Raw genomic sequence first — 127914 nt, 5'->3', positions numbered from 1 at the left:
GGATGTCCTCTGAAGCCCAGGCCAGCCTTCATTAAATAGCATCCACTATCCAAACTTTTTGCAATACAATGAAAGGAAAGAGTCAACATAGCCCCAATCTTGGGTGAAATGAACCATCACTTGCATCCACCCCCCTCTGCCTGTAATTATGAAGTGCAAAGGGGGCACTTGACATTCTCTGGTGATGTAAACAAATCTCTCAAAGGACTCCAAACCTCTGTATAATTTGCAGGAAGGTGCTCACATTCAACAACCACACACTGGGATCTAACACCTTCCTATTGTTCTCCAAATCCCACGAAGCAACATATGGTTAAGCTCGTCTCTTGTATCTGCCCAGGGTAGCAGGCGAAATACTTCTTGTACTAACAGGTTGCGTCTAGAAGGAGCTATGTATGTTTATTATAGCAATCTTTTTCGACATTATTCCACCATACAAGGATTTTACGATCCCTCGAAAGGTCTATTAATTCCAACAAGCGATATCGCAGAGTTCTACAAAGCTTAATTTTTAGATCTGCCTGTGACCAATCACTGACCCGAGACTGCCATCAATCTCCACTGCAATCTCCACTACCAAAGTGAAGTCACCCAGAAATATCCGTACGTCCTGAACTTTAACTGATCTTTGGAACCAACAAAATAACTATGAGAACATGTTTTACCCTTTCTGGCAATAAAACAGGTGTGAAGATGTTCAAACACCAAACAGAAACCAAAAGGCCTTTTTGGCGTCCTCTGGTCCAACACCGATTGAGACTGGGACATTAAAAAGGCTGTCTCTGGTGTAGACCAATCAGTTTCAAAGACAATGCATATATTACCAGAGCATGTTGTTTTTGATACTGGCAAACAAAATAACTGTCGAGCCTAAAACCACTGGAAATCCACTCCAGCAGTTACGAAAGAAGAAAATTAAACCCTTCAAACTTCTCAGAAAATGCACCCATATGGAGCAGGGACAGATATAGGTGCCGTTTAGGTCACCCAAGATGAATTGAGGTAATATCCCGGATTATCACCCCCCAAAGATGTGATCAATTCCATTTCAGATGCAATGCCATTTTACAGTTCACTTAGTGCTCGCAGAGCAAAGATGGTTTGAGAGTCTGCAACCTCCATTGCATATACCTCCCCAAGTCGGGAACACACAAGGCTGCTCTGATGCATGTGTAGTGGTGATACGAGCTGGGGTAGCGATCAGGTGCCAGCGCGTCGGGATTGGATGTGTGTGTGGTGACGCGCGCTGACGGTGAGGGATCAGGGGTCAGCGCGGGATCGTGGGTTGTGGGGTGCTGATTGGCTGGGTGCCGGTGACGCGCTGGTGTGGGAGTGATCGGGTGGCAGCGCGGCGTGATTGGGTGATGAGTGGAAACACGCGCTGGGGGAAAGCGGATCGTAGAGATAGCGCGTCGTGATTGGTTCACTAAGGAGCGATGCTCACATCGAGGTCCGCATCCGCTCCGTCTCCCGGGAGGAGGGACTATATAAGGTGATGCGCACAGGCGCACAGAGAGGGTGTAACCAGCGAAGACTGAAGACGGAGAGGAAGAGATAGGGCCCTGCGGTACCCAGTCCCGCTGTCCTGTGGGGACCGGGACTCTGTGTAACCCAGAGGCGGAGTGTAGGGTGAGCATGCAGTGTCAGCATGCAGAGTGTGTAGCCAGAGGCATAGGGTCTACACGAGACGAGTCTACACGAGACGAGTGATGTGTGTGTAGCCAGAGGCCTAGAGTCTACACGAGATAAGTGAGGAGTGTAGCCAGAGGCATAGGGTCTACACGAGACGAGTCTACACAAGACGAGTGATGTGTGTGTAGCCAGAGGCCTAGAGTCTACACGAGCTAAGTGAAGAGTGTAGCCAGAGGCAGAGGGTCTACACGAGCTAAGTGAAGAGTGTAGCCAGAGGCAGAGAGTCTACACGAGCTAAGTGAAGAGTGTAGCCAGAGGCAGAGAGTCTACACGAGCTAAGTGAAGAGTGTAGCCAGAGGCAGAGAGCCTACACGAGTTAAGTAAAGTGTGCCGTCGGAAGAATAGAGACCACACGTTGTATTGTGACAAGTCAAGATTTAATAAAAAGTGTGTTACCCGTCAAGGAGTTTCCTGCCGTCATTTCCAATACTTCAACTGGCGTCAGAAGTGAAACTGTCTTCCAAGCATGGATACAAGGAAGACCAATCGGACCCACGGGATTGACCGCGAGGACAACCTTGACGACCCGGGCCAGCTGCCGTCGGGGGGTGAGGACGAAGAATGGCCCACGCTGCAAGATCCGCCGACGGCGCCGGAGGAGCGACGGGGGACCGAGGCCGTGCTCCGTGAGGCGCACTCTCGTCTGGCGGAGCTGCTGCTCGCCGCCGCGTCCATCCTGGCGGAAATCAGCTCGTCGGCTGGAGCGGAGACGGCGGCGGACATTCTACAGGGTCGCCCCGCAGATTCCCGCCAAAATGACTTGGTGATTCCCGCCATTTCATCGGCCTCGACTTTTGGCGGGAACGGCGACCGCCACGTGGCGGCGGTTCTCCAAGCGCGCCCTCTTACGTCATCAACGCGCGCTGCGGACCGCCATCAGTCATCCGCCATTGGGGCCGCCATCTTACAAACCGACGGGGCAGCGGGAAGGAACCACGACGCGGAGGACGACTTCATTTTTCAACAGCGCCTCCCCGCATTGTCAGCCTTCAAGGCGGAAGGCGGGGACTGGGGCCAATTTCAGCGCAGGTTTTTGGCGCATCAGGAGATGTCTGCCTGGTCCGATGCTACGGCGCTGCGGGCACTGCCTGCCATGTTGGACGACAGCGCGCTCGCGGCCTTCATGTCAGCTCGGAGGTCGGACCGCTCCACGCTGAAGGCAGCGCTGGGTCTCATGGCCAAGGTCTACGGACCTCCCTCGGCGTGCCGCCATCATTTTTATGCAAGGCGGAAGGCGGACACGGAGACCGCGCTCGCCTATCGCACGGCGTTGCTGGCTCTCGCCGATGCTGCATTCCCTCGGATGGACGAGGAGGGCCAGGATGCGATGGTTTTGGAGCAGCTGCTTAAGTTGGCGCAGGACCTGGGGGTCCCCATCAACACGGCCGACGAGATCGACATTTCTTCCTTACGGGTCGCTACGAGTATACAACCGCACGAGGTCCTTCAACGCAAACAGGGGATCGTCTGCAACGCTGCCGTGGCCTCAGCTCCGGGTCCGGTGATCACCGAACCCCAAGTCATCAGTCCGCGAGAGGAGGCGTTCGCCGCGGAACGACCAGGGGACTGGAGGTCGGGGGGTCGGTCGCCTCTGCGATCGGCCCGCAAGCTGGAGCAACCGAGATCACCGACGACCCTCATCACGTGCTATAACTGCGGCCTCCGGGGCCACGTGGCGTCCGGTTGCCGCGCTCCCCGTCAGCGCGCCATGGGATCTCGGCTGGACGACGACCAAGGCCCCAAGGCATCCCTACAAACCCCGGCAAGTCGCGGCACCTCACATGCTCGGCCCACACACTCGACACGCATGGGCCGTCGCGGGGCGACGGAGGAGGGCCGGTTAGGGTTCGGGGATTCGGTTCGGCGAGGGGGTTTCAGCCGGGACCGGGGAGACATTAAATGGTCGGAGTTGGGGCACAGAATTGTGGCTGCTTCAGCGGGTTCATCCGTCGTCGCGGGTTCTATTGATGGGGTCGAGGTCAGGGTATTGGTGGACACGGGGGCGTCGGCGACTATTATATCGGACCTCATTTATAACATTCTCCCCGTCCAATGCCGTCCGCTGCTCCCAGTGGATGTGCCATTTTTCGCCGCAAATGGGGGATCGTTGGGCATTATCGGTCAGATTAGGGCGTCCATTTGCATTGGAGATATCAAATTGTCGGGACCCGTTTTCGTTTCGTCTTCTTTGGCGGTTCCTTGTCTATTGGGCACTGATTTTTTGGCTAAGATGCCCATTAAAATTCTAATCGATCAGCGTTGCATTGAACTACCATCGGGTCGCCGTATTTCATTTTTGACGAACCCTACTGAGATTCGGACGGCGTGCGCCACGATACAAGCGTTGGCGACGCAGACCGTGCACGTGCCCCCGGGTTCACAGATGTTAATTCCCCTCCGGTTGCGGAAACCATGGGTGGAGGGGACTTCGGAACAAGGCATGCTTTTGGGTCCTTCTAACAGGGCTGCCGAGGGGGTCGATTTGTCGGTGGCTCACAATTTGGTTCGGGCGGACAAGGATCCGTTTGTGATGGTTTTAAACGCTGGGTCGCGGCCAGCCGTCATTCAGCAGGGTACCGTGCTGGCTCACGCGGCGCGGGTCCCTGCGGAGGAGCGGCTGGTTGCGCACGTTGATCCGAGCCCCACGCAGAACATTGAACCAAGGGAGGACCTTGAATGGGTCCATTCGCTGTGCGCGGGCTCGGACGATTTGTCAGGTGTGCAGTTGGGTGCGCTGCGCGAGTTACTAATGGAATTTTCTGATGTGTTCAGTAAACATAAATATGACATTGGGTGTACGGATTTGTTGCGCCACCACATTGACACGGGCGATGCGGCGCCGGTCAGGCTAAATCCCTTCCGACTGAGTCCTGCTGAGAAGGAACATGTTCAGTCGGCCGTTAACGATATGCTTGAAGCCGACATTATTTCGCCTTCCTCCAGTCCTTGGGGAGCACCTATTGTGCTGGTTAAGAAGCAAGACGGGTCCTTGCGATTTTGCGTAGATTTCCGTCGCCTGAATAAGATCTCTGTGGCTGACGCGTATCCGCTCCCCAGGATGGACGAGTCCCTCGATGCATTGTCTGGTGCGCGATATTTTTCGACTCTTGATTTATTATCGGGATTCTGGCAGTTGCCACTCGACGAAGAGTCTAAACCTAAGACAGCATTTTGGACTCCAGGGGGCCTGTTCCAGTTTAACCGGTTACCCATGGGACTTCACTCCTCTCCAGCGACGTTTCAGCGCCTTATGGAGTTGGTTTTGTCGGGCTTGCAATGGGAGACGTGCTTGATTTACCTTGACGATGTCATTGTTTTCAGTAAAACATTTGAGGAACACCTCCAGCGATTGAGAGGGGTGTTCTTGCGAATGCGATCGGCTAAATTGAAATTTAAACCGGCCAAATGCCACCTTTTTCGTAAGTCCGTTAGATACTTGGGTCACATTGTCGACTCTTCGGGGATCTCTACCGATCCCGCGAAGACGGACTGTGTCAGTTCATGGCCGACACCCACGTCAGTTGCAGACGTGCGCAGTTTCATCGGTTTTGCTTCGTATTACCGCCGATTCGTTGAGCACTTCGCCACTATTGCAAAACCCTTGCACGCTCTAACGGCGAAAGGTGTGAAGTTCCGATGGGGACCGGAGGAGGAGGCTGCGTTCTGCTCCCTCCGGGACGCCTTGGTGGGTGCCCCACCCTTGCGTTATCCAGATTTTGCGAGTCCCTTCTTGCTAGATACGGATGCTAGCAACACGGGCATTGGGGGGGTACTGTCCCAGGTCGTTGGGGGAGTCGAAAGGGTGGTCGCTTATGGTAGCAGGGTGTTGTCTCCGGCGGAGCAGCGCTACTGCGTCACCCGTCGTGAACTGCTCGCCATTGTTTTTTTCGTACAACAGTTCAGACCGTATCTCTATGGTCGTCACTTTACGGTCCGGACGGACCACGCGGCGCTACAGTATTCATTGAGGGTCGCCCAGCCCTCGGGCCAATTGTCACGGTGGTTGGAAGTCCTCCAAGACTATCAGTTCACGACCACATACCGTAAGGGGTTGCGACACACAAATGCCGATGCCCTGTCGCGATTGTTGCCTTGTCAGAAATGTGCGTGTCTATCGGGATCGGCGCGCTGTAAACCGCCGGTTGGGGAAGATAGGGGGGCATTGGCTGCGACCGCGGGCGCACCAATCGGGGATGTTCCCGCTACCTCTCAGGATCGGGACTCGCTGTTCTCACTGTCGCTGAGTGAGTGGGGCCGCCTCCAAATGGCGGACAGCTCCCTGCTAGCATTGCGCCGCAGGGTGGGAGGTCCTAAGGAGGACCAGGAGCGAACTGGCTCCTATGTACTTAAACAGGGCATGTTGATGAGATGGGACAGTTTGTCCCGGCGGCATGCACTGGTGGTGCCTTCTGCTGTAAGGGGGAAAGTTGTTTTGGCCGCACACAAACGCCTCTTGCATTTGGGAGTAAACAAAACGCTTGCCCTGCTTCAGCGTGATTATTATTGGCCGGGAATGGGGGGTGACGTGGTAAATATTCTGAAGGGATGCGTTGAGTGCGCCAGGCGGAAACCACCGCCCGTGGCAGCTAATCCACCGCTGCAATCCATTCAAGTCTCGCGCACTAACGAGCTTGTTGCGCTCGATATTCTGTGGCCCTTTCCAGTCACGCCTAGGGGTAATAAGTACCTGTTGGTGGGGGTCGAATATTTTACCCGGTGGCCTATGGCGTGGCCACTCGCCAACCAGTCGGCGGCGGCTGTGACGGACGCCTTTGTCCAGGGCTACGTCCTGGACAAGGGGGCTCCCGAACGCCTGCTGACCGACCAAGGGAAAATTTTTTCAAGTAAATTGCTGCAAGAGGTGTGCGATCTGTTGGGCACTAAGAAGGTGCGTACTTCCCCGTACCACCCGCAGACGGACGGGATGGTGGAGAGACTCCACAAGACCTTGACTTCTATGCTGTGCCAGCGGGTGTGTGAGGCACATGTTGATTGGGACCTGCAGGTCCCGGGGGTCCTCGCCGCGTATAGAATGGCCCCCCATGCAGCCACGGGGTTTTCCCCATTCTATCTGATGTACGGTCGGGAAGCCGACCTGCCAATGGAAACGCAGCTTGGCCTGTCCGCACCACGACCTAATTCTAAATTGGCAGAACATATTAAATTTAATATTCATAAGCTGACAGAGGCAAGGGAGGCCGCACGGCTTAATTCGCGGGCTCGCCAAATTGCTAACGAGCGGTTGCGTGCACGAAAGGTGTCCGTGCACGACTGGAGACCGGGTGACAGGGCCTGGCTGCATTGCCCTCAGGCGCCTTTGGCTACGTCGCCTAAATTGTTGAAGCCATGGCGGGGACCCGTGGAGGTCGTGCGTGTTGCACGCCCCCAGTGCGTTCAGATAAAATGGGGAAAGCGACGGTGGCACGTCCACCCCTCCCGACTGAAACCGTTCTCGCCTCCATATGGCCTCCCCTTGTGTCGTGAGGGCCGAGCATGTGACGTGACCGACGACCCAAAGGGGAAAATGTCCTTGCCTGATCCTCACATGCTTCCGCCTGATCTCCTCCCAGGTCTCTCGGAACTGACAGCTGCCGACCACCGGCGGCCGGATCTTCGCGGCGGGGCCGGTCCTTTCAGGCCCGACCCGCGCCGTCTAGAGCAACCGGAACCACCAGACGGTCGTCAGCGTCCCGTCCCATATGACGGACCGGCCAGAAGGACTCGCGCCAGGTCGCGCTACTTTTCATGACCTACCACGTGAGGAGTCGAGGAAGTTGGAGCGCCTCGTCGCTGCGTTAGTCACGGGGACGCCGGGCGCGTTCATTTTCTTGAAATCGCTTTTATTATGTTGTTCGTCGGGCTGTATATAGCTTCTTATAAGGTGTTGTGTGTGGTATTGTTGACTTTTCTTGTGTTAATTGTCAAATTGTACATAGGTTGCTGTTGTGTTGTTGTTGTGTTACGGGGCACACTGGGGGGGTGGGGGTTTTGTTGTGTTAACATTGTGAGGTTGTTGGTTAGCAGCCGGGACGGCTGCGAGCTATGTGGGGGGGGGGTGATGTAGTGGTGATACGCGCTGGGGTAGCGATCAGGTGCCAGCGCGTCGGGATTGGATGTGTGTGGTGACGCGCGCTGACGGTGAGGGATCAGGGGTCAGCGCGGGATCGTGGGTTGTGGGGTGCTGATTGGCTGGGTGCCGGTGACGCGCTGGTGTGGGAGTGATCGGGTGGCAGCGCGGCGTGATTGGGTGATGAGTGGAAACACGCGCTGGGGGAAAGCGGATCGTAGAGATAGCGCGTCGTGATTGGTTCACTAAGGAGCGATGCTCACATCGAGGTCCGCATCCGCTCCGTCTCCCGGGAGGAGGGACTATATAAGGTGATGCGCACAGGCGCACAGAGAGGGTGTAACCAGCGAAGACTGAAGACGGAGAGGAAAAGATAGGGCCCTGCGGTACCCAGTCCCGCTGTCCTGTGGGGACCGGGACTCTGTGTAACCCAGAGGCGGAGTGTAGGGTGAGCATGCAGTGTCAGCATGCAGAGTGTGTAGCCAGAGGCATAGGGTCTACACGAGACGAGTCTACACGAGACGAGTGATGTGTGTGTAGCCAGAGGCCTACAGTCTACACGAGATAAGTGAGGAGTGTAGCCAGAGGCATAGGGTCTACACGAGACGAGTCTACACAAGACGAGTGATGTGTGTGTAGCCAGAGGCCTAGAGTCTACACGAGATAAGTGAAGAGTGTAGCCAGAGGCAGAGGGTCTACACGAGCTAAGTGAAGAGTGTAGCCAGAGGGTCTACACGAGCTAAGTGAAGAGTGTAGCCAGAGGCAGAGAGTCTACACGAGCTAAGTGAAGAGTGTAGCCAGAGGCAGAGTCTACACGAGCTAAGTGAAGAGTGTAGCCAGAGGCAGAGAGCCTACACGAGTTAAGTAAAGTGTGCCGTCGGAAGAATAGAGACCACACGTTGTATTGTGACAAGTCAAGATTTAATAAAAAGTGTGTTACCCGTCAAGGAGTTTCCTGCCGTCATTTCCAATACTTCACGTGGCAGCCAATACGTTGAACTTCCATGCCTTGCTATCCCGAAAGCCCACAGAAAAAGCCACATCAATGTCTCGTTTGCAAGCTAGAGCCATGGATGCCAAGTCTGCAAAGGTCCGAGTTGACTGCGTAGCAATAATCCACAAATGGTTTCCTCAACTTTGTCGATTGTCCATATTAAACCAGCCAAATATATGCTCATCCAGCAGTAAAGAAAATTTTGAAGGCCTATCTTCAAGGAAGAGGGTTTATTTGGACTTTCAAGCTGGGCGAGGGCTTCTCCTACAGACTGGAAGGTGCCAAAGATTTAGTAAAAAATGTTATTGATAACCCTTCTGAGCAAACCAATGAAACATCTTTTAAACCACGAGTGTTCTTTGCCCAATAGCCGAGTGGGCAAAAAAAATCCCCACTTCAGATAATCTAGTCCAGTTAACAAAGGCGTTTTTATAATTGCCCCCAAAAGGGACCCTTCAAATAAAAAGAACATGTGCACCGTATTGCATTGGAGTATCTTTCTTGCGCAGACAACGATTGTCCCTGATGACAACCGTAACCGTGCATGAGGGAGGCATTGGGCTACTAGGAAGATAGGGCCCCTGTACATCTAGAAATGCCTTGTCATTTTTGCCCAAAAAAACATCGTGCTGCTTTGTGATAATCCATTCCCTGCATCTTCACATACCATTGAAGCCTCTTTCAGGTTGACGTGATTAACACTTCATACCCCAGACATGGTGGATGCTACAAATACACATACACTTAAAAAAACACAAGCAAGCCCCTGGGCACAAATTAAAAAGAAATGGGGCATAGGTACCTTAGGTTCCAGATGAAGGATTGTTGATTTTCCAACCTCATGTTTATATCAATCATTTAATTTCTGTTAGCGAGGCCCCCAACTCACACGTGTATGCCCTGCCTGGTCTGAGATATCTCTACTGTGGAATCTCAGAGAGACAGCAGGGTAAAGGGTCCATGGCAGTCCAATTCTAGCCAGTAAAAAGGGTTTGCAGCAGGGGACGTGAGGTCATACACGAGAGGGGAAGGTGGGATGGGGGTGGTTGAAAATGTAATGAGATTAAATATAGATCATTATAACAATGTAATCCTTGTTACTGAAACCATTATCATCGTAACTTGAATCCATTGATTTTTATGGGAAGCTTAAAGTCAAAATAAAAGACACGCAGAGTGAACATAATGAATGCTGCATTTATTGTGTCCGTTTGGCATAAATCACACGCCCAGCTTTTGTGATGGGTGACAAACAGAAGAATGGAAGATTGAAATAAATATTTTAAAAATAAATGTCAAATTAGGGAGATTGTGCTCGTCCTCCCTGCTTTCGATGTTTTCATACACAAATGTACATATCTCATGGAAAATTAATTCGTGAAAGGGAAGCCACTGCGAAAAGTGACATGCTTGTCTAAAAATAACATTTACAGTAAAAAAAATTGTAATGCACCTTTGACTTCCAAATCTTTGTACTTTTTACGCTCTATAATTGTGTGGTGAATAAGTCGCTAAACTTTATATTACTTAAAATATTTAATACTATCATTATCCATCAGCACTTTCCAAGAGTAATCTTGTTTCTCAATGACACCAAACCTCGGTATAAAGTTAGAATGTTAATTGTGCAATTAAGACGACTTCCAATATAGATTGTGTTTTCCATGCGTAAATAAAAATTAAGAAACTTAAAAATAAGTGGCTCAGTTTCTTTTGTTGGAAATGACACGTGTACTTCACGTGAATATGCACAATGGTATAGTACAGCACCATCACCAGGCTCAGAGTCACTGTTTTTTTTCTGATTTAGAAGCAATAAACCAGTGACTCATTATATGCACAGCATAGCATTCATAAAAAAAACACAACGCAAATGTCTGAAAGAACACAAGACACAAATCCACGGTCATAAGGGAAAATATTTAACGCAAGGTTATTCACCTCTTTCGTTACGATTGGAGTACACATTTTGTTTAAAACACTTTACATGTACAAAGATCTATAATTCCATACAAAGGTGGTTGCAATGAAAATAAAAACAATAGAAACTCCCCCCCCCCCCCCAGAAGGCTGCTGCTAAAAATTAACAAGTGACACAGGTGGACATTTACCTTAATCACTTTATACCGTTAATGTTGAGCCAGCATGGTGGATGGGTGGATAGACAACACAGTCCAAACATCAGTAGTCTGTGGATATAATGCAACAAACGTATGAATTGTAGAAAGGGTAGGAGCTGGTTGCTTTGCAGAAAAGCGCCACCGGCCCGGGGGGGGGGATGCGTCTCTTTACGCTCAGTAGTCCGTGTCGGAGCCATCGGCATTGTCAGCGTTGCGTGAGAGCATGTAGTTGTCCATGTCGATGGACTTGCAGTTGTTGATGGCGTAACGCAGCCGCTCGGCCATGACGGTCTGGCTGGAGTAGGGAGGCAGGCGCAGCTGGAAGAAGCAGGTCTGCGAGGTGGGGAGGCTGTCAAACGGCTGCGCGCCGTGGGGAGACAGCAAGCACATGGATGGGATGCAGTTAAATAATTAAAAGCGGAAGGCACAGCGTAAGTGAATCTTGACAGAGGGCAGTGCTTGGTGATTAATCATTGATGAGTCATGCTTGAGGCGGGCCCACAGCAACGGCTGGGTGATTTTATCAAATTTGCTCAAGTACCATACTGCAACAATGATGGGAATTATAAAAAGTAAGTGTCAATTATAACAAAAGCATCAGGAATGTGGTTGAACAACCCAATGGAAATGTATTTCAGCGACATGAATATTTGTTCAGGTGTATTCAGTAAATTTAACATGAGAAAATAACAGATACAAATGTCCAGTGTGATGGATTTTCAAAGCCTTTTTGGCAATGCTAAACATTGCATTTGGAAATACTGATAAGAATACTTAGTGTTGTGTTGGTTCTAATACCAACCCAACAGCAACGTTTGTGATAATTGCAGTGTCTGTAATCAGGACATTGTACATAGGGCACACAACCTGGCAGAACTGTGGCCGCATAAGTGCAGACAAACAAGTAAAAGAAACAAGCACAACAAGTCACTTTTTCACCCAAAAGCGTTAACCCAAACCTTAACTCCTGTTACCCACAAAAATTACAAATAAAACGGTGCATGTAGCTCTCAACTCCTCATACATTAAAAATGCAATCACGGGGAAGTTTTATAGTTAGATTTATTAGTAAGCTATATTTCTATTATCCACAAATTTGTGAATAGAACACTCAAGTTATAACAATACTATTCAAAGATGCACTCTTTCCTGCAGATAACAGAATCGGACAATAAGACCACAGATAAAAAAGGAATTTCACTATATCCTCCAGCACACTCCGGGAGCCTCATCAAATACAATGAAACAAGAAATAATATCGTCGCAGCTGCCTCACCCGATCGACCTTCATGATCTGGAAGCGCTGCGAGATGTCAGCCAGATTGGCAGGCAGGCGCGAGCGTCCCGACACGAAGCGCATGAAGAGCACGCGCTCCTCATTGGAGAAGTCTGTCAGTGTCTGCCAGAGCCACTGGATGAGCTGGTGCTGCTCATCCACCTCCCGGTAGCGCACCACCTTGCGCAACACCTCCACCGAGATCTCGGGCAATCCGCACACCATCTGCTCCAGTTGCTTTGCCGTCAGCAGCGACAGCAGCGGAACGGGGACGATCCAGGACATGCCCTCGCGCACTGCTGCAACCTGCCGAGGGCGATGGTGCAGAAGGGGAGCCCCCCCCCCAAACAGGCAGAAATGAGCGAGCGCTCATGCGGCACGCATGAAGCCACCACACCTGCTCGAAAATGTAATAGGACTTGCGCATTACTTCATTGGGCACGTAAAAAAAACATCGTATGTTTACGTTCTTAATGTCTGCGGAAACTGCTCGAATTAAAATTGGTTGCATCATCTCAGGAGGTAAAAAATGAATAGGCCTGCATAACCATGACTTATGTTACCTGTCGGTCCATCTCATGCATCCTGCACTCGATGGCTCGCTCCACATAGTCCTTCCGGTTCGAGAAGGTGACAGGGATACTATTCCCCCCTGGTACGATTGGTACCACTTTTCCATCCGCACTTCGTCCCACAAACGAGTCCAGGGGAATCATCTGCAATACAGTTTCAGGGGCAACTTAAAAATACGTTCAGGACAACTTCTGCAGTAATATATATTCCACATATTATACATGGTTTCCTTATTAGCACATTTTAACATCTTAGGTTTTGCATGAACACAACCCAAGTTACTGTATTAATTTTATAGCCATTTTCTAGCGCCTTCCAAGTGGCGTGTCAGTCATGGGCGAGTCGTTTTGAAAGACTTAACCACACTAATTATTGCGGGGCTGGTGGTGAAAAGGTGGGGATTCAAGAATAGTTGAAATAACTCAACACCGATGCTAAACCATGGGCTGGAATCAAACTCGGGTCAACCTTGTGCATAAGAACCTTGTGCTAACCACATTGCCACCACTCACCAACTGTTATGGTTAACAACCTCGCATTTAAATGGAAGTTTTCAGATCGATTTGTTATTTTATATATGATTAAATTAAGATGTGTTGCAAAATGTTGTTTTAAAATAGATTTAAAGTTTGAGGCCACTGAGTTTTGCAAAACATGCAGAGTTTTCCACTACATTCTGAACATCTACATCACACACAAAGTGAATAATTACAAAAAATTATTAACCAATAAGAAAATTTAACAACTACCCCAAAAATATTGAATGCTTTATTAATTAGTAACAAGTATAACAATTATCCTTAATTTATTTACAAGATTTATATTATTTAATAATGCTTATAATCGAGTTTACAAAAATTTATTAAAATGCATTAGATCAAATGATATCTAATTGAACCGTACCATGTGATTTGTGTCACCACTGAAAGCACTTTCATGAAGATGAACACAATTGCGAAGGACAAGGAAGAGGGATGAGGTCCCACACTTGCAGGCCACAAAAAATTGTAGCAAAACTTCAAACAGCAAATTCTCACAGATTACACTTATAGTGCAAACTGTTGCCTTTTTAGTTTGGTTCATGGCTGAATTAAACATTTTGCTATTTACCGATTAAAATGTTCTATAACCTTTCCATAATAGTTTGGTGGTTTACCCGTTTTCAACAGCCTTTTAAGTGTTCTGTGAATCTGTATGAGGTTTCTATAATAAACTCTGATACGGGGTTACAATTTTTAAAACAATGGTCCAGAAATGATGGCATGCATCACTGAACTAAGTAATTTCCGTTTGATTTATACGTGAAGGCTCCAGTTGCATTAAATTACATATTTGAGTACCAAACTGTGACCATAATGTCAACGGATTGGGCCAATGAATTATGAGTTTTTAATGTAGATGTTGGAAGGAATCCCATTGAATGAATATTTTTCTACGTTGCAGTTTACAGTTTCTGTACCACAACACAAGTTGTAATATAAATTTTGATTTAAAGCTTTTGTGACTGCAGGGATTCATATTATTGGTTCTTTCGGTAAAGTCACGTAGAAGGGAAATAAGAAAATAATATAAAACAATAAAAAACTTTACCGAAAGAACCAAGAATATAAGTTGTAATATATTCATTTAATCACCTTTATTTGATGTCTTATTTGTTTCACATTCACATCTATCGAATATCTTTGTTAATGCACAAATGGCTCATTTTAGTTTGGATTTCTAATTGACAGGATGTGCTTTGGTGATATGTTCAAAGCAGAATACCACGCTGATGATGGCTATGAGGAAGGCCAACAGGACAATGAAGAGAGAGAGCCTCACCTCGTGGAAGTTGAGCTCGGTGATGCCACTGTCCTCAATGTGCAATATGCTACAAAGGCTCTGCACGTACAGCAGATCGACTTCCTCGAGGTCCTCCAGCCCAAGCGGGATGGAGCACAGCTGCTTCCACACCATGGGAGCCAGGTGCAGGTCCAGTGGTTTCTTTGTGCGCATTGCCACACCCATCAGGATACCCAAGAATTTGAACTGCAGAAGGTGCTCATCCAGACTTGCCGATGGATTAAAAATGAACCTATCAATAAACCGGCAAAATAAATAGAATATTATTTTAATATGAAGTCAGGATCTGCTGTGTGTATATACTCATGGCAGTGGAAATGCTCAAAAGCTGTGCCAAAATAAGCAGTTATACACAATGCTTAATTTCTCTGAACACTGCAGACTTAATAATATTCTAAGAAAAGTGTTATCATTGTAAAACGACCTCCAAAATGAGTCTACATTTCTCTAATTGTACAGAAGCAAACTGTGCATGATCGAGTAGGTGCTGCTATAATTTTTTAGGATAAAACAAACCTGTCTCTGTTGTAACCAACTTCTGCAGCGGAGTTTGGGGTTGGAATAAGAAGGTCCACAACACCAGTCTCCAACTCCTGTGCAAACATTTCATATTTACATGTTAAAAGTTACACACAGCTTAACGGTCATAAAACAAATTATTACTGTAGTTGTATTCATTCCTAACATAATCCACTTTCTTTATTATATTGTCCTTTGACAGACTGACATTCCAGACATTCCACTGCAGTTAAATTATAGGGCAAGTAAATTTGTGGTGTTTATTCAGGTGACAAAAAGGTCATTACCTATTAAAAAAAAAACAACAAATCAAATAAAAATAGGAGAAAAGAAACAGGCATACTAATGCATTACTATGAAATATCTTTACACAGGGTTGATCCACTAAGCTGCGGTTGTTTTTAAAATATGTATCCGACAGGTGGTGGTGGTGGTTAATTTCTCCACGACATTCGTATACAATGACCTTCTTATGCATTATGTCACGGGGCAATAAATTATTCAAGCGAGCCAGACCACCAACAAAGCGGCTATTGCAAGAAATGTGGGCTCCACTATGTTTGGCCCACCACAGGTTTCGAAGCACTGCCGTAAAACCGACTCCCACGTGACCGGTTGCCCAATTTACCATCAGGCACTCTTACCTGGCACATCTCAGTGATGGTGTCATCAAATACTCCACCAGCATCGTCTGCTCCCTCCCCAACCAGTTTCACCTTCCAGGCACGCGAGGGCAGCCGCAGGTCTGACGCACTTAACTTCACCACCTGCCGAGCGATCTGTACAAAGATGGGCTTGCACTTCCGTCCCCTGTACAAAAAAGGAACGCGATTAGGATAGCCACCCAATACATGTGTATCATTCAGTTGATTAGTTCAGACGTTAATGTAACTAGACTCCATTAATTTATGGCACCATTGAACATTGGATAAATCTTGTTTGTCCTATATTCACATTCAATGTGTGTGTTTAATTACCGATACAAAAAATAGTTCGTGCAGTATTTGAGAACATTTTACACATTCATTACATTAAAACTAGAAAACATGACACGTGTTACTTTTGGAATGTTAATATAAACAAAAAATTACCAATGCCAAATTGTCAACTTGCAAATGGGTTATGGGTCAGTGGGAACAATCTTACATACAGATCCTTAATAAAAACACTTCTGTTATAAGATGTTGAGGTGAATGCTTAATAAATAATTTGTGTTTTAATTATTATCTGTATTCAATGTACGGTTTCCGGATGTTTTTCCAAAAATCGGTGCTACAAATACAAATGTGTGTCAAACAAAAAAAAAGCAGGGACCATTCTTATCATAAATTAATTGTTATATATATAAAAAAAAGTTAACATGATCAGAGGCTAACCATAAGATTGACTGCTTTTCCCCACGCCACTTTAATCATTGTTCGAGTGATTTTGTCAGGGTATGTAAGCTGCGCATTACACATTTGGTAAACAGTGCGACTGGGCTGCTATTACGTTCAAACATGATTTACTGTCAGAATTCAATATCAATTCAGGACACATACCAGAGATCACAATGCAAGTCAGACGATAACAGCATTTTGCCGAACGAACATGAACGCTTAAGAAATGTAGTTTGCTAGCCGGCACACATTATGCAGGACGAGCTGTTGACCTGGTAGAGATGCGCTTGACTGTGATCTGTGGCCCATAGTTCTTGCCCTGCACCATGGTCTTGCCAATGGAGCGAACCATGGGAAGGGTGTAGACGCGGGGTGCCAGTAGCGGCCTCAGCTGACCCTGCACTATCCCCCATGCACCGGCGTTGTACCGCGATGTGTTGAACTGAAAGCAGGAACATGGGAAATGGGGTGCGAATACGGTCACACTCGAGGATATTAATAATAAGTGTTCATTGAAGTACACAGTTCCACTTTAAAAATAACACATTGTTAGAAATGTATGCTGGCTGAAATTAAATTTACTTTTTATGCAAAATCTAATACAAAGAATCAATGGCAAAATGTCAATAACCACCAGATTAGAGAACAGAACCTGGATATTGTCAAAGGATAATAACACCCATGTATGACATCATTTGAGTTGGTCATCTTCAAAAGAATGACATTACACAGGTTACGCTGTGCAAGGACCCAATAATTCTTGAAACTCAATCCGACTTCAAATGTCACATTTAATATTGGAAAACGACAGGAGGCAATAACTTTGCCAATAAATAATTTAATGCATCCATGAGGATTTGTGTATGTTGGGAGATTGACCAGAAACCTGAATATTGGGCGAGAGGTTGATGAGCCTCCACGAAGTGTACATGAGGTCTGAGAAGTGGTAGAGAACGCGCAGGCGAGCACGGATGGCCTCGACGCTGCACTCCCGCAGAGAGTTGTACTGAGGCGGCACACACTCTGGTTGCCCCAACTGCAGGGCCACGGGCGTTCCTTGAGTTAAAAAACAAAAACGCATGCGTACGGTAGACATGAATATAAAAAGCGCAAGCCCTGCATCCACCATGCCAAACCCACCTCAAGCAACGAAAAACATCTAATATTTAACATATCTTTGCAAGCTAGCCATGTTGATTCCAAGGAGGAAAGTTCCAACATTTTAAGTAGTTGTATGAATGTATAAATATATAAATAAAGGCCATATGGTACAAATGTGCACCCTCATGAAAACTAGCATGCATGCTTGTGTACTTTTTCAATTGCTAGAAGAGTATATAAAAAATATTCAATGCGTGCAATGTACCATTATAATTACCAAAACACAGAAAAACAATAACTGCAGATAAAAAAATAATGTCACGGATAATGTTACAGATTTTATTATTTGCACTTTTGTTATTTGGCAAGTAAAATGAAAATATCAGTTTGCCATTTCATTCATAGCGTACCAATCTTTTAAACAAAGGATAATTATACGTGCATTTTTAAAGTATCCAATTACCAACATCCCCAGACGCTATACATAAAACATTCATATACTCTGGTCGTCCTACCTGTAGTGCCAGTTGTACCTTAATTTTTAAACAAATGCATACATATGGTGTATATATAATAGACAAGCATTGCACGCAATGTGCTCACACCACCGCAAGCAATGAGGTTGTGTTCCTTAACTGGGGCATGTGTACCTGGAGCTCTGGGACAGACAGGAGGCGATGTCCATGCTGCGCTGTGGCAGCGCCCGGCTGCAATCTGCCGAGCATTCTTTCCCTGCAGTGCGGTCACCAGTGTTGGCTCACGCACGGGGTTTGTGTGTCCCAGTCCGAGCTGTTCAGTCACGCAAATATATTCAGACCAAACCTATGACTACACACCTTTTTCATTATTACCTTTTTCACTCTGTGTGAAAGCATCAGCCTGCTGCAATGAGCAATGGGGCCAAGGATCATCTCATTTGGTGGTCGTCTTCAGCCTGCGGTAGAAATTATACATTCTAGTGGAAGTGGCAATGCTCTCTGCATGATGTCCACTGTTCACTTCCCAACAGTGGTGGTATGTATTGTCAACCATAGAAATGGATGATGGACCAAGATGACCCCCCCCAACTGAGATTGAAAAGCACCACCTTTAAGGTCAAGCACTCGATCCAGAGCCAAATGGTTACATCCCTTTAATCCTGTTAAAAGGATTTACATGAAAAATAATTATATTTAAACTTAGCAAACCTTGTTTATCTAGAAACACTCAGAATTGTAAAATAAATGTTGTTGGAATAGACATCCCAATCTGTTTTTCAAACAGAGAATTTTTATTGAACATATCCAAAGGGATAATGTTTTCATATTCTTGGTTCTTTTCGGTAAAGTCATGTAGATCGAAAATAAAATGAAAGATAAAATAAAAATAATACATTGAAAATAATAAAAGCAAAAAACCCATGACGTTTCGATCGCAACACAAGCGGCCTTCATCAGGTGGAGAGAAAAGAGGAAGTCTTTTCATAAAAGTGTACATTTCAGTCTATTTTTACCAAGAACGACTGTGCAGTATACATAACGGCAAGATGGTAGTTTTGTGAGAATTAGACGTTGAGTGCGTGCGTGTTTCTGTCCGTGCCTGCCCCTCCGAGTTGCTCCCCCAGGCGTAGACGTCCCCTGTCGAAGCCAGAACGAGTGTGTGCTCAGCACCCACGGCCACGTCCTCAACAAAGATGCCTGCCAAAGCTGGCACTTGCTGAGGCCTGTTGTGATTTCTGGCCCTCCCCTCTGGTAGCCCGATCAGGCGGTCTGGCAAGTGCAAGGGCAGACAAATGATGAACGAGTCAAATTCGAGCAAACTTTGTTTGAATAGGCCAGAAATCCACATATAAGATGCATGCACTACAATTTAGCCTTTAAAGCAGAGCATTTTTAACTTAAAATCTCCGATTAGCACTGTTGGCTAAGTACGATGGGAACTAAGTTCTATGTAAAAGTTTTTGAGCTAATACAATGATTCATATTTGTTTTTGGGTTGGGTAACACTAATTTTGGCATAACATTAGTCATTAACTTACAACCACCTGACAAAATTGTCATGTGGAGAAATGTTTTCATCAGTCAGAATGTGATCAATGCATTGTCAAGAATAAATACAGTTGCCAACGTGACAATCGTGAGCATTTATAAATGTGCATATTAACACTTTCACAAACTAAAAAACACAATTGATGTATCTGCAGAGTTGTCTCGACAGAATTGTTTAAATTTTATCATGACATTTAATAAAAATGCAAGTATTATTAACACTCAAAGTTGATATTATATTGTGTAATGCCTCCAGTTATCTACATGTGTATACTATGTATAACGTGGTGTCACACTTTAATTACAGGAAATAAAGCAAACAGATGTAAGTATAACCTTGGCCAAAGGTGAAGACTCGCCCATCCTTTGTAAGGGCAACAGAGAACTGGGTCCCACAGCAAACCTTTTTCATTCCAATAAAACATAGGGCATCCACTTTCTGTGGTTTAAAAAGAGACATCATTAGTTAATGATTAACACAAAACAACATGGTTAAACCTGTCTGGTCATGTGTGTATGGAATAAAAAAACAGTATTGATTGTAGGAATGGTTGCGGTGTTCCATAGCATGCACAGCATTGATTAAATGCAAGTTAATGTGTTTAGTACATGATGTTCAGAATGAATCACATCCATTTGGCTGTTTGGTATACATGTTTGCAGCATTGATCAATTGTGGCTCTTTGGATACATTTCCAATATTTGGGGTGCCAGCTGACCAGACAGCTGTCGATAGTTGAGTTCACGTACCTGCGGTGAAGACTTTGCAGTGGAGTTCCCCAAACCAAGCTTCCCATAGTCTCCATCACCAAAAGCCCAGACAGTCATGCCATCATTTGAAACAACCAGGGTATGATTTAAGCCACATGCCACCTAAAACAAAATTGCATTTAAGCACTTCCTTACAATTGCACACACACATTGCATTAAACATCAACATTTCTGGTACACCTAAAATATATACAACATTAAATTGCTGACCAATATTTACCACATACTTGCACTATAAATGTCACCTTTTTATATATGGAATGCCACACAAAAACTATCATGCAAGTGACATGAAGGCAGCCAGCATTCACAATGATGTACGGTAGACCCTCATTTCACATTAGTAATGCATGTTGTAAACACTTTTACATCATAATACAAATTCATGGCATGAGCGACAGTTTCGCGGGCATTCCATAAGAGCCAAATTGACCAACATATGTTGGTGTTAAGGCAAAGAAAACTGGCTTCTTTACCTGCCCAACCTGTTGTCCGTCGAGACTGGTCACCTTCTCGGGCAGCTTCTTGTTGGATGTATTGCCGTGGCCAAGTCGGCCATAATCACCGTTTCCGAACGTGAACAACTTTCCGTCAGCTGTGACCACAGCAGAGTGCTTGAAACCACAGGAGAGCTGACAAGGTCACAATGATGATTATTGTTAAATAAGTAAAGGGTAAGGGGTTACAAAATCCAAGAGCTCATGGCCAATGTAAGCCTGCTGAAAGCAAACATTGGGCAGTGCTCGTAACGCTGAGTTCGGGTAGACTCTCCATGTTTATGGTTGAGACCAGTTTCTAAATAGAACACTCACTTTTGACCTCCCGCAAAGTGGTACTCAATTTATAGACCACAAAAGGATCGATGGGCTGAATCAACACATGACTGGGGATTTTAATTCACAACCTTCCAATTGTGGGCCAGACCCTCTGCCACCCCATTATCCGACCGGTTAAATGTGTTCACGTGATAATACTGTATGCCTCCTAATAAAATTGGGGTCATAAAATGAAAGACACCTTACAACTTCAGCCCCTTGGAGACTTGAGGTAAAGAACATGCTGCCATGTACTCTACACTATTGTACATTAAATTAAACGATATTCAGTTAAATGTGTGGTATTCCCCCACAATGTTTCACAGAATTACCAAATATATGCTGGAGTGCAAGTCCTTCTTTTATAATCAGATAACAGACCATGGAGATTCCAAGACAGGGGTGTAAAAAAAGAGAGTAACTGAAGAAAACACAACTGACTAAACCACATTGCAAATATAAAGCACAATAAAAAAATATTGACACAAGATATAAAATGACAGTTATACGACAAATCTTCGAGATAAATGACTGCTTCATACAAATAGGGAACGTATGTCAAAATCACATCAATAACAATCCAATAAATATGTAAACATATTGAAGACCGACTGGGATGTAATATTTTATAAATTATAATTCAGGTATATTTTTATACTTGTAAGGAACAACAAAACTGAAAGCAAGGTTTACCAAACGTAATAACTTTCATAAGACGGTAAAATATTAGATGCACATCTTAAAAGTTTCCTTTGAGTTTGCTTGCCACCTGTGGTGGCAGAGTAGTAAAGACAATTTCAGAACAATACATGTCCTTCTTGTCAACAGAGGAGGATATCCAGTAATGATTATTGCATTATATGCCAAAGGAATGTTGTAATTGTGTCACATTGGTGGGAACATTATTACAATTCCTTGCTTTCACACGTAATGAACAAAAAAACATATTGAACACATTTGCCACTTTGTTTTTAAGTATTACCAAAACCAAGGACACAGCGATTAGGGCCAGACCTGGACAACCTCCTCTCCCTGGAGGGCCTCAATCTGACGGGGTCGCCGTTGACGGTCACTATTGCCGTGGCCCAGTTTCCCATAATCACCATCGCCCCAGCTGAAGACCTCTCCACTCTCTGTCAGGGCCATGGAATGGCCATCGGAGCCACACGATGTTGACAGCTGAGTCACCACAAACCCTATCCCACCAAAAAAATCAGGTCAGAAAGAGCTGTCAGTTTTGATTATAACCAAGCATTCATTATCGTTTGGATTTCCAAAGTTTCCAGAACAATGACTTTGAACAGATTGGCAGGTTTGTGTGGCATTTGCATAACCGTCGTTACATTGGTCCACACAAAAAACTGGAATAGTTAAATGTAATGACAGAACTGAATTTATATATCGGCATACATAAACATATATGTATTTACACATGACAATCCACGCAAGATAAAATTCAACTTAGAAGCTGATGAATATTTACTCACTATAGGAGGGACCTCATTGTACTTTATCAGATTTAAAAGTATGCAGGCAAATTTGCCATCGCTGCATGATACAAAGAACCTCAGGGAATTCTGATGCAAAGCCACCTTGGCATAATTAAATTTAATCTGCATCCAAGGAATTGGAGGCCACAAGGTGAATTCATAATTCTAGATGACTTGATGCGTGTATCGGCAACATGCGAGTGAAACAACAAGCATGACAGAGCTGTAAGAATAATAGCAAAGAAAATAGATAATGGCAGATTACATGAAAATTGCTGATCATAAAAACCCGTTACCTTGCAGAGCTGAGATGACTGTTAAAGTGTGCAGATCATCAGAATTTCCTTGTCCTAGTCGTCCATAACTGCCTTCTCCACAGGCCATCACAGAACCATTGGCTTGTACAACAAATGTGCAGTTCTGCCCACACACAACCTGAAAAATACAAACAAATAAACAACAAAACAATTCTGGCATGGTTGATAGAGACAATTTTGTAAACACTAAAAACACCCACAATGTTATAAAGAACATCTGCTTAGTCTGATCGGCAGACGGCATCTACAATATTGATGCTGTAACGTGTCGTAGCGCGGAATTTTTTTTTAAGCGTGCCACAAATTATATCCTTCAAATAAAAACTCAGAAAACACAGGATGGACGCTTGTGTTGCGACCGAAACGTCGTGTTTTATTTTATTATTTTTCTATCTACGTGACTTTACCAAACGAACCAGAGAGTATGGATTCCTGCAGTCAAGAAAGCTTCAAATCAAGACAGTACATTGCATTGGAATTTTAGACAACAACCATTCTATGTAAGTAGTACCAGCAAATATAGATTTCACAGTTTAACATGTAGGCTTTCGCGACCAATATCATCCACAATATAGGGTTCTTTTTGGGTTAGATCACGTAAATATAAATGTGTCGTTGACCCGCCACCACCTGACACAGCCAATTAGTAAGGTTTGTCACGTAAACAAAACATGCCAATTCGTTACTCGTACAACACACTGGTGTGTTGGAGAGCAAATCCACAACAATTACAAACCGAGTACGACATTTCACCAGAAATTACAACTAGGTTCATCAGGCAACAGCCAGATTTGGCAAAACGTTGTACTCAAGATTGTAAATGTTGTGACTTGGCTCTCGCAACACACCAGAACAAAAAAAACCTACATTATGGATAGATTTAACACACAGAATTATCGCAAACAAGTTTTTAAGTTTATAAATATATAGGCGACACTTTCCAAGGTAACATTTAAATTCACCAATGGCTCAGGGCTATCAATCAAGATGACTGATGTGCAATTGCTTGCTAGAATAAAAAGATGCTTGGACTTGATTGGACTCAAAATATTAAGTGTAATCCGAAAAACACAGACACAAGGCTAATCCTCTTCCCAAAGAGACCACTGTTTTCCAAATGAGATGCATTTCAAATGCATAATCTATCATGCTCTAACACAGAGTGACTGTGGGAGTAATTAATAAAATCAACACTGCAAGCGTATGCTTGAAAGATAAAATAGTGGATAATTTTTATAAAATACATAATATCTTGATACTTTTTTATTGAAGTCTGGCCAGAAGCTTTATCGTTCATACTGTCAATTAAGCCATAAGGATTAAAATCCAAAATTCAGTGTACTCATTATGCTTCAAACCCATTTCAAACGAAGTTCAAGAGATTTACTGTAATAGGATTATATAAAAAAAACACATTCACATGAACATCTCAAACACACCACCCCATTTTAGCACAATAGCACGTTGCAGGTTAACTGATAAAATGCACAAGGTCAGACTACCTGCCTGCGATTAAAAATGCCCACCCACAACTTGGAGAATTGGAAGGTGAAAGGGTTAAAGTATGTGAAATTGGCTTGCACTGCAATTACCTGTTGTGCCTGCGAGAAGGAGGGCGTGAGGGTCGGTGTCAGAACACTCCGGCCGGCCTCTGCCAGCTGGCCGTGACGGCCCCCGCCCCACATGTACGCTTCGCACTTCCCGCCCAGCTGCCAGTCCTACCCACGAGACACGCCCACACGTTGGCACGCAGTGTGCCGAGAATTATTAATCACCGAGGAAATAGCGTCTGCTTAAAGCGACCACGTGATATCTTGTTAATTACATTTCGGGGAATAGAGAAGATTATATTTTTATTTTAAATGTCAACACTTGGCTAATGAACAATTAGCATTTTTTTGGGTTTTAGCATTTTTCTTAGAAAAACGTTTTAAAAAAAACACACCTACATGGGTGACCCCCATGGGGCAAATTAATAAAAGGAAGAAAAAACACGCAAAATGTGTTATTGTATAATATATTTAAATATACAATGTACGTCGTATCAGTGTTAAGTAATGGATGTGGCATACACCTCTGGTTTGGCTGTAGCCCATGCCATTATCTGTTCATCCATTGATGCATTCCATTTAGTGTTGTCCTAGAAACAGACACACCATAAAAACAAATATTTAAAAAAATCATAACATATATGCTCTTTATTTAAGCAGAACATTTTATCAGGATAGCCTCACTGAGTTTCAAAGACTTCTTCAGGAACATCCTGCATTGGGACATTGGGACAATTCTATTCATGAGCGACACACACAAGGACTCCGGAGTACTCTGAGAAAACGATCACATATCGGCGGTTCAAACGCAAAGCTTTATAGAGATAAGAGCAAGAATCCATTGCGGTGTTGCCATCGATTAGAAAACTCACAGCCCAAGCCTAAAACAAACACTTGCTCTCCTACGGCCCCTCTTCATCCCAGGATTAACAAGACTTAATTATGCTTAGTTTTCGGGACGTGATGAGATTGGGCACGGTTTATAAATGTGAAGTATAAGGAAAAAATGTATGTAATGACAACACAACCAAATTTAACAATTCATTAGTACTTTTACATACAATAAGCAGTGCTTTTTCAATCCAAATGTACTGTACAGTATCAATTATCACATATTGACTATTCTTTTACTAAATCATAGACTTACACACTCAAGTTTCCTAAACTTTCACATTAGGCCCAGGAGCGTAAATCGTGCCTAATTAAACATCCAGGAATAAGTAAACCATAAATGCCTAAAGTGTAATGCACCATGCATGCCAAACATAAACAACATGTCTAACTCTCTTTTAAATGACCCTATTGATTTTGAATTCACTTTGCTGGCTGGCAGACTATTCAAGTGATCTACAACAGCCAGGTATGTGTTTCCTGGCATTCCACGTGCAATGAGCAACACTACAGAGAGCCCTTAGCAGCAAATCTCCAACTCATCCCATTACGAGTCCAATAAAGCTGTGTGCTGTTACTACACCATCGCAGGCTATTTCACAAGAACCCATAAAGGAGCAGAGAGCTCAGCAGCTTGCAGGGACAGTTAAATAAAAAACATGCAGACCACCGTAGTAACCGAAATTGCATAGTAACCTAACAGCCCAGTATCTTGAAAAAAAACCCCACAAATAATTACATGACGCAGAATAAGAAGCAGACAGCAGACAGCTGACTGACGAATTTAAGATAAAAAAAGTATAGGTATAATAACACACAACAATGGCAATGTGTTCACAACTTTTGACGTCTTGTTAAATGTAAATTAAGATGGCAAAGGGCAAGGCATGTGTCAATCCTTTATTGGCATGCAACAGAATTATCATGAGCAATGCCAGAGGCTAAAATTAAATACAATTTGGATTTAAAACGTGAATTTAAAGATGCTGCACAAAGGATAAATGTGCCCATCTGTGAGATTTTGAAAATGGCAAGGGGTGATCTCAAAGTTGATGTGGGATTGGATTGGGAGGCAGTGGAGGGTGGGTCACGGGTTGAGAAATCCTTGAATCAGCCCCACTATGAACACCACCTGCTCTGCTCTCATACCTGTGGCTGGAGCTGCTCCTCAGGCGGTAGGTGCTCCAACTCGGGAACCACAAACGTTTCGGGAAACGCAGAGCTCCGTGCAAGCGCTTCGGCTGTCTTCACCGTGGTGGAAAAGGAGGCCAACCATGTCCACTCCAAGGGGTTCCAGTTGCCACCCACCTCCACTGGGGTGGCACCCAGAGTCACGCTCCGGTGGTGGGGAGGAAGCGGTGGGCGGCACAGAACTACCTCCAAGTTGAGCCCAACGGCCAACGAAGCCAGGCACTGCATATAGGCACTATGCACCAGTTGCTCTCCCGACACCACAAACAGCTGGTGGATAAGAGAGTAAGGATGGTTGGGGGAAATTAGGAACAAAAAATATATCATTTATTATTATTTCATCAATGCCTGTATATATTAGACACATTTGATCACCTCTGATTATCACGGGTGGCTACGTATAGTGCGAAAGAAATTCAACATACATTACGCACATCACGAGCATTTGTAGGATAATGTGTTGTGTTTGGCAACAGAATCTTCAATGAAGTAATATCTTTTCCACCGTGTACATATTGCAAAATGTTTGGTTCCTGCCAATTATGGTTGCTACCACCATAGAACACAAAAACAACATTTGCATTCATTTTTCGATTTAAAGCTTTCGTGACTGCAGGGATTCATCTTCTTGGTTCTTTCGGTAAAGTCACGTAGAAGGGAAATAATAAAATAATAAAAATAAAACATAATAAAATAATTCTCACGACGTTTTGGCCACAACGCAAGCAGCCGTCCTCAGATGAAAAACAGGTCTGTCGGGAAGACAGCGTCAGACGCTGTCTTCCCGACAGACCTGGTCTTCACCTGAGGACGGCTGCTTGCGTTGTGAAACGTATGTTTTATTTTTATTATTTTATTATTTCCCTTCTACGTGACTTTACCGAAAGAACCAAGAAGATTTGCATTCATTTTAAACATATCCCTCTTTATTTGATACTCAATGATTTATTAGCCCTTGACGTGATTTCTTGAGAAGATACCTTTTGGAAAAATATTGATATATTCATTTTGTTAGAAGGGATCATGTCAGTGTGGCAGTCAAGGATGGCCCATATCCAATATTCTATCTACCAAGGAGATTGAGCGATGAGATCAGCCAATGTGCGGGTGTTAAGTGGATAACCACATTGCAAAAGCGTGAGATTGCGCAGCTTAGGGAGGCCTTCAACCAGCAGTGGCTGATGATTCACTTTTAAAATGTGACAGATTTATTCACATACAGCACCAATTATCATTTCCTGGATCTCTTTCAACTTCTATTTTACATAGCATGTGATGGGGGGTGCGTTAGCACTGCTCTAAAAACCCCTAAACCCAAGTTCGATTCGCAGCTGCTACCAACATCATTGGAGAGTGATATGTGAACCAGTCGTGGGCACCGCACTTCATAGACCCCGACGGATCAGCACGGCAAAGTTGAGGCAAATAACCTCCACTATCAACACGGCATTGGGAGGCCTTCATTCAGCAATGAACACATGGATGCAAATTAAATGTCACGATGTACGCACCTTCTCATAGAAATACTGTTCCTGCAGCATGATGGGCAGCCTCTCCAGCAGGGCCCGCATGCAGGGTGCTGCGCTAAGGCCCACGATACCCTGACTGCGCAGTGCGGTGCGGCAAGTAGCCAAGACCTGGTGCTTGGACACCCAATCAGCCATGCAGCTCACCACCAACACATCCTGTAACGGTGTACAAACAAGCCTACATTAAGCAACTTGAGCATTCAACGTTCCGTAATCGTTATTACGTGCAAAATTAAAGTGAGGAGTCTTCCACCTTCTGAAAAACATTGTGAGAAGTTAGAGCTATGATTACTTATTAATTACTAACATTTAATAAAGATTGTAGCTAAAAATGTCTTTAGTTGTTCAACTAATTCAAGACAACATTTTAAGCGGGGGGGTACAAAAACGTGGAATCTAGAGCCAATGATAAAGAAAAATATGTTTACAGCAGTTTGTTAACGTGACAAAGAATACAACCATAAATTCCAGTCAATAACATAATGCGTATTTTTGAAAGAAACAATTTTTAAAAACTAGATATTCTTTTGTATATACAAAGACTATGTCTTCAAATAGGTTGGTAAAACACTTGTCAACACATTGCACCATTTCAAAGATAAACGACTGCTGTTGAAGAAACATACCTTGGACCGGTTGGAACATGTTGCCACTCCAACATCAGGAATCCAAACCATACTTGTTATTGATCCAGACCCAGACACCACTGTCTGCAACACTGACCCATCCTGAAAAGTAGAAAATTGTTATTTAAAGAAAATGACAAAACTTGTGTGGCAGCCAAATCATTTAAATCTTTGTTGTTGCATTGTTACTCCAATAGTCTTACCTGAAATATTAATGCAATTGAAATTCGAAGGTCTTTTTTTAAAATAGTAAAATAGCAAAAGAATGCTTAAATGTTAATATATTAATTTGGTCAAGTAAATAAGATGTGCGTGGAATATTATTCGCAGTGGTTAAAGAACTGTGCTCAAAACATGGCGAGCTGAGTTTAATTCCCGGCCATGGCTAATATCAGTGGTGAGTGATATCAGAATAAGTTCTGGGTGTTCCCCATCACAAACCCGCATTGACGAGTTTAGCGAAGTATGATCCTACATGACAGACAAGACATGAAGATGCCTTCATCCGGCAGTGGCTTGACAAAAGGTTGCAAATCATTGAATAAGATGGAGAAATAGTTTACATGTGGAGCTAACAGGGAATATAAATAGCAGATATATGTATGTAGACCAGGCATCTAAATGTCATACTGTGGCCATGAGAAGAATACAGAACATGGCTACTTATTTACCAATACTGAGAAAGTTATATTAACATTGGTAAAATAGCCCTATAAATCCTGTCCTGCAAATCTTTTGGCAACTGTAAGCCTGCACTGTGAACGCAGTCATATTTGTATGTATGTAGAACCTCTTTTGCACAATACATAGTCAACCATGCTAATCGGAGGTGCGGGGGAAGAACAACAAACTAATCACAAAAAGCAGTTCTAAACAAATTAGTTTTCAATCTAGATTGAAAAGTGCATATAGCTCCAGTGGCTTCCTCATATCGGAAGGGTGTTCTAGACCACCGCAGAAGCGCATATGAAAGCGGGCGATGCAGTGACCATCTTTGTTCGGTGGTTTGACTCTAGCGAGGATGACCAAAGTTTGCGTGATGGTTTATGCTCCTACCTGCATAGACCAGATGTTCATGAGGCTGCCAACCCCTCCCGACGCCAGCACCATCCCATCAGCACTAAAAGCCACCATCTTGACAGCTGTGATGTGTCCACTCAGACGGTAGGCACACTGTACCGCCTCCTTCCTGTGTACCCAGTCCTGCAGAATTACCAGACAAAATAGAAACGTACGTTATTGAAATTGCACACTATATTTGTTTTAAGTGGACTATTTTATGTTTCACTCAACAAGCTGGGAAGTCTGTTAATGAAGGAAGCTTCCATTTTGTCTGGGGTAAACGTAGCACACCCTCAATTAAGATGACCGTATGAACACGGCAAATTTGCATGGTTTCATTCTAAATCCGAGCCTTGAGAAACAACACACACAAAACATACATTCTTAAGAATTGTACTCAAGAAATAAATGTTTCTGGGGATTGACCTTTGCAAAAAATTAGGTATTTTGTGGCACAGGTTTAAAAAACACAAAAACACACGTGCACAGAGTGAGAAAGATACCTCTTGCAGAGGCTGCATAAAAATGTTAATCTCTTACACTCATCAAAACTCTGGTTAGCTGAAATATATCACTTTATTATATTATTTGTCAAAATTTAAAAATAATCACACTATAATTAACTACCAATTCTGCCTTATACTACATTACGACTCGATAATAGTGGAATGTGTAAAATATACCAATAATAAAAATATGCCATCACAGCATGACGATGACACTTCATTTTTCCAAACATAATTCTTCACACCCAGCCACAGTTATTTTTCACTTTTACAGATCATCAGACATGCACATTGAGAAACTGAGCCATTTTGCATTTGAATGAAGAAGACATGAGACTGTAGAAAGGTGGCCCAAGTGGTACAAGTCTGGAAAACCCCGACTGTGAACGCTTCCAAACAATGTCCGTTGAGCTTACCTTCACCATTTTCTGCTTTTCCTCACATATCGTTTCTGATTCTTGAGGCTCTGGCACTTCAGCGTCTGTGTTTTGTGGGATTGTCCATACGCACACAAGCCCACTCTGACAGCCTCTGTATTCGAAGGAACGGTAAAAGTGCAAGTGTCACTACAGCGATTGATGTGATGCAAGTATGTTGAACTTCTTTCACACCATACTTAGCCAACCGTGGTAAATAGGAGGTGCGGGGGAAGGACAAGTTAAATACAAAAAGCAGTTCTAAAGATATGAGTTTTCAATATAAAATTAAAAGTGCATAGCTCCAATGGCTTCCTAATATCGGAAGGAATAGTGGCCGCATAAGCGCAATTAATGTTATGTGTGGAAACACGCTTAAACACAATGTGTGTATTCATGCATGCTACACTAAACTGCGACACATGATGCTTCTAAAAAAAACATACCAATGACAGCAATGGCAAAAGAGAGCTTCCAATCAGGACTGCAAAACCCATTTATTTACTCAAATTAGTCCTTATTTATGTTTGGCATTTGTTATAATGTAATAAAATAGTTGATGGGCTCAGTCCAGACAGATATTTGCTTACATTGTCCAAGTATTTAAATACATTATACCCTTGAAAAAGATTGCTATAATTACCATTTTATAATAAGAGAATTAACAAAGCAATGGCATAACATTTCGCCAAGTTGGATTCCCTCTAATTTGCCATCTGTGAATCTAGTTATACAGTGGTCAATTGCTGAAATATTCACAATTCCCCCATAATACAAATACCCTACAAGATTTGCATACAAGTCGGATTATGAATACATTACCTAAACTAAATTTGCAACTATCATTGTGACAGGAGTGACATTTCTGCAACGCACTGAAGTGCATGTAACCCATGTATTGTCATTAGACGGCAAAATAATATTACAACATTGACCACCATCACCCGTGATCGGGCAATGTCACTCATGCATGGGAGCCCATTTGCCTCATCTCTCCTTTTCATCTTGTGTCACACGGCATGGAGATCACATTTTTAACACGGGTATTTGTCCACAATAAAAATGATTACATATACGGGAGACTCGTCCTAAGGGCGAGTGATATTGCATGGGTAAGGATGAATCCCAATAATAATCTCCCCCACGTTGCTCTGCGTGAGAGATTAATCAAAGCTCCTTCTAAATAGGTGATAAGATGGATCTGACAAGGCATTATTGCTTGTAGGTGTCATGTGCGCACATCACATGTAAGAAGAAGGCATGTACATATGTGCTGCAAGAGGCTCAGGACTGAATTAAGCCTGTGTTGTCAGAGACCAAAGTTGTGTGTTTATCATCACACCTCCAATCCGCACGGTTGGCTACGTATGTGTACGAATGAAGTTCAACATACATACATGAATGATGTTAAGGCTATAAATCCATACAAAAGGCTTCTTTGGTAAATGGCCTCAAGCAAATAAGCTTTGACCTATGTAAGGCTAAGTAAATATAACAGGAAGAGACGTACGATGCAAGCATGAGCCGAGAGTTTGGGCCCCTGCCAAGCAAGCTGCTCCAGGCCACGGTGTTGATAACGGAAGGGTGGGGCAACAGAAAGCGGCAGTGCCATCCACTCTCGTCGCCATGTGCCCATATCTTGACGTTTTCCTCTTTGGCAGCGCAGCTAAGTAGCAGTTTGCCCATGGGATCCCACTTAATGTGCGTTACAGCCTCCTGTCAGACATTAGGGGGTGAGAGATGAGCAGATTGAAGGTGAAATGGCAGGAATGTAAAACACCTTTGGTGACTAGTATTGCTGGTTCGATACAATTGTGACAAATAATTATGTATTTCTTCAGTTACCAACCACACCCATGAACAAAACCCAGCAACAAAATCAATGTAAGAACATCTTCGCGTCTGCATTACTGAAGGAACTGGGATTATTTCGTAGGCTAGTGTCAAGGCTGTCATTACGACTTGTAAACATTTGCCCGAACAAAATATGGACACCTTTTAAGTAGCCTGCATACTCATAATTTTAAAATGATTTTTTTGTTACTTTACTGAAATATATATTTTTTGTCGATCATGGTTTGGCATTCAATGCTCTGCTAATTTGAGCATTATTGTATCCATTTAACTATAGAGCTTGTTTAACATGTTTCATCTTGCTCCTCAGACTTTCACCACCTGACAGTTATAGCCCGATGCACGAGTGTCTTGATGAGAGAGGATTTCTGTGCGGGGTGATGATAGACATCAGTGTGCATTTCCTTTCGGTAAACGTGTGTTATTTTACCGCTTGGGCCACGTCTAAGTAAAATATCCAGGAATGGGAGTGTGTTTTCCACCTCCACTTCCGTGGTGAACTGGATGGCGGGGTTTTGCGAATTGAAATGATTTCGAAATTAAGTGCATCTTTACCATGTGGCCAGACAACCAAAGTGTCATCCAAATATCTAAACCAAAAAGATGGGTTTTGCAATGGCAGGAGACAAAGGACACAGCACATTGCTGCTCCTTGCTTTTGTGCAAAGAAATCACCTCTGCATAAGAAATAAGTGTTATTTAGACAATGCTCAGCTAGTTTTGGAATATCTTTCGATAAACATGTCTTATTTACCAGCGTAGAGTCATTTAATGACTCGTTAACCGGAATCCTCATGAACACCTTCCACATAATTAGGCAGATAACTAGGCAAAGGTTGCTAAAACAATTGAGAATAGCAAAGTACCAAAATTAAATATTAGCTTTAGCGAGGCAAAGGCCTTAAGAGAACTGAGATCAAATAAAGATATCCAAATTCTGGCCACTGATAAAGGCCTTTCATCTGTGGTGATGTCCCGAGCAGATTATGATAATAAAATCATAGATTTACAGGAGGAAAGTACCTATGTTAAAATTAAACGAGACCAAACTAATACTTTGGAACGTAAGACTACTGCAAACATTGCAAATGCATTAATTCCCAAAGCTGAGCAATACCAAATTAAACCAAGGGCCTCACAACCACCTAGACTTTACGGGTTACAAAAGATACACAAAATTGGTGTCCCATTAAGACACATAGCAAGTACATGAAGCTCTGCCACATATAAATTAAAGAGTCAATGAAACTGTTAATAAACTGTGATTAACAATCTATTGTTATGTAACCCCCCACCCCCTCTGCTCTCCGCACCTGATTGGCTCTTGCTCTATTTAAGACCTTAAAAACTTTACTATTCTGGAAAAAATGCCCGATGATGCTGCATGTAATTACCAGCGAAACTTCGTACTCAAATTGCGAATGGTTGTGGATTTACTCTCGAACACACCGGTGGGTTGAAGCAGTAACTAAATGGCACGTTTTGTTGACATGACAAACCTTACTGGCTATGTCGGGTGGTGGAGGGTTACGACACATTTAAACTTACGCGATCTAACCCAAAAACCTTTCTTTTTGACATGCAATAATGGTATTCACAACAGTGGGAATCTTACAAGTCAAGCCAATTATCACATGTATGAACATCTCTCTTTTGTATAATGGTGTTATGCAGTTGTCATTTGTGAAAAGAAATTAAAACACCAACCGCATTTTAAATGTACCCGAAACCGCTGCTTCAGTTAATTAACATAAAGTAGCTCTACTACAACTGAATGGTTGCAAATTCATATCTAGCTTAGGTATTGGTTCATGCCATTTGAAATAGTTTTCTTAATTATTTATGTATAATTTTGAAGTTAGTTTTTGCTCAATTTATCTCATTTATACGGAATCCTCAGTTTTTACTTAAAAAAAACACATTTTACTCGCAAGAGGCATGTTGATTCAAGAGGCCCTCATTTGATTTGAATAAATGTATTGACATTTTCAGTTGAGGAAAATCTATCCCAGCAGGATGGCTTACTTGATAAGCATCAATGATCATCACGCTGGGCTTTTCAAAGGAACCCTTCTTTCCAATCAAAATTTTTCCATCAGCATAACCAACTGCAAACGGCTTGTCTTCACAGTACCACGCGATGCAAAGAACGGCCACTGCACACACACACACAAATGCACACAGTACAAGGTTAAAACTATTTTTTTTTACAAAAAAAACAGCCTTGCTGGAGTTTTTCATTAAATAAAAACTCACCACAGGCAGAGTCATTTTAAAAATGCAAAAGCAACAGTAAATGCCAATTTAAATGACACGTGAACAAAGGGAGAATGTTCTATTGAGCGTCACGCACATTTAACAAAAAAAAAGGCATGAACTCTCACGACACTTCCATACTGAAATTGCCAACCGCACAATTTCCAGCTTTACCAGGAAAACGTGGTCGAAACTTTCTGTTCGCAATATTCTAGGCACAATGCACTATACCCGTGTATACAGCGGTCCCGAGTACCCACTCACCATCCTTTCTGCAGCAGTGCTGTAGCTCCGAATGGTGGAATATGGTGGAGGAGTCGACCACCTCGATGAGGCCAAGCGAACCATCGAGCCGGCCAATCAGCAGCATTTCCACGGACAGACTGGCCCGCCCTCCGAATGCGGCCTGCTCATCAGGCCACGCCAGGCAAGTCACCCAGTAGGGCTGTAGATCCACGTGGCCACGGCCACCTGTTCAAGAGTTCACATTTATGGATCACTATTTCCAGATTATATTCACACGTGATAAATATCGCGACTGCTAATTGTAATGTTAGCTTTTTAGTTACTTTACTGGAACTAGCAAAATACTCTCCTGTGAGAAGATAAAACACATTTCACCAACTGCAGCTCTTCGAAAAGATAGCAGAATGTATGACTATTGAAAAGTTCAATTATTTTGACTTTAAATGGCCATAATTGTGGCAAACGTAGGACATTTTAAAACATTACTCGTATATAATAAAAAAACACAATGCACAGTAAAATACGGCAGCTCAGAATATTTGATGGGGCTCACGAAAATGTATGTGCGTTTATAAGTCTTTGATAACGAGTGCACTGAAAAATACAAGCTGCTTTAGTTTGTGCCAATTCCATGAGAAGCAAAGCATCCCATAAACTATAACATCAAACCATTTTTTCGTGGAAAATAATTAAGTGAAACCCAAAACCTGCACCATAATTTTACAAATCAAATAAAACTGAAGTATATTAAACATTGCTTAAAATATATTCTGGGTGATTATGTAAAGTAACACACCATTGACGGGCCAGATGTTGACAGTCTTGTCCAGAGAAGCAGCAATATATTTCCCGCTGACACTCCAGCAGACCTGGGAAAGGTGTGGGTCACTCGGGGACCCCAGGCCACTGGCACTCTCCTCCGCCTCATTATCACTGCAACAGGATACCAAATAATGTACCGTTAAGACACTTCCCGGTACGGTCAAGTCTATATTTTCAGAAAACAAATTTCTTGGCAAACAATGGATTAACTTTGTGCAAATGCAGATGAAAGGAATGATGTGGTACCATACCATGTTTTTTTTTCTGCAAGCATTCATCTTTGGAATGTGTCGCAAAAGCAAATGGTACGACTTTGTGCTTCCATTCCACATTTAATTACAAAAACACAACCCCATTTCCATCCCTAAGGTGCTATCAGCTGTTACGTCATCAAAATCAAATTTCACACGGAATGAATGCCCTCGGGGATAATACATAAGCGAACTGCTACTGAAGTAAATGCAATACAAGCCCCTTGATTCTAGATTTGAAGCTTTCGTGACTGCAAGGAATCATCTTCTTAGGTTTTTTCGGTAAAGTCACGTAGAAAGTAAAATAAAATAAAAACAAAAATCACGACGTTTCGGAGGCAACACAAGTCTCCGTCATCAGGTGGGACCGTCACAGCCAGATTAGCTGTATCAAGTGAGGCAATGATTCAAGATGTAATCCCTTAAAAGCGAGTTGAGGGGGGAGGGAGAGGGAGGGGGGAGCTCATCAGACTATGGTAGCCAATGAAAGGAACGTATCGGGAGGGAGGGGGGGCGAGGCCAAAAGGGTGGGCGATGGACGTGGAAGCGCTTGTGCGCAAGCGGCCAATTACTGCACACGCCAACACAATGGAGCGATTGTGCGCAAGCGGCCAGCCACTGCACCCGCCAACACAATGGGCAGAGAGGAGGAGGGGAGGTCTAATACACATGATAGACAAAAGAACGAAAATGATGATGGGTACAAACTTAGGGGGAGCTCATCAGACTATGGTAGCCAATGAATGGAACGTATCGGGAGGGAGGGGGGGGGCGGGGAAGCGCTTGTGCGCAAGCGGCCAATTACTGCACACGCCAACACAATGGAGAGAGAGGGGGAGGGGGGGTCTGATACACATGATAGACAAAAGAACGAAAATGCCCATGTTTATACCAATGCTGGCTGAACAATGAAGAGAGTACTGTTAAAATAACTGGGGATGTTAACACTCGGTAAAGTACAGTAAAAGTGCCTGTCAGATAAGATGGTCCAAAAAATTTGTGATTAAGTCTTTTTTGCGTGGTTGATAACATCTTTCCAATGATTACTAAGTTTGTACCCATCATCACGGTTGAAATTATGTCTGTGTTTGTATATTTGTATGGTTTCGTGTACAAACCTTTGATGGTAGCCGGGAGGTTTGCAGAGAACCTTGGTCTCGGAAAAGACAATTTCATGAGAGCCCACCGAGTTGTAGCAATGATCGGCCACGGCAGAAGAATCAGTTCTGCCCTGTTTCAGATCTGACTTGTGCTCGCGGACACGATCAGAAACATGACGTTTCGTTTCTCCAATGTAGCAATCACCACAAATGCAACTCAATTTGTAGACTCCAGGATACTGTAAGTCAGGAACGACATCCTTCACAGATGGAATCAGATCACGGATTTTAAGCACTGTACTGAATCGGACTTGGATCTTATGTTTCTAAACAAACATAAGATCCAAGTCCGATTCAGTACAGTGCATCTGTGAAGGATGTCGTTCCTGACTTACAGTATCCTGGAGTCTACAAATTGAGTTGCATTTGTGGTGATTGCTACATTGGAGAAACGAAACGTCATGTTTCTGATCGTGTCCGCGAGCACAAGTCAGATCTGAAACACGGCAGAACCGATTCTTCTGCCGTGGCCGATCATTGCTACAACTCGGTGGGCTCTCATGAAATTGTCTTTTCCGAGACCAAGGTTCTCTGCAAACCTCCCGGCTACCATCAAAGGTTTGTACACGAAGCCATACAAATATACAAACACAGACATAATTTCAACCGTGATGATGGGTACAAACTTAGTAATCATTGGAAAGATGTTATCAACCACGCAAAAAAGACTTAATCACAAATTTTTTGGACCATCTTATCTGACAGGCACTATTTTACTGTACTTTACCGAGTGTTAACATCCCCAGTTATTTTAACAGTACTCTCTTCATTGTTCAGCCAGCATTGGTATAAACATGGGCATTTTCGTTCTTTTGTCTATCATGTGTATCAGACCCCCCCTCCCCCTCTCTCTCCATTGTGTTGGCGTGTGCAGTAATTGGCCGCTTGCGCACAAGCGCTTCCACGTCCATCGCCCACCCTTTTGGCCTCGCCCCCCCTCCCTCCCGATACGTTCCTTTCATTGGCTACCATAGTCTGATGAGCTCCCCCCTCCCTCTCCCTCCCCCCTCAACTCGCTTTTAAGGGATTACATCTTGAATCATTGCCTCACTTGATACAGCTAATCTGGCTGTGACGGTCCCACCTGATGACGGAGACTTGTGTTGCCTCCGAAACGTCGTGATTTTTGTTTTTATTTTATTTTACTTTCTACGTGACTTTACCGAAAAAACCTAAGAAGACAAGCCCCTTGCTTTCTTAACGAGATGCTGTACCCTTATACCAAGCTAAGAGCAATGGTAGTCATTTGACAAATCAAATTCATTGTTTTCATCCTGGCAGGTTAAATATTCTTAAATTATGTAAATTATGAGAATAGGTTTTCCCCCTTTTTTCTTGCAACAAAACAGGTGTTAAGTTGTTAAAACACCAAACTGAAACATTTTACAAGGAATCATGTCTGCAGTAACCACAATATTTGTGGTCAGAATGCAAACAAAAAACTGATAATATATGCATTGTCCTTGAAACGGATTGGTCCACACCAGAGACAGCTTTCTTTTGAGCCTCGTCTTAAATGGTGTTAGACCAGGAGGCCAAAAGGCATACAGCACAAAGACAAATGCACTATCAGAGTAATGAGAGCTCGGGGTGAGCAGCTACATCATGGGACCTCCCCTTTGCCAGTACCAAACTATTATTAGGTTTTTCCCCTTTTTTCTGGCAACAAAACAGGTGTTAAGATGTTACAACACCAAACTGAAACTGAAACTTTTGACAAGGAAACATGTCTGCATTTCAGTTTGGTGTTTTAACAACTTAACACCTGTTTTGTTGACAGATAAAAGGGGAAAAACCTATTCTCATATTTTGGTACCGGCCAAGGAGGTCCGATTATGTAACTTATGTTATTTTGTGTAATTATTTGGAGATGTGCGACAATTTGTTTAATCTTTGATGACTGCCATAATTCGAAATATCTGAAGTGGTATCGACTCAGTGTTCTGGAAAGGTATTAGGTATCAAGGACACTCGGCCACCTCTACAGCACATGTTACATGAGTCGACTACTGTCGTCATTAATATATTCTCAAATATAATTAGGAGGCTAAAGTTTTATGAAAGGTGTTTGTTCAAAGCAGAGAATTCTTGTGGGACACGGTGACTGGCTCATAATTGGAGAATGCACTTTACTGTGGTGCGCCTTGAAAATATTTGGACTTTAATACATTTTATATAGGATATTTGAAAAAACTTAAGAACGTTCAATTTAGTTAAAATTATATATATTAAGGAAATATATACAATTCTAAACATACCCATATAGCTTGAATTGGAATTTTACCTTGCTGTAAATAAATTTAACTATTATGTTATTATACGTTTATTTGATACCCATTATATTTCAATGAAAAATAAATAAATCTAACATCCTGAAACCTCATTATGTTTTCAAGGTCCCACAATGTGAGATGCATTTTCCAACTATGACGGAGTCAAGGCAACTGCCAAAACCCTTCAGATCTGAAGGATCAATTCCAAAAATGTTTTCTAAAATAAATAGTAACATTTTAAGGCTGTGCCAATAATAAAAGGTGATGAGGATATTTGTCTGCATTGTGAATGCATTTTTCCGTAATCATGAATTGCATTGGCACAAAAAACTGTTACATTCTATGTTATACTGACAGTCAGGGCAAAGGAATTTTAAACTCATAACCTCGTAAACTGCAATATAGTACACACTTAAAATCTCTGTTAAAAATCCCTATGCAAACTGTATTCAACATAAGCATTTGCACGAAGAAACATTAACACTGTACACGTAAACCAATCACACGAGTTAATCGCTCGAGAGGAAACTAAAACACATTAATCTGAATTAAAAATCTGCCAGTGGTGCCGTCTCACTGCAAAGCTGAACACAATTTAATCAAAAGGTAGTGCAGGTCATTGATTTTCACAACACCAACCTATGAAATGCAATGGTAACATGCTCATCTCTTTGTGTTATCTTTCTCATCATAAATTTCAAGCCTATTTTTTCCCACAGGTAATAAAAAGCACCGGTGAAAGTAATATGAAATAACACCATCTGACACGATAGCAAAGCACCGTTAGTTCATAACACGTAGGAGCTATATGCGTTTCGTACGTGGAGCGATTAGAAAATAAAACTACTTTTTACTCATTTAGTATTTATCAGAAGATGCTTATTAGAAGCTTGGGGTTGATCTTACAGTTTGTGAAAGACGCAGGTTTGCTGAAGCGTGTACTGGTTTTTGGAAACGCTCCAAATCCTCACAGTCCCATCATTGCCGCTCGTAGCCAGGAGCTGCTTCTTGTTGCTCCAGCTGCAGCTCGTCACCTGCAAAACGTGGAAGCGGAAGTGGGTCGTGCCAATATGACTACAACATCATGGTCGTCAACCCCAACAAGCCAAGACACAATGGTGGAAAAATAGAGGGATTTTTTTTATCACATAACTGCTCAATACATGATGAGCAGTAAATATGAAAGCCAGTCTCTGCTGGAGCATTTATATTCCTTTGCAATAAAATTATTTGTTTAATTTTAGAATCCATTCATGAAATTGATCAACATTCCAAATTATGGAATATAACTACGAAACTCAAAAAAGAAGGTTGATAAAAAATAAAGCTGTTATTCTTTATTCCTAGACCTGCAGACAAGTAATTATTTGTCCCCACCCTCAAAGCAATTTGACAAATTATTATTATTAAATTCTAGAATTGTTTCTCCTTTTGACTGGTGTAGTCTTGTTTACTATAATAAGCCAGACGTAACACCAGCAAGCATTTGAATATAATTTTCATTGTAAGCAATCGATATTTGAAACGTACAATTAAGATGTGCATCATAAAACTTGATTCAAATTAATAAATTAACCTATGCATCATTCATAATTAAGGTTTTTTGGGTTCGATTAAATATAAATTTGTCATTAACCCACCACCAGCCGACACAGCCAATGAGCAAGGTTTGTCACGTGAACATAATGTGCCAATTAGTCACTACTTCAGCACACCGGTGTGTTGGAGAGTAAACCCGCAACATTTACAATTTAAACTATGCATCATTGCATGCTCACGATGGACAGACTTTCATTTCAAAAGATTTAACAGAACTCGACGCTCACTCTGTTTTGATGAGCTTCAAGCTTCATCTGGGGGCATTTGCGCAGGTCCCCAGTCATGTCTGCAAAGGTTTGCGGCCTGGTCTGGTTGTCTCGATCATGGGCGGCCAGAGCTCTCACAAGCTGCTGGGCGGCCCACTGCCTGTGCTGCGACGATAGACGCGCAGACAGGCAGCAGGCAGCCAGCGCGTTCGCCAGCTCCAGAGGACCTAGAGTGGGGGTCGCACAGTAAGCAGCCACACTCAGAGGCGACAATGCACCCGCTTCAGTGTGAGGGAGGGAAACGGGAGGAGATGAACCAAAGGAAAAAGCATTAATCTCCAAAAGATCATTCAAATAATAATTAAGGTTGGATTTTAAAACCTGATGCATCATAAATTGATTTGCATTACACGTTAAAAAAATTACAGGTTTGTGACCAATCAAATTATCTGCAATGATATTTAGTATCCATAAGAGGTTTTGGGTGAAGAATAAATGTGTTGTTAAAATCCGCCACTACCCGACACAGCGAACTAGTAAGTGTTGTCAAGTAAACAGAACATGCCAATTCGTCACTAGTACAGCACACCTGTGTGTTGGAGAGCCAAGCCACAATATTTACATTCTGAGTACGACGTTTCGCCAGTAATTACAACTAGCTTCATCATGCGACAGCCAGATTTGTGTCAAACTGTTGTTCCTTATATAGGAGGCGTAGATGTGGTGACCACACTTTCAACATTTATTTATTTTCGCGATTTAACTCAAAACAACCTCTATTATGCATATTGGTCGCGAAAGCCTACGTGTTAAAATACTATTTAGTATCTCCTATAACAGGCGACTAATTTCAGTTTCATGGATAAATATAAGAAACTATTTTTATTTGACCAGGTAATGCCTACCGAGCTATATAGCTCTTTTTCAGAAGCGACCTGGCCACAATTAATAGCTCAATTAAGTGGCTGATCATGCAGAAATGTATAACAACCAAATACTCTAAATGCATGTTTTTAAATATGGAGGGAAAAACCGGAGGACCCGGAGAAACATCCATGTGACCACGGGCAGGACATGCAAACTCCAAATATACAGGTGTCACATACAGGCATCAGGGTCAGAATAGAATCCATGTCCTCCTGTACACCAGGCGAGGTAGTTAACATCTCGCCAACGTGAAGCCCTTATATATTTATACGTATCCCCATCTCTGCAACCACAAGCATCACCCTGACAATTTCGATATCAAATTAAAACAAGGGTTCTCCAAAGCCATATATATGTTTTTAATCAAATTTAAATCAATGTTGATATTTCAACGATATTGCTAAATAAATGAATGTGAGCGACCATTGCCATTCCACTGTAGATGTAGCCTGTGTGCACCCAGCTATTGTGGTTGTGATTGTGTCAATTATTGTTATTATGAGTTTAGGAAAATTATCAGAAGAAATACCTTCACAGCAAGGGTATAGAAGAACTCCGGGTCAATGCAAATCCCCTCAGGTCACGTTTGATTGTTACTAGTTCCCAGGGTGCAAAAGGCTCCCAACAACCACACGGATGCAACGTATCGTAGATTTTAAGAGAAGTGGTCGAAATGTCCCCAAGCCACCCTGCATGGATGCCATGTGTTGAAAGTTTAACTTGCCTTAGAATTAACGATGAATATTGATGTGTACTAATTACTCAAGTTGTCTTTGCAAAGCATGTCTACGATTGAATTAAAAACGAAAACAGCTACCATAAAAAAACGATGAGCAAATATGAAAGCAATTAAAAAAAACCTTTGGCTTCCTCCTCCTTGTCAGGTCCTGGTCTCAGCTTGGCACCTCTTTCAGCAAGAAGTGCAACTAGGGCCTGAGTGACAACAAAGTTTGGCGAGGCCACAGGCTTATTCTCCTCTGCTGGACCACGCAGAAAGCTGGGCAGTCGCTTGCGCTGAGATGGATCTTCAATCATCGCCAGGTTCATTCCCGTTGCTGCCGAAATCAGATCCTAAAATGCACACACAATAGTAACTAATGAATTCGGTGCTTATGCAATCCATTTCTAACACATAATATACGAGCAACCATTTGGATGTGACCACCCATCCATCCCTCCCAGCCAGCCAGCCAGCCACTTCTTATATAAAGCCCTGTTTTCTCCACCTTTCTCTACCTTTGATTTCCTCTATTTTTTTACATATCGATTTCTAGCTTTGTGTCTGTATTCCTCTGCCCCCTCTTCTACCTCATCCTCCCCCTCTATATTCCTCTTTTCTCTACACGGTCTCTCACCAATTCCCGCTTCCTCTCCATCTCTCTCCCTGTTTCTCTCACTCTCCTTATTCCCACCTCAATCTCTCTCTTGCCTCTCCATATTCCTCTCCCACTGCTTGTCGCTTTAGCTCGCTCTCCTCTTTCCGTTTTTCTCTCTTTCATGACCTTTCACTCTCACCTCCCTCACTCTCCCGCCCTCCGCTCCCCCTCCCCTCCCTCATCTCCTCTATCAAATGTGCGTGGTTATTCACAGCCTGGGTGGAGGGTGGGTGCGGGGAATGAGTGATGCAAGCACCGAACCCAGCTCATCACTGAGATGTGGCTGACTTCATCACACAGATGTGCGCGGTGTCGTAATTACCACCGTGCACGGACACTTGTGCACCAGCCAAAAAGCCAAGCAACCAGGAATCACGGCATAAAGCCAACCAAAATTAGCTTTCTAATATTGTATGGTCATACATGTATAATTTCCAATTCAAACAAATATATAATACGGATTTCTATACAAAATATATTAATATATTTACAATCCATCTATTGCAAAATAAGATGCACTTAAGTAGAACAAAAGGGGATACAAATGTTATAAATATGCTAGAGTAAATTTTTCTTCAATAAAAAAAGGTATTTCATTTACATTGTGTATCATCGAGCTACATGCCTGTGTGCACAATTGAACAAGCAGCTTGGCTGCACTGGGGCTGTTTGAAGCGAGACAGCCGATGGCAGAGCTGAGATACGCCAGGCAGGAGATGGGCTTGTGCATCTTGGAGCTGATGATGCTGCAACCGTCCGGCAGGTGCTCAGGGCTGCTGCTGGGGCTACTGGTGGTCAGGCCCACCCTTCCAGCGGCCGCAAGGCACATGAGGCGCACCAACGTGCGGATGTCCGTGAGGCCCAGGGCCTCCAGCCCTGCTGTCAAGCTGCATGCCGAGCCACTAGAATAGAAAACATATAAAAAAAAAATCACTTCAAAACTAATGCACAGCTATTCATTTATACCTATCAGTAATGTATTGATAAATTGCCAGGGGTCATGATTCTATCCATGAATCAATTATCATGTTTCCTGTTTGTTGTGTCGGTACAGTTTTGTACACTCCTTTACCCTAAATTGAATAAGAATAACATTTGCGTAAAAAAACTGTTCTTAAAAACAAAATTTGATAGGTCAAATAATTATGTCAACTTTAGGTCTTGCAAACTCTTCTAACTTGAAATCAAAATTGCTCTTTTGTAAAGTAAATTTAATCTATCATGCATTAATGACTTCTACCATTAATTAATTTCACATATCAATGTAATTAAAAAATGTTGTTGTCCTTCCCTTTGCGCATCCGATTAGCACGGTTGGCTACGTACAGTACAAAAGACATTCTACACGCATAATTAACGTTTACAATTTACTTGTTTTACTTTACAAATGTATATATAAAATTGCTGCAATTATGTATAATATACACACAACAATTATTCGAGTGACTATTACTAACAAACATTTAACTGGGTGAGTAATGCTATTTAGGTACTCTATTTTTATATCGATGACATGTGGATTACATCATGAGGTAGAGGTCATCATGCTTGGCCTACCACCACTACACATAAGTGTGTGCTGAAGAATGTAAGAGGAAAACAAAATGTGCTCAATTGACAAATTGGGGAAAGGTTAATTATAAACCTCATAAATAGGACAATTAGTGATACATTATCAATTGTAAGTAAGCAATCATATCTTTTCATAGGTCGCTGTACATATACTGGCATAAAAAAAACAATGCAATACAAATTGAAAGTTGAAGTAGTGCAGGCCGACACAGAAAACAATGAACACATAGCTCTGATTTAACTGAAAATTCATGGTCTATCCAAAAAGTTAGATTGTTTTTCCCTGCTTAAAGACATATTTTTTAAATCTTCCTCAGATCAAGCAGGCACTCAAGTCGATCAATTTTGACAGCGTTTACACCAGCTCAGCTGCAACAAGCACAGAAGTATAAAAAAAATAAGTGCAGACAAATACGTTGTATACACAAGGCACTTTAGTTTCTTCCCAAAAGCAACTATCTGCACTTCCCTGATAAGTATGGGGGACTTACTGGCCTTATATGAATAAATCACAGATTATAGGCTGCTTATTGAATGTTACTGCAAAATCTCTCCCCCCCCCCCCTCAAAAAAAACTTTCCCTGTGCCCCCCCCCCCCACTAGCCACCACCCCACCAGAGATAACCTTTGGAAGCTGCTTAAAATATAATCTCTGTTGCACTGCATCCCACACAATTAGCCTCAGATGCAACCCAATCATTCACAGCCATCTCACAGAGTCCAGATTAGTCACTCAAACTAGGCGGGATATCTTAGGCGAGAAGCTGCAGACAGAGCACCAAAGAATTAAGACTTTATTGAATAAGAAATGCTGGTGTCCAATAATTTGTTTATATTAAATTCTACACAATTTGCAATGTTTCCAATGTTGAGGTCCACAACAGTGTTTTGTTGATATAATTATGCACCCAAGCTGCGAATGGCTCAAATGAGGTCATGTCAACTGTGCCTCTGACAATGAGCCCACCCACAAATTTGCATATGCGGTAATATCAAGTAGGGTTTAAATTCACATCAGTAATGCCCAGTTTTATAAATAGCTTATGTAAACATCAGAGTAGTTAAAAACATAAAAATGTACACAGGTTATACTAGAAAGAGTATCGGCAACTATCATTTGGCCATTTCTACAGATAAGGTTTGAGATCACAGGACAGACAGCAACACACGATAGATGGAAAGCTAGGAATTGTATTTATTACTACTCAATGCATCAAAGGCCTATAAAATGGAAGTTTGATGGACTCTGAATGAGGCTTAACTGGCAAACCCAAGAACTCAGCAATATAATATTTAACCAACAACCATCCTGTAAGCAAACATTTTGTTTAATACAAATTGTAAATTTCTAATGTGGATAATGTAACAAAACATGATAGCTACGCAAATTAACCAAGTACGTAACTAGAAATGTCACCCTACCATACAAAAGGCCAGAGGTCAGTTATTAACTTGAGACACAAACTGGACTAATCCGTTGTAGAAGGCCAATTCCAAGATAATATATGCATAAAGGATCACACCACTTGTATAAATAAAAATATTCCAAAATTAAAAACTCTAAATTGAGAATTGTTTGGCCACGAAGAACACAAGCTGCGCATCACACAACTGACCTGACGGAAAGGAGAGACAGTGTCCTCATGACCATAGTTCGAGCCAGTAAGATCTGAGCTGCAGCAGTCACACGTTTGAGGGCAAGGATGCGATCATGGGGGTCACGCAGAATCACTGCCTGTTCCCCCAGGGACACACGGCTAGAGGTCTGCTTTTCAACAGAGCCCAAGATTCCTGCAATTGGAGACAAACAGCATGAAGGCATCATTACCTGCAGATGTGATTTTTTTGTATTTGTACCAAACATACACACTTCTTACAGACCAAATATACTGTATATAATTTAGGGTGGTCCTTGTTAAAAATAAGGATCGTGGGTAGAGGCTCCGAAACATCCTTCTAATAGGCTACAATTTCAGTTATGCATAATTCAACAAGAAACAATCCCAATCGTGAAATATATTTTCAAAAACAAAGACCACAATAAGATATTTAGGTTTAAAAATGTCAGCCTTGGTTTTTATAAATCTTGCCCAACAACATAACAAAAAAGGAAATAGGTTTCCTGGAAGTGGTGAAAAAAAACAATAATGGTCAATGTTTTGGCTGATACACTGACCAGGAAATGACAGAATAGATCCTTTCCTGTTAGTTCCCAGGGACCATCACCAAAACAACTATTAAAGGTAATCTCTTTCTAGAATTAATTTGGATGCATTCATGTTGATAATGAATGTGCAACCCATGGGAAATTATTAACCATTAGCTATACTGTGCATGCCTCATGTACCCAAATATATTCATTTTGCTTCACATTGTGGAAACATAATTAATAAAACACACACAATCTCAATAACAAATCAATACTAATTGAAGAGGTTTATATGAAAGGAAAGATGTCATTGTGTTCGGAAATGACGAACCTATCTGCATCAGTGTCTCTTCCATGCCGCTTGTGGCAGTGACCATTGCAACAGATGCACCCAGGGGGTCACTGTCAGGGAACTGAACCGGATCTGGGACAATCTTCCTCTCATTGAGGCCAAGCGGGGCAGCCAGCAAGTCAAAATCCTCCAGCCCTGTGAGGCGGTCATCCTCATCTACCTCCAGTAGGTCCCAATCTTCTGTAGCAGATGCACACACAACACTCATCAATGCCGGTTGGGCGGTTAATTTTTGCAAGCAATCCCATTGACGCAGCACGACGTGAAAATTATAGCAATCGACAGCAATTGTAGTATATTAATGGTATCTTAATACGAAAACCATTCCCGATTACCTTCATAGAGACTCTCCTGCTTGCCAATTAGGTCCAGAGCTCGACCCTTACCACTGCAATGACAAATACCGATTATGAACGTGGAGAAATACAAATTTAACTCTGCTAGCAACTAAATATTCTCAACCTCAATCAACACATTTCACAAATGGGAAAAAACTCTACGTGAAATATTTACGTAAAAAGTAATTTTAAATATACTTTGTTACGTAATTTTTAGGAGATATTTGTAGCATCACAGAATGTAAATATTGCACACCAAGTAGTAGTCCGTAAGCAGCATTGCCTATTCTGTTATAGTTTGGCAAAAACATCGCTTGAAGGCAATACCGATACGACAAACTGGTAGAAAAGTCAGACATTATTCATGTGGTCATGATGCCGGATCATGGCAAAATGATGGTACACTATTGAACTGTAATGTAAGCTTTTCAATTTAGACTTATTAACAGCTGACTTAAAGACTCTAGAGTTCAAACAGAATAGTATATAGATGTTTGGGCCAAACTATAAATACCCTTGACTCAAGAAAATGAAAGATTATTTTTTATTTGAAAGTGATTTCACAACACAAGCACATGGGGACGACACTCCTGTTAACTGCCATGAACCAATGGTGTACATTTCACATCCATACGACAGAGGCATGGCAATCTAAAGGACAGCCGGTGTTGCGTACCAATGTGGGAAGTCAACAAGTTGTTCTTAACCCACACGCAAGTATAAACTTCAAATAACACCGCCGTCCTTGGCCGTTTATAGACAAACGCGCACACTCAACCACGTATAAATAAAACGATCGTGCATAAGAGTTATTTTAAGCCTAAACAGCACGCTACCTTCCTGAGCCAGAGAGCCCCTTTTTGCTCTTGCGAGCGAGGTATTTGGCTCGGCAGCGGCTGCAAAGCAGGTAGTAGGGATTGCCAGTGCCGCAGTCCCCTCCAAACCAGCCATCCACGTACGAGCCGTTGCTGCGGTAGCCCTGCCGTTCAGCACTGCCCCCACAGCCAGCGTGGTGGTGCCGCATGTGTTGGTTGAACGTGGGCGTAGTGATGTCGCAGAGCTCGCAGAGCACTTCTTCAGGATCGTCCAGCTCGCGCACGTGCTGCAGAGGCAGACCCACACAGCTGTTGTGATGGTGCTTGTGCGCATTTTAACAACAAGGCTGCAAGTTCTATTTTTCTTTGGACGTTTGCAATAGCTTTGAAAGCCAATGTTCATGATTATCTCAAACATTTTACATGGGATTTTGAACATTTACACGGCTTAAAATTAATTGTCTACAATACATACACGCTTAGGCCACTAGGTGCCAAATTACATCCTTTTACCAAAGACTAATATTCTGACACAAAAAAAGCAAGTGTTATCACGACAATTTCACACCTTGATGCACGTTCAACTTCAGTGGATGGACAAAGGGCTGTGGAAATAAATAGAAAGGACTGCTCATACCAGGTGCTTACACGGAAGCTTTTGTGGTGCATTTGCACCTTGTCAGCTTAATGTAGTTTGCAATTGCAGTACTTTGCTAAGACGTGTTTGTCTGGTGTAAATGAGGTCATATACATGTAATGCCCTTTGTCAATCTACTACTGATGAGGGTTTTCCCCAAGCTATGCCAGTCCTGGGGGTTATATGACCGTACTTCACCACGCTGGTCAGTGGGATGAAGGCGGGGAGCAAAACGTATAGAAAACAAAAACATGTTGCTGCAGTACTCTCTGCTGCCCAAAAAGCCCACTAAGCGTTCTGTAACAACCTGTTTCGTTACACGTGGTGGTCACCCGTCCAAATACCATGCAGGATGAATTCTACTTGGCTTCTTAGATCTGATGAGCTCTAACACATCCCAGGTGATTTATTCATACACTGTGCTCATGTATATTTAATTAAATAGCTGTGTGCAGTTGGAATCGCTTTCATGTTGTTATTTAGTAATGGATAAGTGTTTCACAAGCAACGTCCCCCCCATCAATGCAGACGAGACTGTTTCGCTGTTGCTCAAAAAGAAACAAGTTAGAGCAATGTTGATGTTTGAGAGGTAATCCAGAAGAATCAGAAATGATTATGTTGTATCGATTCACTAAATCAACTGAATGAGTGGATTCAATGCAACAATGCAGGTGAGATTGCATGAAAGTGGGCTGCTATACAACTAACACTTTGGTGATTGTTCCACAAATATAAAGCCCTTTCTATGACAGCCTGTGGGTGGCAACCAAAATGGTTTAATTCCCTTTGCTTTAACCTTGGCTGCAGTTTGTTACATTTTCAGTGTGGAATTTACACTGCAGAAATGCTTTCTTTTATTGGCTTTTGATGTTTTTTTGCGATGAAACCAGCGAACCATGGCCAGTGCACAATGATATGTACATCTGGGCATATCCTGCTGACAAACCTTAACATCCAAATCATATGCCCATGCAGAACCAACGACTGAATTTGAACGTGTAATTTTTGAACTTGGAATAAAAAGACATGGCACATGACACAAATAATCTTTCATATCGCAAAATGCATGTAAAAATACATTTTTAATTTGTGTTCTGGAAAAATATATTAGAATTTTTTTTAAAATGTTAAGCTATCATATTTTATTGTGAAATTAGTTTTTATTATCGTATTACCATGACAAACAAAACCAATGTCAAATTGTTCATGTCTTGTAAATGCAATTATAGATTTGCCCCATTTTGTTCCTATACAATTAAAGATAAAACGAGAATAGATTTTACCCTTTTTTCTGGCAACAAAACAGAGATTCCGCGACACCAAGGTAATACTGATCGTCTTTACTTTTTGCTAACATTCTGTCCACAAGTATTGTGGTTAATGCAGACAATGATTAGCCGAGGTATGCCTAGCTCTGCGATCTTACATTTTACTTGCAAATTCCATCTCGAGCCCCGCCCACTTACCCTTGGGTTGTACCCATCTCAAAACGTATATAACGTTTGGCTGCAGTAGCTCAACCGCTACATTTCTTCCTGCCTCAGCAGTCTGCCTCCTGTATTTTTTAACCTGAAGACGATTGCTTGTGTTGCGATAGAAACGTCGTGATTTTTTATAATTTTAACATTGTTCTATCTATGTGACTTTACCAAAAGACCCAAAGAGACAACACAGGTGTTAAGATGTTAAAACACCAAACGGAAACCTTTTACAAGGAATCATGTCTGCTTTAACCACAATACTTGTGGTCAGAATGCAAACCAAAAACACACTGATGATATATATGCAGTCTTTGAAACTGATTGGTCCACACCAGACAGCTTTCTTTTGAGTCTCGTCTCAAACGGTGTTAGACCAGAGGACGCCAAAAGGCGTACAGCCCAAAGAAAATGCACTATCACATATGTAGATGCTCACCCCGAGCCCTCATTACTCTGATAGTGGCATTGTCTTTGGGCTGTACGCCTTTTGGCGTCCTCTGGTCTCACACCGTTTTGAGACAAGGCTCAAAAGAAAGCTGTCTGGTGTGGACCAATCAATTTCAAGGACAATGCATATATTATCAGAGTACGTTTTTTTTTGCATTTTGACCACAAGTATTGTGGTTAATGCAGACATGATTCCTTGTAAAATGTTTCAGTGTGGTGTTTAAACATCTTAACACACCTGTTTTGTTGCCAGAAAAAGGGGAAAACCTATTATCATATTTTGTACTGACATTCGTCAATTGTATGCAAACACAATTATATTTTAGCCATGCATAAACATTTGCCATTCACCTAATATCATAACATTGTTAGTAGACACGAGTCTATATTCATGCGTTATCGGAAAGGCAGGTTCCTTTGAATTTTTATTAACAAAGTTAAATCTGCAGTGGTGTGGTCATTTTAAAATTAATATCAATGGAAGCTACCTTTTCAATAATTTTGCAATAGTCACTACATTTTTTTTTACAAAATCTTCCAGACTACCAAAACAATACTTTCTGTTGTTAATAAAATTACGTAATATAATCTTCCCATATGATCGTTAACATCTATAAAAAATTCTCATTATCTACGATTCAGACTAGGTTTGCTATCCATGGAATATACTGCCATAGCTGTGAAGTTGACCTTACAATCTCACTACAAGAAAGGAAGTTTTGCCAGAAGCCATGGGAAGTGGGGGGGTCAGTATGTTGATTGTCACCAGAACACCCGAAAACCGACACCAGCATGCTCTTCAAATTACCTTTGTGGTTAGTGCTCAGTGCAATGAGCATATTAACGTTGTACATTAATTCATAAAAACATTTACAGGACAGATTTTTTAAGTGTTTACTCGAAAACCCTGCTGCAATGCTTTATACTATTTTACAGTATTCCAATTAAAAACCATCTCTCATTCATATTCTGACATGGTAATGTGGTTGGTTAGAGAGGGGGCAACAGTATCGGCATGTTAACCTCATCTATCATCCTTTTAGCCACAAATTCTATTATCTGTAGGGGTCAAACGATCCATGGCTACATTTTTATCTGTGCATCTCCAACATACAATACATAATTTCCAGCCACAATTAAAGCGTCTTCGTTGCAGTGGTGTTTGCTCCTGCTGTAGAATGGGTTTAGGGTCTACAGCAAATTACACTTCATAATGGCCTCTAAAACGAAGCAATTGCTATGTAAAGAGGGTAATTAAACACAAAGGAACTAATATACAGTTTTTATTTTAAAAACCAGGTCAATTGCCACCATTCTTTAGCTGTTATGTTAAAAAAATAATTATGGGAGGATGTCTCATTATATATTGTCTATGTTGGAATTTAGGCGAAATTATAATATCTAGAGAAATCATGGCTTTCTACAGCCAAAAATAAGTCCACATTTTCTGGTGTGAAATCACACCAATATTTCAGCAGTGGAGATTTCATGATGTCAGGGTCTCTGATGCACTAAGTGAAGAATGGCAGTTGATTGAAGTCCAATAAATGTTGTTACAAATACAACTGTTAAAAGGTACCATTAACTAAATGTGGGGTAGTTAATATTGAGTAATTTTTCAGCAGCTTGAATTATTCATGGCCAACTTTAAATTCATGAGTTTACTTGTGTATTGCCCGATCCCTCCATATTACGACAGACAAGAGGAGTTTCACTTTATATTGGAATAAAAGCTTTTGAAGCTGCTTTTGTTTTTGGGAAAAAAAAAAATTGGGGAGTATTATTAATCTACAAATGCAGATCTGTATTTTTCATTTAATGTGCAAATGTAATTAATTAAAATACAACAAAGGTGTATCTGCACATTAACTTCAGTAACTATTCTATTTGAACTGGAGTAAAACATATTAAATTTGCAAACAAACGTGAGTGGCCTACTTCAGCAGTTTTTCCTTGCTTGTGGTTGTCCCACCTGATGACGATTGCTTGTGTTGTGATCGAAACGTCGTGATCTATTCTTTTTCTACCTACGTGACTTTACCGAAAGAACCAAAGAGTATTTATTCCTGCAGTTACGAAAGCTTCAAATCAAGATTAAATGTGAGTGGTGTTAAAGAGAAGCAAAAAAGGCAGCAAGCGCTGCAAGCACACACCCAAGTCGGCCAATCCAGTACCTCCGGGAACCACATCCCCAGCAGCTCGCTCTCACTGGCCAGATCCTGACCAAACATCTCCTCCATTGCTTCCTCATCAAGGCTTAGGTCCAGCTCCTCATCCAGGCTCATGTCGTAGAGCGAGCCTTGGTCACCTCGCTGCGGGGCCGTCACGCCCTCACGTGCAGGTGCACCGCTGTTTGCTGCGCTGCTGCCACCGCCGGTGCCGCTGCCACTCACAGTCTCACCTCGCGCCGAGCGGTAAATGCCTGCTGCAGACATTAGTTCGCTCGTAACCAGCGCAAAGAACCCGTGGCCAAACATCTCTCAATATGGTGTATAAAAGCTATTATTTGTTTTCTTCAAAAGATAAAGGCAGCTTACATGCGTGTAAGTAAATATATGAGATTTAAACTAACACATTACTATTTAAAAAACTCTTGCAACTATAAAATAATTCAAACTTCAAAAGCCTGCAGCCTGCATAATGAAAGACAAAGGCATTTGTATGCAACAGTAACAATTTCAACCAGTCAAAGGTGGGGAAATTATATGCTCCACATTGGCTATTGCTGCAGGTGAATGCCCACTTTAATTTGAATAATTTTTAACTAAGGGGATCTATCTAGTTTTATATCTTTGTGCATGTTCACATTTGAGATTTTTTGCTTCATAAATTGGATTGGCATTTTTTTTATTTTTACCTTGGACCAAAGAGACATCTAGTCCCAACGTGCTGTCATCTTATAATAAAAAATTTACATACATGTCCAATCTGCATACCCTACATTTTTTCGGACATCCAGCCAATGAGTGCAGAAAAAAAAAATGACTCCAGCCATACCCGCACGTGCGAGCAGAGTGCGCGCAGCCAGGTTGAGCCGGTGTCTGCGTGCTGGAGGAGGCCTGACCCGTGTCAGAGGAATACCCAGCATGCTGCCTCTCTCCACCTGGTCGAACGGACTGCACAGCAGAGCAAAGCATTGCTGTCAAAAGCCGTAAATATTTCTTCACGGTCATCTGTGTATAATCAGAATTATACACGCAGACTATACTCTTTATTTGCTGCTGCTCATTCCTTTTCAAGTAGAAACCGTGGTAAAGGAAGATCAGTAAAATATGAATCTCAAAGAAAAGTCCTTGTATAAATCCTACAAACCAACTCCCCACATCCAACAAAACAATATAGTCCAAGTTGGTAACAAACATTTTCATTATAAAACAAGAAAAACGTACAATACAAATTCACCACTCAAGTGCATGGTCATATGCTGACCAATGCAAAAAGCAATTCACATTGGCCGTCGGTTGACATCTAAAAGAACGGTGTATTAAAACAATCTCATAAAATTGGGTCACAACAAGGCACACGCTGACCTCTCACTGAAGCCCTCCTCGAGCTCGGCGGTCTCACTGGTGGACATGCCTTGAGTCGTGTTGCGCTCTGCCATTTTGGGGTTTGTGGCAGCAGTTGAGGCCGCCCCAGACAAGCCCGGACCCCCAGATGCCCCCGCCGTGCCAGGACTAGGCAACGATGCAGCCGAGGTGGTCTCCTCGTCCTCCATATATGGGTGCTCAAGCATCCACGTGGCCAGCAGGGTAACATTCTGTGTGTCTGCATCTCCTCGGGTGCCTGCACCGACATTTTTACAAGGGCATAAAAAAAACCTCACTGGTGCATAAAAATACAAAAACAAAAGACGAAATCTCGTTTTTTTGCATATCATCCTTTAATCATCTTCTCATCATCGGATCCTGTCATTTGCGGGGGCCGGCAGATACATAATACTTTACGTGCAAATAGAACATTTAATAATGTCATGTCATTTTTCAAACTTTGAGATTCTCTTGCTCTGAAAAGAGATTACTGTGGAAAGAGATTACTCTGGAAGTATGCAAATTGTGATAAGCAGAACATTGATTGATTTTTAAAAGGAATGCAGCCAGGCAAGCGATACGAGAGCTGGCATGGCTTCACACCATCTCTGGAATTGGTATTGCAAAAAAAATCGTAGTTGCGGGTTGCAGAACTTCTTCGCCATGAATCCCAGCTTTATTGCAGCATATGTGTAACACGGAATAACTTTAGTTCACAAGAAATACTTATTGACATCAACATTCAATCTTAAGATGCTGAAATCAGGAATATATATGGTGGAATGTTGGATATAACTACTGGTTAAATTAACTAAAGTTAAAATCCAACATCTAGACGGCAGAAACATATTTTTTTCTGTATTTAAATAGTCAAGGTTCATAAACTACTGATGTGGTCGTAATTAGACAACTGAATGAGGAATATAAGTCAAATGAATAAAGTTTACCACACAACACATTGGGAGAAATCACAGATGACCGAGCATAACTTTTATTTGTGCATGGTTTCAGAAAATGCAATAACGCATTGACATAGATCATTTCTATTCTTGGTTCTTTCAGTAAAGTCATGTAGAAGGGAAACTTTACCAAAAGAACCAAAAATATGAATCCCTGCAGTCACGAAAGCTTTAAATCAAAATAGATAATTTCATTAATGGAAATAGAGAATGGTCAGTTTAACAGAGCTATACATAATTCCAAAGATAACCCCGAGCAAGACTTTTGCATACATTTTGGCAATCAAGGTAATGATGCAAACTAGATGTAGTGAAATTTAAGCTTCAGATTTGCGACTGATAAATCAGATGGTGGCCTGAGAAGACAACACTAAACTTAGAACCCCGAGGTCACAAACAGGTTGAGCACATAGATTTATATCAGACAACCATTACTCTGGGTTTGTATAATTAGAATCTGAATATGTATTTATATTGGAGGAATACGATTAGCTAAAAATCTCTTTTCATAGATGTGCAGTAGGGGTGGGGCAGAACGTTACAACAAGAATACCAAAATACGATAGGAGTGCAAAGTATAAGAGAAGAAAATCACAAAAAACATACAAATAAAACTAAACTATTTTTCTTTTACCATGTAGATGCCACTGAGCTATTTATCTGACTTTTCAGAAGCGATCTGGCCACAAATGATAGCTCAACGAAATGGTATATCACGTGGAAATTTATAGCAGCCAAATAATTAAAAAAAATATATAAATGATACCCTTACCTGTGGCCTCCATGGCTCGCTGAATATGGCGCAGTGGGAATCCCATCTCCAGCAGTGGCACGGCAACTGGTGGTGGGGGAGGGGAGCAAGACTGCCGGCTGCTGGGGTCTGATGATGCTGATAAGAGAAGAGCAGTATTCAATATTGGATGGCATTCACTCATCCAAATGACAATGTTTATCCAATTGAGAATTCATGGTACCAGTATGAGCAATAACATTTCACGCATATTACTTATTTACGATTTACCTAATACACTATTATTTTATATTAGGACATACAGATAGAGGCTTTTAAATGAACTATAGTTTATCTCACGTATCAAAAACACTGCCCTTAAAAGGAAAATAAACAACAAAAAATGCGTATAATAGTTGATGTTTCTGGAAATAGTCATTCTTCATCTCTCAGACATGAAGGACCATTTCCTAAAACACTGCCTTTTTCTCTTTTAGAAAAGTGTTATTGACATCTCAGAATGTGTTTAATAGCTTTGAGTTGATCAGGAGCTATTTTACAACTAAGATGAAAACCTTCCATGTAATTTTAAAGAAGGTACTTATAATTGTCAAGATACACCACTGCACATACATGCCAAAGAGGTACACAAAACATACACACACAAACAAATTTAACTCTGCTATGCAAAACAAGTACAAAGATAATACCATTTTCCCAGCCATGGAAAACGCCACGTATAAACATAAACATGTTTATACTTAAGCGGTAATTCACAAACCATTGCAAAGTTGGGTCATAAATAAGTCATAAAACTATCAGATTTGTGTGATCACAATTTCCCAAGCAAGCTTTTATACCAACGGCACGTGAAGTCAGAGAGGAAGAAAATACAGTGAAGCCCATGATTATGTTTATTTCAGAACCTATGCGAGTGGGGGAGCTCTCACCTGTCCTTGTAGGCTGGCGGTTGTGCTGCGGCTCAGAGGTCGTAAGGCTCTGCCGGCGGTAGGTCTCCTCGGACGGGGACGTTGGCTGGGAGCTGGCCGTTGCAGGCGAGAGAGGTGGCGGTGTCTGTGCACGCCGGGCCGGGTGCGGAGGACCAAGGGGCAGCTGGTAGCTCTGGAACGCTGCATTCCTGTTGAAAAGCAGAAGTTGGTGAAATTTAAAGGTGGGCAATGACATCAGAACTGCTCACATTATTGATACACGACACATTTGAACGGGGAAAATTATTCAGCCGCCGCATTTGCTAATATTGATCAAATGTTTTAACGTTTTACAAATGCAGTTAAAAGCATTTATGCGGTTGCTCCGTCCGTCATGGGGGAAGACAATTTTTCTCAGGAAGTGGAGCCAATATGAACATTTGAACCACAAAAATGTGCTGCTCATAGGAACAAAAGAGAAAACCAAAATAGGCCAAATTCATTATGGAATTTTCCAAAAATGGAAGATAAATTCGCACCAAAAGGACCCGCCACAGCATCAGAAGTGATGCGCACCGTCCCACGTGGACCCATTATCCAAGACCCCCTTGTCTGATCGCAGCTAACGGAGATACCACTACCTGCACGCCTTGCATGAGCACTACCATTAATATCGGATAGTTTAATACAACTTCAGGACAAAACACATCATGGAAACCGTGACAGAATCCACACGTGTGCGGAATTTGTCTTCATCGGTGACGTGCTCACCTAGCATGCTGCATCATGTTTGGTCCTGGCAATTCAGGAATGAGAGCAGCTTCGGTGTCCGTGACGGGCGTGGTGGCGGTCGTGGTGTCCTCCAGAGAGCTGCTCATGAGGGATGTGGTGCTGGAGCTGGATGGGCTGGTGGTGACTGGCGTCTGTCCAGTCATGGGAGCCGAACCACCATCTTCTGCATTAAACTCTATACAAAGAAAAGCAAGCATGGTTAATACAAAAAGGCATAGGGTTAAGGAAGCCATCACAATAAAAAAATAAAGATGGTTTGAAGGGTAGCCTATTGGTGAAGTGTTCTTGTCTCTGGTGCTGTCAATATATTATGTCTTTAGTAGTAACAATCCTGCACGAACACGAGCAAATATGCTTATAAACAATGTATAAACATGTTTAAAAATTCCATGTTTTGATATATGTAACATTGCTCGAAGCTGAATATTGCATTTCCTACAATTAATGAGAGCGTACGATTGTTTCGGGTTGAATGCATTTCAGGACTAAAAACTCCTAGAGAGTAGAAAGGGGACCATTCTGGTCTCGACTGCCAATATCAGATATCATAATCTTCTGCATTATACTGTTTATTGCTGGATGAAAGCCTCCCCAAGCTGGTTCCACATCATTTTCAGATGCAACGATACACCTATAGCTCCTGCACATGAGAATATTTAATAGCTCAAATCTCCAAAGTGGACACACCTGGGCATGTCCCCTCCTCCTTTGACTGTCACTCTGTGGGGTTAGCTTCGACCTCACTCACTTTTCTTAACAATGTCACTCACTTGTCTATATTGGCCGATCCATGTGTTCACACTTCTGTCTCGTCAATGTGCATATTTATAAGCCAATATGAATAGTAAGTGGACTTGGGCAGGACACATCAATACAAGGAATGGCCAATGGGTAAGAATACCTACTGAATGGCAGCCAAAATTATGGAAAGCACCCAATAGGAAATACACTGCAGAGATGAAGCGACGAGATGGGCTTGTGTGCAGGTACCACGTGGATTGTTACATTGTGGTACCATGAAGGATGGCAGTTTACTTGGGGAGACCTTCATCCAGCACTGGGTTGAACAGAGCTAATTAATGATGAAGTTTCTGATCTAGATAATATACACACACACACACATTAGCAAAACGATTACAAATATCATTCTTTAGCATTTTTGCCCAAGATGGTCTTCGGAATTTCCCCAAAATAAGTAGGAAAATAACTAATTAGTTCAATTATAAAGCTCTTTAATATATAAATACTTCACCTTGTCTGTTGCGGAAACCCAAGCGCTCCTCCAACAATCCTCGGACTGCCAGCTTGTGGATTACAGACTGAGCACGCTCCATCTCACCCAGTGAGATGGCCCACTTGATTGGGGATCGCGACACGGCACGACGCACCACACTGCGCATCAACGCCTGCAGGGAAGCCCTCAGCTCAGTCTCTTCGTGCCCAGACTGGCCTCCCGAGGGGCTCATACCACCACGGTCTGCATTGTGGTTCCCTCCATCTGGGCATGCCTTGGGAACAAGCAGCAGCTCTGCGTACCGACCACAGCTTAGCAGGACACTCAATGCTTTCATTGCACCCAGGCACAGAAAAGAAATCTGCACGGCACGAATCTCAGCCTCATGACTCTTGCATGAATCATGACATTTCTTTTTATGTACTTCAAATGTACTAATGGCAGCAGCTTCTGGAGATTTGACCATTGGTACGTTGGTGGCTTCCGAGGTGGCCAACTGCTGTCCATCAGTTTGCAGGTCTGCAGCTTTCACTTCCGCACTCTCTCCCCCATCTTCAACCAAGGTTTGCGTTGGCTCCTCGTCCAATGTTTGATCGAGCTCAGCTTTCTCCTGGGATTCCTGCTTACGGGGAGGTGGCCTCCGATCGGACCTTCTTCCACCGCCTGAGGAGCCCTTTACACTTTTCCCGCCAGAAAGACCCAAGTCCTCTTGGATTCCTGTGAGGTGCGTGAGGTCCAGTAGCGTGGATGCAGACACACCGTGCAAGCGGCCGGCATCAAAAGGAACCGGCTCGCAGGGCTCCAGATTGGCCAGAGGAGTGTCGCTGGGTGACCAAGAATTCAGCACACTTTAGCCACGTGCGTGTCAGCACATTGATACCAAGGGTGAAGACGGGACAGACAGGGAAAGAAAAAGGAAGAACAGAAACTACACTGTGATAGACAAAGCGGCACAAAAGCAAGATGAAACAATGCACAAAGCAAATTTTTTTGCATTAATAAATCAAGGAAGACAAGAAGACTGCAACAACAATGGGACGCTTGATTTGATTGTAAAGATCAGTTCAGCATAATGTAGTAACACTGAATGCGCATTAATGCAATAAAAATGCTATGCATGCATTATGGCGGAGAGGAAGAATGGAAATGCAATTTCGGTGATTTTTAAAGCTAATAAGAAAGTCATCAAACAGCTTACAAGCTGCGAAATAACAGAGCAGTTACAGTGGGGAGAAACATAAGTGGACACAATAGGAAATGCCACGTACTACAGAGTATGAATTATGTAACTACGCAGCTCATTGCACACCAATGCACGTAATGAATCAAAGTGTGTCATGAACTCATAATACTCAAAGACTGGCATTGCTAACATTACACATTAAACGCTTAAACTGAATGATTGGAATGTCTTGTCAGAAGAGCTATCACAGCACAAAGGTTGAACTTTGCCTAAATCATATTTAAATAATCCAAACCCAAAATGCTTGGTTGCTTGGCATTTGAAACAATGGAAAACATGTTTAACATGCTGTCTAGGAAAGCACTGTTATTAGATAGGAGCTTCTCATTTTAAATTGCATTAGCAATAGTGTTTTAATATTTCAAGGCAACGCCCAAGTAGCACTTAAAATTTAACAAAAGGGAAACACAAATATTTAGATTAGGCTGATGGCAGAGTCTGTATGCATTACGTAACAAACCATTTATGAAAAAAAAAAATTGAAATGATACCAATGTTCCACTTCCATTAAGCACAAACATTAAAAAATCAAAGTGGATACATAAAATAAAATACTCTTTTAGAACAAAAAAAGTCATCTACAAAAAAAAATCCACCAAAGGACTTAAACATAACTAGTACCTGATTGTGACCTCCGCATCCTCCCACTGAACCTTGGCAGAGGCACTGCCTTCTTTGAGAACACCCAGCAGCGTGGCATGACGTCCCGTCAGCTTGTGCACGCAGCGGCCACCGAGGCGCAGGCCACAGTCCACACCACCCATCACAGCGAGCACGGGCCACACTTCCACACACAGCGTGCGAAGCTGCTCATCCGAGAGCTCTCCGGGGCCGGAGCGGCATTGGCGGTTGGGATGCTGCTGCTGTTGCTGTTCATCAGACGACTCGGTCTCCTTCCCCAGCACGTCCTGTTCCAGTTCGGCACCTTCCTCAACATCTTCTCGGCACTGCGAGTCAGACCTTGGGAGGGTGCGGCCCGATCGAGATTTGCAAACCCTGCAGGGATTAGGTTTCAGTAAAAAAAAAAAGATAATAAAATGTAACATTGGAACTGGATTTTTTCATTGTAGGATGTCATTTAGAAAATGAACGAAATCTAGGTTTGCAAGAATAACGCGAGCATGTCTTTCCTTTATAAATAAATAAAATCCAATAAACTCCTCGTTCATGCTTGGCTGCTTTTTCATCAAATGCCACCCATGCTTGAACCCTTTTTCTCTGCGAGCATGCACTGCTGACTTCCTCCGTTTGGCTTCAATATATGAACTTCTCTTCCTCAATTATTCCCTTGCACACCAACATTTACCTTCTACTGTACATCTGTGTATATTTATTTTCCTCTTTGTAAATACAACATAAATTTATAAAGTCCCTATGATACCTCAAGCCTATATATAAAAAAAATATACAACTCCCCTACTCCCTGTTTACACATTAAATATGCATTTGCCATCTGGATACCTCCCTCCCTTACAATACACAGTTTGAAATACTATTTTATATAAACATTTGATGGATCAAAACGGTATTGCATTTCTACAATCAACGTGAATTATTTTGCCAAACCAGCAAATCCTTTCATAACAGAGCCACCTATGGAGCTGGCAATATGGGTGATCGTTTAATAATATGCTAAAACCGAGATACCGACTATTCTACTCTTGGACTTATTACCAGAGGTGTGGACTCGAGTCATGTGACTTGGACTCGAGTCAGACTCGAGTCATGTGACTTGGACTCGAGTCAGACTCGAGTCATGAATTTGATGAATTGCGACTCGACTTGGACTTGCATAACAATGACTTTGTCCCACCTATGAGATGTGGACTCGAGTCATGTGACTTGGACTCGAGTCAGACTCGAGTCATGAATTTGATGACTTGCGACTCGACTTGGACTTGCATAACAATGACTTTGTCCCACCTCTGCTTATTACCCCCTAACGCCCATACAGAATTGGAAGAGCCTAGACACGCATTATCAAATGAATCTCAGAACATGCCTAACATTTCAACCAAAAACAATGTATCATTCAGCACCGTTATAAAACAATTTACAATATTCTCGTTTCAAAATTTTAAAGACCATTTCCTCTGAGATTTCAACAGAACTAGCGTTGCAGGCGGCAGCAACACAAACCTGGAGGTGGTAGCTGCAAGGCAGGGCCGCACACGCTGCAAGCGCTCTGTAAGATGCCGATTGATGGAGTGGGTCCAGCGGTCTGTACGGTGCAGCACTCGAACCAGCTGTACCGTGGCTTCGGACAGAACCACAGGGCCTGGGCTACAGGTGGGGTCACCGGGCAGCAGATCTCGCGGGGTCCCACGCATTTGCATCTCACAAATCTTGACCTGCGAGACAACAAAAGCAAAATTAGGTAGTGCTGTGTGTGTGAAATGCACTCAACTTAGGACGGCAGAATGGAGTTTTCATCTGCAGCCTCTGCAAACTGAAGTCTGCCGAGCCAGACGGGACTAAAAACATTTATTTTCTCTTCTGTTTAGATTACATTTTCTCTGTGCCATCCATGCTTCAATCTCAGATTTGATTTATATCGCCAATGACAACTCTTAAAATTATTTATCAGGAATGCAAGACTTTGCCCACCTTTTCACAAATTACACACACTGTCACCGTTTGTAATTATAATTTGATTCAAGAGTTGATTAATTTAGCCCACTAACTAGTCTAGGTTGCCCATCACTGCTCAAGTGGGTTCAGGGCTCACATCAACCAATAACATGCAAGGTTTACAAAAAAAATCAATTATAACACATGATTAGTGATAAATTATACCCCTCATGATTCAAATATTTAGGAACGTGTCGTATAAAGCAACCCACAATGCTTACATGAAATGCAGGAAATCTTTACTCGTGACATTGAAGATTAAAAAAACTGTTTCAAACAATTATGCAAGTTAGTGTGCAATTTTAATTAAACATGTCCCCGCTTGCAGACAACATTCAATCAGGTGCAGGTACAACCATGTGCTTGCAGCCACTTCAATTTTCCCAATTCCCATGTGCTCAATGAAGTAAGTGATGGGTGACATGTGACACCTATTAGAACTCTGAACAGATATTGCCTGGGAATTGTTACAAAACCTGGTTCACACTTGGATGATATTAACAGCAGCACGAAGGAATGGAAGTCTTGTATTGCGTGAAAGTCACTTAGCCGTCACCTAATTTAAAGCGACTTTACACCTACATGTAAACGATTATGTTAGTAATGGGAAAAAACCAGAATGCTTTATTCATGAGCACAACAGCCAGTGATCTAAAAATGTTGCATTTACTATCAGGTCTAAATCACACGTTTATGAGTTAAAAATGCACCAAATTTATTCTGGTCACATGGTGAGGAGCAATTTTACAATGAGTGGCTTGTGTCACAGCACATATTACACTATTTTAGGTGATAATACAGCTTTAAAGATGCATGCCTAACTGGGTAAAATAGCCAAGTTACATTGTGTAAAATGAAAATAAATGCGTTTAATTGAGCAACAAATGTGAGATACACCATATTTTGCAAGCAATCAGATGCTATTGTGTTGGCATGTCTAGCACAAGCCCTGAAGTAAAAGTGTTATTCTCTTCAACCATAGAAAATCTGAAAACGTTGTATTCAATTGTGAGAATTGTCATGCCAAAGAATAAAAATGAAATAATAAAACTGCACGTAAAAATATATCTTCTTATTTATTTTTTCTATTTAAAATTTTCAAGCATGTACAGACCAATATATGATATGCAGGACTTTATAACAAAGTGGCAAACAAAAGCCGCAGCAAAAGTGGATCCCACTCTAGATTAGAATGCACAACACTGACCGTGTCCTCTGGTTGCATTTCCAGACAAGCACACTCAGACATCACCCAAGACGGTGAAACTGTAAAATTTTAATGGGCCACACACATCAACCACTGTGCTCTGTCATATCGTGGGTTTCATAAAAAGCAGCCCCACCACCACACCATGATGCACACAATAAAATGTGGCAACAGATTGCCACTGAGGTGGATATTAAAGGCTGAACTTTTAAAAGTCACAAAAAACGAGCGGGACTGGTGGCTCCGGGGATCAATGTCATGTAAGAGCACTGAAGCTGGTACCTGCTGTGATTCTGGATTTAATTTTGGATATATCTGCAATTAAACCAGGTTTTAAAAATGCAGCGAGTTGATGGGTCTTAGCCCGGTCACCAATGACCATCATTAAACTTGCTTTTTCACTTACATGTGGTTCATTCTATGTTTGAGAATTATTGTGTTTTTGCCTTTGATTGCCATGCAACAATCTCTCTCTGCAGGGCATAGAAAAGTGTTGCCCTGGTGGAGATAAGATATTCCATGTTTAACCATACTTCACCCCACTAGTCATTTCAGGCTGGTGAAGAACTGAAAGGGCTTCACCGGTTCAGATATCATTCACTACCAATGTTAGCCATGGCGTGAAATCCCTTTCCGGTTACCAGTTTAATTGTGCAACCACAACACCATCACTGTTCTGACTTACACCCTTTTGAAATTAACAGAGCAATTCAAACAATAGTGAAACATATGCGAGACGGAATTATTCATACCACCTCGCCACAAATTTAATAACTATTCCTACATGTAAATTCCCAACAGATCTAGGAACTGCCAAACTATATCCTCGGCAATGGATAATAGATCAAGGTCAAGTGATGCGGTTTTATGACTAATGACATGTATGGCTGGTAGAAGAGAGAGCAGTGTTTGTGGGTATCATTGATCTAATGGAGAGGTTCATTTGCCTTTGGTAACTGTACGACATTACGGTCTTACAAACCAAGAGCAGACCCCAAACCACCATCACTTTTAGGAGACTGCTATTATTATTGCTGCCCACCTCCCACAAAATTGACTGGGGGTTGGATTTCAGGAGATGGGCATCATAGGCATATTAAGAGATTATGGGCATCATAGATTGTTTTACAGCACAAACTAATCAAGGACAAGGATGTGTTAACAAAACTACATATTACACCATAAGTTTTTTAATGAAACCTATGCAATTTCATTTAAGCACACGAGTAAAATCCCCATGTGGCTCGTCTGCTATGTAACTCTGGGATATATTTAATTGCTGCACCTATGTACATTTTATTATCCAAGGTGTTTTATGAACCAAGAGAAAATTAGTGATTGCAGTATACTGTTTAATGTGAACATTGCAGCAATAAGCATGAGTTGGTACTGTATTTGGAAATTATAAGGGAAACATGGTGTGTTGTTCTGTTTTCTTGCCTTCATTAAGAGACATCAACATTTTTTACCAAGATAATGACTTGCAAATTTTTTATCAGCAACCTTATGATGCATTGTATGACGACAACACTTATTATGTCATTGCCTAGTAGTGCAAAGGTTTTGAAAAGAAAATCATTAAAACTATTAGCCATGTAATTGAACTACCATTCATATATCCCTAGAGCTTGCCCTATTGGATGAAAAAAAGCACTCCCATTTTCCACAAAATGTCAACACAAGCGGATTTAAAAACCATTAGTTGACCAAAAATACAAGACTAAAATGGAAAGTTATATGTCTTCGAATGGCGACGTCATACATTGCTATTATATAAATCCACACTACAAAAACAGCATTCCCACGAATGCTTTTAAATACAATTGTGCGCACTTAGGTATTGGCATGGCAGCAGTCTGTTAAATTGTATATTGAGAACAGTCCAACTAATAAGCACTGATAACACAGCCTCCCAAGCAGAGCTAGCTATATTCAAAGTATCTTTATTTGAATACTTACATTTCTGCTAACCTTCCTAATGAATGCTAACATTCTCAGTTATTGTCAGTTTCACGGGAATTACAATTTGCACAAATTAAACAGCATACTGTAATGACTAATCTTCTCTTGGTTCAAAATAGTCCTTGGAAAATGTTACGTACAGAGGTGCAACAATGAAATCCCAGTTATGTAGTATACTAGCCACATGGGGATTTTACATGTGTAATAAAGTTAAATTAGATATTATCTCTTAATGCAAACAAAACAGATACATTAAATTAACCATCCCTGACACATACCGTAAAATTTACATTTGATACAGCAGTCAAGTGTTTACGTTATTTTCCCAACTTGAATTGGGCTATGGGCATTATAACAAGACACAAACAATCAATTTGTAGATCTCAGAGGTGTGCACCGTGTGTCAGAATGAGCCGCAGAAACGATTCTATAAAAAAATCCTTCAAATGACCTTTAAAAAAAAAAACACACATTTTCAGTCGGTCGCATTTTCCAATGCACTCTGAAATGAGATTGTCGCATGACAGTTGGTGACATTTTTGTTTTCCTCAGGAGCTCGAATTTAGCCAAATAAAGTGCAAAATCAAATTTAATGATGATTTTTTATTGGTGGAGATTGAGCCGATACCATCAACTCACTCCAGTTGAGAATTTCGCTTTAAATCGTGGGTGACTAAAACTCATTCGGCTACAAAATCTCAGCAGTGCTGGCTCGGCACTCTTACATCTACGCTACCCTTTCACCTCAGAGCCATACACGGATGCTTTCAATCCCCCTTAGCATACCTGTAGAACACCAAAAACTCTGATTGAGCTGCAGTACTGCACACCACTACACATACTACTTTACTCTCAGGCAATTAAATCCCAGCATCGAAATATTCACATAAAAATTACATTTATTTTTGAAGCCTTTGGTAGGGATATTTTATAATTCAACAAAGAACGCTAAAATGTTACGTCTAAAGGTAATTTTAGAGACAACTGCCAAAATGTGCCAAGGCATCACATTAACATCGTGCAAAATGTAACCGTCTTGCAATTATTTGGAGTCACGTGTCACTAAAAATTATATGCTTTATATTTTATTAACGGAGTGCACATGTTTATTCTGGTAAAATAAGTGTCAGGAAAATGAACTGTGAATGCAGACACCCACATTATGACATCTATACTCCCAGAGCAGCTCATTATTTCCCTTGTCAGTAGTGCTGTCAAAAAAGTAGAGTGATTTTAGATACCTTTTCACCAGGGTTACTGCTGTAAAACATGATGCATGGGTAGAGTTCAGTCACATCCACATCCTCAAATGCAAGCTTGGGCTCCTGGAAAACAAGATATGAATGTGTTAAGTGTACAGTATTTCAGAAAACATATATGAACCGAGAAGAAAAATATAAACATCCCATTGGACATGACAGTCAAACCTTATTTTCAGTGCAGGATACATGAGGCAGGGGAGCACAGAAGGCGCAGGCAACTTGCTCGGACTTCATTAATGTCCGAGTCTTTATATGTTTACATAGTTTAAGTGTTGTTCTGATGATTGTGTGTATGACAGTGTTAATGTATTTGTGTGTACGTGTCCATGGGAAATAGTAGTGCAGGCATTTATGCAATGCGATTCCAGTGATGTGATTAAACTCAGTCATTTTACACGACCAAATATGAAATGTGGCACTCAAACCTCTCCATTCTTGCCGAAGGAGATGGTGCGAGCCTCTGTGTCCATTACACACGTGATGAGGTCGCCCTGTGTGAAGCTGGGCAGGGTGAGTGTATGTTCCCCGCTGTGGTAGAGGTTGCCGCTGTATGCACGGTACAGCCACATGTCTGAAGTAGTGCGGTGGTTAAAATCACGAACAGGCCAGCGGGAGACCCCGACGCACGTCCCCTCATTTCCACGGTTCTCCTTTACAATGAGAAACTGCACAAAACAGTGTGTGGTCAGTCCGGGCAGAATTAAAACAATAAGTGGATCATTGGTTTATTCTTTATTTGTATTTATAAATGTAATATTTTATTGCAATGAGAACATTTACATTTCACAGGTCAAAAACATTCAAATTCAATAATTTATTGCTAAGTCTTGACAACCGAAACGTAAGCTTAACACAAGTAATAATTTTTAAATGTGTGATGAGACAATTATTGCCTTTTTGCAAACTGTAAGCCCATCAAGACACTCCCGTTTTTTATTACCTCCGCACCCCTTCTCAGCTCATCAGGTAGGTTACCATCACATGCACATGATTTGTCCATCATCAACCAAATCACCACACTTCTTCTAGCAAGGGAGAAATATTCTTTACAATTATGTTCTTAAGCTGCTGTTGCAGCCCCCCGCATGTGCAAACCTGCTGTTAAATACCTTCCATTGGTAGCAGCCAGAGGAAATTCCAGCGGACGCGAGGCCGTAACCCTTGCCCCCACTACCGTGAGCCAGCACGGTGCCATTTTCCACCGTGCAGCACATGGTCTTCTCGGGGTCAAAAGTGACCTCTTGAATGGGCAAGTTTTCATCCTCCCCGCTTACCTCTCGGGGTTTGTGCTAAACATAAAAGGGAAGGGGGGGGGGTACATTTAAAAATATAGACACATATTAGGTTTACTTCTTGTTTTCAGAAAGGAATTTCCCATCAATAATATAACAAACTATTTTTTTTTGCGAAACGTGTCCATTTCTCCACTGAAAATTGGCCAAAAAGTTATTTTACCAAGAAAGTAATCAGGTTCAGCAGATGCATTAAATGGTAACAAAAGAATAGATTCAGTCTTAAAAATATGGCATAAACAAAAATACAGTAAATATAAAAAAAAACATAATATTCATGCTTTCTGCTGCGAAAATAAATGCTCTACAAACACCAAAATATTGGCAATTAAGTAGTAATATAAATTAGAAAATGTGCATTTAAAAAAATGAAGTTTAGACTTGGCTTTCTTAAATTACACAATGCTTTCTTTTATTTCGATAAAATTGCCTAATATGCTCATAGCTGGTAATTTTAAGAGTGACAAGAGCATTGTTAACATAAAATAAATTAAATTCCTGGGTAAAAAACAACAACTTTTAATTTGTGTCCATACAAACAAAACGTACAAGGGATGTAGACGCACACACATTCGTATTCATTTCCTTAAACTTTATATAAATGTAACATGATAGGTACGAAATGTATAAACTCGTACAAAACACAAGGGGCATAAACTTGCAGTAAATATGAAAGCTGACCACCATTAACATTTCCACCGTCTTCTTACAAAATATATATACACATGGAGTAAGCTAATCTCTTTCAAAGCAGATAAGCAAAAAATAGTATTTTTACTTATGTTGCACAAAACTATTTACAATTGATCTTGACTGTCAGCCTGTATTCATATTAAATGTGTATTTCACAGATTACATACAATTCCATGCACAGCAAGTGGCCATCGGCTGTGGGGCGAAATGGTGGAAAGTAGCGGGAGAATAGCAAAATCCATTGTTGTACTAAACTATGCTCCCAAGTGTACAATCTTCACCTTTCATCAACTAGGAATGACCATTGTGGTACAGTTTGGTCAAATTACCACCACGACCCACAAGGCATGGGGACGCCCTCATGCAGCAATTAATTTACAAAAGGTCTATGGATGTACAAATACAGTTGGGTCTAGGTATGAACCAATCCATAGAATCATGATGGAACAACAGCATAGAAAGCTGGTGTTCTTGAAAGCAAAACATTTTCTTTACCAGCAGTTTTAGCTCAGACTCTCTGTCCTTGCTGGCAGCTGGATGTTTTGACAGCGCCAGTGGCAGCTCCCACATACAGTCTGCCAGCAGCGAGAACAACCGCTCCACAACCTGTGCCATGCATACCAAAGCAAAGCCAGTCCGTCACACAACTGGCAAAAAAGCATCCTCAGAAATACATTATTGATAAAAAACACACCAGACAAAAGTACTTCGCAAGACAACATGTTTCCTTGCCTATAACATCTGACAGTTCACCAGCACTGAGACGCTGTCGAAACCAGTCCAGAGTCTGTTTGTACCAAATAAATTCTGTTGAAGTCCCAGAAGGCCACAGTGCGACAACTGTGTAAAAAGTACTTTTATTTTTCTGTGTAGACAGAGATACGTGACAAAGACTAATTATCTGCTTATTGATTATGTTTCAAGGTGGATCGGCATATAAGCACTGTTCTAGCACTAAGACATGTTTTTTGTTCTTTAAATTGTGTAATGCAATACGAATATGATGCTCAATTCAACAGGCTTGAAGTCAACTCTCAAAGGTTTACCATGGTGAATGTACAACCAAGTGCTCATGTTCCTGCCTTGGCAGGATACCAGGCAAGTCCCTGGATTCAAGTTTTCAATAAATTACAAATCAAGGATAATTAAAACTTTTCCTCACTTAATTATTTTCTATTTTGGCATCAATGTAATACTACACGATAAATGAAATCACACCATATTACAATCACAACATTAACCACTGCGACAGGTTTGGCATTGCAGCGTCTGCAATCAAGTGCCTTGAAGGCAAGAGTTGGTGGAACATGCCGATTATGAATTGTCGAAACCCACTAAGAAGAAGGTGGCAAGAGATGACGGTATAAAAAAACTAGTTAATGAACCCATGTGTGTGGATCTTTAAATGACATCACCTCACCTCATACGCATGGATTTTCCTCAGGTACTATGGTTCTGCTTCCATTCCAGAACTCGTGCAACATTAATACTCATTTATTAAGAACTGGCGCTCATAGCTTCACCAGGCACACAAAAAGCTACTGAACAACATCAAATGCATGATAATGTACTACAAACAAGAAACCCAAAGGCAACCTTTGCGATCAGTCACGTGTTTAACTCGAACGAGTCATGTCAATTCCTATTTGTTCATTACTAATTAAGGACTTCAATAAGGGCAACATATTGTAGTGTGATTGGTTTTATAGTGGTGCCAGTATTTTATATACATGAATATATATTTAACTCTGATGTACAGTGCTTTCAGATGATCAATTTCAAAGGTGCTTTATTATGATTAATGTGTGAACAGGAATAAGATTGACAAGTCGAAACTCAGTTTACCAAAGTTGTATCTTAAAATGGAACGCTTTGAAACGTTGAAAAAGCCAAGCAACAAATGACTCAAACGTCACACTTCGTTTGGCTGACATTTTTAGTTAAATTAAATATATCTGTGATGTGTGGGTGTGTGTAAATTACAGCTCTCAATTAAAAATTGAGCTTGTGAAAATAACATGTTGCACAACCCAATATTATGCAGTTTATAGCTCGTAGGGCATTTACAACAAAATATAGGTGGAGAGAGAAGCATAATTTCCATTCTGTTGCCACACCTGCTGCATTAGTTCCGAGTTGATGACCGATTCGCAGGCGGGAAGGACGGCCTCCAACATGTGCAGCGCCAGCAGCCTGGTGCGGAGATTCCCCACCAAGGGCACCCCTGCAGAAAGCACCCCCAAAATTCAGAAACAAGGAACGCAAAAACTGTGTGTAACTCGTGCTTCTGCAAATGTGCTCACAACCCACAGTGGCGTAGTCCTAACAAAATAATTAAAATACGATAAAGTTCCTCTTATTAATTTTGTCACCCAGAAAAACTAGTGGATACACAATTATTCCTGTTACCAGTGGACCCCAAAGGATTCACAGATGATTAACCATGAAAACAATTCATTGTAACTCCGGTGACATTTCCCAGCTCCATTGCTAAATCTCTGTGGTCTCTGGTGACATCCGTGTCACATTACGCATGACATGACTGCAGGTATCCCCATGCCGGAAAAATAAAAAACAGGCAATACACAACCCGGCAGCATCATTGGACACAGGGTTTGTTCAATTTATGCCCTCAACATATTTACTTGTGTGATAAAAGGATTAGATACCTCATAAGGTGTGCTTACTTTAGATTTGAAGCTTTCGTGACTGCAAGGAATCATATTCTTAGGTTTTTTCGGTAAAGTCACGTAGGTAAAACATCAAAATTAATGAAAATAAAATAAAAAAAAAGATGACGGAGACTTGTGTTGCCTCTGAAACGTCGTGATTTTTTTTTTTTTTTCATTAATTTTGATGTTTTACCTACGTGACTTTACCGAAAAAACCTAAGAATATGTGCTTACTTTGTTTCCATGTTCAAAATCAATAATACTTGATGGCATATGTGCTGCAGTATTAAACTCAAATGGATTCTACAGCAAACACAGCCAGCTGAGTTTTGTTCCCCTGCAATAACCTTCCCTCATCACCGTATAATGCATTCTCATTCACATTTACCCATCGGTCTTCCCAGCAGAGAAAAACTATAATGAACATAAAACTCAGTGTAATCATTCGTCATTGATTTGTGGGTCAGATCACGCACAAATAAAATGCCAATGTGTTTCGCACACACTCTTCGACCCAACACAGACAAATAAATAAAGCTGTCAAGTGAATAAACATGACAAAGTATTGTTACTTCAAAACACCAGTATGTAAGAGAGCACTCAATTCGAAATTACATTTTGCTGGTAGTTACAACCAGCATCATCAGGCAGTTTCCAGAATTGTTAAAATCTCCACCAGTGTTGGGCTATAAAAAAGGTGGCATGATATCATCAACATGCCCACTCTCGTGTGGGCACAATATTGCAGGAACATTCCATTGCAATTATCTTCAGGTCATGTATACAACGTGCTTTTCACAGCTATCACTTATCAGCGTGCACATCCACGTAAATATTATGAGGCCAACAGCAGTTGATGCCAACATATTCCTATGCATAGCATGGTAGTTCTCACTCTCAGTTAGTGGTCTTGTGCACGTATCATTTCTTTCACTTTTTACATAAACCAGGTATTTAAAGGATCAACAGTATTATACTCGTACGGTGTACTGGATTCAAAATAATGCTTAATAAAAAAATAAGTCTGCAACTACATATGGATTCAGTTAGAATCGACCATTACAGTAAAAGGTACCTGTAACTACATATAGATTGAGTCAAGAGTCGATTATTGATTATTGCAGTCAAAAGACACGCATCGAATAGTGTGTGTGAGAATGCTTTATATTAAATAAAAACTCGGTTCACATGTGAAGGCAAAGTCGGCGCGTCACAAGGTGTCCCTTTGCGTGCTGACCTGAGGGCCGCCTCTGAGCGGCGATGTTCAGGAGCACTTCTGTCCATTTTGGCGAGGCCATCTTGGACTGAATAGCCTTGGAGCACACGACTCTCCGCAGAAAAACCAGGAAGTCCCCAAGCTGGATCTCGGCGGTGTGAATGCTCTTGGGTGTGCAGGCTGCAAAACGGAGAGGTGCACGGACGCATTGTGCGTTACACTTCAATAAACAAACCGCACACGTAGAATCTTAAATAGGACACTCTTTACAGAAACCAGGTTTTTTAAAAGATCACCAGCATTCTACTCTTACGGTGTACTTCTGCATAGAGAACATCACTACTCTAAATAATTACTCTAAAATGCACTCACTTTGCCATAAGTATAGTGTGTTAAACAGTAATAACTTGAGGATTTCTAAATAACAATGTGTTGCTCTGAAAAAAAGTTACAAATTACATTAAATCGTTCATGGAGGAAATTCAAGTAATGAGAAAAATTTGACTAACACAAAGCGAGGCTCTAAACATTCACAAGCCACTCATGATATAGACGAAATACTTAGTACATTTTGCAATATGGATGGTTACTACGGTTCAATGCCGTTTGAGGGATTCTCTAAAATTCCTTCTATTTGTAAGTACAACCGATCCACAGCTTAAAGGCTAGCTGTAGATCAGCTAGCTGTTCAATGTATTTGTAAATTCGGAGACAGGAAGAACACAAAGGAGGAGCCATGGAACAGATGGTACGAAAATAATCTGGGTCTTTATATATGTTCTATGTTGCTGGACAAGATGAAGTCATCTAGCTGTACGATTCTCCAATATTTGTCTCATTCATGCTGGTCATTGAATGAACACTAAAAACCACACCCTCATTTGTGAATTCCCAGAAAACAGGAAGACTGCAAATGGATGCAGACAAGATGGTCTCAACTGTGGAGGATGTTTAAAGAAACTAGATCTATGAAACTTTTCTGTGAACATTTCCATATTTTTCCCCAGATGTTTTCCAAAGATACTGTTGGCATCAAGTCAGAAGAATCCATTGAGAAATCTCACAGTAGTGCTCCAGTGTCAGAAAGGCTTGTGGGAAGGCATTCTCAAAAGGATTTCTCCTGAAAAATTCTTCAAGTGCCCTCTTATCATTAACACAGTGGCAGGCACCATTTCCTATAAGCTCTGCTATGACACTCACATTAAACACAAACCAATATCATTTTTTTCACCCCCAGAGATGTAATTTCAACAACCAAATTCAAAACGTGCATTTGTTAAGTCATGGATGGTTTAATTATGGGCAGCTGCCTGTATTCAAACCATGCATCTCAACGGCATCAGCTCAGTGCTCATGACCTCAGAGTTAACCTAGGTTATTTTAAATGGTGCAGTTTTATCCAAATGTCGTTTGGATAGTAGGAGTTTTGTGGGGATTTTTCTTCTTTCTTGACTGAGGTTTTATACGCCATAAAAGTCTGGAAATCATAGGAATTTTTTTTCCCAAATGTAATTTATTATATTGCATAAGTTGCAATAATCAGCCAATAATGTGATGATGTAATCAAAACATTCCGGAATGAATAAAAGGCATTCATTAAAGAGGAAATTAATCACAGTGCATTGTCTTTAGGTAAGCGCAGTGAAGCCAAGGGATATAGATTATTAAAATGTCAAATTACTGGGTGAGGTGTAAACACAGAGGATGGTCACAGAGGCACAATTGCAGTCCACTTTGAAAATCCTTCTACAATAAATACCAGGTCAGCTTTAAAGCAAAGGATATACGTACGTGGGTAAACAGTTGGCAATGCTATAAAAAGAGTTGTATGATAAATTCATCTTGTAAATTACCATTAAAACCACACATTCCCATGAATAATTGATAAGTGGGAGTTGTTAGCACACTGCACCATATGCACCCATAAACCTGAGTTTGAGTCCCAATCACAGCTACCATTTGTGGCAAATTACTATGCTCTGGTACTGGGACACATTTAGCAGCAGGCACAGATTGAGAGTTGTAAATAAAATAAAAACAATTCTAGATTTGAAGCTTTCGTGACTGCAAGGATTCATATTCTTAGGTTTTTTCGGTAAAGTCACGTAGGTAAAAACATTAAAATTAATAAAAGTAAAAGAAATTAAAAATCACGACGTTTCGGAGGCAACACAAGCTTCCGTCTTCAGGTGGAACCGTCACAGCCACGACAGCTGTATCAAGTAAATGAGAGATTGCAGGAGCTACCACTCCGTTTATATAATGGTTGGAGAGGGGGGAAGGGCCAAGTACAGCACACTTTTTATTCATAAAAACAGCAAAGTATTCCTGTTATTCGTTTTAAGAAATGTTTCATAATAGTGCAGTTGTCCATGATATTCAAGATAAGTGATCATGAAAACAAATGGCTTTTCATGGATAGCAGGATTACATTGTAATTACAGTTCCATATCTGTGGTACCATACACCACATTATTTTCAATGAGTTAAACATATATACAAAGTGTCCATTCTCCAATATAATTTTAATTCACTTCTTAAATTACATTTTAAAAGAGAGAATTACAGGACTGAAGGCATATCCAAACTGTAAACTATAATCCAATTTCATGCACACAAGGATTGTGAGCTATTATGCTCCCGTTTGCAAATGAGCAATGTAATTAAAGCTAACATTTCCAATAATTCAGTTTCTTTTTGGTTAGATTGTGTTGTGTGCAAGGCCTTTTTTACGATAACCGTCCATCACTTGACGGAGCCAATTAAATCAAGTTGCCACATGCGCAAATATTCCAATGTATTTGATTGGCTCCGTCACTCGGTGGAGGGTTATAGTCAAAAATAAACTGGCATTATATGTACACAATCTACCGTTAAATCAATATTATGAATAATAATATTGGTTGTAAAAGCCTACGTATAATATTAACATTTCGAATGTTAACTGAAAATTAAAGTGTCAGATGATTCCAAATTGTAATAGTAACAATTTACAGCATTTTGTCAATCCACTGCTGGATGAAGGCCTCTCCACACACTATGTCAGCAATGGTGGTTGTTTGCTGGTAGGTGCAGGTTTGTGAAGACATGGCTAGGACCAGACCAGTTCAGATTTCACTTGACACAAATGTTAGCCGTAACCAGGAATCAGATTTTGCTGTTTTTTCCTGGATGTTTCTGTTGCGTGTCGTCACTTTAAGTTTGTTCTTTGTTCATATTTTGTTTGTTGCGGATGCACCCGAGTCAAGAGCCTCATGGCTCACAATATACCTAATCAATGAAACTGAAAAGAAAACTTAAACCTCGGGGATTAAAGCACTGTTAACCCATTGCTTCCCCCACATACAATGTTATATTCTCCCACATGAAATATAGCAAGCAATGGTGCTCATGGACTCATTGTACTCACATTCGACAGACACATTATGAACAGTGTCCGCTGCCCATTCTTGCCCCTTGTCAGCACCAGATGTGAACACCCCCTCTGCTTGGGTAAGGAGATTCTTCAACTGGCTACACAGCAGGTCGAGCAACATCTGCACCACTTTGGGATTCAGCCGGTCTGCGTAGGTGCTGCGAGAGAAATCGGCAAACCCACATAATTAATATCAATAAAACTTTCCAGATTTACAAGCATGTTCAAATTGACATTTGATGGAAATGGAATAACTGTAACTTTTGGAATTTGAAGCTGAAGCTGTTGTTCAAGTATGAAATACCCATTTTTTTTCAAGCTGGATGTGTATTATTTTGTTCGTTAGCAAGACATCCTTACCCTGTGGTGATGGCCAGGATCTGCAGCAGCCTGGTGCTGGCTACCTTGAGCGCTGTGCCAATTTGAGAAAGGCCTGGCTTGTGGATGAGGAGCCAAGGCTGACCCAGAGACATGTCAGTACCGCACAGCTCCGAAAGGATGCCCAGAAGTCCAGTGGACACAGCCAGTGACACATCCACAGGCTGGTAACGCATGCTCAGTGCAAACACTGTGACGAGCTGTAGACGCTGCTGTGCACCTGTTAAAAAAAATATTGAAAGCGTTAATGTAAGTGTTAAGTTACACTTCGTAAAAAGGCTGAAGGTCTCAATTATTTCAACATACATACAATTATTAAACTGCTTCATTATAAAGAGGTCACAACAGACATTTTGATGCCACAATACATCATTATTATTTCTAGATTTCTACCAATTTCCAAAAAGGTTGGAGAGTCTACACCTAACATAAAAAGTCTGCTCCCACAGTATTACATCATCTGACCCGGAGGTTTTCCTCTTGATCACCAACACTACGAACGTCCCTTTCAATGTCCATCTCATTAAACTATGCATCACAATCCTGCACAAATGCCAACCCCATTGTAACCTCTTCCTGATTTTCTGAGTAGGCGTCCAATGCTGAACCTATATTCATAGAAGGAATTTTATAGTCGCTTAATCAGAGACAGCTGTCCGACCCGGATAACAGAACATCATTATGAGCATTGTTGTAGATAATTTAAGTAAGAAAATAACCAAGCATACAATACAAACGCAAGATAACATGGTCCGATATTGTAACAGCCATTACGCCCATCTCGAACACCCGTCTCTTAATACGAAAGTTGACCTATCCAGTCTTCCAACGTGACTTGCATAGCTCATCGAGAACCCACGCTTCTAAAAGGTCAATTAACTTTTTTCCCTAATTGCTTAGAACTTGTTTATTAGCATCCTTATATGCAAGGGTATGTCAACTACCTCTTCGGGTCCCATAGCAACTCTTCCCTTTCTCACGAATATTGCTGTAAGTGCTGCATCTGGCCAGGTATGAATCCTGATTTGAATACTTGACCCACAATAAAGGTTAGAATCTCCACTCCCGGTCAGGAATTGGCTCGGCCACCTCCAAGATTAATAAAAACGTACCGTTACTTTACAAAAGATTAGCTCTATCCAATGTCACTACCAGGACTGGAATCATAACCAAATGTTGCAGAACTGCAGATGAGATGGGGATTTTTGCTTTGCCTTGTTAATTAAGATTAATGTGAAAAATCAGACAAGGAGCCCTTCCCTTGTTCAGGCTTGAAACAGCATCCATATCTAAATTAATAGGTGTTTTGTTGTAGTGAGAAAAATAACAGCTGTGCAAAATAGCCATGTATATTGTCACAGATGGGACGTTGACATAATTCACAGCTCATGTGATATCATGATAAATTGGCTAAAATTATTTCCTTTTAATATTTATATATGTAGATGTTAGCGATATTTATATTTGTAAGCAGACAGGCTTGGAATCTAAACAGGGCACCCAATTACACACTAAACCAGCCGGACATCTTTAATGCCTTTATTTTTTTTAGGGGTCAAAAATAATATCCCCATGACTCAGACAGAAACATTACAAAGCTGCACCGTGTACATTATTTGGCACGTGTCATGAAGGTGCAAGATCCGACCATGTCCGTCCAGTGCTCGCCATGCCGCATTGGCTTCCAATTTCAGAACGAATACATTAAAAGGTCGCACTCATCGCACACAAAGTGCTTGCCACACATGAACCACAATACCCTGCTGATCTCGCCAAGGAGCATAAACCACCACACAAACTTTGGTCATCCTACGCAGCAGCTTTTGGCTGGCCATTGAACAAATACGTTCACTGTATTTCGCGCTTTCAGATGCGTTTCTGCAGCCATCTGGAATGCTCTTCCTTCCGATATTAGGAAGCCACTGGAGCTATGTACTTTTAAATCATCTAGATTAAAAACGAATTTCTTTAGAACTGCTGTGTCTAGTTTATCCTTCCCACACCTCCATGTAGCATGGTTGGCTCCAAACAGTGGGAAAGAAGTTTAACATACACACAGAAGGACCAAGGCATTGAGAATAGATTTCCCATTTTTTCTGGCAACAAAACAAGTGTTAAGATGTTAAAACACCAAACTGAAACCTTTTACAAGGAATCATGTCCGCATTAACCACAATACTTGTGGTCAGAATGCAAACAAAAAACCTCTGATAATATATGCATTGTCTTTGAAACGGATTGGTCCACACCAGAGACAGCTTTCTTTGGAGCCTAGTCTCAAATGGTGTTAGACCAGAGGACGCCTTTTGGCGTGTTAGACCAGAGGACGCCTTTTTGCATATATGTTTTTTTTTGCATTCTGACCACAAGTATTGTGGTTAATGCAGACATGATTCCTTGTAAAAGGTTTCAGTTTGGTGTTTCAACATCTTAACACCTGTTTTGTTGCCAGAAGAAAGTGGAAAACCTATTCTCATATTTTGGTACTGGCAAAGGAGGTCCCATTATGTGACCAAGGCATTGTTATAATTCTTAACATTTGGTATTAATGCACAAGGTTCAGAGGGCTGGACTAATTTATCTTCAGGTTCATGTTGCTAATGGACAAAGTGACGGTAATGATCAAGGTACGAAGCCAACCGTGCTAATCGGAGGTGCGAGTTAGGTTATTTACATATGTGACACATGTGATAAATGTAATGCTTGCATAGAACCACAGAAAATGTTTCTCCAATTCTGTCTAGAAACAAAGCTACTACGCCACCTAGTGTTTGTTGTGGACATGCAAGATGGCTTAGTAAAATAAGTTATTTGCTGAAAATGTTAAATCAAAAGAAGACAATGGCATCGACTTTGATGTGTTTCTTTTAATATAATAAACAAGCAACTCACACGTCCTACGGGCGTGACCATCCATCCGTTCCTCTCCCAGCCAACCAGTAAAACGAATAGCCTTATATAGAGCCCTCTCTCTCTTCCTCTTGGATTCTCTCTGCTGTAGATCGCAATTTATCATCTCGATTTCTCACACTATTTCTATTTGTTCTCTATTCCTCTATTCTCCTCTGTCCCCTCTTCTACGTCTCCCCCCCCTCTAAAGTCCTCTCCTCAAATAACAGTCGCTGCCTTTTGCCGCTAAATGGCGGTGACATCACCACAACGTTTGTGCTCGGCTAGATGTACTTTGAGGCCACATGCAATGTCAGGCTTGCTGACAGGTCACGGGGCAGACCCATGTGACTGACAGATGCACCAACTTGTGCTCCCTACTGTGTCAACTTGATGCATTTTATCTGTTCAGCGCTCCGCTCGTTGTTGCGAGCGTTACTCCTCTGCCTCCAAATTTCCCAAAGCGTGCTTCACTTGCCTCCTAAAGAGGCCGATCTTGACACCTTTGGTACCGGTCATCGGCTTATCCGCTCTGCTCCACATCCTCCTGTACCGTATCAGCCCATCTCTTCTGTAGCCCGTGCCATGCCCTCTATCTGGCCAAACAGAAGCTGCTTGGGAATGCAAAGGTTGGGCATATGGGGCTGTATGACCCAGCCAACGCAGCCTCACCTGCTGGAGGAGCTCAGAGATGGAACTGTATCCAGATCTTTAAAGGATCTGCGAGCTACTCGCATGATTCAACTTGGTTCAACCCAGGATGAATCATAGGCAGGCCAGCCTGAATGTTTCAAACCGGTGCAGATGTAGACTAGAAAAAATACCTCCACATCCTCTGCGATTGCCAGTCAGTCGGTAACAGTGTGGTATGCTGTGAGCAATGACATGGGGGCAGGGTGGGGGGGGACTGATAATAAATTGGCCGTTCCTCTCATGGCATGCTCGCAGCCGCCAGTGACCAGTGGGGGCAAGGGGCTGGTAACCCCTCCATACCTTCAATTAAATTACCAAAAAAACAAGCTCTCTTCCCTCCACTGTATTTTACCTACTTCCCTCCCAATATAACTCTCCCTGTTTCTCTCCTGATCCTTATTCCCACCTCTCCCTTTCCCATCTAAATCTCCCTTGCCTCTCCCTAATCCTCCCTCCCACACAGCTCTTCTTTGTGTTTTGCCCTCTCTTTCCTCTTGTTTCATGCCCTTTCACTCTCCCTCCCACCCCTCTCCGTCCCTCTCCATCTCTTCCTCCCTCCTCCATATCCGTCCCACACTTCCCTACTCCTGTTCATATCTGAATTTCAATTAACGATGTCCATTTCAGCTAGATGACGTTATTTGTTGTGTTTAAGAAAACACATAACAAGTGGGCTACGAGAAAGCTATTATCTCAAGAAGAATGCTGGCAGACAGTGGAACAACGCTGACGTCTAGAATAAACACTTTAGTCGAGACCCAAACATCGCACCTCCTGGTTTTGACATTCCTCAAAGACACTGGTGTAAACCTTCAACTGAATCACAACATCAACAGGCCGATGCACACATCTCCTTCATAAAAAAAAATGTTTAAAGACAAGTCACAGTGTGATTGTAGCCATGCAACCCAAACTATGAAACTTTTATGTAGAACTTCTTTCGGACCATATGTAGCCAACCGTGCTAATCAGAGATGCAGGGAAAGGACAAACCAAACACAAAAAGCAGTTCAAGAAAGTAGTTTTAAATCTAGATTTAAAAGTGCACAGCTCCAGTGGCTTCTTAATATCAGAAGGAAGAGCATTCCAGATGGCTGCAGAAGCGCACCGGAAAGCGCGCGATGTTCGATGGTTAGAGCCAAAAGCCGCTGAGAGGATGACCCGAGTTTGAGTGATGGTTTATGCTCCTTGATGAGATCAGCAAGGTATTTTGCATGCTAGGAACTCACCACATTAAACCAATGGAGAGAGCTCAGCACCCACCTAAAATGTAAAAACCGTAATGTTGTATTTTGTTCAGGAGGCAATCAGGGAGGGATGCAGGATTTGTATAAGCAGTTGTCTAATTAGAGCAGGAAATTTAAACTTCCATACATAGATGGTTCCTCTGTAATTAATGCAAATGACACCATCTTAAGCAAAGTAAAAATTTCTCTAAAGTCTTCACTTCAGGGGTATCCTACATAGCCTGTTGGGGCAAGTTCTGTTTACGAGCCCCTAACGAAAGCCGGCACGGTGCACAAGAGGGTGATGTGGCAAACACCACACCAGGTTCTAATTTGTGGCCAAGTCAATTTACGGAAGGTCTAGAACGGTTTCAGAAATTGGATATCAGGTTTGCAGCATGCAAACCACTACACTACCACTCCGCACACATACAATAATCCCCCATATAGCCTAAAAATATTGTTGTGGAAAGTACTGCGAGTAGCGCGCTAGCATATTGCACTGGGTAATCATTTGAGGCCGAGTCGACCTCTGGGAGGCCCAGGACCGATTCAGATAATTGTCAATGTTGATAGCTGCGAGTGAGCAGGAATCAAACTCGGGTCACCGGGTTCGAAGTGCAGCGTGCCAACCACGACACTTCTGCTCCCCGCTCCGCACATAACATAAAATAACCGTCATTCAGCACTAAGTGGCGGTGATTTCACCACGGCACTTGTGCCATGCTAGGTGCACTCTGCACAAAAACAAACAACTTTCATGAAGCCAATTTACCAATTGGATGCCGGTTGGTCTGCAAGCCACGATCCAGCACAGCAGCGAGATGCTGGTAGATCTTGTGAACCAAAGACTGAATTAATGTTTGAGTATGTCTCTTCGCTGCTGTAATTCCATCCTATGAGAGTCAATGTAAAGACAGGAATACAAAGTGAAAAAGTGTATATCTACGATATTGAATAACATTTTTTACATTGGTGCCTTGAAATAAAACCATTTATTTTACATTAAAATGATCTTTGAAAATCGATCAAAAAAATTTACTGAAATATATAAAACTAAATTATAATTAATAAAAAAATGGTAACCCAGGAAAAACAATTATCAATTATTCTAATACTTATAAAAGTCATAAAAAATGTGTTGGTATGAGGACTGCTTTCAGTTTAAACACACTGTTCTAAACTTTTCACTACATGAGTCTCAAAAATATTATCTCCAACAATACTAAAATGAGAAAAAACACAAACAGTTGACAGATTTAAAAAGGACTCAATAGGGTTAACATTTTTTCCTACCTTACAAATAAAAACAATCTACCAAAATCGATTTTGATAGATTATCCCCCACATACAAAAGGAACACTACATTTAAGCACCGCAATCTTCGAGCAATATGGATGTGTTGTCACGTGGGCTTGCCTGGTAGTGATGGAGCTGTACACTGTCTCCCTCCAGGCTATTTGAGGTGACCACGCCTAGGCCGAAACAGCCGGCAAGAAATTGCAGGCGGACAGACGTTAGCAGGGCAGCCGATTGGAAACCAGGTGACATGGGGGTACCATGCTCACTCCTCCCCGATGGCTGGCAATCCTTGTCCTCCATCCCAGCAATCAGAGTGAGGATTTGGTGCAATGCCTCCACACGCAGCTATGGAAATAACCAAAAATGTTTCAATCAAGAATACACAGATACCATTTCTAAAAGAAACAAAACAATAAAAATGGGAATTTTTTAACAATCCAAGAATGTTTAAACCATATAGGAAAAGCTGTGATTCGTTACAATGGAATCAATATCATAAAATATAAAATATGAAAAACACGTTGCTCATAGCAAATATTAACGGGACTATTTTCTACGTTCTCACCTTGTAATTTCCAAAAGAAAGATTCTTAAATTTGTATTGTTAATATTTAAGCCGAAATTATGTCCTTCAAACTCATTTGCAACCGCTGTTACTGACACCACCACCACATATTTAACCTAGTAACATGTACAATTTATGAGAATAGGTTTTCCTTTTTTTCTGGCAACAAAACAGGTGTTAAGATGTTAAAACACAAGAGTATGTTATTGTTTGCATTCTGACCACAAATATTGTGGTTAATGCAGACATGATTCCTTGTAAAAGGTTTCAGTTGGGTGTTTTAACATCTTAACACCTGTTTTGTTGCCAGAAAATAGGGGAAAACCTATTCAAAAATTTTGGTACTGGCAAAGGAGGTCCCATGATGTACAATTTAATCAAGCCACACCTCACCTCTGCTCGCGTTTGTTGCTGCTCCATAGCGATGGCCAGCAGGTGTGGGTTGCTGGAACGGCCTTCCTCAGGCTCGCGAAGGCCAGGCGACTGAGCCAGGTCTCCTGTGATGAAGCCAGACAGGGTCTCAACCAGCGTCTGGCCATCTGAGGGGCGGCCCCGGGCACCAATTGCCTTGTCTCTGCCCAGGTAACGCTGCTGTTGTTGCTGCTGCTGCCTGCGTGCCTCTTGCAAGGCGATCTCAGAATCTGTAAAGTACAAAATAAGTATATTGCAGTAACAAGATGTATATTCAACCTGTCATACCTATTTCAGTTCAATTTAAAAGAGGTAATGACCAGCTATACATCAAAAGGTGATGGTCTTCAAATACCGACTAGATATAATCACCCAGGAATGTCCTTAATGCTCGTGACGTCACTCAACATCGACCAGTCCCCCCTCATTAATATTCATGAGCAGGTGACGTCCTCTAAATGGACACGCCCCCATTATTATTACCTACTATAATGATCCAAGAATGAATGCGTGCATCACGAATGGATGGAATGAATATCACGTCGCGGTCTGCTTTTCGCTTGCAAGTTTCAGATTTACTGCAATACCCCCGTCCTTGGACGGGCAAAAAGGCGAGTTAAATTAAATAGATGACAAACATTTGTTGTAAAATGTTCTGCAAAATATGTCCAGGCAAACTTAGCGGCCTTTTATCAACTTTCAATAGACAGTGAGAATTACATTTCAATATTGTGTATTTGAAAACATCAGTATCCCACCATGCCTCTGCTGAGTAGTTTTAGAAGTCATTTCAGAATCTTCTCTAAATCCACGCTCAGAATCCTGGAAGAACAAAAATAGAGATTTAGATTAGTTATTTTTTGCCACTTAAGTCAATTACAGTAAAATTATATATGTTTAATCTAGCACAGTAATGGTGAAGGGTCCCAAAGGCCCAACATTGCAAGTTGCTAACAACAAACACTTTTTACGTTGTAATCGATAACAGTTAAAATCACGTTTCTCAAACAGAGGAAGGTTATACGAACTTGGGAAAAGATACGATTGGACGGAATTGCAAAGTAGATCAGTTTGAGGGAAAGAGCAGAAGAAGTGTGGAGATCTGCAGTATGGTGGTTGAATGGAGTATGGATGAGACAAAAGAGTCTGGAAGACAGAGTCCTTGACATGGGTTGAAGAAGAAAATCGTAAAGATCACTGGAACAGCATCCATGGTAGTAGCGATATAAGAGTGACATATGTAGGCAATTGACAGCCATTGAGTGAGTGACTGGATCGAATCAGTGATTCCTGGAGTAAGCAACATGACTTTTATATGGAATTATATTTAGTCTAGTGAGGTACGATATATATGCAGCATTCCAACTATGGACAAATCTGTACTTTTGAGTAAAACAGCTGAGAAGTGGCTTTGGCACAAGTAATAACACCAAGCATTTGCTATGTTTCGTTATCCAAATTAGTAATATAGCCGTTTCACAGCAAGTCATATAAGATCATTGTGACAAGCACATTCATGTTTTTATTCTAATCAAAAATAGTATGCTTAAAACATGGATTGGATGAAATGTGAGACTACCAGCCTTATATGAAATTATCATGATCTGGGTTAAAATTTGTTGTTTCCAGGTTTTTGTCACCTCAATTAAGAATTCTTCAAGCCAGTGATGACTGATAGGGAAGTATCTGCGCATTGGGCAGATTAATGTATATTTCTGTCAGCTGGTGATTGAAATGAGTATGATTGCTTGAAGCACTGTCTACTGCAAAAGGAGTGGGAGACTATAAGTAATTTAATTAAGAGAAAAAATACTTGGACACATAATAGATCCTTGAAGAACATCAGACTGGCCATTATCAATTAGTTAGAAAGTTGGAAATCCAGGCTCGCAGATTAGTGTGCTTCAAATGATGGTAGCTTGGCAATTCGTGTGGAATGCCAGGCACAATGAAATGCTTCACATATACATCAAGAGCTAAGATTACAGATTTTACAAAATGTTTAAAGCTTGGGCCCCAAACAGGAGTCAGATAAGATAACAGGTGATCCTTTAAACCATGCATGACATAACTCATACTGATGATCACAATGAAAGATGATGGTGCATATTTTTGATGAGATTTAAATATTATTATTACTGTAACATTACATTTCCTGGGCATGTTTTGTCAAAGTGGCCTTCACTCATTAATTATTCAATGTTACACAAGTATTAAAAAAATATATCAATTAGTAGGAAACAACAAATAACATTTTAGTAGAAATGAAAAACACATACCCTTGTATATGCATCATCATCAGAATCAGACTCTCTCCTGGCCCGGCCTGGCTGAGAACTGCTCCTGCCACGAGCATCGATGTCCTCTGGTGAAAGTCCTCCTAGGTTGCTGCATAAACACAAGAATATATTAATATGGGTATAATAAGGCTACTCATCAAAATATGCTGCTCATAGGAACAAAGAAAATAAGAAATTGTAGATGTTACATGATTAAAAACTAAAATTAAAACCTTGTTTAAATAAATAAAATAATCTACAGCCTTTTGTCAATCCACTGCTGAATGAAGGCCTCCCCATAATTTACCGCACTCGTTAGTACAAGGAGGCCCAGGCCAGTCAAATATCATCTCACCAATGATGTTATCCATGGTCAGGAATCGAACTTGGGTTTCTACCGTTCATCGCTCTCCATTCCTTATAAAATGTTCCAGTTGGGAGCAATCAGAAGATATTTAAGATATATTTGTTTCATGAACACAGACACCATTATAATTACAACACCCTTTATATTTGCTACATATGAATGTAGCATGTATCCTTGTTGAGATATTAGTATGATAGTCACCCTAAATGTCATAACAGTTTCTGCTACCGAATTGTACTTTTGTAGTGGCATGCCACGTTAGGCCGGCCCGTGTGTGGAGCACGGGACACCACCTACAGCACACGGCAGTTGTGCAACGTGCACTCCGTGTGCAGTGTCAACACCTTGGAGGCTAGGGCGCGAGAGCGCTGGGAGCGGCGCAGAGGTGACAGGGGGCCATGGCACTCCGGATGAACCTGGAGGGCTAGTGGCCGGAGGTACTGGGGGTGGGGCCCCCAAAGAGGGGGGCTGGGGGACCCCGGGACCGGTTCCAGGGACCTCTGGAAAGGTCGAAAAGGGAGGCGGTGGCTAGGGGCGGAGGAAGCCCCGGGACTGGGGAGTCCGGCGGTTGTTGCTGGTCTGAAGACATGAAGACGTCCTTCTGAAGAAGAAGCCCCAGGGGGTCAAGACCAGGACTCGAGTTGGAGTCCGGCTTGAAGGCTTCCCCTCCCCAGTCGCGTTTGGGCGAGTTAGTCCGGAGGGACTCCCTCCCCAGTTACCTGGTGAAAGGGCGGCTACCCCTTGTGTTAGCGAATGTTGTTATAATAAATGTGTTGCCTCCAAGAAGCCTTGCTCTCCCTCTGTACCCACTACACTTTGATCAGTACAAAAATTATCTACCTAAGCCAATATATGCGTGACAGGGAACTTATTATTTTACAATTATTTATGTTCATGCAATATTTTTACATTCTCATCACGAAAAGGTCGTTTTGGCTTTTATTTATATTTGCTTCATTGCTGTACTTTACTTTATTTGCTTGTTGCCATTTTGGTGACCCCAGGTCACTTTAAAATTAGGCTATCCTGGTTCTTTGATTTTGCATGTAGATGAACAAAATGCACTTGGACTTACCCAATGTAACCACCTTGTCCGGGCAGGTCTTCTTCTCTACTCTGGCAGTCCCTCACAGCGGGGCTCACCGCCAGAATAAGCAAGGCACACCGCTGAATAACCGTGTTGCATGCCAGTGTGAAAATATCCAACTCCTCAAACCCAACGCCCGAGCTCTTTCTCTTGGTCGCTTGGCTTGACTGCGGCCCCACCGACGGTTGGTTGTGGTCCTCGGACTGCTCGTCTAGCGCTGGGGAATTTGAACTCCCAACGCCAAGCCTCTCCCGCTCCCTGTCGCGTTCTCGTTCTCGCGTTCGAGCCGCATCCCGTGCTGATAGGAAACATTGAAAAACTTCTGTAAGGTGCACAAAAGAGAGACAAGACATATAATCGCAATTACAGAGCCAACACGTCGTTGGCATGCTCGCAAGCAGGAGACGAATATGGAAAGAGTCAAATTGTGTTGTTGCTACATTACCCTACGCCTTGTATTTAAGCAATCCTATGACCAGATCACTCAGGATGTGCCCAATGTCATCAGATCTCCATAGCTAAGCAGGCTTGAGCCTGAATAGTGCTTGTATGAACAACCCCAATGCATAATAACAGTTAAAGGACATTGCAACAAAATACATTGTTGTACTGTGCAGTAAGTCAATGCTCCCACATTCACCAACCAGCGCTGACCACTGTGGTGAAGTATGGATAACATACACTGCCTGCATTGTGAAGAAACCAAAGAGTAGTTTCATAAAAAGGGCTGTACCACATCATGATTACAATAGCATGAAATTCAGAACTAAAATCGAGTGATCCATTTTGGACAGGTAAACGGTAATGAATTAACGGCAGCAATTATAAAGCAAATACATGACAAGCGATCCTGAACTTTAAATAATTTGCAACCTTTAAATGGCATTCTAAGCTCCACTGGGAATCAGACATGTTGCTGCTCATTGCTTTATTCAATAATCGTGTGAAATTGACTTTGGTAAAGTGACCATGGCTGCATAATTTTAGATCTCTTGAGACTCACCTTTTTAAGACCGCCAACTAGGCCATGAATAATTAGATGAGATTATGGTATATCAAGTGAATCCGGAAAAAAATTACCATATTAAGCAAATCTAGAAACAATCCCTGCCTGCAACACCCTCCCCCTCCCCCCTTGCAACCACAAAAAAAACTATTTTATTCAAGATGGATTTATTTAAACATGATGAACCAAGTATTTAAGGTAATACATATTTAAATAAGACTAAGCTGCTGTAAAATCAGCACAGAAAAACCACAATTCTTTTTAACAAGGACAAATGAGCAAATCGCAGAGGACAATCAAAAAAGTATACTATACTAGCTTTACTACCCGGCTTCGCCCAGAAACTTGGATTCACAACGCCCGGCCGCCTTTGTCTCCCCAGTGGCAATGTTCACACAACACACCAGTTACTCGTTTGAGGCTGAGTCGACCTAGGGGAGGCCCAGGACCGGTTCAAATAATCGTCACCGGTGGTGGCCGTGAGCGGGAATCGAACTCGGGTCGCCGGGTTCGTAGCGCAGCGCGCTAACCACTACACTACCGCTCCCCACACGCACACACACGCGCGCGTCCATAGGTACACATACACGCGCTTGCTGCAGACACACACAACTTTCAGGGTGCGTACGGCAGTAAACGACTGAAATAATAAAGCAGCAATGCTGCGCGAAGAACGCCTTAGACCTGCAACACATTTGTATGGCACTTAACTCGCGGAGGGTTGGGGGGGTGACATGAGCAGGCACACTGCGTGACGCTTCCGCATGCGCGGGTGACATCACAGATGTGACGTCACAGCTCACTTGTCGTGCAAAATATATCCATCATTGCGCCCCCTCCCCCCCAAAAAAAACCAAAAGTCTCTTTTTATAATTTTTGCATGGTGTACAGTCTGGAAAGTACCCACATGGCAATTTTTAAGTTTGTTGCATGTTGGGAAGTACGCTAAACATTTTGAACAGACACACATTCACAAATTTCTCTTATATATATAGATAAAAGAACTAGAATTTATTATACTACTAAAATATATATACGGGTTTCCCTCCCTTTACGCAGCTTAGGTTTGTACGATTTATCGTTTATGCGACAAGACTATTTCTACCCAAAATTTACGATATGCGGTTTGAATTCTATCGCATACGACTGCACGGTCAGACGTGGGACAACACTGTGTATTGTATTGTATGCGCTACTCAGCAGGCAGCTGTCATGAGCAATTTTGCTTTGTGCGCCATTTTTTTGGAACGCATCTACTACCGCATAAAGCAAGGTAAACTTTAAATTAAAATATGCAGCAATCATTCACATTGTTTGCAAAAGCTAATGTTATAGCATTAGCTTTTCAAAATACGTCTAGGTGTGCGTATTTATGGGTCCTGTGTGCAAGAATATCGGATAAATGGATACTCACTGCCAGGCGTCAGAGTGTCATCCCTCTCTTCCTCTTCTTCCTCCTGTCCTTCCCGCTGCTCATGCTCACGCTCGCGCTCCAGCCGTTCCTCCAGCTCCGTCTCTTCATCCAGAGTATGAGCAAGGGGCCCATCCTGGCCCTCGTCCTCACCACCATCTGAATTGTACGAGAGCTGACCGAAACAGGAAGAGAACGGCAGAAGTAATAAATGCACTGCTCACTCGAGTAACTAATGCTCAGTAGATCCTCTTATCAGCTCAACATTAAATTGAATTAGTTCATATGTACACTGCCAGAGTATTAAAAAAATATCTCGGAGTTTACGCACGCCAGTTATGGTTGTTATCTCTATCCCTTCCGCCCACTCACCTTTTCCATTCGCCATGTACATATTTCGTATGATGTGGTTACCAAATCAAAACTCGATTCGTCTCCCGACCTCAATTTAGTTTAGGACAACTTCAATCTCCGTGGATAGTTAAGCAAACAGGACACTTCGTCCAAAACCAGGTGGTCTTGATTACAAGTGACAATAGAGTTACACATGACAGTGGTGTTTAAAATGGCATGTATCAATTTAATATTATGGTAGACTGAAATGAATATGGAATATTAAAGCCAATATCATTAAGTACTGCTAATGGCTATTTACAAAGCTCAAGCCTCCCAAGTGGGCTGATTATCCTCATAAAAAAGCTTTTAACTCCATGGGCCATACCAGCTGAAATAAAGTCAGTCTGAAATGTGCTATAATTAAGGCTGAAGGGGTATCATTATGCACAATTATAATAGACGTTGAAAAATATGACGGATCACAAATTAAGAACTACTTTTTGGACATTTTCTTATACATCAGTACCAAATGACATTTGAACAAATCCAACCTAACTGCAGAAATATAAATGTTGACACTGAAATAAGTGACAAAAGTAAAATATGGTGCACAAGAAATGACATGGAAATTTTACCTTAATGTATTTAAAAGACAAGTTCTTTGAACGTAAAATCAATATGAGATGATGAAAAATTATGAAAATTATTATTGGGCTGATATTACACATCTTTAACTGCATTTTAATGTCATTATGTTTCTTCCATTGAATAAAAAAATGGGTGTTACTGCTCTGGCACTTTTGCATGATCAAACAACTGACAAACGCTCAACAATGAGCGATTTGAATATCTAACAGAACAGTGCAACCCTTTGTGTTGGAAAACAGTCCACAGAAGAGGCCATCACAGAGCTACCTTTGAGATCCGTGCAAGGAACTTCTGGTCCAATATTATTCCACCTGCTCCTTTGTGTTTAACATCTGTCAGGTTAAATTTTTATTCTCAGAGACGGAATTGAGCCAAATTAAGTGCAGAACCACATGTAATGCGGTGGTTTGTTTGCAGTCATTGGTGACCAGGCTGAGGCAAACTTACTTGTATGTTGAACTTCTTTCGCACCGTATGTAGCCAAGTGATAAATTTGGACCCTGGATCTCAGCGGTGCTAGCTCAGCACTGACCTCAGCCACGTGGCCACTTTGCTATTCCTTCAACCGTTAAAGGCCTGTGATATATAGTCAATGGGCCAAAGTGACTATCTGCTCAAACAAGTTAAAGTTAAAAGTTAAGTTCATTTTGTTTAACCAGATGATAACTCAAAAGACCAGGATGACAGGCAGCAGCACCTATATGCATTTGTCACCACAAGTGAGTGGAAAAACTCCTGCAGCCCTAATGCAGGAGCCAGTCTCTCTAAGGACCCACCACTGGTTATTTCCTACAAAGTGTTCACTCATTTTGCTGAACCCACAACAGTGATCAGCAAAGTGGACACTCAATTGACATTTGCACTCGCAACTTCCTGAATTGTAATCGATTGCTCTCGCCATAGTATCATGAGGTATGTTGCATGCCTTTAATGCCATTGCAAGATAAAAGGAAAGGTGTGACTATGTACAACATAAAAGTCATACCAGCTTCAATCTTTCTGATGCTCTGGAACGCGGGTTAATCAGCTCAATATTGCGTTGAGCCAAGAGTCGATTGCGGAGTTTGTAAACGCAGGAGTAGACTTCTGAAATCAGTCGGTTGGGCTGAAACCTGTTTAAAGCACACATTCAGGATTATTTAAAGAAAGTTTATAAAATTCTGCAAGTCAGAAAAAACGATTTCTAAGCTCTTCATGATCAGCAATATCCTCTTCATATTTATGCAATATGTTACTTAATAGCTACTGTTAAGCAACTACAGGTGACCCGACTTACGACAGATCGACTTGCGACCCCCGCTTTTACGACCTTTCTTATAGTAATTAAGACCCCCACAGTAACGACCAAAACTCCTATCTACGACCACCTAACGACTGCTACCGACGCAGAGTCGATTGGCGACGAGTCTGAGCATGCTATGCGCATGCTCGTTGCCAGATGGCGCTGCTTTGCTCTTCTGCCATATGCGTATGTAGAGTATAGCCCGACAGTCTGCAGCTTCGCTGAGAGCGAACGCAGCGTCTCTCCTTCTCAACGCTCTTCACTTCCTTATAAATTTTCTTCAAATTTTGAAAAAATTTCACCTTTCGCTACAACTGAGAATAGGAAATGTGATGCATATGCAGCAAAGTATTTAATGATCTACAACTGTGTTTGTTTTTACTTAATAAACGTTTGTAAAGGTTATGTTAAGTTACAATAAATGTTTGTTAGGGTTATTGCGCCAATGGGCGATGAGGGTTCGACTTATGACGGATCGACTTGCAACTGTCGTCCACGAACCAATTAGCTCATAGGTACGGGGGGGGGGGGTCTCCTTTACTCAAGCCAATAAAAAAAAAGAACTGCTCAAAGGCAAACACATTTAAAATGTAATTCATATCACATCCCATGGTAGCAAGTGCAGTCTCCAACACTAATCTTACTCTTCCCGCTCCATTTACGTATGACGAAGGGGCCATTTTCCGAAATATTTCCAATTACACGCCTCTCATTAAGGTCGTGTTGTTATCAAACATGTTGAGTTTTTACGTCACATGTGCTTGTGCACCACTGCCAACGGAGTATCACCAAATAACTTATATAACGTTAGAGAAGAGGTCATGAACTCAGTGCGGGTATCTATAAATGGTTCGCCCTGTACAATTGAAAGGAAACATTCCACATCACAACACAAATGTACCGGTCTTGGCATGCAGTCTTGAGCTGCCCAGTGTGCTTGAGGAAAGCAGCGAGAGCGAACCTCGACACTGTGTCCAGTAGAGGTTCACTGCTAAGGTTGGAGCTGTCCCAGTCTGCACAACCAACAAATACTATGACTGAACGGATGTTCATGAACACGACGTACATTTACAGATTTTATATTTGGCATATTAACAATTCAATTATTACTTCATATATATTTTGAAACATTAAGGCTTTTTAGAATTTGTCATTCATAAAGTAAATGATACTTTAGGCAAAAAATGCAAATTTTAATTATTAGCAATGAAAAAAATCTGCAAATCTATGCCCAATGCTTAAAATGCTGCCTGAGCAAGAGCTGCAGGCCTTGTACAAGTCACAGCACTTTGCTTAATTGTATTTCTCAAAAGTAAATACAATCCTGCTGCAGTATTTTTAAATGTCAACATTAAAATTAATACATGCATTAAATACCAATGTGAACATGAGCGGGAGTAGGCATAGAATACTGACCCCTGCTCAGTGCGTAGTCTTGCATTTTGACCCAAAGGCTGCGTGCTGGTTCTTTGGTGGAACCAAGGGCCAGGTCCACGAGAAGGGAGACATCAGCTGACAGCCTGTACTCAAACGGCTTGTGCTCCTCATTGCCCGAAAGTGCTGCCTCCGTCAGAGAGTTCATGCATTTGTCTGAATGGGGGCCACGACAACAGATACGTAAATGCAAAGATCAGAGGGCAGTGTTAACTTTTGAAAAAAAAAAAAACCCCTACTTTAACGCAAAAGGAAATAAAAGGGTTAATTCCAAAGAAAAATCAATCTTTAACATATTGCGCATAGCTTCAATAATAAATATATAGTTGCGTATTCTATTAAAATTTATGCACGTCAAAATAGAAATCTACAAATTCAATCTTGTAGGATATATATTAATTACCTTCTAAGTTGAGACTGTAGTTCTCTAGTGGCAGGTTAAAATTACTTTCCCGAATTTTTAAAATATCCAATTTAATTTCTACTTTACATTTAAATGGAAATTTGCCATCGTTAAGTCATGTAAATAACTATATTTTGTTGCAAGTTCCCATTATTTTAAGTATAATTTAAATAACTGATAGATTCCAGGTTATCCACAAATACCAAGTACACGAGTCATTAATGATGTCTTATAATGGAAATATGTTTATAAACCGGCAGAGATTCAGGAAATGGCCTGAGATTTCGAGTTGGAAAAGGCACTTAAAACTGTGCTTTTTTGCATAACCACAGATATAAATATTCTTAGGTTTTTTCGGTAAAGTCACGTAGGTAAAACATTAAAATTAATGAAAGTAAAATAAAATAAAAATCATGACGTTTCGGAGGCATTTTTTATTTTTATTTTTTTTATTTTACTTTCATTAATTTTAATGTTTTACCTACGTGACTTACCGAAAAAACCTAAGAATATGAATCCTTGCAGTCATGAAAGCTTCAAATCTAGAATCACAGATATAAAATACATATGCACCTAAATAACCCTTTTGGAATTCCACACAATGGGTTTTTAGAGTTGTTTGACAATACTTCACCATGCAGGTCAGTGTGGTTTGGTGAAGACAGGGAGCATAGGCATACAGTTCTACATATTTTCTGAACCACTCTCTGCTACCCACAGGATAGCCTTGCAAGCCTTGACAACCTGTTTGTGGATGGTGATCACCAAGATAATCTTTCAACCCTGGTTCGCATCTGAGACCTGATGAGATCATATGCATTTTGGGCGATTTGAATAAGGAACACTCTACAATATGCCAAACTGATAGAAACAAACTAAACGTTGCGTTTTGTTTAATTCGTGTTTTATTAAGTTAATATGTTATTTGTTATCAAACTGTGAAGATCCAGTGTTCACACATACCAAACTGCACAATGTTCATATCCAGGCCATTACTGAAGAGCAGGCTGAACAGCCAGTGTGCGCAGTCCTGCTCCTCTGGGGTGTTTGATGGACCCTGCAGCATGCCCCCGAGGCATCGGCCCACCAGCAGAGAGATGGTCCTCTCCAAGTCCACAAGCCACACCCACACTTGCGCTGGCTGACCCAGAGATGGTCCAACAGGCTCCACCCGCTCACATGAACCTGCCCCACACACACGCAATGACTGGTGACAGCAGGTTCACTCCAGTGCAACTATGGTGACAATTCAAAACGTACTTTCTGCTTTCAGAAGTTAAAGAAACATCTATACCGAATAACACGTTTGTAAAGTGAAGCTAATTTCACGCTTTTTCAGACTGACTACTGTGCCATACACCTTGATGTGTACTCCAATTAGAGAACGTATTCAATATAATCACGCACAAAAATGTGTAATCATGCTTATCAGTAAAACCTACCACTCTGTGTGCACGGAACAATATACATGCATGCACACAATCTATTTCCATTATATTTCTGTAACAGTTATGGATGTCTGGGGTTGGTAAAGGAAGCTTGTAAGCCCTTAAGGAGACCAAGCACATTCATGCACCACTAACTGCACATAAAAGCTCTTCAAGGCTTGTAGCCCAAAGATTGAGCATAATTTTGTAGACATATTTATTGAATTAGTTTTGTTTATAAATCTGCCAAGTAGTATGATAAATATATATATTTTTAAATGCACATTACAATAAAAATAACTCGTTAACTAGGTGCTCTGAAGTAGAGACCTAAAAACAACAAAACTAAATGAAATGAATAAGATTTTGTGCACCGATTTATCTAATTATTTCCCACCAACATTTAAGAGCAGACATGTAAAATTAAGTTATGTAAAAATATCCTTATTTCATGTTTTAGATCATTAACTTTATTTCTCCAAAATAGACCTCATCGCCCTTATCACCCCCCATCTCTCTCCCATCTTCTCTCTCTCCACTTCCCCACCGGATCTGCAATAAAGCAGCCCAGAGGGGTCCAAAACAACATTTGGTTTACGAGTCATGAACTGCAAAACTTGTAGTGCATCGAAAGTTTCCTGAAACATAGACGTACAATAGCAAGTGCTACAAGGCTTCAAACATACAAAGGCCTGAAATGTCTGGTCCATTGTACTATGAAGAATCGTACTTTTATTTTGCCTCATAGCTCCCAAAATGGCATGCAGCAGATGAGACAAATGTGTTCATCATCTACAGTGTACCAGTGGAAAATGGTTTGCCAGTATATGGATATCAAATTGAAAAAAATGTCTTTAACCAATGAAGAACAATGATTAAAATCAACGAATAAAACAAATAACTATACAAAAAAAGTTTTTTTCAATATTACCAAATTTTTTCTTCGATTTAAAATGCAAAAAAGAAAACCAAATATATTTCATGCAACAAGAAAAGAGAAGTAGCGACACCAAAATGCCACAATCCATTGAATGTTATCCTCTGTCTTAGTAGTACAAATGTACTGCTTTAACAACCTCCTTTATGAAATTGAAAAATATTTCATATCCTTGGTGAAAAGAAGATGACCAGTGCAAAGGATTACAGGTGACCTTTATCATCATGCCCTCACATCTGTCAACTATTTTTAAAAATAGTTTCATGGAAAAAGGCCTCCCTACCCCGTGGAGGTTGTTTAGGCACACTTTACCCCACGAGTCAGTGTGGACTGTAAAGAGGGAGGTCAAGACCAGGTCAGACATTACCCACCACTCATATCAGCCGTGGCTGGGAAAGAAACTCAGATGACCAAGTTAGTAGCACGATGTGCGAACCCACTGCACCACCGTTGCACCCACCTTTCATCGATCATCAAAATAACATTTGACTGAATTAAACTCCCACAACACGGTCTGATGAAAAACACAATTTGTGTGGAGTCACATTCCAGTCAACTGCGTGCACCATACTGCCTCTATCCAGGGTGCGTCTTTGTAGCAAAGATCACCGTACCTACAATAATAAACTGGGGGGGGGGGGGGGAAGACATCTAGGAATTGCTGCACCAGTACCATGCATTGGCCACTCCAGCTCTTGCTCCTCGAGTAGATGGGCAGCTGGCAGCAGGCGATTGAGGCGGTCCAGTGGAGGCAGCAGTTCCAACAGATGGCTCAGCAGTGGCCGCACCACAGGCACCGCGAGCAACAGCAGCGAGTTCACAATCTGGCACAGCATGCTGCCCGCTGCCGAGCTATATAATACATCTGAAGGAAGACAATATGAAGCACGAGGCTGCGTTATGACTTATCGGCAATGTAAACTCCCCCCCCCCCCCCCGTTTGAAGTGCATGCAAGTCAGGATGCAATTTCGTACAGGTGAAAACCCTGCACAACATGAAAATCAACACATTTGCATTCGTCCTAGCTTGTATACACAGAATCTTGCATGCATCTCCTAAATGTTTTGAGTTTGTGCAAAAAAGTGTGCTTGCATATCCCAGTGTATAAACTGATGGGTTAAAAGATGAAGCTCGTAATCGGAAGGTTGCGAGTGAAAACCATGGCTGAGAGAAATTCATCCCTCAATGGTGGAGAAAATTTATTATCACTTCGTCAGAAGTAAATAGTGGTTGTGCTATAGAGATTCGTACACAAACACAGAAATGTGAAATTTTCCCCTCTGGCTCAGAGCTGTAAAACAAAGTGATGGGTGTCACCCCTTGCCTGTGTGAATAGAAAACAGATTCGACTTTTTATATTCCAGCAGTTATTAAGCACACACTTTTATACTGGAAAGCTTGGATGCACTCATGCAAAAGCAAGTTGCACTGATTTCACATTACATTACTAGCAGCCAACACCCTAAGCTCTACACTCCCTTTTGCAAAAGCAGCCATTTAGCTCTGAACGCTGCATTATAGAATATTGTATGCTAAAGATTATTACACTTTACATGAATTAGATGGTGCCAGCCACCATACATAGTTGTGATTTGAGGATGCTCATTAATTAAAAATGTAATGCGAGTTTGAGAAACACGCAACGTGCAAGAGCCCAAATAATCATAGCAGTCTAATCTTAAACCCTTGTCGCAACTCAGTTTCCACACATAGCTGTACATGTATCGAAGTTGCAAAGCGTAGCTGTAGATATCACATAATAAACGCATTACTTGAATACACCATAAATATCTGCTTTTCTGCCCAGTAAGGCACATTTCCTGTGCTTTGTACAGCATCATGCGATAGTTACATTTACTTAGATTTAAAAATGTATTAATTTTCAATTCATCCCGAGTTGTCAACATTTTTATTATAAATTCTAAACAAATTCAGGAATTATTTGGTGCAGTACAGTAAACCGAGGCTGCACGTATCTTGCTTTTAGGAATAACAAACACATTCATACTAATAACAATAGTCAATTCTAGATTATCTGGAGTAATGGGGAGGGATGGCAGATAAAACACAAAACAAATATAAAAACAGGCAAATTAGGCTATAAAAACATATTTACTGTTTACTCACCTAGAATGGGTGTAAATATATATAATGTTTCATACATTTTTATTGTTTTCTAAAGTAATCATTCACACAGCAGCTAGTAAGAGACTCAGCTTGCTTGTGAAAGGCATGATTAAGCATGGAATAAGCCATGTTCATTGTTTAGCAAGCACAGTTAATCCTCGACCCAAAAGAACCAGAGTTCATTGTACAACTTACTTATCTTCATACAACTATACATTTTAAGAATTTATAAACAGGAGACTTTCACGTGCAATTTTTTTTTAAATTCGTAAACGTGGTACCTTTTCACATATGTAGCCAAGCACATAAAACTCAAGTGAGGAAATGACAAAACGACAATGGTTTATATATACAAATACCACATGAAATTCATACCTCTCAACTTGTCCCTCACACTGCCATTGCGGGGAGTCTCCCTCAACAGGGACACAGAGCGTGCGAAGATCTCTGCTGCATGAGGAAGCAGCAGCTGCAGATGCTTGTGCAGGAGGGCCACACTGCTGGATGTCTGCAAGTAGCACACACGACAAAGCCAGATGATACATAGTACTTAGGAGCAGTAGCAAGTCATTGGACAGAATATTCAGTGTTGATGTACAACCTTCCCCATAGGTGGCTTATTTATTTGCTTTAAAGCAGCCATGATTAGCCGTTTTCAAATGGGCTCAATTGGTTGTTTAAAAAAATAAACCATGGAGCACAATATACGACCGTAACCATCTAAACCTGCACAAGGCGGGCATGCCGTGTAATAATGCCTTTTTAAATTGTTATTTTGTAAAACACTATGGTTCCCCACACATGTGTAGACTGTTATAACTATGCTTGAGGATTACATATGTACTCAATGTACAAACACTGCCAGAGTAACTCATTAAAATTGTGCAAGCAAGCCGACTCCATTTTCATCACTGACAATGAACCCAACTGAGCATTTTTCCGCCAACATCATGTCTTATGCACACGTCTTGTTCGTTGTACAGGTGGTTTTCATAGCCTGCGAGCTGGCATGTGCACAAAACTAAAATGCACACACAATTTTTTTAATAAAACCCCTTTGGTTAGGTCTTCTCAGGTCTTCCTTAAAAAAATACATATCAACTGGGTTTAAACCTACCTTACAAGATTAAACACTATTTTATTTATATATTCTTAAACAACACTGACAAAGAATGACCACATAGCACGACAGGTTAAGCTCTAACCTCGGCAACATTGTTGACATGGCAGTAGGCCAGCAACTGCTTGTGAAGGGAAGACAGAAGCTCATGGAGATGGGCAGGTGGGTTGCTGTCGGAAGGCGACATCTCGGCATTCTGCTTGTCACTGTTCTTCTCCAGCTCTCCAAATGCTTGCTCCTGCAGGGAATATACCTCGATGTTCAATCACAGCATATTGACAGTTTTTTGCAAAATTCAAAAAGTTGAATCTTTTATATTTTGCATTGCCCGATACATTTTAAAGCATTGCTTGATATGAACATATTTACAGCCCTTAGTCCAGCTACTTGCTCGATGAAGACCTCCTCATTATATTGGTCATTGAGGTTGTTTGATCACCCTTCATTATGCTGGCCAGAGCAGGGGAGGTGGGGGGATGGCCTCTGGACTGGTTAGGATATAAAATTCGCCATCGATGCGAGCGATGGTGAAGAAACCAACTCAGGTCACCGGGTTCATAGCACAGTGCACTAACTACGTTACCACTCCACCATTGCTTAATATGTAAAATTCTGCAATATATGGACAGTACTTTTGCACTTAAAAGAAGACACCGAGATCACGGCCACATAATTGGAAGTGCATTACTGCAATAAATTCCTCAGTTCATACATACACATTACCAATATTTCAACGAAACATTTCTCAGAAATATCTATGCACAAATGTAAATATTACACCGCCATTCCATCTATACAAAAATTGTAGAGTTTATAATTTTTCAGGGCTGCAAGAAACAAAATCTTAATGCATGTATCAAAACCGGCCAAACCAGTGAATAGTGCACTTACAGCTGGGTTAGTTTTCCAGAGTGGTCAATTCTCACAGCCAACTATTTAATTACTTTATGCAATTACCAAAGAACTCCATGGTGTTATTCAAACAAAGTTTATGGACCTTGTAAAATATGTTTGGGGAGTAGGCTGCCAATGTGTTAAAGCCCAAAAACTAATTTTGAAAGCACCTGTACTTATTAAATAAATCTCAATGGGCTCTCACCTGAATAACAAATTACGTTTTATGGTCCTATCAGTTATATTGCTACCACAGGAATGGGGAATTTCTACTCCTAGCTGAGGGCTATCAACATCACCCCACATTCTTTGGGGCAGGGTGACACTTGACTTTTTTGACCATTAACTGTGCTGGTCAATGTGAAGTGAACAGCATTTTCATTGGCCAAAATTATTTGTAAAAGGTTCACGAAAAAATTTAGAGTATTTTTCTCAAGGGGGATGGGTTCGACATTGCAACACAAGTGTGAAGTATAACAGAGTGACATTTTGATGATGAGAGGAAAATATCCCTCAAATTACAAATTTGAGGCACTATTGAGGCACAATTACCCTTTGTGCCGAACATACATTTCCATCACAAAGGCGACTGCTGAAGATAGCATACAAAATTTTGCCTACATACTTTTGTTGGCCACAGACTCTTCTACATTTCACGCCCCCAACACACCGTGTAGAAGCCCATATTGCGAAGCAGCGTCTTCATGAGCACTTCGGCAAGGTGAGTGTCGGGCTGACCCGTGTGAGGGAGGTCAGTATCTGTGGGACTAGGGCCAGGTGATGGGCCTTCAATGGGGTCTGCTGGAGCACTGTAGCCCAGGAGTGAGGCCACATGAGTGTGATCCTGCAAGCTTGTCAAGATTATATCCAGCTGCATCCTCTGAAAAACAAGGTCAGAACAAAAATTAAGTTTTCTTACAAAAATAACACCCAATAGAAACATTCTTTGTCACTCGAGTAAATGAGATATCTTTGATTGCAAGTTGTAATTATACATTTTCCTTCCGAATGAAGTGGATTAATTCATGTAGTACAGCTTCCAATGAAGCGTTGTTGTTTGTGATGACTATATTGAAGAAGATACCAGGAATAACCAGGCAGGACAAAAAACAATGTTAATATAAAAAGAGGTAGTGTGAATATACAACAGAGATGGCTGTCAAAATAATATTATTTATGTATACAAATTAGAAAATGCCAGGTCAACTATCTCTAAAGTGAGAGTGGGTTGGATGCTGCATATTTGGTTTACTTTTCCACTTGTTTACACACAAAAGCTTCAGATAGTCTCATGACTTTTTCAGGAGGGTCCCGACACATTTTCACAGTAGGGAGTTTATATTTATTTCATTAAATTAAAGAAAATTGCAGGTAATGTTTGAGCATTGGGATGTTTGGCCAATATATATTACATTGTTTGTTCTTTTTTGGCTTTGGGAGGAAACTGGAGAACCCGGAGGAAACCCATGCATAAACAGGGGGAGAACATACAAACTCCACATAGAAAGGCACTTGAGTCGGCAATTGAACCCTGGCCCTTCTAGATGCAATGCACGAGTGTTACTACCGCGTCACCCTGCCTGCCCAGCAGGATGAAATTACAGATGCCTCGGGCAGCCATGGAAAAACAGCACTCTGCCAAAATAGTCTTGGTTTTGGGTACAGTGAAGGCAGTTGAGCGATAAGGTCCCTTGTGCACTTAGTTCGTGCTTTGCGCACACACTCCAGATGGGCAAAGAGATTTTCTAAAATCCTTTTCTATGGACACCTCGATGGGGAAAATGCACAGGGGAGGCCTGAGAAATGGGGTGGACACTACTGGATGCAGATAAACTATAGTCAAGGACAGACAAAATTGGAAGTTGGCCATGGACTACCATTGTGCACCGACCTATTGGTGTCACGAAGGCAATAAGTGATGTAACATTAGATTTGTTCTATTGCTTTTGGCTCAGTGGCCAAATGCCCCAAAAATTCGTGGAATTTTCAAACACACCATTGAATGAACCTTTTGAAAGAGAGGTTTGAAGACCGAATTATTATTATTAAAAATGTAATCCTCATAACTATTATTATGATTGCAAATGTACAACCCTTTGTCAACCTAATGCTGGGAAAAAAACTATTCCTGATCCCATGTTGGTCACAAGGATTGTTTGACCATGCTTAATTACACTGGTCAGTGGGGGCTGGTAAAGGGGGGAGCCAGGATCGGTACAGACATGTTATTTAAGCAGGAAGAACCCAACGAGTTAGGAAGCTCTTTTTCACATGTGTCCATCCCAAGCTGAACGACAATGGTGAATAATTACAGAGATACATATGTACAGATATGACCGCTCAACACTGTTAGTCATTTCTGGGAACCAAATTCGGGTTGCCTGGTTCATAGTACAGCAGGCTATTATGCAAGAGATTTCAATTCTTGTGACTGTTAATGTGTCCAATTTTAAATGATGCAGAAAAGTACAAGAAATTAAGCAATATCAAACACATACTTCCCAGTTGTATTTAAATAATACATAATTTCAAAAAGTAAAATGGGTGGATCATTGTGCATAATTTGTGATTTCAAAAAAACATAACCAAGATTAAGTAAAATACCAACCTGTCCCTTGGACAGACTCTCCCATCTGGCAGGGCCCTGCGGCAGCAGTGAGTGCAAGAGCTCCATCCTCTCTCGCAGTGGGGGCAGCAGCATGGAGGCACCCACAGACAGGGTTTCAATAACTGCCTGCTATGCACCATGAAAACATGTAATTAGTTTAGAAGACACAGCAACCCATAAGAAAAAGACTTAAGGATTTAAGACTATCTACCCACAGGAAACACTTAATTCCATATGCCACCCTATTATCCGATCATCCATCTGTTTGGCCATGCTCTATCCACTGATGGAAGAAGGCCTTGCCATATACTTGCCACATAGCTGCAATGCCACAATGAATCAATCTTGATTCACAAAGGAGCTAGTCTCATTGCTCCATTTATACATTGAATAATGACAATCTATGAAGGTGACATGGCCCTTACTACAGCTTAATAAAACATTCATTTTAAACCATATTAGGCTTGTCAAAATAGGGGAAACTTTGTTCTAGCAAAATTAAAAGGATCCTATTTACACAAAGTGTTATGCATATAAAAGTCCGCAAAGGTTCATGAAGATAAATTTGAATAAACGTCACCAGAAACAAAGAGTCCACAAGGGTTCAAAAGTTTCAGTGATTAAAATCAGTATCACTTAAATGTTGTAATTAACGCTTTTCCATTCCAATGATTTTTCTTCGGATTCCGTTCGGATGACACGTATACATCATCCGGATGGAATAGGAAGAAAAACTAAATTAAAAAACCTTGAATTGTACCAAGCCTCCCACAAGGCCATGTGGGGTAGGGTGTGGCACAGTTTTGCGCCAGCTATCATAGAGTGCGGTTGTGTCACGACAGTTCTCTGCAGTGAGAATAATGCCTCTAAATAAAATTAACGCCAACTGCTTGCATATTCCTAGATTCAATGTTGAACAGGACCCACCCTGCAACTTGCAGACGTCTCGGAATGGGAAAGGGTCAATTATTACGTTACTCTTCAGCAGCAAATGCATTTATACTAATATGCAACTTTCAAAAGACTCCCGTTTGCAGCCACAAAACAACATCACCTCCTGGATGGAGTCGGGCACCGAGGAGTCCATGAGTCGGAACAGCAGGTTACGGAGGGGCCTTGCCTGCCGCCCCAAGATACTGGTGGCCACCCCACCTGCCATGGCCAGCGACAGGTGGGTGGACAGCAACTTGAGGCACAGCAGTACGAAGTGGTGATGCTCTCTGAGAACACAGCCAAACAGCATCTCAATTCAATTCTGCACACCAATGCAACAACACGTGGCACTCATTTGACAAATGAAAATAACGACGATGGATACATATTCATCTTTTTGTAATGCGTGTTTTCATTAGACTAAGTGTCCTTTCCAAATAAGGTTAATTTGAAAAATCAGTAAGGAAGACAGGTTTGCATCCTTCCAAAAACATATCTTACTCGTATAGAGGATAAAATATATATTTTGGGACAAATGCATTTAGAATACAGTAAATAAGTGAAGTCAAAATAAGCAATAATAATAATAATAGGTTGTATTTACCCTGTCTGGCAATAAAACAGGTGTTAAGATGTTAAACCACCAAACAGAAACCTAATGGAACGTCTTTTGGCGTTTTCTGGTCTAACACTGTTTGAGACTAGGTCATAAAGATGGCTGTCTCTGGTGTGGACCAATCAGTTTCAAAGACAATCATACATTATTACCCAGAGCATGTGTTTTTTTGCATGTTCACCACACGTATGTGTGGTTAATGCAGACAGGATTCCTTGCAAAAGGTTTCTGTTTGCTGTTTAAACATCTTAACACCTGTTTGATTACATTTAAAACATAAAAAATTAATATAATCGAAATAAGCTGCTTGTGATAGATTACATCCAAATACAGTTACAACCAGGAGTTTACTACTGGAAACATGATTTTCGGGAGAAAAGTAAAACTAAATGCATTTTCAAAACCGTGCATTATTCATATTGTTAAAAAGAAAAGGCCAATTTGGATTCAAATAAAGTTATTTTTCCTATCTTTTGACGAAAACCCTATGTGACGAAAGAACTTAGGTTTTGCAACAAGTTTTTTTTACCTAGAAAGATGTTATTACAAGTGATATGTATATCCAAGTTTTTGACACGAAGTATTATATTCTGACATGCATATTTTGATGAGTAATTGAATAATCCACAGGAATAATTTTGTGTTTGTTAATTTCCGTCATTTATAACAACCACACAGCAACAGTTGAATCAATTGGCTTTACACGTTTGTCAGAATGTTACCGATCCATGCTCTTCAATCAAAATGTAATGCATTTACCTTGATGTAGGAAAAGGAGTGGGTGGAACATCGCTGTTGATGCGGTCGTAGTAGTGCTCCAGGAAGGAGCGCAGGTGTGAAAAGGTGCTTTCCTCCAGGTCCACGCAAAATGGTCGGTGCCAGGCAACCACTTGCCTGATGGTTCAGAAGCTATGATCATTAAATGAACTCATTATAGAGTACTTTCGTTTTATATTTGAGCAACCAATGTAGAACAAACTATGGTTAATTAAAATGATCATATTTACATCATCAGAACAAGTATTCCCAATTTAGGATAAAGCATGCTTGCTGGGCTGTTTTCCAAATGAAAGTGGCTATAAACTAATTGTGGTCAATGCAGTTGAACGCAGGATACCTCGTCATTGTGTCCCTACATTTTCAGGACCCTGTAGTTGTTCCTATACCTTACATTCCCATTACGAATGTTAAAAAAGTACCCTAACATTATTTTATTAATAATATAGTGTACGGCTAAAATTAATGCTTTATAGACTTCCATCGCAACACATCAAGCAAACGTAAGAATTTTTTTGAAAATACTTGACAGGTCACAAAAATAACAAGTAATCGCCTAACAGTTAAGCCTCAAGATAATACCGGTCTGTAGGCAGAGCAGTCCATGCCAAGCTGTGCGAGGTGCCAGCTGAGATCTGCTGTACAGAAATCCCATCCATGCCCATCACCTTCTTGGGCTTGGTCACAGGGCTGGTTGAATGCCCTTGCCCGCACTGCCCCATGGAGTTGTTACCCCATGCGTACACTTCGTTATCTGTCAAGCACCGCACCACACAAGGACTCATTTTGAATGTCAGTCAAGTAAATGTCATTTTGCTTAACACATGGCACCTTCCTGGAACAAATCTGAAAGTGAAAATACCCAACACAATCGTACAAATGAAAGTCGATCTGCTTTAAAACAATGTAAATACATGTATACAATCAAAGTTCATGACAATAATGCAAAGGATTTACACAGGAAAACTTGAATTTGTCTGGAGTCTTTCAGAAGGGTCGTACTTTGGGATGGGTTTGTTTTTTGTCCTCCAATGCATTCCAACTATGCTATCTGCTTCATATCGTGAAACAAAGAGCAGGGTGTTCCATATGTCAGGACTTCTAAAATATCCTTAAAGTGGAATTTTCATCCTTTACACAATAGAAGGACACACTTTCCCATGTGCTCTACAAAGAGGTGGTTGCAGAATGGCAAGACAAATAGTGTTTTTCTTCTCAGGAACTGTAGTTTAGCCTCTGCTAAAACAAATATTATGGTTTGTGTGCAGTCATTAGTGACTAGGCCTAAACCAACTTGGAGAAGACAGTGAAATCATGAGTGGCTGAAACCTGGATTCGAACCCAGGATCTCAGATGCGTTGCCTCTGTACGCTGACCTTTGAGCCATCCAACCATTGAGAAGTTGGCCAATTTCATGAAAGAACTATTGGCATGTGGGAGGGAATCACAGTACTGAGAGAAATCTAAACGCATACGAGGGAATAACAATCAAAGCTCCACAGATATATTAAATACACAAACAGATGAAATACATTAACGCTCTGCGAGGCCTGAGCCGATTATGATACTGCCATTTCCTGGATACCCCACAGTCCGTAGCCTCCACACAGCCCATAGCATCTTGCCTATAAGAGTGGTGATAACCAATCCAAGCCCTTACCAGGCCTCCTTAGATTATCAATACAATGTATCACCATTGCTAAACAGGACTAACCATGGGTAAGTGCCAGGCAGTGGCTGTCCCCACAGGAGATGTCCACGATGCGTGTGCATGCCAAATCTTCAATGAGCTTTGGTCGCAAGGCAGTCGCCTCTGAAGAGCCACAGCCAAGGCAGGCCCCGCAACCCCATGCATAGAGCTGTCAAAAATGCAAACTCTGATAAAAAAAAACTATTCGGCACTTTTAACTAAAATTCGTGCATACAATGACAACTTTTCAAGTAAAAATTACATTTGATGTTAACAATTCTAGTTCATTTAAATAACATTTTTATTTTTAATAACATTTCTGATTTTTCAGAAAAGCATCTTTACATTACAGTATTAAACATTTAGTCTTACGAATAAGCAGGTGGAGGTGTAATTTTCATAAATGCATTTTGAAAATCAATAAGTTAACATTTTGGACTGAATTTACAGTGTTACAAAATTATCTTTAACAGACTTCACAATGAACTAGCAATACCATTTTTTAAAAATGGACAGAATAGAAACTAAAAACTGGTTTGTGCAAACCAACCCATTCTGACCTGGCCAGTGGATGTCAGCGCTAGAGACGACTGGCTACCCGCACAAACTTTGCGAATAAACATCCCTTGCAAGGCTTCGATGACCTTCGGCTTGTACACTCTGTTTGTATCTCCATGACCAAGTTTTCCTGTGAAAAGGAGCAAAATAAAAACTGGTTATATACCGTTTTCCCCTGTTGTATAATTGTTTCCTCTTATTTATATATGGCAGTTTTATATATATTAAAACGCAGTAAAAAACGATACATATAAAAATACATTATTCTTAAACATAAAATGTACCATTGTCTCCTCCACCAAAGGACCAGACAATACGTCCATCCTGCGACACAGCAATTGTGTGGGAGCTGCCGCACGCGACTTGCCCCACGTTACTAATGTCCTTCACCAGGGTAGGGATGTTCCGGCTGTTGCTGTCTCCATGTCCTAAAAGTTGAGCAAAATGCCATGACGATCAAACCTTGAATATGGTAACCAAATTACAAAACTTGCAAATCCATACAAAGATTAGTACGCCAACGTTCTAGTGTGTGTATTACATGTGCAAATAAAACCTTTTTGGATAATCGTCTCTAAAATCACGACCTTTCTGGTGATGTGCAATTGTGCATTTTTGTGGCCCGCTTAGTGCTGTGGTGACTGTAAATATAGCAGCTGTATGCCTGGTGTTTACAACAGCAAAAGAAAAATTTTATATAATTGTCAATGCAAAGGAAAATATCTTACTCGCCCTGTATTTTGTAAACACATTCATTTTATCTAGAGGAGTCAATATTCTATTGTCTAGTGACATATTTAAATGACTCTCCATTCCCATGTGTATTGCATTTTGCAGGGAAAAACCTTGATAAATTGTCCGAAGAATGTTATGACCAAAAGTAAAAAAAAAAATTTTTTATAAACGTGACAAAAAATTATTACCATACAGTATTTCTAAAGCAGGGTGTCCGCAACTCCATTCTTTGTGAAATACCATACTATGTTTACCAGTCTACTCCCTATTCAAATTAACTCCTTCCAGGCTGCACGTGCCCGATGCTTGTTTTACCCATCCCAAGTGATGTGCTAAGCAATTAATGCCATCTGCATTCATGGAACGATTGAGCATTAATTGCTTAGCGCATCACTTGGGATGTGTTTAACTTGGGATGTGTTTAACTTGGGACGTGTTGAACAATAGTCAGTCGTGTGCAGCGTGGAACGCGTTTCATTTGTATTTGAATGGGGAGTAAATTAGTAAACGTGGAAATACATAGCGTGGTGGGTCACGTAGACTGGGGTTTGGGAAAATGCTTAAAAGTCAATAATTTTCTTTCTGGAGCACATGAATACAAATAAACAAGAAAAAATGCTTCAAATTCACAAAGACTCAAAACTATATATGATATTAATTTTTAAATGGAACAGATTCATGCAAAACACTCTTAAAATGGAATTGGCCAAACATCACAATGCAAGTCCTTCCTCAAAAACTCTTCAGATTCAGTGAGGCTTTTCTGGACAATTAAATTATATTATTCTTTTAAGGTATATTACTCAGTATACAGAACAAACCTAGTCTGCCAAAGTCCCCTTCTCCCCATGTGTACAGCTCCCCATCCTCCGTGACAGACGCACTGTGCCTGTAGCCAGCAGACACGCACACCACCACCTGCAAAAAGAATACCATTTGGTATTAACACCGCCTTATGAACCATATTCACTGCAGCCAACTGAAGAAGACTGGAGAATCTTTTTTTTACTTGTTCAATATAACAACGTTGGTAAAGTTAGTAGATCAAATGTCACTTTAATACACAGTATCAAATGTCAGATTAAGAACATGTTTGTTTTGCTCAGAGTCAGTTGGCGTAATACGAAAAAGCCCCACCTCCTATTGAAACTTCCTTACAAGTTGAATTTAAATACAATACCCTTCTAAGACACTTTCTGAAAATGCAGGCATTTTATTCATGAGCCCTATATCCTAAACATCTCCAGTAGATCCATCTACATCAGTTCACAATTATAAGTCACTGGCTCTCCTTGGTGGTAAAACTGGAATGCAATATTTGTGAGATCAACATACAATTACTTCATACAATTTAGACGAATGCATCTAAATACGACTATATTCTCAAGATAATGTGTAGAAACAGGTGGCAATTTCTTTAATAGGAGGAAGTCAATCAAAGACAGAGGAAAAAATAAGAACTTGTGCTTGGAATTGAACAGGAGCAGGGAGTCAATTGCACAGAGAGTTGGAGGGAGTTCGAGACCATTTGGTCAGCAGACGAGAAAGAGCAATCCACCACAGAGCGAATATTAATTGGGCGCTTCTATAGAAGCCGTGGTTAATGGAGTGAAGAGTGGAGGGGAGTAGAATTAGATAAGATAAGAAAGATAGCCAAGATAAGTCGATGGAATGTAATTTGAAATGATCTGGGATTGGATTGGGAGCCATTGGAGAGATTAAAGTAGTAGGGTTGTTTCATTTACAGATGCAGGTGAGAGGTCTAGCAGTGGAATTTTGGATAATCTGGAGTTTGGAGGTGAGTGATTTGTAGAGGATTTCAATAGTCAGTATATAATGAAGGTCTTAGTGGCAGCTAGCGCAAGACATTTGCAGATGTAGGAGATTTAGCATACAGATTGGAGGACTTTTTTAAGGACTACATTTTTCTGGGAAAAAAAGCCTTCAGCATTACCAGCGTTATATGCAAGCAGGCGAGCAATTAATCCATGGAGTGCAAAAAAAACTGTCAGGTCACGTGCATCTCATGTATAAAACAGGAGAGGCGTCACCTGCAAACATGGATAATCTGTCCTCCAAAGCAGAAATGTCATTATGGTTAGTTAGGGAAATCCATAGGTTGGTGAAAGTGTCTTTTAATTGTTTAAAGCATCCAAGGGCCATGGTAACACGAGCTGCCTTATCCCCATGTGGCTCCACACTTCACCACAAAAAGTTGCATCTCCTTCGATGACCAAGCCGAGTAAGAAGCAGTCAGCGTAAAGCTTCATGCCACAGTTCAGGCATGGAACAAGCATTAGCCACAATTTATTTCACATCAATGGTGCAGTGGAGGCACAGATAATTGCTGCAATAAGCACCACGCAGCAACTACATATTGAAGGCAACTAAATAAAAAGCAATGTCAACTGCTCTGTTGCTTTTTGAACCAGGAGATTGCTCCACAAATATACTGCTCCATAGAAGCTAAAACTTAATGTGCCTTATGGGAAGTGGTGCCACACCGTGGACACTTCGTTTCCAGCCGTAATGACACTGAACGGGTGTCATCTGGTGTCCAAAAAGTCTTAATCCATGGGGATGATGGAGCGACTGTGGATCTTCTGGAAATAATTCATGCCAAAATAAAAAAAAATATGCCGAACCCAAAAATGTAATGCTTCCGGGACTGTTACTATGATTCACGAATAATGGATTAAGAGGAACACATACAATGTATGACAACTTATATATTTTAAGCCTTTCAGATCCATTTGCCAGGAATATAATTACAGGACAAACCTTGCCCTGCAGTGGCCCTTGGATCAGCTTGGGGTACTTCTGCGTTGAGCTATTGCCATGGCCCAGCTTTCCATAGTCACCATCACCCCAGCTAAACACTTCTCCTTCCATGGTTACAGCCAGTGTATGACCATCGGAGCCTCTGGATGACGAGATCTTCTTGACGGCGCGCTGAGGCTCAAAGGTTAACTTCTTGAGTGTCGACTGGTTGTTGGAGTCACCCAGTCCCAAACGTCCATAACTGCCCTTTCCACAGGCTCGCACCGACCCGTCGACTGCAATGACGAATGTGCAGTACTGACCCGCTTCAATCTGCCCAGGAAAGAAAATATTCAAAATTACACACAGGAACAAGTTGAAAAGATGACCTTGTAAAATAATCATTTAATGCAGAGTTTCTCAACCAGTGGGGTACGCTCTTAAGTCTTCCAGGCAGGTGCAGGCCGAGGCATGGATTCTGTGCATGGGATATTATTAATAAAATGGCTCAGCAGCCAGTAGGCTAATGATGTCCACTCCACTAAATCAAGATTGAGCCATATATGAAGTTTATTATCAAGAGGGATATCCCAACATGTGCAGTTCTGTATGCAACAAGTACCGTGATTTTATGCAATGTTTTTTCTAAACTTTTGAATAACGCGGACAGCAGCTGCCACCGTTTTAAGCTTCAACCTATGATGGTTGGCTTTTGACCAAAACTGCATTCAGGCAATAACTGGCACAGAGGTGTCACCTTTCAAGAGTAATAAACTACTTTCCAAGAATAGTTTGGTACTTTATTTTAACGTGAAATTGCAGACATTAAGGGATGTTAAACTTTGAATAAGAGAAGTGAGCTTGGGCAGAACATGTCACTAGAAGGGATGGCCAGTGGTCGAGACGAAAGATGGGAGTGGCAGCAAGAGGAAACAAGTCCGAAATGTTCATCGCATTTTCATTTATAGGTTAGATCGGTGTGCCATGGTGGGGCTGGGGGGAGGTAGGGGGGTCAGAGACCAGTAGTCTAAAATGGTTCCTGCCACACCAAAAGAGGTTAAGAACCACTGATGGGAGGCACAATGATACAATGATAAATGTGTTGCATTTTTTTTTTATATATTAAGCCTGACATTTATTTAAGCATTAGGACTCCTGCAGTGTAACATACAACATATACCGGAGTTGCACAGGAACATTTAAAAATTCTGTTTCTGAGATGTTCACGTGGTCTGTTGCTACATATAATTTGTTTTACTTATAAGTATTTACTTCGAGCACATCCAAAGAAAACTGTTTGTGTTATTGAAGAACAATGAAACATGGCAAGTTTAAAGTATGTGCCCTTTCAGGTTATAGAATGAAGACAAGAAAATCATTATTAGACAGGCACATGTAGAAAATGTATCAAATATTATCCATTAAAAACCCCTTTAGACAAATAAAAAAAACTGGCACTTTTCTTATTTAAAAAAACACCGTAAAAATATAGATTCTCTGAAGAACATGGCATTTTTCTAACAATTGATTTCCAGAGACAACTGCTGGCCCAAATAGATGGTGTGCAAGTCACTTTTGAACAAACACGATATTTATAGGATTGGTGATGAATTATTAATCAACTCGGCCGTACCGTTTGAGCATTGGCAAAGCCCGATGCCATCTTGGGTTGCAATATTTTCTCCTGGGCTCCTTCAGCAAGCTGGTGGCTGCTGTTGCTGCCCCACACGTACACCTCGCTGGTCTCCGACACAACGGGGCTGTCACCGGTCTGCCCCCCGTCCGCATTCACACAGGAGCGTGTGTAGTCCGATGCCATTTGGCAAACCTGTAGACCAGTCACAAAATATAGTGCAGGACACCCTTGAATATCACGGGTTTAATGCTTGCGGTTTCAACCTAGCCATCAGGGGAGTTAGTTTTGGCCTTTCACTGGTATACTATACCCAGAAATATTGTATCATCGACTCATATCGGGGTGTGGGGCGGGTTGGGCGAGGAACCCGAGGCAGTCAGTCGCACCTCAACCTTTGCAGTGCAAGCATCTCGCGGACAAAGACAAAGATCCCTCATATAGCTTTAATAGGCCGTTGCGGCAAGTGCTATTAGCGAGCACCGATGAAGGCCGGCATGGCAGACAGGGGGAGTGGGTGGCCAGCACCACGCCCAGCTGCCTTTTTTTCCCCAGTGGCGAAGTTTACACATCGCACCAAGTATTCATTTGAGGCCGAGTCAATCTAGGGGAGGCCCAGGACCAATTCAGATAATCGTCACATGTGTTGGGATTGAGCAGGAATCTAACTCGGGTTGCCGGGATCGTAGCACAGCACGCTAACCATAGCACTACCGTTCCCCACTCGCGTACAAACACATACACACCCACTTTACATAATCTGCATCGGTAAGTTCAGTATTTATATTTATTGTCTAGGAACGTATTTTGTATCGGGTTTTAACATGTTTAGTTCAAATATTTTTTGTTGTTGTTGATTTGGCATACAGTACAGTACTTATTTAAATTGTGATGCTTCCATTTTTGGTAGCCATGTACCCAACCCAATTATTTAGGTAAGGCTTAAGTTTTGAATATCGTGATATTCAAGGGTCTCCTGTACAGCATCAACCTCTTGTCATATGATGGCAGTCATACCAACAAAAACATTTTAGGTGTTACATTTTAAATTAAATATTATTCCAGTTTCAGACACCTGACACTTTCTGGCTGGATGACAACCAACACTGTTCAGATTCAGACATAGCAACAACCTCTTTGCCAAGTTATTAATGGAATGACATTCACATGGCACTGTATAAGAACACTATTCAATGCATTTAAAGATAAGTTCTAAACATCAATTCGCTACAAGATTTAAAGGAATAAATAACATAATTCTGACAAAAATACATTACTTATGAAGGTATTAAAATATATTTCACCCCAAAGACTCACTTGCTGCCTATCAATCAGTTAGATTTGCTCAAATGCATTTTGATGGCAATCTCAGACAAGAGGATCACAATGCACTTCTTGCAGAAATGCTAGTAGTGTTCACATGTAGAGGCTGTGTGCTCTTCACACAGTGTTTTGCATTAGCCAAGCTAATGTGCCCCATAATGTGGAATTGGAGACTCCACAAATATGGTTACCAGAGGCAGTTTTTGCAGCAGTGAGCATTGGTAACGAATGTGCTGAGGAGTCCTAATAAGGATGAAACTGGGTCCACAGTTGTCTATCATGAGCACTAATGCCTGTAAGCCAAACATTTGCTCACATTTTGACGGTAACCTAAGAAGGACCACAATGCCTTTTTTAAAGAAATGTTGATGTTTTAAATATATGCAGATGCCGTGTGCTTACGACACATCTAGTCACTATCAGGGTAGCTTATTGAACAAATGCTGCCAAAATTTCCCAATATCGGATATATATTCATGAACTCCATGGTAAAACATATCCTTGTCCATTTATTTTATTACACACAATCCACTATCAGTGTGTAATTTATTTGGTATAATTTTGATGTACAACATTGGAATTTATGGAGGTCCCTTGCCAATGATATCAGGCAATGAGGCAGAATTTCTTGAACAGGCCGTGCTCTGCAAATGGGACTCCGGTCAGACCTCATCCAACGTTAGCCTACTTTATTAAATACAGCAACCCCTCACCAACCGCGTAATTCATGTACCGGTACATACGGTGCATTATCTGTATACCAATTTACAAAACGCGGCCTAGAAATTTTGAGCATCCACAGGCAACCACAGGTCCGCAACACAAATTTAAATGTCGCGGGGCCGCAGTTCTCCGCGCCACCCATGCCACAGGGAGGTGTACTGGGACTGACGAAAAAAATGCAGCAGCCACACATCCTAACCTTTTTAAAGAAAATAACGACCACCACCGATCCAGCCAGCAGTGCCACTGCGCCTGTCTCCTCATTTGTCACCGATGACCCAGAGGAATAGAGGGAGGGTGGGGGCCTGAGCCCCTCCTCCTAACGACCCCTTCCCCCACCATCTTCATCATCGTTGTCATAATCATGGATTTAAAGCTAATATAACGTTTGTGTTTTATGTTATTGTGTAATGTACTATATTTTATTCGTGTTTAGTGCAGAAACAGGCAACGTAATTAAGCTATTACGAGTCTGACCGCGGTCGTGGTTCCCCCCTAACCCCTATTTCCCATAGGCCCTGTACGTTAGCAACTGCGGATATGCCTACCTCGGCCTTCTCCAGGAACCTAACCCCGCAGTTGACGAGGGATTGCTGTACTGCAAACGATTTGGAATGCACGTAGGCTAATGGACGAAACTAACATTTTATTTTTAGTTGGTGAAACAGAACCTTGTTTAATTGTAAAATAAATCTTGTTTGGACACAGCACTTCACTTTCAAAGCTCCGAGTGACAAAACAGACAATATTTGCTGAAGAGGAGTAACATGATAAGGTCTTTATGGCAATGACCCATTTTACATAGTAGCCCAGTTCCAGGGTTTTGGCTGCAATATCAACATCTATTGTCACAAGATCTATTTAACAAGACATAAAACAAATAGGCTGCCGAAGGGCATGGGTGACATACTTAAAAACGTATTTAGACACATTTATAAACAGGGAAATACCTGCCGATCACGTGATTTCTACCTTTGCAGACACCAAATTATGTCAAAGAAATCACTTTAATGCTCGAGAAACCCTGTAGGCAAACTATTTATGTTCAGCCTTTATATTTGTGCTCATGTTGCAGTTTGTCATGAAAATTATCTCCGTTAAAAACAGCATTGTAGGAGCTGAATTATCCATTATGAGGTGGGGAAAAAATTCCAAGGGGAATCAAAATATACCAAGGCAAAAATATCACACGTGATCGCTTCAGCCATCACATATCCTTGTTTGTACTGCTGCGAATGAAGTACAATTAGTGGTTCTTTGGTATATGTTTAACAAATGATCTTAATGTAACAAAACATATTTCTGGTGGAAAAATCTGTCTTACATTTGTAAAGCATTTAATTCCTCATGCATGCTAATGGCAACACTCTTCATATGAAATATATATTTGATTAAATCTCTGAAATCAACTACAGCCACTGCTTCCTGCATGCAAAATGCTGAGATTAGCCAATCCACAACGTTGTCATAGTTAAATCGAAATAAAGATTTGTCAAATGTTTTTTTTAATAAAATAAAGAACCTGCTAAGCCCATACAACACACGCGATCGAAACGTCGTAGTTTTCTGTTATTTTTTATTATTTTCTTTGAACCTATCTACGTGACTTTACCGAAAGTCCCAAGAATATCAATTCCTGCAGTCACGAAAGCTTAAGTCACATTCGAATCAAGTCAGAGACTTACTCAAAGTCATACTATGCAAGACCTATAATTGTCAAGGTTCCACAATGGGAAAACCCCATACCCTTCACACCTGGCAGGAGCAGAGTTACATGACATAGAAAATTATTTATTTTCAATTATTGTCTCAGTTTTTCAGACCATTACTTTAATATTGCTCAAATTCCATTCATGCCAATTCACACGTGTCTTGAGCTGGGATGCAAATATAAATATTTACGAGAGTTGACAGGGGTAGATAGGCGAATTGGAGTGACATTTCTCAGTAGGCTCCACAGTAAATTGAAAAGTTATACGCACATAAACACAATGTATAATGTATAGCACAAGTACATAAGGAGGCATACAAAAAGGTAATTATTGTATTTTCTTCCATATACAAGTGTCTGGTAATCTAAACCTTTTAATAAATCACCGCACTATTTATTCTTTGCAATGTTTTCCTAAAAAAGACCAGATCTCTTCAAATTAAATGTGGATGCTGTACTGGAAAAAGTATCACTGCCAAGTGAGCTTAGTGACCGGGAAATGTTTCTTACCTCCTCAAACAAACACATTGCAGCCTGGTAGAGACAGCAGAGGCCATCAGGTGTTCGTTTGGGCTCTCTCCACTGGTTGTGCTCAGAGGACGTACCCTGAACACACACACACAAATGCAATCAAGGGCATTAGCTTTCCAACAATAACTTTTAAACAATGTTGTCAAATCCGGTTAACTGTGCAGTCAAATCTCACCATGGAGCGCCTCATTTGTGTGAGCACACTCATGAAGCAGTCGTATCCAATCATGCCCTCCAGACTCATCGATTGATGTGCAGGCTCCAAGGAGACTATGGAAGCTGCAGTTGTGGAAGTGGTAGCAGCTGTTGTGGTGGCAGCCATAGTTGAGTCAACATCAGGTACTTTCCCTCCAGAGGCTGCCAAGGCCATCTCAATCCACTCGAGTAGATAGCGCAGGGAGCCCCGTTGGGCTGCCAGCCCCAACAGCAGTTCACAGGCCAGGCGGCGGCCAAGCACGTCAGCGCCCGACGATGCCATTGTAACTCCCTTGAGAAAGGCAGTCACCTGAGCCAGGCAATCCAGCCCCATAGGTGGGAGCTTGCTCTCATTGGCCAGGGAGAGGGGTGGTAGAGACCCTAGTACCTCGACTGCTGTGCTTAGCACATCATTGCACAAACTTGGGTTTGGACCTGGCAGTGCGACTGTGAAAAAGAGAGGTCAACAATGCGTACAATTAGACAAATATTTTAATCAACTCTATGGTCAAAGTTTAATGATAAACATACCTACAAACTCAATTTCATGGTCACAATGATGCACTAAAATGGACTCCATTTTGTAAAAATATCGTTAAGACAGATTCCACTGTTTATAATAAGATTGGTATGCAGTAAGTTGATTGCACATGTTAGTGCATTTGAGAAAAATGTGATGTGATCTTTCAATGTTCCTTCTGGATTCCTACTGTCGAAGGGTAACAGGAAGCTGTTTGAAAAAAATGTGGTATAGGAAATAAAATAAGCCACGTAGTTTTCAATCTTACAACAATGCATGCATTTCAAATGTTTATGAGTTTTTGCCAGACTAAAAAACACACCTTAAAAATAATGCTGTTTACTCCAAAATGTTTTATGAAATGGAAAAATCATAACCTGGTGCCTGGGAAGGCAAGTGCCAACTCTGACGCAGCAACGCAAACAGCAGACTGAGGCCCGTCTTCACTCCCATCTCGATGAGCGCATCGGTTCCCGATCGTTGCCTCTCGCTTGCACTCCCTGCATCACCGGGGCCTGAGCCACCCTCTGGAGCAGACGCTTGTTGCTGGCGGGCACGTCCCCGGTCATGGTACTTGCTGGCGAGTGCATAGAAGATGCGTTGCAGTACGAGGAGGCGCTGCCGCAGGGTGGCGGCGAAGGGCGAGTCTGAGCATACAGTCTTGGCGAGGGCCAGTTGGCTGGCAAGCAGTGCTCCCAGGTAGTGTTCCTGCTCTTCACTTGACAGCGACTCCCGCTCAAAGTCTGGCAGTTGGGGGCCTTTCAGCCTCATCACCTGCAGCACCACCACCATCATATTAATTGTATTCAACATTTGGTGATAAACAAGCAAGGGGATACCCTAGTTGCAAAAACTAAAATACTTAAATGGAAATATGGAAGATACGAATGGAAGATTGTGATTATAATTGAATAAAAATATACTTTACAGCTTTCTCAATCCACTGCCTGATTAACACCCCCCCTATGCATTGTCATCCATAGAGATTGCGTCAACATACTTCATCACGCTGGACAGCACAGGCTGGTGGAGGGTACTGAGAACTGATTCAGATATCACTCGTCACTGATGTCAGCCATAGCCATTCGCTAACCTCATTGCCTTAGACAATTAATCATGACACACGAATACATAAAAATAAGAAGACAAATTTAAACTTGTGCCATTATATTCTAACCTAAATGACCTAGAGAGCTATAATGAACTTGAAAAATGCTGCTGGTTTAGTTAGAACGAGAAGTGTACATCGGACTCCTTCCAACAGAGACAAAACTCGGTACAATACTCTTAAAAATTGTGTCGTATAATTGCTTAATATTAGTCACTTTTCTCTAGAGAAACGTCCAAAAGGTACAATACCTGTTGTGGTAGCGCAACAACTTCCTTATTAGCTAAGAGTCGGTCATAAAGGGCAGATGCCCCTTCTCGTGTGGTGATGGACTCGCTGTCTTCAAGTACCCAAGAGCCATTGAGATGTTCCAGCCACTTCAGCTTCACGGGAGGAATTACATTCGCCATCTTATCTTCACTGAAAAATGCTGCTAATTGGAGTACAACAGGGTCAAAATAAAACAATCCTTAGGCCGCAGTCTTTTGCTCAAATTATCCAGTACAGAAGTAAAATGCAAACATCAACCCTCAGTTTGCTACAAGATGAAAGACAATAGAAAAATCACGATCTGTACTTAGAGGGCACTTGCTTTCAACTCAAAGCACACAGCCATGATGTCCTTATATTACCACCATGAATTATAGCCACCATTAATTAGAATAATTAATAATCCTAGCACCAACTAAAGTGGTATAGTGTACCTTTAAAATGGCAGGCAGGGCAATGTTAGGATACTCGGAATGTCTGATGAAGACTGCATAGATTGTATTGCAGCCTGGCATTTGAAACGTGTTGGGGAAAAAACACATTAAATACCTGACTAAATAAGTTTCTGCTACCATGTGCTCAGCAGCAACTTCATATACAATAAGGTAAAGCCACGTATATAGCAATCGTCGTCAGGTGACAAAATATAGCGGGAGAGCTGCTAAGACAGTAAAAATATATGGCGGGGGATCTAAGGCAGGATTCATATTCTTGGTTCTTTCGGTAAAGTCACGTAGAAGGGAAATAATAAAATAATGAAAATAAAACATAATCAAATTCTCACGACGTTTCGGCCACAACGCAAGCAGAACCAAGAATATGAATCCCTGCAGTCACGAAAGCTTTAAATCGAAATCTAAGGCAGGATGTTATAAAGGTTTGAGATGGGTGTAGCCCAAGGGTAAATGGGCGGAGCTAAAGATGAAATTTGCATGTAAATGTAATATCGGAGAACTGAGCCATACCCACGACAATGAAGCTGTGGGGGTGGCCATTGCATTGAGAGATTAGCATGTCAATGTAAGAAATGTGTATGTAAATTTGCATGATCTTACATTTACATGCAAATTTAATCTCTAGCCCTGCCCATTTACCCTTGGGCTTGCACCCATCTCAAACATTTATAACATCCTGCCTTAGCAGCTCTACCGCCATATATTTTTCCTGCCTCAGCAGCTCACCTGATGACGATTGCTTGTGTTGCGATCGAAACGTCGTGATATTATTATTATTTTCTATCTACGTGGCTTGGCCGAAAGACCCAAAGAATATGAATTCCTGCCGTCACGAAGGCTGTAAGTCAAGATGTATAGACTAAGGTGTTTACTATTTGGCTTCAAGTGGGACCCATTTATTTAGATTTTTGCTCATCTACTAGAAAGCAATAAATTATATTCAGGGCACCACTGCTAGAATAAATACAATACATTTTACTAGAATGTTTTTCATATACAACTGTGCAGTTATGCAAGCAATGTCTCTACCAGTTATACAATCACATTCTTAATCAGGGTACATTCAATGTTTGACTTCTCTGAATGGATATGACTGTATAAAATGGAGTTTGCTTAGTGCACCAAACATGCTCTGGAATAAAGCAATGCATTGTTCAACTCTTGCACACTCGGCTTAAAAAAAGAATGCTAAACAGAATTCCCATAGCACCATAACTTTTGTCAGTTTCGAAAACTGGCAATGGAAATTTAACAAGAATATAAAAAAAAGTTTTACAATGTGCTGTTTGTAAAACTTTCAATAGCTGGTTAATTTATAAGACAACACTTAAAACGGGTTATCATGTACATTCCAGTTAATAGACAAAAAACATATTTGAGAGTGCCAGTGAATCCAATGTTTCTTGTACATACTCTGCCTGAAGAGTTGGTTTGCAAAAACTATTTAATTGAGGATGTGATCATTGCTATGATGGAAGCTTCCACACATGCTCAAAACAATTAATTCAGCCACTGTAACTGTAATTGTCCTAGGGGCATGGCTCATGCTTCAGATTCAAATATTTTCTCCCCCCATTTCTTGTTCCACAATTCCACAAATATGTTATGGTGTACTGTGATGTGACGACGCGATGGCGGGCTCTTTGTGAGACAGTTGGCTTTAAGAGACTGCACGAGTTGCGAGAAAGGAGAGGATCATGGCCAGGTCATGAAAAAGGTGTTGTGTTCGCATGAATTTATTACAGTACTGTAATAGAAAAATATTATTCAGTGGTATTTTATTGTTTACCCAAAAGATGGATTGGAACAACCTAGTGCTGCCTCGGCTCAGGTAGCCCAGCCAGCCAGTTGCTCCTTCTACATTATATGAAGGCAACTCTTAATTTCTCTAATATTCTTAAAAAAAAAAAAGACATTTTGCAATATTTATTTTGCCTAATCATTTTTCCGCTTTAAAATATTACATTGTAAACTTATTTACTTGGCATATTGATGACTTACAATTTAGAAACTGTGCAGTGAATGATGCATAACAATGGTAAACAAATTTAATATATTATTTTTCCGGATTTTGCCACTCTATGGTAGATGTATTGTGATCAGATAGTGGTGCCCTTGCACATCTGCACCTTAGAAGAGCACGGAGTTGTTATTTTTTTTACCCTCAGAGGTTGTAAATACAAGTTAAATTAATTGAAGGATAAAAATGCAGGATGATGATTGTAATATGAATCATGGGAATGTTTGCAAATGGGTAGAATGACTGTATATTGGACAGAAGCAAGTTTGTGAAAACATCAAGTGAATACAAGCAATGTTGCTTGTACGAATTAAGAAATTATCACTGGTCAGTCTTAAGTGTGGGTAGAGCTATTCAATAACACGTAAGTCTAATTTGCACTTCGTGAATACCTATTTGGTACAAACATTTTACAAAAAATTATAAAAGTAATCTCACGTGTTGTCTCTTATCAGCCACATTCCTAAATGAAAGTAACCGTTATTCGTCTCAATGCAGCCATTCTACCAATTATAAACATTTCCACAATTCATATAATTGTCCAATTGCAATTTTATGCTTCGATATATTTAACTTTTCTTTATACCCGGCCTAAGTGGACAAATCAACAACAAAAAATCTGGAGGATCTTCAACTGTATTATCTTATCATGAGGCATTTGACATCAGTAAAACAAACTGGAAAAAAATACTGCACTGGCAACAGCATCACATATCATTAGCTATGCATCTTTTAAAAACAATACATTGGCATAGGTCACATAATTATGAAGACTCGTTAAAAACACCCTATTTTGTCACCACCAGATATTTTTGATTGGGTAACATGTGCAAAAAACACGGGCTCAATAGCTTTTACTTCTAAAACTATTTACAACATTTATTCACTTGAAAATATCACATTCACATAGTTACAAAAAAGTATATAATACATCAAAAGATCACGTTTAAGAGGTAATCAGGTCTAAAGCTGTCGAGGCCACCAGACCTTGCCAACGATTTAAATCTTTTATCAGATCTTGCAGCTACAACGGGAATATGTTGTGGTTTAATACATGAAAAGAAAAATACTTCAATACAATTTAAAGCAGTCTGATCGACTGATTGGTGATGAAGAGAAATCAATAAATTAAGTCCTGTTTTACATTGATATTACCAGGTTGAACAAAATAAGTTGAAAAATATGTTTGAGGTGTTTTTAAACGAGGCTGTACAAGCACATTTCAGCCCAATATTCTCAGGTCAAATAAGTAATATGTTTCACACTGTGTGGGTTTCACTTTATATTTTAATTAACAATTTCCTCAAATGACATTGGAGAAAAGTGCTTCAGTGGTTTATGTTATTGCCTTTTGGCTACACTTTAGCAAGACAGCAAGTAATAGTCCTCCTGAGGCCTTTAGTTTTCCAGTTAGCTGCCAAGCTTCCTTAATCAAGTTCTGTAAGATGACACTGTTTGTCATAGACCACATGAGCGTAGAACTGGCAGCCCATGATGTATAGAGAAATTCCTAGAACATTACTTATGTAAGGTTTACAGTCTTTATAAAAGATGTTAAAAAGGTACACAGCTGACTTATTTGGGTCACTGCGGTCTATGTGATTAAAAATGTTAAATCGGAGCGGTTTCTTGGGGCCATATTATCAAGCTACAACCTCAAAAATAGTTTAAAATGTTACCTATACATGACCAAACATTTAGCTTTTTCGAGCTGGTGGCTTAGTTATGGCCAAGAGTATTTGGCATGCAATGTGGTCACATGACATGCAAGGCAGGAACAGATGTGTCCTTCTTGCTGTTTGTGAGCACACCTTTGTGTTGTTAAATATCCTATGTTGTTTACCTACCTGCACACTTTTTCATCATTTACATAAAGTGTTGTCTTTGAATCAATGCTCAACAGTAGCACGTCATATAAAATAGTTCCCATCCCTCTAGGCATAGTAATCATAATACTAAAATACCATAGCAGTTCACCTCACCTGAATGTCAGTGGAGCAGCAGAATTCAAACAGCAATATTGAATAGATTCTAATACTAAATACAAATTTCCTGAACTACCAATTTCAAAAGCACATTAGGGAATTAAAAACAATAGTTAAAACGCACAAAAGATAAACCTACTATTTTTGTGATGTTTCAATTGTCGTTTCAGGTTTCAAATGTCAGCTGTGAAGTCATTATTGGCAGTCATACAAATTTGCAATCCATGATTTCTGAAAAATTCAAAGTAAAGTAATCAGTAAAAATCATTAAAATCTATTTATCATAGAGTATGTTCACAGGGCACACAGCAGTTTCATGAAGGGTGTCGTTTTCAAAATGGCCTGGTCTCTTAAAATAACGATTGCATTTCACTTACACAGCACACGTGCTTTAAGCACCTTCAACAGCGCACGTCTATAAATGGAATACACTGCGTTAATTAAGAGTATTCTGACATTAAAACCAAGCTCATTGGCATAGCATATTTTTTTTAAATCGACTAGACCGGTACCCGTGCTGGTATCTCTGCAAGAGTAACCTACAAAGGAGGCACTGCAATGATCGTATTTAGATAGCAGTTATACGATGGGATATACCACAACCCAGATTGACATCCATTCTCCAAAATGTATCATTCATTACACAAACGCATCACAATTTGCACAAGCAGACGATATATTAGAAGCCCCCCTTTCGCACTGCACAACAGCGTTCCCCACTGCCTGGGCGTGTAAGTATTCACCCTATTGATTAGATTACTTGGGCTGCCGATACCGTTCAAAATATCGATTATTTTACGCCGTCTTTGTACCGTCTCGTTTGCGCTGTAAGAAACAAGTATATTTGCCTATCGTCTACATCTCGTTGGTACCGCCCAATATTATACCCCTACGGCCTCGGTTGCTGTTCCTCTCTCGTTAATAAACTGCCCATGTCTGTGTGTGTGGTAGTCTGTGATGTTCGTCTCGTTCGCACCTTCGCCTCCGTATTATTTGTTATGTTTGTACCGTGTCCCTCCCGACGGTACGGACGAGGCACAGCTACCAACCACGTTCAAGATGTCTCTTTTTTGCCTCGTGTGTTTGGTGCCTCGCGTGAGTCGGCACCCGAGGTGAGGCGCACATTGAAATCGCAATGACAGCACTGGATTGTAGTTTAAAGCAAGCAAAGACAAGATTAAGGACGATATCATCAAGCCTCGTGTAAGCTGCACCGCCTCGGTCGTGCCGTCATTCTAACACGTAGCTAAATTGCATGATACGAGCAAGCACGAAAACAATCATTTCTCACGAGCCCGATTATATACGTACACGGTGCTGGCAATGCTTGATATGTCACGCCTGTGTAAGCAATTGTTTGCAGCCTGAGAAAGGTATCCCGATAACGACACGGGCTAGGCCCAGACTCAGCCCCCGTCTCTATCCTGGTGGCTCCTACCGGTGACAGCGCGCGTCCCGCGGCAGAGCCCCGTGCAAGCCCGAGGCCATTCCCTTCCCCGTCAACCTCCCCCCTAACGCAAGCCACAAATCCGATTAACAACATCACAACAGCCTCGCTGGCGGACACCACCACCACAACAACAACCACCACCATCACCACCACCACAGCCGTGTGTTGTTTGCTCACCTTGACGACCAGACAGAGGGACAGGCCCTCGCTAACGGGAGACGGAGCGAGATTCTCTGCCTCAAACCATTCCCTGCAGCCGCAGTCGCAGCAGCAGCACCACCACCAACAACAACCACCACCAAACGCCGGCTTCTCGCAACGAAAATATCCTCGGGGCGCCGCTTACGTGGAAGTTATAGGCGGATAGAGAGACGATTTCTGCCTGGGAGGCGTTTGTGACCAGTGGAAGTTTCTGTGGTTTTGTCGAGGGGACCGAGGGGGGCGGGGCTGGTGCACTGATCGCCCCCTACTGGGGGCTGCTGATGCTGCTGCTCGGGCCAGGGTCGTGACTTGCACAAAATTCTGAATCATCAGAATATTTAGACTGGTAGGAACCCCACTGTTTACACAAGCCCACAAGGGGATTGTTGTGTCCGTCGTGCAGGGAGGGGCTGGGTGGGGAGGGTGGGGCTGGGGAGGGGCTGGGTGAGGAGGGTGGGGCTGGGAGGGGCTGCGTGGGGAGGGTGGGGAGGGGCTGGGTGGGGAGGGGTTGGGTTGGGAGGGTGGGGCTGGGTGGGGAGGGTGGGGAGGGCTGGGTGGGGAGGGGCTGGGTGAGGAGGGTGGGGCTGGGTGGGGAGGGGCTGGGTGGGGAGGGGCAGGGTGGGGAGTGGGAGGGTGGGGAGGGGCTGGGTCGGGAGGGTGGGGCTGGGTGGGCGGTGGGAGGGGTGGGGCTGGGTGGGGAGGGGCTGGTCACCCCGTGATGCCCTTATAAAACTCAACGTTTAACCTACTCACGCATATTTGCGGAATACACCACGCCGCCCTTGACCCTGGCCATTGACCGAGCAACCCAACGTTCCTACCAGCTCCCTCCGCAGGAATTCGTAGGGCAATGGGGTCATGATCGTGATCACGTTGATGAACTTCATCATAATTTGGTGTCGTAATTATAAACATCCCAATACGTTACTCTCATTGTGCCGTATTCGTCATCTTCGCTCTCGTCAAAATTGCCCTTTCCACCACCAACTATCTCCACCATCATAATCCTCACCCCAGCCCTCCACTATCATCTCTCTTTCCGTCTTCGCCCTCATTTATATTCTCACCATCATGCTAATTAATCACACTTACATTTACAAAGAGACACGGCGCGATTTCAAATAAGGCCTTTGGCAACTAAAAATACAACTGAATGTAGGGAGAGTCCCTGCCAAGTAGGTGTGGGGAGGGTGTTTTCTAAGGAACAGTCGCACTAACTATAATTTAGAAGTCAGTTACATAAAACAAACTATTACTGGTAGGAACCTCCTGGTTACACCAGCCCACAGGGGATTATTATGTCCGTCGTGCAGGGAGGGCTGGGTGGGGAGGGAGGGGCTGGGTGGGGAGGTGGGGCTGGGTGGGGAGGGGAGGGTGGGGCTGGGTGGGGGTGGGGAGGGTGGGGCTGGGTGGGGGGTGGGAGGGGTGGGGCTGGGTGGGGAGGGGCTGGTCACCCCGTGGTGCCCTTATAAAACTCAACGTTTAACCTACTCACGACGGCTTGTCCCCGCCATCACAGTCGGGCATATTTGCGGAATACACCACGCCACCGTTGATCCTGGCCAATGACCGAGCAACCCAACGTTACTTACCAGCTCCCTCCGCAG

At 41.6% G+C, this 127914-nt stretch overlaps 1 protein-coding gene across 12 annotated transcripts; it reads right to left on the bottom strand.

The window, feature by feature from the left end:
* Positions 1-9936: 9936 nt before the first annotated feature.
* HERC1 (HECT and RLD domain containing E3 ubiquitin protein ligase family member 1) lies at positions 9937-126523 on the bottom strand. 12 transcript variants are annotated; one of them, XM_078621734.1, is made up of 82 exons: positions 126284-126523; positions 124796-124887; positions 120178-120359; positions 119196-119592; positions 118279-118745; positions 118083-118178; positions 113816-114010; positions 112204-112515; positions 110244-110340; positions 108972-109115; positions 108690-108817; positions 108154-108298; positions 107022-107193; positions 106422-106556; positions 105168-105333; positions 104114-104239; positions 102176-102385; positions 100697-100849; positions 99867-99999; positions 98037-98228; positions 95963-96184; positions 94579-94752; positions 94064-94175; positions 92866-92992; positions 90900-91071; positions 88468-88801; positions 87026-87134; positions 85505-85568; positions 84729-84976; positions 83888-84115; positions 83244-83364; positions 77643-77880; positions 77277-77440; positions 73889-74047; positions 72097-72203; positions 70475-70585; positions 69104-69283; positions 68420-68659; positions 67974-68057; positions 63072-63283; positions 61554-61928; positions 59708-60537; positions 58435-58630; positions 57685-57872; positions 56777-56893; positions 55046-55301; positions 54513-54631; positions 53669-53940; positions 48972-49237; positions 48133-48185; positions 47777-47977; positions 46913-47087; positions 44350-44626; positions 43209-43419; positions 41443-41702; positions 40523-40650; positions 35907-36043; positions 35129-35335; positions 34634-34764; positions 32265-32470; positions 30755-30869; positions 29827-29973; positions 28771-28872; positions 28127-28300; positions 26574-26885; positions 25058-25123; positions 24576-24701; positions 22963-23101; positions 22191-22372; positions 20838-20993; positions 20341-20463; positions 19927-20029; positions 19142-19311; positions 18214-18352; positions 17349-17518; positions 16735-16904; positions 15728-15893; positions 15081-15157; positions 14544-14796; positions 12713-12865; positions 12150-12455; positions 9937-11233 (listed from the first exon to the last, which is right to left on the bottom strand). In XM_078621734.1, the coding sequence occupies exons 3-82, from the start codon at positions 120334-120336 to the stop codon at positions 11048-11050; spliced, it is 14973 nt and encodes a 4990-aa protein (XP_078477860.1). In that variant the 5' UTR covers positions 120337-120359; positions 124796-124887; positions 126284-126523; the 3' UTR covers positions 9937-11047. The 12 variants fall into 12 exon arrangements, with proteins under 12 accessions (XP_078477860.1, XP_078477927.1, XP_078477897.1 ...); XM_078621801.1 differs by having other exon boundaries at positions 41443-41648; XM_078621771.1 differs by having other exon boundaries at positions 47777-47974.
* Positions 126524-127914: the final 1391 nt, after the last annotated feature.

The sequence above is a fragment of the Lampetra planeri genome, chromosome 3 (assembly GCF_965212315.1).
Source record: "Lampetra planeri chromosome 3, kcLamPlan1.2.h2, whole genome shotgun sequence".
Lineage (NCBI taxonomy): Eukaryota > Metazoa > Chordata > Hyperoartia > Petromyzontiformes > Petromyzontidae > Lampetra > Lampetra planeri.
This window is presented reverse-complemented; position numbering and strand designations above follow the sequence as displayed.

Coding starts and splice junctions, on each gene's coding strand:
- HERC1 (XM_078621734.1), bottom strand. CDS start 120,336: ATGGCGAATGTAATTCCTCCCGTGAAGCTGAAGTGGCTGGAACATCTC. Junction 47,088..47,776: donor AGAGACACTGATGCAGATAG/GTTCGTCATTTC, acceptor CTCCAATTGCAG/GAATCTTGGGCTCTGTTGAA. Junction 15,894..16,734: donor GTCAAGCGCATCTCTACCAG/GTCAACAGCTCG, acceptor TTTTTTGTACAG/GGGACGGAAGTGCAAGCCCA.